This window comes from Dasypus novemcinctus, chromosome 13 (genome assembly GCF_030445035.2).
Source record: "Dasypus novemcinctus isolate mDasNov1 chromosome 13, mDasNov1.1.hap2, whole genome shotgun sequence".
Lineage (NCBI taxonomy): Eukaryota > Metazoa > Chordata > Mammalia > Cingulata > Dasypodidae > Dasypus > Dasypus novemcinctus.
In genome coordinates, this window is record NC_080685.1 from 34,098,798 (window position 1) to 34,241,259 (window position 142,462).

Below are 142,462 nucleotides of genomic sequence, written 5' to 3' on the forward strand. Positions count from 1 at the left end.
CTGCAAAATTTCAGGCCAGTTGTGTTAAGCAGTAAATACTCTCAAATACTTGTTGTGAAGGATAACATTCATTAACCATATTATCCTTGTTTTAATGACCCTTTATGAGTTTCATGTTATCTTTCTCAAATCACTAAGAAATTTAAACTTTTTCCAATTCATATGACTCATTCCTCTTCATTAATTGGAATATTACTAACAATTTGGAAGGAGTCGACTTGCAATCTATCTCTTCCTCTTAATGAAATAACATTTAGGGAATAATCTGAGTTTTGTGTTACAATTCACTTCTCAATGTCAGAATAATTTCTATTTAATAACTTCATTTAAAGTATATGAAAAAATGCATATAATATGTTTACAATTGTATACACTACATTACTGAGCATATTCCTGATGGGAAAGAACTTCTGATTTGACAAAGTATCTCTGATAACCAAATCCACCACTTGCAACTTTATGAGTCTGGTGATTAGAATTTTCCACTGACTAGCTTCGGGCTCAATACATTTCAAACGCTGTTTCTCCTTTACAAACGTGTACCCAAGGCCAAGCACCAGAGGGCATGTGCTTATCACATGCCCCTGAGGTCCTGCAGCTACCTGTCGTGATGCTAGGTGCGTCAGCCATAGGAGTGCTCCTGGAAGCCGGTCCTATGCCAGGAGAGCTAGCCACAAGTGTACACGATAATAACGACTGTGAACCACATCACACGCCCCTTTAATCCAAACTAAACGTGTTCTCAACTCAGGTTCCCCTGAGCCCCCAGATCTCAAAAATGCCCAGGGCTCCTCCACTGCCTGACATGAGGGAAGGTGGGATAGAGGGGAAGAGATAACAGAAAGTTGTGGTTATAGTATTTATTTTTATCTTTTACATATAGTCACATGGATATACGGCAGGACCCCTCCCAGGGCCATAGAAGAGCCCTAAGCAAGTGAGCCTCATTAACTTCATGCTAAGTCTGCCTCTGATTGTGAACTCTTAGGCTAGCTACAATTTCAACAGCTCTAGATTTCTCTAAAACACCCCAAAAATGCCCCCTTATCAAGTCTCAAGGTGTCTGTAATTACGCTGTCAGAAATTTATACATTTGAACAAAGCATTGCCCAACCTTAGCTCCCTTTTAAAATACACTCAGCGGGGGGAGGAGGGCGGGATGTGGGGGTCACTCACACTTTAGTTTGAACTCATTAGCCAGGAGAGGTTTAGAACAGAAGTCCTCTCAGGATTGTGGAATAAAGTTCAAGGAGACACTGTATCACCAAAGGCAAACTTCCTTCAATTCACAGTGTTGCTTGAGAATAGAGGTTGCTGGCCTCTGAAGCCAAATTTTGGGTTACAAGTGGACTATTGGAGGGGGGGACCCCTATAGTCATTTTTAGTCACTTTTCCATTCCGAGCAATACTAGAAGAATTTATGGGTTATAGTAATAGTAAATTATCAACAAAGTCACTTGGTAAATATTTTGGGTTTTATTCAGTGCTTTAAGTCACATGCTGGTGACTTAACTCAGGAAGAACTGGAAGGACTCATCACTTTTTCTAACCTACTTTGGGTTGCTTGTCCCATTGCCACCTTGCCACCTTTCCCCACTCCCCAACCTCAGCTTGCAGGAATCCATGGATCAGGTCCCAGCCTAGCTGAGCTGTGCTACCAACATCCCATCCCATCCCACCTTGGACAGTTTCTAGTTCACATTTTCCCTGAAGTGGAAGTGGGGAATGGTCAAGGGAAAATCTCAGTTTACCTTTGCTACTCGCTCCATTTAGACTGTAACCAGAGGTGGTGGTAACAACCATGAAGAAGATCCTGCAGCAGAGGAATTGACAAGGGAGAGGAGAACCAGGTGTGAGGAGCGCGTGGCGGCAGGTGACTTGTGTATCTCACCATCTCTTTTGTTGGCTCTGAGCTTTCTTGTTCCATGTAAATGAAGCAGGGGAAGGGAAGGCCCCCCAAACATGGAAAGGGCCTGGGGCTTCTTTCATAGCAGCAATTCTCTGACAAGCTTCCTCAGAAAATTCTACTCTGATAACCCCAGATACCTGAACAAGCCCCATTGGAACCAGTTGTGCAGAGACAGGCTCTTCTAAGCTGTGTGCAGTGCCTCTGAGAAGAGGGTGCAGTACCCGGATATTAGATAGAAACCAGGCTATGGCACCCACAGTTACCGTCTTGAATGGTAGAAGAAACATGATAGAGTCTGACCGACTGGGTGAGAATCCTGTACTCATCTTGACAAGTTGTGTGACTTTGGGCAAGCTACTTACCTTCTCTGCTTCCACAGGAAAGGGTAACTCTACCTGGCAATGGTAAGGATGGAAAATAATGCCTTTAACGTGACTAGCACTGTGCTGACAGGTTGTAGATGCTCAAGGGTCACCAGGGTGACAGAAGGGATCCATATTTGATTTATCAAACATTCTCTGAGCATCCTCCATGTGATTAGTCCAGAGCAGATCCTGAGGCAGAAATTAAGATACATGAGGAAGTGCCCACAATTTTAAAAAATGATTTATTTATTTATTTATTTCTCTCCCCTTCCCCCTCTCTCACCCCGGTTGTCTGTTCTGTGTGTCTATTTAGTGCGTATTCTTCTTTGTCTGCTTCTGTTTTTGTCAGCGGCACCGGAATCTCTTTCTTTTTGTTGCGTCATCTTGTTGTGTCAGCACCATTCTTGGGCAGGCTGCACTTTCTTTCACGCTGGGTGGCTCTCCTTACTAGGAGTATGGGGCTCCCCTACGCAGGGACACCCCTGCGTGGCAGGGCACTCCTTGCGCGCATCAGCACTGCGCATGGGCCAGCTCCACACAGGTCAAGGAGGACCGGGGTTTGAACCACAGACCTCCCATGTGGTAGACGGACACCCTAACCACTGGGCCAAGTCTGCCACCCAGAAGTGTCCACAATTTGAGGACACAAGGCATTTCCACAGATGACCCAAAGGATTGGAGAGTGAGGGTCACTGGCATCAGGAAGAGGGTATCAAAAGAGAGAATGTTACACCTGAGTTGGTTCTTGAAGGATGCATTTTGCCTGGAGATTGCTGGTAGACAAGCCATGTGAGGGAAAACACAGAAAGCCACAAAGGGGTTAAAAACCTGGGGACTGTGTGGGTAAACACTAATGGGCTGGACATGAGGGTCCTTGTGGAGTGTATAAATAAAGCTGGAAGGCAATAAAGCTGACCATGAAGCCAGGAGGTAACTTAAGGCTGAAGGGGGATGGCCTTGCTTGCCTCCAGTGCCCGGCTTAAGTGTTCATAATTCACCTGGAAATGGGGAACCCCTGCAGGGTGTAGAATGCACATTTGTTGAGAGACAGGTCCACTCCTCAGAGCACCCAAGAAGCATCAGAACAGGGGCCCAACCCATCCATAGTGTTTCCTTAGAAGAACAAGGAATGTGACCACAACTGGACAGGGGAACGAGGGAGGGCAGGTGGGCAGGGAGAAGTCCTAGTGAGCTACACTGTTATAAATACACTTTAGGGCCATGTGACTTGGCCATAAATCGCTGCACTGTGCTCAGGTGATGTCACCTGATGCACAGCTGTATTTATAGCTTTGTTCACTGTTCCCTGGGATTTTTTTTTTCACATACAAGGTAATATGTGTCTCCCCACCATACACTCACCCTGAACAAGAGAAGATAAACTCTTATGCTGTTGCTGCTCCTCTTCCAGCTCTCCATTGAGGATGATTTTCTGGAACTTATCCAATGCCTACTTAATGGGGAAGTTCACCCCACAGTCTAATCACAAGCCCTCTCACTCTGTGCTCTGTAAAATGGATCCTAATCGCCTCCCTACTACAGAAAATCCTTTTAGAGCTCAGAATTGGGAACATCTCTCTCTTTTTTCCCTCGGTCCTTAGAGCCTACTGTGTGCCTGGCACAATGGCCACAGCAGTGGACAACACCAGCACAGACTCACCCATACAGGGCTTGCGGCCCAGCAGGGAAAATGAACACTGCCTGCCTTGTTCCTGGTGTGACCCGTGTTATCAGGGGAAAGAGAGGATGCTTGGGGCAATGACGGTCCATCTTCCCCATCTGATAGAATCAGAGAAGGCGTCCATGGAGAGGTGACACTTAGCGTGCGGTCTGTGAGTGGGACTTAGCCTATGCGTGAGGTGGGGGTAGGGCCCAGGGTGGGAAAGAACATTTCTGGCAAGGGAGCAACACCTGGCCAAGGTCCGATGATGAGAAAAATGTGGCCAGTTCCAAGAACTCCGAGAAGCCTGGTAGAGCTGGAGTTTAAGGACAAGAGGGAGGCTGGGAGGTTGGTCGAGTGCATGCCCGCCAGCTGAGAAAGACGAGGGGAAGAGTCTGTCTGCTCCTGAGTAGTGGGAGCCACGCCCATTAGGCAGGAGAGTCAGGTGGTCAGATTTGTGTTTGAGAAAGATCATGGGGCTGCAGAGAAGGGAACTGATGAGCAAGGGATAGGAGCAGACATGGAGAAGCTATTGCTGGTGGTGAAGCAGGAGATGACGGCATGGACCTGTGTGGTGACAGTGGACATGGAAGGAAATGGGCCACTGCCTTGAAAATAATAAGGTGAATGGGGAGGAAGAGAGAACAAACAAGTACAGATTCCCAGGTGTCTGGTTTGAACAAAGGATGAAGGGTGGTGCCATTCTTGGAAAGGGACCACTGGAGAAAAAGCTGTTTTTTTTGGTGAGGAGGTGGAGAGGGCAACTTTTACCTCTGGATTTAATGTCCCCTGCATCTGGTCCCAAAGCTTAGCCCAGGGGTCTCCATGGGGAGGACTTCTGGATGGGGCTGGAGAAAGATTTGAAGCTCAGGCTAACGGCTGGTGGAGGAGTAGAAATTTCCATGCCTGAAAGAGGGGAGCGTGGTGCCAAGGCCTCATTGCTGGACTAGGAGCACTGAGAGGACATTAAACCAACACTCTCCATCTGTCCATTTAGGAAATGCCACTGGAGCCAGTGACCAGACCCTGCCTGGCAGCCTAGGCCTGTTCCCTGGCACAGAAGCAGGGAAGCCAGTAGGAGCAGGGATGGGTGCCTCTGGCTGGAACGTGGCTGTCACATGTATGAGGCTCACCATGACCTGTGCAGGGAGTGGGAGACAGGAACTGGGGTCCTGACCCTGGGCTTTGGGAAGAATCCTGGCTAGAAATGGGGCCCAAAAATGCCCAAGAAGCAGTTCTCGAACAGGGAGACTCTATAGAGGAGCTTTGTGTACCCTGATGGGAGCCCTCAGCCTCATGTCACAGTCCCGTGGGGTATCAGAGTTGGCAGGAAACCAAGACCCAGAGAAAGGGAACTCTGTTCTCATCCTTCAAACTTTTGGCCGAAGATTCTCATTTTCAACAGACAGCTCTAGGAAACTTTCTTTAATGCCTTCAAGCTGAGTTCAGTAACTTGTACTCTTAAAAAACGAGGGCATTTCTCTCTTTCTCTACTTCCCAACTCTGTTGTAATGATCTGTCAGTCCTTCCAGTAGACTTTGAGTTCCTGGAGAACAAGGGGTAGGTTTCATTCATCTTCGAATCCCAGGTGCTTAGCCTACTGCCCAGCCTATGGCAAGCTTCTAATACATGTTTGTCAGATGAATGGATGGAGAAATGGGTGAATGAACTAAATAATATAATCTTAACCCAAATCCTTAGTCAATCTCTTTGGAGATTATAACAGTTGGAGTAATATTATTAAGGGCTTTGCTTTAAGCTAATGGTCTCTCTCATAATCAGGGTTAAATAAGCCATTCATAAGAACGTCATTCTCACTTCATCCTTAAAGCTGCCATGGTGTTAGTGACCTTAACAGAACTTCACGCCATAATCCTAGCTGCCAGCTTGGTCTCATCTCTAGCTTAGATGGAAACATCAACCATAACCCACTCCTGATACTAAAGTCATCTAATGAGCGGTGGGTTTAGGTCTCTGAGGAAGCACTGAGGAATGGTAAAGTGAGACAGTGGATGGGAAGCAGATGTGGCTCAAGTGATAGACCTTCTACCTACCATATGGGAGGACCTTGGTCTGATCCCTAGGGCCTCCCGGTGAAGAAGAGAAAGCAAGCCTGCATGGTGAGCCAGTGCCCATGCGAGTGCTTGCGTGGTGGGCCGGTGCCCGCGTGAATGCCCACATGAGTGCCCACACGAGTGCCTGTGTGGTGAGCCAGTGCCCTGTGCAAGTGAGTCACACCATAAGATGATGATGCATCAAAAGAGAGACAAGGTGAGAGTCAAGATGAAATACAGCAGAAACCAGGAATCTTTTTAAAAAATCTTTTTAAAAAGATTTTTTAAAAAGAGACAGTGGGGGTTCAGAGGCAACTGACACTGCGAAGTGATTGTGCCTAGGCCTTCAGGTGGCGTGACGGCGTTCACGGTGTCCTCTCTTCACTAAAAGGTCAGAATGCAGATCTTTGTGAAAACTCTGACTGGCTAGCCCATCACCCTGGAGGTGGAGCCCAGTGATACATGGAGAATGGAAAGACCAAGATCAGCGCAAGGAAGGCATCCCCCTGGCCAGCAGCCGGGTGACAGCCACCGTCTTTCTGACTCCAGCCCTCAGGAGTCCACCCTTTCCTGGCCCTGGGCCTGAGGGTGGCTGTTGAGTCTTCAGTCTTGCCTTCAGAGTGGCCCAATGATGGCCTGACTCTGCACTATAGCCATTTGCCCCAAATTAAGTTCAGAAGTTACCGGTTTCAGTAATAGCTGAACCTGTTCACAATGCTAATAAAAGTTTTGTTGCATGGGTGGGGGGTGGAGGGAAAGAGAGAGACAGACTATGGGACTTGGAGGTAGGATTTAAGGAAACTAAAGCCAAGAGCCAAAGGAAGACGTTGAGCGATTCATCCCTTCTCCTCCATAGCCCTACCTCCTGCTCCCTTGATTCTCTTCCTGATTTTCAGATGCCACAAGAGACCAGAGCGAGACAGTGTTCAGAGCTGTTGGGTCTAAGCGGTGCCTTTGGTGATAAAAGCTTTCAGGCTGAGTCTGGGGATGAGGATGGGTGAGAAAGTGGTGGTAGATCCATGGGTGAATTCAGGCAAGAAGAACGAGTTTCCAGGCTCAGAATTCCTTTCCCCACTCTTTTTGCAAGACCTGGGTTCTGGTCCCAGCACTACTAGAACTTGCTTTGTGACCTTTGACAAATCATTTCACTGTCTTGAAGGGGAATGGCTTAAGCATTGCCCAAGGCCTCATCCAGTCGGCTGTTTGATGGTTGAGTCATGAGCTCACGTTACTTTCTCCATGTTTTCCTAATTAAGCCCACTTCCCCACCCTCCCCTCCCCCATTCTCCCACATCACCACCCATACCCTCAGTGCCTCTTCCTGAGACCCCTGAGCTCTAACCCTCTTCTCTCTCTCTGAGCAGGTCTCTTCGACTGACTGCTCATTTGAAGCAGGAATCTTCCAATCCGTGTGAGCTCAGGCAATGAAATCCTCATTAAACCTAATAAGAGATAACTGGTCCGTTTAGCACAAATTGTTTCCCCATGTTGGAACTGGAATATGAAGCATTGAAAAGAGAAGGGCTGAAAATGGGTGTTCACAGGCTGGGCTGGCCCATGGGAGCCTGCCTTTGCCAAGGTCATCTTTTCCCAGCCCCTGCCTCTACACCCCTGCAAACCATCTCTCCCTACATCTTCTGGACTCTCCTCCTCAGGGCATGGTCCCGTATTCCTTCCCCTGTAACAGCCGCACACCTCCCTCAGATAAGCCCTTCCCATGGGCCTTGGCCCAGTTGTCCACCTTCCCCTCTGTTGGAGGCTGAGGGTGGCCACCCAGTGATGCCAGGTTTCTGCTGTGCTTCCTGTTGCAGCTTCTTATTTCCAGGCACCAAGGAGCTGGGCCTCCTTAAAATGCCTCCATTGCTCTGCACAGAGGCAGGAGGGGGTGAACAAATACATTTTTGACTGCTGGGACCACTGGGCCTTGACAAGACTCGGCACAGTCGACAAGCCCGAGCTAGAAACCACCAGTCCCTGGGCCCCTGAGTCCTCTCCCGTCTCCTCTGCAGGCCAGGAGCTCTTCACAGAGAGGCCAGGCCTGCTGGACCCAGGCCGCTAGGGAGGGGCCCAGGCACTTAGACCCATGCAGTCTTCCTCCTGCCCCTGCCCCCTCCCCTCCCACTGCAGATTGGGGCCCCTCCCCATTGCCATTAGGACAGTCCCCTCCTCTGCCCTTAATCTTGTACACCTCAAAAACTGGATATCTTTTTTTTTTCTTCCCCTTCTCTGCCCTGCTGATTTTTTTTTTTTTTTTTTTTGCTATCTGTGTCCATGTGCTGTGTGATCTTCTGTATCTTTTCCTCTTTTTGTCTACTTTTCTCATCTTTTTCCTTTAGGACTCACAAGGATTCAATCCTGGGGATCTCTGATATGGAGAGAGTCTCCCCGTCAATTGTGCCACCTTAGTTCCTGGTTTCTGCTGCACTTCACCTTGACTCTCCTCTTGTCTTTCTTTTTTGCGTTATCATCTTGCTGCATGACCCACTTGCATAGGCACTGGCTTACTGTGCAGGCACTCAGCTTGCCATACAGGCACTAAGCTCGCCATGCAGGCACTGGCTTGCTGCACAGGCACTGGCTCACCACGTGGGCACTTGGCTCACCACTGGCTCGCCATGCAGGCACTTGTGTGGGTACTCAGCTCACTGCGTGGGCACCCATGCAGGCACTCAGCTCGCCGCATGGGCCCTTGGCTCACTGCACAGGCACTCAGCTCATCACACAGGCACTGGCTTGCTGCATGGCCACTGGCTCACTGCGCAGGCACACTTTTTCTTCTTCTTCTTCACCAGGAGGACCCTGGGATCGAACCCGGGTCCTCCCATGTGGTAGGAGGAGGCCTATTACTAGAGCCACATTCCCTTCCCAAAGCTGGATATCTTAAGGAAAAGGTGAACAAGAGCAAATGAACCGGTATTGCAGCAGGAAAGCTCAAGGCCTAATACCTGGAAGGATTTATGCAGCCACCTGGGCTCTAAGACGGAAAAGTAGAGAAGGGAATAAAGAGTCTTCTTTGCTGGGAAGAGCCCCTTTTGAACACGGGGTGCATCTCTCAGTGCTCTGGGCTACAGTCCCTGCAGCAGGGGGAGGGACAAGGTGACCTCTGGTGGTCCCTCACCTTGAGGACTTGGGGTTTCCTTTATGACCAGGATTATTTTTTAGACTGAAAAATCAGGATCTCTGATAAGCAGCAGGAACACGATCTTCCACCCTCTCTAGGGGGAAAGAAGACAATTTATAGAATTGTTCTGCTGTTTTTAGCCCTCGCTGAGACAAAGAATTCATTTCTGTCTCTCAGGGTGGCTTCTCCTGCAGATGGTCATAAATTGCCTTCCTGCTCACTCCCTGACCTCTTGATCTTTTTTGCTTCTGTGCTCAAAAAATTATTAATATTTCTCTTAACTCCATATATAACCTTTGGCTGCTTCCCTCCTTTTTTCTAAGTGAAGTAGCATCCATAGGGATCACTACCTTGGCCTCCACACCAGGCCCTGTGCACGGTGAAGGGGACAAATCCAGCAAGAGGGCGATACGAAAGGTCCATGCTTTGGGGAGCGTCCAAGTAGAAAATAATCACAGCTAGCATTTACCGTGTGCCCCCATTCTAAGACCTGCTTGGACGCTGGCTCACTTAATCGTCACGGCCACCCTGTCAGGTTAAGTGCTAGTATTATCCCTGTTTTCAGAAGAAGAAACCAAGGGTTAGGGAGGTTATATAAATAAACTTTCAAGGTCACAGAGAAAGTAAGGGGGTGGGGGGGCAAAGCCAGGATTTAAATCCCCTTGGTCTGGCCTCAGTGCCAATGTGCTTTGTTCTCAACCACCGTGTGTATTTCTGATTGGAGAGGGGAAACCCCACTTCTTCTCTGCCCTCAGAGAGCTCCAGGCTGAGGAGACATGCCTTGCCTCTTGGAAGCCCCGAATTTGGTAGGGGAGATATACATCCTGTCCTGGGGAGGTGTGTCTAGTCTGATGGAAGAGACGCAGGCTTTGTCTTCGAGAGCATCCATCTGGTACTGGGGGCACCATCCCAGAAAGCCCTCAGTTTGATGAGAGTTATGTGATTAGACTCCAGGAAACTCAAGCAGTTCATTCAATTAGAATTGTGAACATTAGTGCTGGAGAGATGAGAAATGGGTCAAAGTTGGGGGAGCTTAATTGGGATACTCCCCAGAAGGAAGGGAGGGTGATACAGGATTGGCAATAAGCAGAAGAACTGCTGATGGAGAGGAGAGGGTAGGGAACCTTCCTGGGGTCCAGGCCTGCTGAGTTCAGTGCCTGGCAAGGGGGGCTGGCTTAGCTCCGTGGTTCTTGGCCCTAGCCGCCCGTTAGAATCACCTGGGGAGGTGTTTAAAAATGCTGATGCTTCGACTTCACCCCAGAACAATTAATCTTTGGGGGAGAGACCAAGACACTGGTGTATTCTTTTTTTTTTTTTTTCTTTATCTCTATTTATTCACTTGATCCAACACAGAAAAGGATCAATTGCTTTAAAAAAATTGAAACAGGTGGTAGACTTGGCCCAATGGTTAGGGTGTCCATCTACCACATGGGAGGTCCGCTGTTCAAACCCCAGGCTTCCTTGACCCATGTGGAGCTGGCCCGTGTGCAGTGCTGATGCGCACAATGAGTGCCTTGCCATGCAGGGGTGTCCCCATGTGGGGGAGCCCCACATGCAAGGAGTGCGCCCCATAAGGAGAGCCGCCCAGCACGAAGGGAAGTGCAGCCTGTCCAGGAATGGTGCCACACACATGGAGAGCTGATACACAAGATGACACAACAAAAAGAAACACAGATTCCTGTGCTGCTGACAACAACAGAAGCAGACAAAGAAGACACAGCAAATAGACACAGAGAACAGACAACCGAGGTGGAGGAGAAAGGGGAGAGAAATAAATAAATAAATCTTTTTTAAAAAATTGAAACAATAACTGTTACCATTTTTTTAAATCTTATTTTTACTTGAAATCTTCATAAAAGATTGGTGTATTTTTAAATCCTCCCAGAAAATTCTACTGCACAGGTGGTGTTGAGGTCCACTAGCTGAAGTAAGGGGCTTAGTTCTGGGAGTGGTTTATGTGCAGAGGAAACTGAGTTTGCTATGCTTAAGTGAGTGAGGATTTGAGATTTAAAGGAGGGAGGGAGTCAATTGATGTTTGACAGGGATGCAAAGTCCTCCCAATTAGGAAAGAATAGTCTCTTCAACAAATGGTGCCCCGAAAATTGGATCTCCATATGCAAAAGAATGAAGGTGGACCCCTACCTCATAGCAGATACAAAATGTAACTCAAAATGGATTAAAAAACTGTATAAGGAACGAAACTGTAAAACCTCTAAAAGAAAACATAGGGAAACATCTTCAGAACCTTGTATTAAGCAATGGCTTCTTAGACTTTACACCAAAGGCATAAGCAACAAAAGAAAAAATAAATGAATGGGACTTTACCAAAATTAAAAACTTCTGTGCATCAAAACACTTCATCATGAAAATAAAAAGACAACCTATAAATAGAAGAAAATATTTGGAAACTACATATCTAATAAGGAAGGGTTTAATATCTAGAATATACAAAGAAATCTTACAACTCAATAGAAAGACCAACAACCCAATTTTAAAAAAATGGAATAAATGTTTCTTCAAAGAATACAAATGGCCAATAAGCATGTGAAAAAAATCCTCAACATCATTAACTTAGGAATTAGGGAAATGCAAATTAAAACCACAATGAGATACCATTTGACATACACTAGAATTGCTATGATTTAAAAATAATAGAAAATAACAAGTATTGGAAAGGATGTGGAGAAATAGGAACTCTTCTTCCTTGTTAGTGACAATGTAAAATAGTGCAACCACTGTAGAAAGCAGTTTGGCTGATCCTCAGAAAGTTAAATACAGAATTACCATATGACCAGGCCATCCCACTCCTAGGGTATGTACTTGAAAGAATTGAAAGCAGGGTCTCAAACAGACATTTGCACACTGATGTTCATAGTGACTTTATTCACAATTGCCAAAAGACAGAAGCAATCCAAGTGCACATCAACAGATGAGTGAAGTAACAAAATGTGGTATATGCGCACAATGGAATATTATTTGGCCATAAAAAGGAATGAAGTTCTGACACATGCAACAACATGGACGTACCTTAAAGACATCATGTTGAGTGAACTAAGCCAGGCACAAAAGGACAAATATTGTATGATCTCATTGATATGAAATAATTAGAATAAGCAAATTCATAGAGTCAGAAGCTAGAATATAGGTTACCAGGGTTCAGGGTGAGGGTAGGAAACAGGGAGTTGATGCTTGACTGGTGCAAATTTCTGTTGGGGTGATGGAAGAGTTTTGGTGGTGGATGGTGCGGTGGTAGCACAGCCCTGTGCATGTAATTAAAGTCACTCAATTGTATACTTGAGTTTGCTTAAAAGGGGAAATTTTAGGTTGTGTAAATGTTATAAGCTTAAAAAAAACCATAGAACTGTACAATATAAACAGTGAACCTTAACGTAAACCACGGACTATAATTAATAGTATAATTATAACAAAATTGTTTCATCAATAGTAACGAGGTCACCACACTAATGCAAAGTGTTAATAATAGGGATTGCTGTATGCTCTGTATGCTTTTTCTGTAAACCTACAACTTCTCTAATGAAAAAAGGATAGCGGAAAAAAAAGTGAAGGGAAAAGAAAAGAGAGGTGAGATTGCTGCTTTGACTGGTAAGAGGGAGCTGGAGAAATCTGGCTCCTCTCTTACTATGGTTTAGGGAGGAGATAGGAGGCCTAAGGGGAAGTCAAAAGCCTTCTTAACCCAGTCCGTCCTTGCACTGAAAATCACCATCAAACTGAATGCCAGAAGCTAGAAGGCAGGAAGGGAGCACTAAGCTAAGAGTATTCTATTCTCTACTTCTGGACTTCTTAGCACTTTATTAAATTACTGTCAATACTGCCTTCCCTTCCAGGCACCTTCATGGAGAATGAAAAGGCTGGCCCCCTCATACTCCAAGCATGCCCCTATTCAGGGCCTTTGCACTTGCTGTTACCCTTACCTGCTTCTTCATTCTTCTCTCAGATGCCTGAATAGTTTGAATCCCTATCTTCCTTCAGGTCTCTTTTCAGATGTTAATTTAGCAGAGCAACTTTCCCTGATTACTTATAAGAATACCGATTCCACCCTTCTCTTCACTCCTTCTTATCCTGCTTTATATAAATAAATGCTCCCATAGCATTTATAACAACCAGGCATGTTTTATATTTGTCTACTGCCCCCTGCAACATGAAGGAGGAATTTTGTCTATTTTTAAAAATTGTTATTGTATTTCCAAGGCCTAGAATTTTAACTGGAACATAGTAGGCACTGAAGAAATAGCTGTGGAATGCATGGTAAATGAATGCTTAATAAATGAGAGACCCGTTAGCACCTGCATGTTGGTGTATGTCTGTTTCTGTGTATGTGTGCTTGGGATTGTATTCCAGTTTTTCTGGACCAGGTATGGCTCTTTATCTTTAAACTGTATGTTTGCCTGCATGTGTATTTGCATACCTATGTAGGATTATCAGGGCATATGCATATTTGTGCTTCTGAAAATGGGCTTGTGTGTTTTCCTGTGTATGTCCTCTAGTGGTGTGTGGACATTCCGCCTGGTGTCAGGATCTGTGGATGAAAGAGGTGATGTGGTCGCTTCCCATCAGCAGAGGGCAGCAGCGAGCCGTCAGCATTCACTCTGGGGCCAAAATCCAGGAATCTTGGCCGGGAGCGTTAGGGACCCAGGAGACCTGGAAAATCGCAGGAAAGAAGGGGAGGCCTCTCTAGGCCAGCTCAGTACTGTAAAGTTGGGCAATATCTGTGACTCTTATTTCCCGTAGACTCATCTTTAGGGACCCAGACTTCTGGACCCAAATTGAGCAAACCTGTGGGCCGGAGCGTTGGGTTAGGGGGTTGAGAGAGGAGCTAGTTACCAAACTGAACTCTTAGGAAAGAGGAGGCCCCTCCTGAATGTTCCGGTTACTTTTTTCGGGAATTCCCTCCCTTCCTAGTCCCTCGATCTCAACCCTAAAGGAGCTCAAACTCCTGCGTGCTTAGAGATCCTCTTTGGCTGTCTTGTGAGGCCCTGGCCCTCGGAAGCCGTCGAGTTGGTGTCTGGATGGATGGATACCTAAGATGAACAAAGGACTGAGTCAACTAAGCTTCTTGCCGCCCACGAAGGACCCCAGCACTTACCGTGGCCCCACTGTGTGCTGGGTGAGGCAGACGCTAGAAGCAACTGATTCTCCAGCTTCGAATTCCGTAGGTGGGGAGAGGCATATTTACCCCCACCCCCACCTTCCATTAGTCAATAGCGAATTCCCAATTTCGGGAATGCAGGGGTTAGATCCCGGGTGCAGTGTATATTTTTAAAAAGGTCTTTATGCTTTTTAACATCCTGATACCCCGACTGCCAGACGCGCGCACACACGCTGCTGCTCACACCCTTCTCTTCATTCTCCGGCTACAGGCCCCTTCTTCAGCCACCACACACACACACACACACACACACACCGCCCCCCAGGGCTGCCCAGTCTCCTAGCCCTAGCCCGGGACCAGGATCGTGTATATAAATGGGCCTGGGGCGGAGTGGGGCGCTGAGGGTCGGCAGGGGGTCCAGCCGTCCCGGCCCCAGCGCCTGCGATCGCCCCGTTCTCTGCCCGCTTTGCCTTTGCACTCAGTTCCTTCCTCTCTTAGCTCCCCCTCCATCTCCGTTCAAGCGAGGGGTGTGAGTGTGTGTGTGTGTGTGTGAGTGTGCGCGCGCGAGTGAGCGCGCCCGGGGCGGAGGGGGAGGGGCCGCGGAGGGAGGCGCCGTCGGAGGGAAAGTAGACGTCAGGGGGAGGGAGGGAGGGATAGAGGGAAGGAGGAGAAGGGAGGAGAAAGGGAGAGCGGCCCCGAGAACCGGAGAGACCTAGAGAGAGAGCCTGAGACTAGAGCGCAGAAAACAGGGAGGGGGACAGAGAGCGAGAGTGAGAAGGAAACGGGACGAGCAAAAAGACTGGGAGGAAAGAGGGATATAAAGAGGAACGGAAGGAAGGGAAGTGAGTTTGTGCGCGCGTGTGTGTGTGTGCGCGCGGGGGCGGGCGCGGGCGGGCGGGGGGCGGGCTCCCGGGCTCCCCTCCTCCCAGCCCGCCGCTCTCGCTCGTCGCCAACTCCGGGCCCCAGCCGCCGGCGGGCGCACGGCGGGCGAACAGCATGCTGAGCCTTCTCGTCTGGATCCTCACTCTCTCCGATACTTTCTCCCAAGGTAAGGCCCCCCCACACCCCCTCCCCGGGCGCCCCGCTCCCGCTCCGGGGGCTGGAGACCTGAGCCCGGGATAGGGGAGCGCTGGGGTGCAGGGCGACCCGCGGCCAGCCCCCGGGGACGAGAAGCCACGAGGCGGGATCTCGGTCCCGACCCTCCTGGGGGAGGGGGCGCGGAGTAACCCGGACTAGAGAGAGTGAGTTTTCCGTTGATTTGCCCAAGTTGATACCTCTAGCTGCGCGGGAGGACCGAGAATTGGGGTCGCGAGGGCCGGGGATGGGAGTTAAAAAGGGACCCAAATGCTAAAAGTCTTCCAAAGCCTCTGGAAGCCCACGTACCCCCACCCTCTGAGGCTGGGGATCCGGGCGCCTGGCTCCGGGCTAAAAGGAAGGCTGGGATGTCACATCTTCGGGGTGGGGGTGCGCGGAAGGCTGGGGTGGTAGTGTTTTGCGAGTTGGTGATAAGGGCATCCCCCCAACTCCCGCCCAGCCCCTCCTGCGGGGAGGGCAGTGAGTCTAAGCCGCAGGCTCCACACTGCCGGGGCCGGCCCCTCTAGAGGGAGGGAAGGGTGCCTCGGGGCCTCTACCGGGGATTTGGAACCCCTGCCCACGGAGGCTCTGGGTGGGGAGTGGAGTTCCAAAGGCAGCTTCAGCTCCGGCGTGTACGGTGGGGGGGGGGGGCTTGAGTGGGGAGCTAATACCCCATTTGGGGTCAGGAACGTGTTGACGCCTGGGGTTTATTTGGAAGCTGGCAGGGGAGAGGCTGGGAGGTGAGAGAGATGAGGGAGATGTTGAGAGAGATGGGGGAGATGGTTAGAGATAGGAGGATGTTAGTGAATCCCCAGGCAGGGCTGTGAGGGGAAGAGGGTGCTAAGGGGACCGACAGCTCCGGCTCCAATCGGGCTGGTGCTTGGGAGTGGGTTCTTGCCTCCAAGATCTGACTCTAAGGAGGATTAAATCCCTCTGAGCTCTCTCCCACCCCACCCCCAAATGGAGCTGACAGGGACACACAGACACACACGACAGAACAGTCGCAGACACCGAGACAGGCTACTCACCCACCGAGACACAGACATCGCCACAAACATCACCCACACTGAGACAGACACATCTACACAAAGACACTGACACGTCCGAGGAAGACACTTGGGTCCCTCCCCTAGATGGGCACATACTCGCATACCCACACACCCAGACACACCAGAGCTCAGACACAGAGTACATGTGTGCACACAGACGTGTACAAGGACACACTGCACAGTTAGACACAGAGCCCCGTCTACAAACAACTAACCCTCAAGCAAACAAAGAAACTCGAACAGAAATTCATAGAAGCAGGCAGACGCCTAAGGAGATGTGGAGGCTGTAAAATGGAGGAGGTGGTCTGTTTGGGGGAGAGGAGGCATCTGGGCAGAGCAAAGTTGGCTTGGCTAGAATAGTCCCAGGCATTGCCCTGCTCACAGTTTCCCCTCCCGGACTTGTGGTGTATGTTTGGGGGTGAGGTATTCCTGAACCCCTCCACTTCTTGCAGCCCTTCCCCAGCTCAGAAGGCAAAGCCTGGCTGAGCTCGGGGGGGGGGGGGGGGGGGGGCAGGGGGGCACGTCTTGATCCTTCTTCCACCATTGGACCCCCATGTCGACCCCCCCCCATGCACACTTAAGTTATGAGAAGGGTGCACACCCGTGTATCAGTGGAGAGAAGGGGCGGCCAGGCCGTGGGGTTGGCAGGCCAGGCCGGTCACTTGGCAGAAAGTTGGGAAGATGACCTAAGTTCTGACTTTGTTCAGCCAGGCTGCCTGAGAGGGGGAGAAGAGGGGGCCCATGTGGTGAGGGAGGGGGCAGCCGGGTCAGGGTTGGTATGTGTTGGGGGCGCGCTTGTATCTGCCCCTTTCCTGCAGCCCTCACATGTCAGGAACATGGATACCAATGAGCTCCAAGGAACAAAAGCTGCAGTTAGCAAACCGGAGGGAAAGGAGGGTTGAACTGGGGACAGAAATGGGCAGAAAGAGGGGAGCCCGTGGTGTGTCCCTTCCTCCCTTTGAAGAGGGGGAGGGGCGAGGGGGCCCTGATCTCCCACCTCCCTGCCTGCAATCGGAGTGAAAGCAGGAGCTGATGAAATTGTGCGAAGTATTTCGGGAAGGAGGAAGGGATACGCAAGAAAAGAAAGGGAGAGAACAGACTGGAGGGGAGAGGAAATCACAGCTGAGTTCCGGAGAAGCTGACCGAGGGTCCTGGAGGAGGGGAGGGAAGGAGTGGGGACCTGGGGAGGCCCAGACACTCATGGTGGGGGGGCGGGGCAGGGGCCTGCCTCCTTAGCTCCCGTCCTGGAGAAGAAAGACTTCCCAATCAGGGACTGGGGCTCTGACTGAGGACGCAGCCGGGAGGGTTGTCAGGGGGTGGGTTGAGGGATGGGGGGGGAGGGGGAAAGGGGGGAGAAGGTGATAGAATTAAGGGTAGTGGAGAGGAGGGGAAGGGGATGTTCAGCCTAGACTGAGAAATAAAAATCGCCTTTTAAAGAATTTCAATGGGCTTCATCAATCTTCATTTTTCACTAAATAATTTTCTGTATCTTATCTAAATGAAAACCATTATCCTTCCCCCTGTTTCCATCATGCGCCGGCTCCTCAGACTGATTGCGCCGAAAATTGAAATATTTATTCATTTTCTGGGAGATTTTCTCGCTCCCCAGTCTCAGGGAGGAGAAATTGAAAAAGAAAGATTATAGCTAATCAGAGCAATGTGGGATGACAGGCAGGCTCCGGGCAGGAGCTGCCTGCTGAGGGGGCTTGGAGGTGGGGGTAGGAGAAAAATCTGTCCCTGTAACCCCCAGAGCTCCCCCTGGCATCCCTGTCCTACTTTGGGGGACGGGGGGGGGGGGGGGGGGGGTGGGAAATGCAGGGAAGAGGCAAAGGCCTCCTGAAATTCCAGTATTCAACTCGCTCAGCACAGCTACATCTTGGCGGGGAACTGAGAGTCTGGAAGAGGAGCTGGGAAGCAGCTTCCCCCTCCTCATGCTACACACAGACACATACCCTCCAAATGTCCCCTGTCTCCCTCCCAGCCCAGCCCAGTCCAGAGCAGGGCCTTGAGGCTGAAGAAGAGGCCAGGGGTGGGTCTTGGCAGAAATCTGGCTACCAGGTCCCACCTGCCTGGCCTTGACTGGACTCCCGCTTCTGCCTTCTAACATAGATCCAAAGGGAGGGTCCTGGACCCCATGGGGAGGCAGAGGAGGTGCTAGGCCTTCTCATCTTCTGTTCCTGACCATCGCTGGCGGTGGGTTGTTCTGGCTCTCCTGCCTTTGGTTGTCAGCCTCTGGTGCCTGCTCTTATCTTACCACCTTGACTTGAGAATCGAGGGCTCGGATGGAAGCTCCTTCAGGGCCTCCCTATATCCTCAGAGACCAAGTCTTAGTTTCTCTTTTATTCTCCAGTTTCTGGGACAGTGCTATGCACCTGATAAGTGCTCTTTACATATCTGATCAATTGATTGATTTGATGAGAGTGCTACAATGTTGGAAGGAGGGAGGCAGTATTAAATGATGATTAAATCACAGCCTTGCCTCCAGCTCCTTGGTTCGACTGCATCTCTGCCACTTGGTAGCCTTGTCACGACCTAACTTGAACAAGTAGCGTGCATTCTCTGTGCCTCGGCGTGTTTATCCAGAGAGAGAGGATGATAATCATACCTCATAGGGTTGCGATGGCAATTAAACATACATGCAAAGTGCATGGGACAGTGTCTGGCACAGAAGAGCTCAGGAAGTGCTTGCGATGGTGACTTTGTGACTGGACATAAAAGGCAGTGGAGTTGTCTGTGCTTCCTTCCCCACTCCTCTTTAGGGTGTTTTTATTTTCTAGCCCTGGCTGCCAAGATTCTTGGTCCTGGTCTTTAGTCCCACCTTTTTGTCCCTGTCGTGGAGAGAACCCACGTTGTGGCAAGCCAGGAAAGGGAAACAAGCCAGTCTCTTCCTGGTCGGAGGAATTCCTCCAGAAAGGTCCTGAGAAGGGACGTAAAGAGAGAGCAAAGGTGGAAGAGGTTGGCACTTAAGTGAGAAGAAACCAGAGCTCTTTTTTAAAATGAAGAGGAGGAGATGCTAGTCCCGAGGTGGCAGCATTTCAGAGTTTGGAGATAATACAGGTCATTTATTGAGCCCTTATGCTAACTACTGTATATGCATTATCTAATTTGTTCAACAACCCCCTGAATGGGCTCTGTTATTATTCCCACTTCATGGATGAGAAACTGAAGTTTAGACATACCGACAGTGGTGGTAGGTGTATGAACCAGATGATCCCAAAGCCTGTGCTCTTCCCCTTTCCCAGAGAGCCCACATGCTGGCCAGCACCTATGTTGGGCTGGCAACAGGGTTTTCACTGGTCCATAGCAGTATGAGAACTAGGAGGAAAAGGGAGTGCATGTCTCATAAAGGTAATTGCATCCAAAAATTTAAAACTATCCATACTCTGAGTTTCTGTGCCACTTTTTTTTGGTGCTTAATGGTTTTTCTTTGATGATATATTGGCACTAGTAAATGGCAAGCTTTTTGTTTGTTTTTAAGGACTTTACTTGGCAAATAAAAAGGTTTGCAATCTTGCGTCGGTTTCTGATATCAAGCAAAGCCTTACAGGTCCATGAACTACAAATTTGGGAACTTGGGAACTACCTCTGAGCCGTGCTAGGCTGATTCCTGGAAATGTCTAGAGTAACACAGCAGCAAGGGGTAGAGTACCAAGTGGGGGCCTGGAGAGAACCCCAGGACAGGACTCTCCCAAAAGTACTCCCCTCAGCTTCAAAACCAGCCTGGTCCTTGGCAGACACTGAGTTTGGGGTGGCTGAGTTTTGGGATGGCTTGTTCCAACCTGCCACCTGAGGCAGGGCTACCCCAGCCTGTCCCTTGGGGACCTGCCTGACCCAGGGTGAGTGAAAAGTGATGGTAGGAGGTTGTTTTCTGTACCAAAAAAAAATTTTTTTCATTGAATTCCTACTGTGTGTTTTTCATATCCATTATTCATTACTCCTTTTAAGAGGACCAGGTGAAATTACTGTTAAACCAAAGTTGGGATTTTGACTAGCTTGCTCATGGTCATACCTCCACTGTTAGATTTCAGATTCAAACCTCTTTTGTCTCACTACAAAGCCTAGCAACCTCGCCTACAGAGACTTATCCTGTCCCCTAGAGTTGAGCAGCCTGGGCCCTCTCCTTTTCCCTAGGGTGGTGCAGGAGCTGATCCTGGGGCCTCTCTTGGCCCCCTCTTCCCACGTCTTACCCTAGGAACCCCTGGCTCACATCCTTATTGGATGACCATATACGAGGCAAAACTTTCAGGATACGTGCTTCATTCAGTGGGCTTGGGAACGGTAAATGCCGCCCCTTGTCAGAAGGTTTGTGATACCCAGCCCATTTCCTCCCAACTCTGGAGTTTAACCTTGCATTTGTGCTTTCCAGTGTGAGCTCCTTTTTCATGTGTATGGTCCCCTTTGCTAGAGATGGAGGATGAAGGTGGGGTAGTTAAGATTTCTGCATTTAATAGATGAGAAAATAGAGACCTAGAGAGCTAAATGACTGGCTGAGGGTAGGGTTTGGGCTGGGGAAAGAGGGCAAATTCCTTAACCTTCCTAATTTCTGGGAGCTGTTTCCAGCCAAGGGTAGGGAAATTCCTCTCCATGCCTCCAGAGATGAGAAAGCTGTGCCCTTTCCTGACCTGCCAGCTCCCCAAGGTCTCTGGGCCAGTTTGCTTTGTAATCTCCTGGAGGGGGCTTTGGCCTGGGAAGGGTTGAGGGTTTTGGGTGGGAGGGAGGAGGTCAGCAATAGAAGAGGCCAACAAGTCCTTGATCTGGAAATGTGAAGCCAGGGAGAAGTCAGAGGAAAAGGCTCTCCTTAGGGACGAGGGAGAAGATACTTGATGGTTGTGGTGGTGCTACTCTATATCTATATCTAGTAATGCCTGATTGAATACCGACCGTTGAATCTAATTAGATAGGTATTACTATCCCCATTTTGCAGATGGGCAAAGAAGGACCCAAAGAAGTCAAGCAGACTGCCCAAGATTATATAGTTAGTAAGAGACAGAGCCAGGGTTAGAATCCAAGCAGGAAAGTTGGGGTAGGGATAGGGACGGTTCCAAGAAGAAAGTTCCCACAGACTATTGCCTCTACCTCCTCTACGTGACCATTGCAGACTAGCCCGGGGACGCAGCCTCCCCCCACAACGTGTGCGCCCACACGTGTATGCATATATTCACCCACAAATGCGCTCACACACTTGCGTTTCTTACCTTGACACACATTTGGACAGATCCCTCTATCTTTACCCCAGTCCATTCATTCCCCAGACCACTGGTGTGCAACAGCACGAGGTGTCTGTATCACTTGCCTTCTAGCTACAGCAGCCGTCCTAAGTCTTTTTGTCTAATCTTGCATGCTCCGCATCCTCTCTGATAGATGCACATGCTACGAGGTTAAGCAACTCAGACCCTTTGGGCTCCCCATTCCGTGGCCCTGGTCCCTCCCCACCCTGCAGCCCCAGTTTCTTGGCTCTCACACCTACCCACTCCTGATTCGCAGACAATACAACCCTGATTAGGTTCTTCAAGCACCCAGGATGAAAGCTGCTCCAGTCCCAGGCACCACCAAAGATCGCATTTTTCTTCCTTCCTTCCATCCCACCCTTTATCCCTCTGCCAGCCCTCTCTAAGCCCCCAGTTTCTCCCTCCCTCCACATTTAATTTCTCCAACAATTTTTATTAACCTCTCTCCATCTCCAGGGGCTGAAGTCTCATCTCTCTCTGCCCTCCTTGAGCCCGTTTTGCAAAATTGGGATCATATTGAAATAAATGGGCCTTGCAGCCAGCCACCCGCCTCAGGATTAAGGGTCTTAAATCCTAGGGTGGAAATCTCTAGCTCTCCTAGCAAATTCCGTTAGTTTCCCTGGAGATAATGCTGCTGCTTTATTCTTCTGGGGAAGAGGTTGGGGGGCGGGGGGGGTGGATCTCCCAGAAGGCAGCAGGGCCTGGGTCTTGAGACAGGGAAGGGGCAGCAGGAACCTGAACCTCTGGAGGTGATGCTCAGTGTCTGGCAGGGTGGTCCCAGGAGGCTGTCCCACCCCAGGCGAGGCTAGGAATCATAGATTCTTCTTCTAGGCGGGACTGTTTGATGCATCTCCTCTCTGCCCCTCATTTTCCACCGGGGTGATATGAAGAGTAGATCTTCACTGGAAGACCTGTGGGAAGACTAATGATCTGGTTCGTTCATTAAGCATAAATGCATTGTGTGCTAACTATGTGCAAGGCACATGCCAGCCCCCAGTGCCACAAAATGAGAACTATCTGGCCCCTGTCTTTACAGGTCTCACTTCATGATTTAGGTGCAAATTACTTAACCCCAGTAGCCCATGCAATAGGGAAAATTACATTTTTTTCCCCTTAGGGATTGAACCCAGGACCTCGTACATGGGAAGCAGGCGCTCAACCACTGAACTACATAAGCTCCCCAACATTTTTTAAAATTAGCAAATGTATCTGTAGAACATAGTTCTATGCATTACACGGGATTTTAATAAAAAAATGACAGCATTTGGTGCCTACCCTCCAAAAAGCTAAGCTGCGCAGACACAGAGATTCCTGGTGGTCCGGGCAGGTAAAGATGGTGCCGTGACAACAGTGTGCTGGTCCGAGCCGGAAAGTTCACAAGCGGCAGTGGCCAGGAAAGGCTTCATGGAGGAAGTGGCCTAAGGATGGCAGGATGTGGAGGTGGCAGGAAGGGAGAGAGCGTTAGCAAACGGCTGAACTTCCCCAGCCACGGGGTGGCTGCTGGAATGTGTGGGGTACTGGGGAGCTGGTGAGTTGGGGTTGAGGAGAAATAGGTGAGGTGATCTGCACAGTAGACTGGACCACACTAGGCCTTGAGAAGCCAGGCCACAGGTTGTCCTGTAGGAAGGCAGGAGCCAGGGATTTCTGCGGGTTTTTTTGTTTTTTGTTTTTTTTTTCCAAAGAAGACAGAGGATATGTTAAACACAGGTATGACTTTCCACCTCCTCACCAGAGCCCTCTTAAACTTTCATCTGCTTCTGGGGAGATTTGGCAACCCTTTCAAACAGAAGAAAAAGAAAGGGGGTGGAGGGAGGTAAAATAGCTAACCAGGACTTGACCAGGCAGAAGTGAGCAGAAAACCTTGGGAAGTCTCAGATCTGAGTTAGGGAGGCTTGGAGAAATGATGTCTTTTTCTCTGAGAATCCTTAGTATAAATTAAAGACGCCTGGAAGAAGAGTTCAGTGGAGGTAAAGAGGGCCCAGCAGCCTCTTGTGGATGCGTGAGCCGAAGTCTAGGTTGCTTTGTCATCTGCCCCCGCTGAGCCTCGCTGTGTCTACACTGCCCCAAGTCCAGGGGACCCATCTGGATCCATCTGAGGCCCAATCCACATTTATTGCATTTAAGCATACAGTACACATTTGGGGTCTAAGCCTAGAGATTCTTAAAACCTCAGCCAGGAAGTCAGCTCTGGTTGTTTCGAATGGAAACCTTTGAGGGAGGTTCTAGGCACAGGGTGACAGCCTGTGTTCCTCTGAACAAATGGCTTTTCAGTGCCTGTGCTGTGCCTGGCACTCAACTAGGCACCAGGGACAAAATGGGAAGTGAGTTTTGGGTTCAGTCCTGGAGGCCCTCAGGCCAGTGAGGGGGGAGAATGTATGAACCCGTATTGACAGTGCAATGAGATAAAGGTTGGGGGAGAGGTATGTGAAAAATGCTGAAGTCTAACTGTCCAAGTGGCGGGGGTGAGTGGAGGAGGGCGGCTGGCGTGGGGGAGGGGACATCACAGATGTGAGGCTCAGGGGCTGCGGCCGCAGCCTCTGGAATGCGGTGCTCATCAAGAGATCCAGGCTCTGGACAATCCCTGATTGTGCCCCCTGCTCTGGATGGAAGGAGCCGAGGAATCCGAAGGAATGAGCCCAGGTCCCTCCCAAGGATTACGATTTCCAGGAACAAAGGCAGTTTATAGAAAGGGCACTCTCCCCAAATCTTTCAGCCTCTCTGTCCAGTTGCCCCTCACCCCTCTCAAATAGTAGAGCTGATTTCTAAATTAACTTTGTCCTTGTAATCAGCTTAGCTGCTCCCCCCCCCCCCCCCTTTCTCCTCCTTCCTGAATTCTCCCAGGATCAGCCTGGGGCCCTGCTCGCTCCATTACCCAGCATTGTCAAGCCATGAGGTGCTTTTAACTGCTTCTTCCCATTCGATTCGCTTAACTGGGAGGTTATTAAAAGGAAAGGAGCTGAGATGGGCAGACAGGGACAGAGAGAGAGAAAGAGAAAAGAAGGGAGAAGAAAGAGAAGGAGCAGAGACCCAGAGATAGAGAGGCTGGCTCTGCAAAGCCTCTGAGAGAAGTTAGGGTTTTCTTAATGTTGATTCCCTTAATGTTGATTCCCAGAAAGATTTCTGTCTGGACAGGATTCTTGGGCTTTAATCCCAAACCTGAGCAAGTGACTTGCCGCTGTATGCCTCTGTCCTCCTTACTGCCCCCAGCCTACTGCAGGGGCTCCTAGAAGTCCCTGTGCTCCCCGCTTTGCCCATCTCTCCCTCACACATACCCGGGGCTGGCTCTTGCTGCCGGTGCTGTCGAGCCCCCAGCATTCACCGGCGAGTGAGCTATTTTGTGGTGGGTGTTTGATCCTAGGCTGATGTGCCTATCGCCCAGCACACATCTGGGAAGTCTCCCCTTGCCAGGCAGTGGATGGAGTGAGGATGCAAACTCATTTTAATGTCAGTTTGAGTCACATATAATTAGAGAGGAAAATCTGACTTCGCAAAAATAAAAAAAAGCAAAACACTAATGCATTGCAAAGCCAAGTTGATATGACTTTGGATTATCTGCACCATTGCTGCTCTCCATTTATGCAGAAAATTGAGAGGGGGCACCTCTGTAAAGCATGCATCTGAGGGATTTAGTTTGTGCACGTTGCCTTGGTTTCATATGAGGGGCATAAAATAAGACAGGCTTCTTTCTGTCCACCTAGTGCTTGGAATTGGACCTTAGAGTGCCCCAAGACCTTAGCAGGGGGCTTGTGGGAGAGTTAGCTTTCCCAGGGGGGCTGCCACCTGTGTGATCATGACCAAGTCACTTAATTGGGACCTCAGTTTTCTCATCTATAAAATGGATGTAATAATACCTACCTCAGGGTTGTTGTGAAGACTGAATGAATGATTCTCTATTAAGGAACGGTAGCTGGAACACAGTAGGTGCTCAGTAAATTGTAGTTACTTTTAATAATGCACAATACCTACTTCTTACAGCTCACAGTCCAAGGCAGATCTAAGGAAGGCAGAGAGTAGAACAAGTGATGTACAAATACAGGCTGTATACCGATAAACCTCTGTTAACTGTGCCGGGGAAGTGGCCAGTGATGTGTGTAATCCCTGAATGTCTGGTCTCTGGGATGCTGTGCAGGGGGCGCTTTGGCAGGACAGTGTGGGAAAGAGCCCTGGTTTAGAATTAGGTCTGGGTCCTGCCTCTGAAGATTGAGTGGCATCTTAACCTTTATGAGACTTGAGTTCCTCGTCTGTAAATTAGAGCGATAGCACTCACTACCACTTTCAGTCCTGGAAAACACTCCCAGGGGACAGTTAGCTTCACCATCATTTTAACCCCCATCTCCCCAGAAGGTATGAACCCAGTGTGTTAGAACAATGATTCTCAAATCGTAATATGTTTATGAAACACCTGGAGGCCCTGTGTAAGTGCAGATTCTGATTCAGAAGATACAGAGTCAGGTGGAGATTCTCCATGTCTCGTGGCTGCTGCTGGACCTTGGATCACACTTTGAGGTGCTGGAGGATGTTTTCCTCTAGGGAGATATATCTTCAACATTCCAGTGGAAATAAAGAGAAAATAGAATTCATTTAATTGAATTCACTTTTCAGCCAGCTTAGTTGTATAACAGAGCCTGGGCCATTGATTCAGGATCATTGATATGTTTGTTTTAAGGAAGCAGTTTGTGGGATGGGACAGGGGCAGTCCCCAAGAATCATCTGCCCAGCCTCTTTCCTGCCACCTCACAAGCTTCCAACCACCCCCACCCCACCAAGGCTTCATGCCAACAGCTGCCAGCTGCAAAGTTGCAAGGCAACCAGTGGGCATGTTGGTGGAAACTTCTCCATGCCTGAACCAGTGGTTTCCATTAGATTTTTTAATTCTTTACTTTTTATGAAAAAGGTCCCCATAATTGAGCTTCCAGTGGAAGGTTTGGGGAAAAACATTTTGACAGAGCTGCTAGCTAGGGTCTTGACCCTGCTGGCTTTGAATTGAGAATTGGGTCATGAGCAAATTCTGATTTGGGAAGGAAGGGGTGGGCCATCAGCTTAACTGGAGATGTGTGATTTTGGGAGAGCAGTGGGGAGCTGTCTCAGAACAGGTCTGCTTCCAGCATTCACATAGACCTAAGAGTTGTTCAACCAACGTGATGAACTATCTCACCCTCTCCTTCTTGTCTCCAGCTGTGTGCAGAACAGGCAGTAGAGGACAATCACAGGCAGGGAAGGCAAGGGTTCTCTGGATTCAGTGGAGGAGACGTGGCCCTTACAGCTCTGGAGTCCTGCTCACGGAGCCATTTAGAACCCCATTAACGCTCCTTCAACCTTTCTTTCCCTCAGAAAACACACACATTCAGCCATCTGCAAACACAAATGGGAATATATGCAAACTAGGCACATAAATCCTGAAGGGTTTCAGAGTAAATAAAGGTGGAGGTGGATGGGATCAATCGGGGTGGGCTTCTTGGAGCCTAGACCCTGGGGTCAGGAATAAAATAGAGTTAATAGAATAAGAACCCCAACCCCTTTGGACTCACAAGATATCACAAGATACCTAGAAGCGACTAACTTGAATCAACCTAGAGACATCAGTGTTGGTCCTTTTTCTGAAGAGCAGGGAATTTCATTGGCTCTCTCTGCTCACTCACTTTCATATCTCATCGTCCCTGGCAAGTGGGAAGTTCTTCTCTGTGTCTAACCTGCTCCTACCTTGCTCCAGGATGAAAACTAATTAGAGACTGTAACTGAATTAGTCTCCAGTTTTCTCTATGTCTGGATAAATAACAAAACCCTCTACTACGTTTATTTTCTCACACTTGAAGGCAGGCCCAGCGAGGTCATGGGTGAGCCTGCCTCCACGGCCTCAGCCTAGCCAGAGAAGGTTGTCCCTTCAGGGGTCAGATCTGCCTTCCGGCTGTCCACCACGGCTGTTCTCCACGGTGTCCCCCAGTCAGGGCCAGAAGGATGGTGCTCACAGGAAGCTGGCTGAGTCACTGCGCCCTTACCTGTCCAGTTTCCCCTTCTCAGTGGCCCAGAGCAGCTGAGGGCTTTCCCACCATCCCCAGCCGGGGGCCTCACGGGCCCCTGCCCCTCTCTCCTAGAGCCAGGCTGAAGGAGGCCCTGGCACCTACAGCTGAAGTCGGGTTCCTGTAGGACAGTGGGGGCACATGGGGAGTGGCAGAGCAGGACACTGCATAGTCAGGACCCTCAGAGCAGGAGCGTTTTCCTCTTAGAATCACCCAGTGATGTCCTTAGCCCAGGCGTGCTGGGTGGCCAGGCTGGATCCCAGGAGATGTCAGCGCAGGCAGGAGGGCGTGGGGTACCTGTAAGGCATGACTGCCTTTGGGGATCTCCTAACCTGATGAAGGAAGTTGGACATTTCCTCGAAATACTGGGGCCATATCAGAAGTTGCAAGGCAAGCTGCCTCTAAACTTGAACCTGATGTAGGAGGCTCGGTTTCTGTCCTCAAATACCTTATTGTTTAGGGGATGCTGGCTCTTCATCTTCCCCATGTCCAAACACATACAAAGATCATCCACCTCTCTGCTGTGCATTTTGCACAGAAAAAGGTGGAAAGAAAAACTGGAGCCGAGAGATGGGCTGGGGAAGGCTTGAGAGGTGGGGGTGGGTGGGAAGAGGAAGGGGTGGCCGTGGCCAGTTTGGAACAATGGAACCAGGTGGGAAGGAGCAAGTAGGGATGGGTTCCAGTGAAAGAAAAGGGGAAGGGGACACCCATATAGGCGGACTTGGTGGAAGAGGAGGGGCGTCGCGGCAGGAGGCAGGTCCGCTCAGCTAGGGCAGCGTGCACTGGAGCCTCCAGGAGCTAAGTGCTGCGGTGGCGCTTTGTCAAGTGTGGCCCCTGCAGCTTTCACACCGGCCGCGTGACTCGCAGGCAGCCGTCACCACGGAGTGGGTTGGTGTGAAAGAAGCTCCTGCTCCCTCGAGGACAAGGTGGAATATAAGTCCTTCTGAGGATGTGCCTGGTGGAGGCGGGAAAGGAAGGTGGTGGGTGACCTGTCCTGGAGGAGATAGCAGAGATGGTATGAGTTGGTTCCAGTGCAGGGTCTGCCTGGGGCAGCTTACCTTTGTTCCTGGGCAGCGGGACCCTTTCTCAAGGGTAGGAGGACAGGGCAGCCATGGCCTGGGGTGCTGGCAGTGCTGCCTGGTGGCCTGGCTCAGGACAGTCTGCCCAGCCCTCCAGCAGCAGGGCCACGCGCCCCAGTGTGCCCAACTTCTCCCTACCTCCCAGTCCGACACTCCCTGGACCCTCTTGCGCCTGCTGTCCTTCCACATCTGTCTGTCTGTCCCTTGGCCGCAGAAAAATGCCCCTGCTCCTGAAGCATTTGGTGCTTGATAATTTGTGGATTATAGCTAACTCTCGATAAAGATTCCCCTAATTGCTTGGCTCACCTCAGGTTCTATCATCAAAGCAAAGCCGAGAGGCCCCCCTCTCGCCCTCCTTTTCTTTTTATTATCTCTTAATTAATCACTCTGGCTTTCACACTTAGCAGATAATTACAGTCTCCTGGGCATGCAGCTCATTTTCATAACCTCCTGCTCCAAGCTGAGGGGGGTGGGGGGGAAGAGAGAAAAGGGGGGGGAGGAAGAGAAATGCTGGAGAAGGGTGGGGGTACAAGCCACCAGGGGGGAGACCCAAGGGGGAGAAGAAAGGACTTTGGGGCTGGAGCGCGGGGGAACCCGCAGGGTGGTGAGCAGAGACAGGACACCTAGTCCTGCCCAGCTGGACGGAGGAGGGATGTCCAGTGAGCAGGGAGACGGGCCCCAAGGCGCTCCCTGGGACGCTAACTGTTGGCTGCCCGGTCTTTATCTCCTGGGCTTCGCTATTTCTGGCTTCCTTGGCATGCAGGGTGGGATGGCAAGAGATGTGAATAGGTTGGTGGCTAGAAAGCTTAGTGGGGAGCAAGAGATGGTTCCTAGTGAAGTCCATCCAGCCAGGCCCTGGAAGGTGGGGCAAGTGGGGGGTGGGGAGCTGCGAGGGGCAAGGGAAAGTCCACCGTGAAATGAGGGCCTGAGTCCTGGCTGGGGAACTTTTCTGTTTGGGGAGGACACACAACCCTGGAAGCTTGAACCCCTGGAAAGGATTAGGGAATGATTATCCAGGAATGCGATTGGATGCAGCGGGACCTACAACATGTGGGCACTGTGCCAGGAGTTTCCCTCATTTAATAGAGCATGAGCATCAGCCCATTTTAGAGATGAGAAAAAATGTGGCTTGTAACAAATGAAGCCCAGTTCTGTCTGGATGGTTATAAAGCTCCTGTTTTACCACTGAATGACCCTGCCTCCCTCTAGCACAGAGCTCAGGGTGGGAAGTGAGGAAAAATGGGAGGAAGGGAGGGAAGGCAGTTCCTCTGAACCAGCTGGACAGTGAGCTCTGGCATCCCAGGGCTTGGGGCTTTCCTTGAGCTTCCAGTCCAGAGATAAACAGAAAGGGCAGATGACGGATTTGAGAGGCTCAAGAGCCAGAAGAGTTTACCTTGCATCTGGACTGGAACCCAGCTCTCTAGAGGGTGCACCTCTGTTTGTACCTGTTTCTCCGCGGGTCTCGGACTGGGGCTTCTGCAGGGCCCACAGGAGGGGCCGAGGTGTATTTTCCCTCCCATATGGGGTTTTCTTCCATGACCTGTTCAATGTGCTTGATCTTTAGAATGAATTCAACTTTCACTGACTCCTTTCCTTCCCATGAATTATCTGTGAGACCTTGGAATTGTTACATTACCTGAGTCTCGGTTTCTTCATTGGTAGATGGGGATCTTGAAAAGCTTGCAGATGGTTTACATAAAACAGAGTCCCTGGCACATGCCAGGTGCTTAATAAAATGGTATTGGCTAGTACTACTACCATTATTAACACTGTAAATGAAAGCACCTAGCAAATGCCTAGTAAAAAACTACATAGCACAAACGAGTGTTTTAAAAAGCTGGTGAGGGTGAGAGAGCCCTCTTGTTCTACACTTCCTTGGTGAGGGAGGGCACATTTCAACCCTGGGCTCCTTCTGGCGTGTGTGACTGAGCAAAGCCTTGACAGCCCAGGCCACTTGGTCCCAGGGCAATTTTTCTTTCCACAAATAAGTGTCTGGTCAGGCTGGTGCTGCCTCCAGCTCAGAGTTTATTGGTATCCAAGCCCAGGCAGAGATGATCTTTCCTCGGCTAATCCGCAGGCCTGAGACTGCCTGCTGTGCCTGTTTCAGGACTGGTGAGACGTCTCACCTGGCTTGCCTCGTCCCACTCAGCTGCTGGTTTCCTATGAGTTACAGTAGGAGCATCTATATTCAGAAGGCCGTGTGGAAGGAGCACTGGAATGGGAGTCTTGATGAGGATTTTAGCCTCTCTTGTGCCTCTAACAGTTATCTCACCCGGTGACCTGGCCCTCTTTTCTTACCATAAAACAAAGTTCGTTGCCAAGATTCATTCTGGCACCACAGTTTTCTGACTCTTTTCTGTCCCTTGGAAGCTCACAAAATGGACTGGCTCTCCCTTGAACAAGGCCCCGGATCTCTCTGACTTGGTTTGCAAGCCAAGTTGGAAGAACCGATTGCGAAGGAGCAGAGTGGGGGGACCCCAGGAGAAGCTACCATTGCTCAGGAAATGGGGTCGAAGCAACGGTCTTACGCATTTTCGGATCTGGTCTGGATCTGGTCTGGGATCTGGTCTGGGCTCCGGGTGAGAGGAGCAGGAGTCACCCCCCTCCCCAGACAGACTGGCGGTCTGCTGCCCTGGAGGATAGCCTAGCCTGCTCTGGGGAGGAAGGGGGCACCCTGGGCAAAGGGTACGGGTGCATGTGTGAGCATGTCGGCAGGAGTTTCTTCCCAAAAGAAACATGTTCTGGCTTTGCCCTGAACTTTAGCTTTGGTCTATGAAAAGGTTTTGCAGAGTCTTGTGGGAACATAAACATTTGGCAGATTTCATTCCCTGAAAGCTATTTCTTCTTTCTTTTTCTGGGAACTTTTGCCAGCAAGATCAAGGCCCCTCCACCCTTCCCTCTTCCCTCCTCTTTGCCTGAGACACCCAACCCCCTTCTTCCCTCCTTCCCAAAATGAAAACAAAGTTAACTGGTGTGCACTGGGATTCATCTCAGAGCGAATTGGCCAGAGGGAAGGAATGAAGCAACAGATAGCTCTCCCAAGAGGAGAAATTAGAAGAAGGAAGGAGAGAGCGAGAGAGGGAGAGAGAGAGAATAAGCAAATGGCATTGGTGGTGAAAAGTGAATTCCAGACATTTAAAATTCTTTTGTTTTTAATCATCTCAGAGGCCTACCAGAGCTGTGGGGGAAGGGAAAAATGAAAACCAGGGCCATTTACCAGGAGCAAACAGGACTCTCCATCAGCTGTAAAGACCTAGAACCTTGGCTAACCAAGCGTCTCTCCTCTCCGCCTCCACCTGGGCATCTGAATGCTCTCTGAGGCTCAGATACCTTCTCCAGAGAGCCCTCTCTGATTAACCTTCCCTTTTATCTCATTTTGCAGGCCTAGTTTACACTCAGTTTTAAAGCACTGACCTTTCCGGTTTTCAGCCCGATTGCAAGGTCCCCAAGGCCCTGGGCTATGTTTGGTTAAAAACAAAACAAACAACAAACCCCAACCACTTTCCTCAGTGGTGCCTGGGCCCCCTCAGTGGGGCTTGGGGCCCTAAGGGAAGTCTCTCCACCCGTTTTCTCCCTCTATAAAATGCGGGCCTTTAAAGCATCTGGAGAGAACCCGCTGAGCCTCAGGGAGACTCCAGAAGGAAACCAGAAGCCGGGTGGGTACCTGGGGGCCTACTCTGCGCTGGCTCTTTAGGGTTCTTGAGGGTTGCCCTGTTGGGTACCTGGGGGCCTACTCTGCGCTGGCTCTTTAGGGTTCTCAAGGGTTGCCCTATGGTGGGGACGTTGGTGCTTGCTGAGGCCTGGAGTTCTTCCCAGGGTCAGGACAGCAGTGGCAGAGCCCCTGGACCCCAGGGCAGCTGGCTGGCTCCTGGGCTCTCTAGCTGCGGCCAGGAGGGCGTTCCTTCTGATTCTCTGGCCAGGGTGTGTGCTCAGGGGAGGGAGTGAAGGGGAGGTGTCTTTTGTCGGCCTGGATAACGCTGAGTGAGGAGGCCCCTTGCCTGAGAGGCCTGGAAGGGAAGGGGGCCCGTGGGGTCCCTAACTGCCATCCATGCCCAGAAGCCTCCTTCTTCTAGCCTGGGTCCTCTCCTCCCCTGCTCAGTACCTTTTCCTTTCAGAGCCCCTTCCTCCAACCCCCACCCCACCTTCTGGTCCCCCACTTCTCTTTCCCCTTCTGGAGGCAGCTCTCTCCGTTCTCACAACCACCAGCTCTCTCTTTTACTTTCTCCCTCCTTCTTTCCCTCAGACTTCCAATTCTTGGACTTCTGACTTTTTTTGTTGTTTCTTAAAAGGTACCTCCCACTGCCCTTCCCCAAAAGGTTACAAAACTTTAGAGCTTGAGGGTGTATTAGAGTTTATTTTAGGAGTTGGGTGCCTGGGATTTTAATCTTTACTGTGATCCTTAACTTACTCCTTCTTCTTGGGCAAGTCCTGTCTGCTTTCTGGGTCTCAGTTTACTCAGCTGTAAAGTGAGGACCTCGTTAGATTATGTCCTTGGGCCCTGAAGTGCCTGGTTGAGACAAGATCTGAAGTTCAGACTGTCCCGGTTCAAATTAAGGTGGCACCTTGTGCAAGTCCCTTCACCCCCTCGTGGGAAGAATAGAGGGCGATGGAAGGTTACATTAAATCATCTGTGTAGCATGCTTGGCCTGGTATTTGAGATACATCAAACATGCAACTCAATTAGCTCTTATTTTCAAATTGAATCCGAACATTGTAACGGTGTGGAGTGATGAAAAGTGCTGTGGATTTGTAGTCGGGAGACCTGGGTTCAGATTCATACTTCCTTCCTCACTGTGTGACCTTGTACAGGTCAGGTTCCCTGACTATACTTCATAAAACCTGTTCTGCTCCCTCAATGGAAATCAGAAATAGAAGTTAATGTAAACTGCCTTGGGTTGAACACCTTCTCCATCTTGGTCTTGCCTAGAACAGTGCCTGGCACAGGTGCTCAGTGAAAAATATGTTATATGACTGAGTACAAGGTTCAAACCTACAAATAAATATATTGAAGTTCCGAATGGGGAAATGACTTGCTCAAGTTGGATACAGCTAACCCAGGTTTTCTCTGCCTTGGCATTCCTGACATTGTTGGGGCAAAATTGCCCCAATTGAGAACCACTGAGTTAACCAGAGGAAAGCTAGTACTAGAAATCAAGTCTTCTGACTCCTAATCCATAGCTTTTTCTTTTCTTTTTTTTTAAGTTTCTTTATTTTATTTTTAAATTTTATTTATTTCTCTATTCTTCCCCCTGTTGTCTGCTCTCTCTGTCCATTCACTCTGTTCTTCTGTGTCCACTTGCATTATTCAGCAGCACTGGGAATCTGTGTCTCTTTTTTGTTGCATCATCTTGCGGTGTCAGTTCTCTGTGTGTGCAGCACCACCCACCCCTGGACAGGCTGTGCTTTTTTCATGTAGGGCTGCTCTCCTTGCGGGGTGCACTCCTTGCATGTGGGGCATCCCCATGCGGGGGCACGGCTCTCCTTGCGCAGTGCACGTGGGCAGCTCACCACATGGGTCAGGACCCTGGACCCTCCATATGGTAGGCAGATGCTCTATCAGTTGAGCCACGTCCGCTTCCCCCATAGTTTTTTCTAAAATGCCACGTTGTTGCCCATTTCTCCCTTTATCCAAATATTTAATCTTAACCCCATACCCTATAAATTTGAGAAAGATGCTCATGTTGTTGAGGCGGAAGTAAAGTATTTTGTCCTCTAGCCTGTTTCCATAGGTTTCCACATGAGCCGTGACTTACCTGTTTATCCAAGGTTGGGGCTAGGGAAAAAGCAGGCAGGTGGCAAAAAGCCACCCCCTATGTGGGCTTGATGGAGGCCCTAAATTCTTGCAGAAACATCCAAAGTTTGTGATGAGGATTGCTGGAAGATCTGCCACATCTCCTGCCTTAAGCAGGTAAAAGCTGATTCCTTGTGGTGCTGACAGAAGGACTAACAGCGTTTGCTGCTCCCCCTCTTCTCACCCCACACCCCGTCCCCACCAGCAGTGGCTGCTGAGACATCTCTGAGGACTGAGGGCCCGCTTAGGTTGCAGTTTGAAAATCACAGATTCAGTCCAACCTGTGAATGTTACAAACGTAGGCCAAGCCTCAGAGAAAATATGTGACTCCCTGCCTCAGAGCTGTGACCAGAGCTGGAAGTCCTGCCTCAGCCCTTCAGCCCCTCACACACTCACACACACACGCCCTCCCACCAGTTAGGAAAACCACTCCCTCCACCGGTCACCTCCACAGACCTCCCTGCCTCTCGCCGCCATCCCTGATCATTCCAGATCACCCAATACTTTGTAGTCCTCTCTGAGGATGGGCAGTGGCAACAGAAGGAATCTACTGCCCCCTACGTCACTGGAGGAACTGAGGCCCAGAGCGGAAGTGGTGGCCCAGACAGAACGTTGGGCGACACTGCTCCTGGGACTGCCAGCAGGTCCCCCACATTCGCCAGGCCTGCCCTTACCCTGCAACCTCTGCCCCATCCCTCCTGAGGAGCCTGCTCTTGCTGTCATGGCAACCAGGGGATAAGGACCAGCTTGGAAACCCAAATATATGGGAGATGGCTTAGGGAGGTGGCAGGTGGAAGGAGGAAATGAGAGGGGTGATGATAAAGAAACAGCTGGGTGGAAGGAGTGGAGGTGGAGGGCAGAGAAAAAAGTAAAGGGAAGGGGGAAGGAGAAAGAAAGCTCATCCATAGTAAGAGAGGAAAAGGAGGAGGGAGGAGGGAAGAGAGAGAAACCTCAACTTTTATTTAAAATCAGAGAGCAGTTGTACGCCTGGAGTCGTTGCCATGGCAACAGCAAAGAAAAGGAGATAGAGAGCTTGTGAAGCCGTGAAAACCCAATAGGGGTAAATGTTTAAAGCCAGGAACAAAAACCATTCAGAGATAATTAAGTAACAGGCTGCAGGTTTCTTACTCCTGCCCATTGTCAGGGGACTTGGCCCAAGATTCCAGCCTCCTCTACCTCTCCCGTCTCCCACCCTTGACACTCCCCTTACTCTCAGAGGATTTCAAAGCAGCAGCAAGTGAACACCAGTCCTCCCTGCACTCTTCTTTCCTTTAGTGGGGACTGCCCTTTTCACTCATTCCAGTTCCAGTTCCTCAGACCGAGGCTGGACAAGTTTTCTTTCCTTCACTATTAAGAAAGATAGGGGAATGGGCGTAGCTCAGTGGTTGAGCACCTGCCTCATCTTTGCAAGGGGAAAAATGGTTTTGGTCAGATAAATGGAAGACCTTTTGGACGCTGAGTTAGCAGATGGATACTTAAGTTGAGGGCTTTCCTCCCTTGTGTGGTCTCAAGGGTAAAAGACGGCAGATGCCGCAGGGAAGGCTGACATTCGTGTTCACTGCAGCCCTCCAGGTCTCTGAAAGGCTGGGATACTTGGATTCTTCCTCCAGAAGGGAAGGTCTGTTCTAGTCTGAGAGCTTTACTGAAGCTACTTAACTGGATTTGATCTACCTCTAATTCCTTTTTGAGTGTTCCTTAGGATTTTTCCAGGAAGCTTAATCTTCCCAAGTCTCAAAATGGCCAAAAGTAAGCTGATAGTTTGGGGGTTAGGTATACTCTGGGGAGCTTTGAAAAATGCCAACATACTTTGAAATTTCAACTGGCCCCTTACCCCAACTCCTCAGGGAAATAATCCTTTAGATTCTGTTTCCTCCTACCTTAACATGCCTCCCAAGAAATTCGGACTCTCAGAGAGGACTGTGATGTTCTTTTCTTCCTCTCATCTTGGGGAACAGAATAACTAAGTTGGAAAAGTCCTCTTTTTTATTTGCAGTTCTCCTGCCCACCATTACCCACCATCCAATCCATTCCTCCAGATACTCTAAATTTTATCTTTAGACTAAGCCAGACCATCAAAGAGTTGCGAACCAGGACAGAGTGGTTTTGGCCCCTGTAAGAATTGCTTTTCTGAGCTGAACAGTTGGCACTGTGCCAGCAGCCTGCACTCAGGAATGTTCTAAGGAGCAGTCCTATGAAGCTTCTTATTGTATTTATGTTAGGGATGTTGTCCAGGACATGGGTCACCGTATCACAGTGTCCTTTTATGAGGATCTCCATGGGAGAAATTTCTGTAGCTGTACTTTTCCTAAGCAACTGGTTAGTTTTTTGTTTGTTTGTTTTTGTTATTGTTTTTTAGGTACTGGGGGCTGGGGATTGAACCTAGGACCTCATATGTAGGAAGCCAGCGCTCAACCACTGAGCCACATCAGCTCCCCGAGTTGTTTTTATCATTTGTTTTGCTTGTTTGTTTTTTGTTGTTGTTTTTTCTGGAGGCACTGTAACTGAATCCAGGACCTCTCATGTGGGAGGCAGGCACTCAACTGCTTGAGCCACATCTGCTCCCTGGTTAGTTTTTATCTGACGGACCCTGTAAATTGTGTCATTAATTTTTAGATTTTCCTCTTTGCACTGCCTGCTTGGGAGCTCAAGGCTAACCTTGCAATTCATCTCTGATGACGCATTCGGGATCTTATGGCCTCTATTTTGTATATTAACTTTAAACAAACTTCACTTTCTTTCTCTTGTCCTTACTCTCTTGCCCTGTTTCCTAAATCACCATCACCCCTGCTCAATATCCCGTTTTCGCTCTGAATTTGTTTTTTATATCATTGACCAAATGTCTTTGTATGCTGCCTCAAAATGCTTATGAGACAAATAAGTTAATTAAATGAGCCAAATATATAAATATATAGCATTGTACCTGGCAAGAGTAAGGAAGCAACTAGAAAGTCAGCTAATATTTTAAATAAACAAATAATATAAGCTGTCACTAATATTCTTTTTAGAGGTGTGTAAAGATGAACCAGGGGCAGCAGAGAGCCATTTGAGTCCCCCAGATTAAAGGTCATCTGTAAAGTTAACTCCCAGCTGACCCAGTAGAGAGGGAGCCTCGACATGGATAACACCCACCGCTGACTTTTCTTAACCTTTTTTATTTTCCACTTTGGAGTGCATCATGGTGATAATAATGATGATAATAATCAGATTCGCCTTGCTTATTAGAGTCGACTTGGCCCTATTTAAATGAGTTTCTAATTCCCCGCTCACACTGAGACTGACAACCAAAACGTTCTGGGTGGCAAAGGGAATCAGTCTGCCTGGGGTGAAGACTTTTCCATGGATGATCTCCAAGGAGAGGTACCTATGGGTGGGTAATTGAGAGCTGACAGCATTTTGCCTAGCCAGACAGGGAGAGAACTCAACCTAGGAAAGATACTAGGGAAAGACAAAAAGAGGTGAACAACATGTGACCCCTATTCCTGAACCTTGTGCAACCTGATCTGGCTCAGGTGAGGTTGGTCCTGAGTCCTTCATTTTTATCTCGTTCATTCATTTACAACCAGCCTTTCATCTGGTCCTGGAAAAAAGAAAACATGACAGCATTTATTGAGCATTTACTATATGTTAGGTACTGGATGTACAGAGTCCCTGCCAGCTTTCTTTACCTGAGGCAGGATTCCAGTTCTTTCTCTTACCTCCAAGTTGGAGAAGCTGTTCAGTGGATATGCAACCCAGCTAATGGGTATCTCTGAGAGCACCATCATTTTTTTCCTGTCTCTCTCTCCAACACACACATTTTCTCAAGGTCCCTCTTGTTCTGACTTTTCTCTCTCATTTTCTCAAGGTCTTTCTCTCCAGCGCTCCCTCATTTTCTCTGTTCTTCTTTTTACCTCTCCCTCCCTTTCATGGTTTTGCTTTTTGTTCACATTTTCAAGACCTTCCTCTTCCTATCAAAATAAATTTTGGGGAATGAAAATCTCTCCATGTCAGTTTCTTTCTGTCTTTCTAATCTTTTATTTTTTGCCCTCTTCCCCAATTACAAGAAAACAAAAGAAAACAAAAAAACAACCCTCCCAAGCTCTCAGTCCTTTTGCTTAGAAGACAAAAGATCCTTCAGAATTAGAGAGGAAGGGGTAAAGGAAAAAAAAATTCCAGTTAAAATCTTTGTCGGGGTCAAAAACCTGACAGAAAAGCTTTGTTTGAAGGGAATGTGAAGGGGGAGGAGGAGGGAACTCTCAACCTCAAAAGGCAAATATCTTGAGAGTTGAAGGAAATCTAGAGATAGTGAAAATTCCCATTGAAGTGTTGGAATAGCTTTGATTCCCTTTTTAACCAGTGAGTCTTTTCCTTTTGAGGTTTGTAGAATATGCTGAGAGGAAGAATTGGAGGGGTGGGAAGGAAGAGGAAGCAGGAAACTACCATTTTAACTTCACCCTGGGTCAGAATCGTCAAGCCGGGATGCTTGCAAAGAAGGCCCAGGGCTGGCAGCCTCTGGCCCCACTGTGCTGCCCAGCTGGTCCTGCGAGGAGCTGAGGCCCAGAGAGGGGGCCCGGGGGAAGGAGTGATGTGGTGATGGGGAACCCGTGGAATTCTAGGAGAGACCTGTGGGCAGGTGGGAGGCCACCCGTCAGTGTTGCCTTGGAACTGGGAAGCAGGGAGATGGGTGCAGCCCTGGGAGTGAAGTGTGACAGGGTATGTGTTCTGTCACTAGAGATGGGTGGTGGGGAGAGCGTGCCTGCTGCTCTCAACTTCTCTAAGCTTTTGGGCAGAAAAGATTCAGAAACGGCCCTTGAATTTGAGGATGAGTAAAAGCAAAGGGTCACATGAGGTGTTAAGGATGGGAAGACTAGAATAAGGAAGGAAATAGAAAAGCTGGATGCCCAGACAGGAGAGAACACAGGAATAAAGAGGGGAAGGGCAGAGAGGGGACAGGAACCCATCACTCATGAAGCTGTAGAAATGCCTGCCTCCCCCAGAGCCAGGGCTGAGGGCCGGTGGATGAACCGGCTCAAGAACCATGTGTCGCGAGCCTGCTTTTGCCTCGGCACCTTGTATCCAGCCATGGATGGATGTGTGGCGAGGGAACACGGACTGATTTTCAATCTTAGCCTGAACAAAGCATAATTAGGAAGAGAAATCTGCTTCCGCCGTTGAGGCTGCCGCAGGAAAGAAGTTTCGTGAGGCCCATTCAGACAGCTTGGGAGCATCTCCCCCTTTGCTGTCCCCAGGCGCTGGCAGAACAAACAAACACAGGCCTGGAGCTGCTGCCCTTGCCTTCTAGGAGTCCCAGAAACAACCCTGCTGCCAGGGAGCAGATCTAAGACCCTCAGCTTGCAGACAGTCATGGAACAAGGGCATCAGTCGAATAAGTCAATACATAATGAACATGCAGGCAAAGGGCAAAAGAGGGCGAAGAAGAGAGCAAGAGAGAGGGGGTCGGGCTGGAGGGAGGGCTGAATCAAGGGCTCCTGCATTGGGGGAAGGGAAAGCAAGAAAATACGTGCTGAATTCTCCTGAGACAATTGCAGAAGAACAAGACGGAACCGAGACGGACTTAACTCTGTGTAGGTCCCGTATTGTTGTTACGACTACAGTCTAAGGTGGGCAAAGGGAAGGATGGGGAACATTTTGGCAGAAGTAATTCAGGAGGTAGGGAGGGGAGGGAAGGGGGGTGCCAGTGGGGGTGATTCTACGTGCAGGGTGACATTCCTACTGAACGTTAAGGCCAGACAAGTCCCAGGCTGAGCGCCTCTCTGGCCCCCTTAGACGAGCTTTTCACTCAGGCCACTTAACTTGGTTGGAGGGAAGCAGGAGTGGAAACTCCAGGCCTAATTGCTAGGCCTCTCTCAGCTCTTCCAGGGAGCACGGGGCAGGAAATTCCTCAAATTCCAGGCTTGTAGGATCATTGCTGAGCCTAACCGCAGAGCTAGGGAAAGAGGCAGAGGCAGAGAGTGCCTCCTCTCCATCTTTTTTCCTTTGCAATTTTAAAGCAGCAGCAAATTAAGAAGGGCTTAGGGGGGCTGACAGCTAAGAGAGAAGTCCCAAACGCAACACTCTCAATGTAAAGAAAGTCCCAGGTCTGGGGATCCTTGAGAAATTGGCCCTGACGAGTTAAGTTTGAGGTCGAAAATAGACTGTGTGGACTGGGGACGGGAATTTTTCCCAGGGTGAATTTTTTTTTTTTTAGCTCTGAGGAATAGCCAGGGGAAAGGAGCTTGCTTTAGGAGAACCTGAGCGAGAACTTCTTGCTGAAATAAATGATGGCCAAGCAGGGAGTACTTTGAAAGGGGTTTGGGGGCTCCCAGCATTTCCTCTTGCTCTAGCGAAACAGCCAGGTCAGGTCCCCTCCCTTCCTGAGTTGTCTCCTCCTGGAGCCCCAAATCTGGGCGTGGGAGGGGAAAGCGGGTGCTGCTCCACATCATCACCTCAGGGCTTCCTGGACAGCCTCTCCATTTGTCAACTCCATACTTTTGCCCACACTGTTCCTTTAGCCTGAATGGCCCCTTTTCCAATCCTTTACCTTCTGAAATCTGGATTTCCCTCAAGACGTATGTTAAATGCCACTCTCTGGGAAGTCTCCTGCACACCCAACCAAAGAATTGGCTATTCTTTTCTTTGGGCTTCCAAAGCAAGTTGCTTGTATTTCAACCTGGCACTTATATATTCTATCTTAATCATAGCAAGTTGTTTGCTTGTACTTCCCGCGCTAGACTGTATACCCCTCGAGGATGGGGACCGTGTCTTGCCCAAGTTTTTAACATCCCTCTCTCTGCTCAGCTCATAGCAGCATGCCTGCCACACAGTAAGTCCACCCAAAAAATAAATAAAATAAAATAAAATAAAAATATATATATATTTGCTGAGTGAATATCCCAGTTATTTGATTGTGGATTATCCACTTGGTACATGTCTACAAGGAATGTTTAATTTGAAGCCTGGTTCTGCTTCCAGCTATCACACTTCTGCTTCTCACGCTATCACTTAATATATGCTCAGGTAATGCAAACACTTTTAAAGTATTATCTTTGGTAGAACATAATTAGGTTCTGCTAAAAATTCTTTATCATGCTTTCCAGAGCCCGAAAGGAGTGACTTTTGTGTGACCCACACCCCTGCTCTTCCTCAGCGGAGCCAACATCCAAGCTCCGAATGTTTTCATCATAATTGATGATGAGACCACAGTCAGGGGCAGTGGGATTTATTGGATCCAAGGAGGAGGAAGCAGTGGCCTGCGCCCTCTGTGGTTCATTCCTCCGTTGCTAAGCATGCTGGGATTTGCGCAGAGGACTAGTGTTGGTAAAACCACCCTCAGCAGCAACCTAAAAATGGCCATTGTGGGCTGGCATCATGGAAGTAGCTCAACCAAAACCTCAAAAATTCACTGTCAAAAATGCTGTGTCCTGAATTTCTTTCTAGGGCCAATAAATTATTTCTTGGAATGGGATTGTAAAATCTCTTCGGTTCTTCAGACCTGTGTGTCGTCTTTTGTGATCAGAACTCTTTTCTGGATGACCAGGATAGGTCTTTTCCCTCTGCTATAATACAGATTCTCTACCTAAGAGAGCAGGAGTTGGCCGGCTGTGCAATGCAAAAAATAATTCCTTGTTTTTTTCGCTAATTCGGTCAACTGGAGAAACAATCACTGGGCAAGGTGTTATTATCCCATCTTGCTTTCATCCCTGACTGCTCCCAAGGAGTTGTGTGACTTTTGTAACCGAGGGTTAAGAATTAATAAATAATTATGATTACTAAATCATTATATAGATTCCTTGTTACTGCCAGTAAGTTATAAAATAGCCGAAGGTTGATATCTGAAATTACTGAAATTGGCTAAACCTATCTTACCCTTTTGTTTTTGGCCATTTCCAACTAAACTCCTGCCATTGTGATGATTATTCCAGGCAAATCTTACCTTTGATTGTGAACATTTCTACTGGCAGAGTAACCACTACTCCTTCCTGTTTAATATCCATGTGAAAAACCTTGTAACCAACCTTTGCTCTGTATCCCCCTCCTCCTAGATGCCTTAATCTCTGATGATTGCAACTTTGTACTCACCTGGCTTGGTACCCATCCCCATCCTGTTCAGCCCCTTAATGTTTATTAGTGAAGGAACCAGTGCCCAGCTCCACCTGAATTATTCGTTCACACCCTGATGTTGTTAATATGAAATACTAGAATTTCTGCAGATCCAGGAGGCAGGTTTCGGGCTGCTTAAGCCCATTGAACTCCTTTGCTTGCACAAAGAAATAAACAAACTCTTTCTCTCTTTGAAATCCTGGTGTCTCAGAAATTGGTCTTAAGAGTGCATCGGGAAGAAAGGACCTGTTTTTGCTTGGTATCGCTTTGAACAAGTTGCTTAACCTCCAGGCCTGTGTCCCTTAACAAGAGGAGACTGGGTTAGGTAAAACAAGAGATTCTTTTTAGCTGTAGCTCTGTGTTAAGTCTGTAACTGAGGTAAAAAAAAAACAAAAAACAAAAAACAGACAAACATGTGCATGCATATTATTTTTGACTGAATACTATCTATGTAACAGGTTTTAAAATTGTATAATTTTTTTTTAAATCTCTGTCCTTACTTGAGGAAGACAGACTCCATGGGTGTGCCAGCTGTGGCGGGCTTTATGAAAAGGGTTTTCCTTGGCCCCTTCTGTTCACTTCTAAGATTTCAGGGGTAAATTATGCCTGCACACACGCACACGCACACACACAAGCAACTATGGACAAATGTGGTGCAACCCGAGGCTTGAAATACTGAAGAGAAAGGAAATAACACCAGGTATGGTTGTGGACGGTGCTAGTTTCACCAGGCTTCCCTAAAGAGGTAAGACTAGAGCAGGGCTCAAAAGGAGGACAGAAGGCTTGGCCTACAAGAGGAAAATGAATGCATTCCAGGTGTGTGGGTGGGTGCCCTTGGGGAGGTGGGGGCTCGGTGGGCTGCAATTGGAGCCTTTGTGCACCTGGATTCTCAGTAGGCAGCTAGTGTGAGTTCTTGAGAAGTGGGTCAATGGAAGGAAGTCTGAGAGGCTGCATTCCTGTTCCTAGGCAGAAGGAAGTGGAGAAGATGAAAAGCAGGGAAGGGTGCTGATGGGGCAGTTATCATCCAAGTGGGACCAGTGGGTGTGAGGGTGTGGAGAATAGGGGTATCTAGAGGGAGTCTCAGGATTAGAGCCATTTGATCATTTAACATATATTAACTACCTATTCTCTTCTAGAGGGTCAGTGCTAGAAGGGACGTTAGAGAGGATTTATTTTATGAATTAGGAAGCTAAGGACCAGAGAGGGCATGTGACTGCCCAAGACTGCACAGCTGATTCTGATGGAGCCAGGGCTAGAAGCACTGATTCCTGACTCCTGTTCCAGTGCTCTTTTTGCTACAGCTAATCACCACCCATATTCCTTGACTACATTTGCCAGTGCTCGAGGGGCTCCACCGTATGCAGAGGGATCTTACCACATCCCGGAAGTCCTATTACAGATGTGCTGCCCCCTAAGTCAGAAGTCAGGACTTGTCCCGGATCCTTTGCCAGCTGCCAAAATCTCAGGTCTCATGCAGCCTCTGGAACAGATTGCACAATAACATAATTGGAAGGGAACGAGAGGGATCCAAGTGGTCCAAGTGGTCAGGCGAGTACTGCCCCACCAGACGCCTCTTTAGCTGGCCCACATCAGTGCCTGGGCAGCTGTGGGCCTTCTGCCCACGTGGCCCTGGCCCCAGCACATTCCCAGCTGCTGCTTTCTGCATTGGACTTCCCTCTGCGTTGGACTTCCCTCCGCAGATGCCCCGTGTGGGTGCAAGTGAGAAGAGACCTCGGTGGATTTGGCCCAAGAGGATCAGGGAGAAGCCAAGAGCAACCCCCATAGATTTAGGGTCCACAGGTGTCTTCATTTGGGGAGCCTCATCTCTGCCCTCCACATGTTTGGCCTGGGAGGCTACTCCCTTTCCCTTTTGGCCTTGGAAAGTGCAAAAAGTGCAAGCTATGCCCCTAGGTGATCATCCCACGGTCCTCTTGTCCTTTGGGGATGGTAGGAGAGGGCACGCCCATATGGACCCGCCATGCTTTATCAACTCTCCTACAAACAAGCCTCCGTGGCCTTGGTGGGGATGGAGCTCTGCAGCTTTGGACGGTCAATTGCATGTTTTCATTTCAGTTAAGTTTCAATGGGCAGGCATTTATCGAGTGCGGGTGCTGTGAGGTGCTGAGGACACTAATGAATACGGTATGGTTACTTGCCTTCCAGGAGCTCTCAGTTAAGTAAGGTTTCATTTCAGACCAACTCAGATATTGCAAAGTGACGGCAGAGGAAGGTATTTTGGGGTAGAGAATAAGAGTAGCTGTGGAAATCCCCTAGCCACCAGGCTGAGCCAGGGCTCCTCCGCCTCTGATAGAAGACAGCATGGCACTATGGATAGAGGATGAAGGGATGAGTTAGGAGACTTGTGGTTCTTATCCTAGCTTTGCCAATAATGTGCTATGTGTACCATACAAATCGTTTAAGAGCTCTGGCACTCCATATCCTAACTCTAAATTGAGGTGGGATTAAATCATTCCTTAGGTCTCTTCCAGCTTTATTGTGGTGTCAATCCAGGAAGACTTCGTGGAAGAAGTGCAATTTCAGGAGCTGTTAGCAAAATGGGAAGAGAGTGTTAAGCTATGTGCTGGGAAAGGCCTTCCTGTTGTCTAGTATCATCTGGGGAAAATGTTTGGAGGTGGGAAAGAGGGATTGGGGACAAAAAGCTTTTGAACCAAGTATTGTGCCTATGTAGCTTAGGAAATGGAGGACCTGGAGGATGAGAAAGCCTTTAACACAGTCACAGAAGATTACACCTGGAAGTATAACCATTTGTGGAGGGAAATGTGAAATAGAACCAGGGAAAGGGAATGCCGATGTTTTTGCCTAGGCTGGGATCCCCCCCCAGCTCCACAGGATCCACCCCGACCTCAGAAGCAAAGGCAGCAAACCACCAGCAGCATTTTTAGAAGGAGAGTGGGTGGCCAAAGCCAAACCCAGTAAGCGACTTCTCAAAGGCTAGAACTTCTTGCCCTAAGCTGAGGAAACCAGACCAAAAATAAGGTGTTCCCTTCTGAGATCCCCAGGAACAGCTGTGGGCAGCCCAGGTGTGGCTGGTAGACACCCTGCCACCAAAGTGACCCACGCCCAGGGTAGCTTCTACATCCTTTGAAACTGCCTCTTCTGTGCATTGGCAAATTTCTTCTCCTTGGTCCCGACTCCACAAACTATTTCCTGTCACTGGGTTTCACTTATGGGACTAACTAGTGGGCTTTAAATGGCCCAGGGCACTTAGGATGAGAAAGGACAGAGGTGTCCGCCCCCAAGTTTCCCTCCATTCCCTCCCTACCCCGAAATGGAAGGAATGTACATAAATAAACATTTCTTTCAGTGTGGTGGAGATGTGCAGAATGGGAGAGAAGAAGAGATTAGAATGGAATAAGAAAGAGAATGAGGGGAATACCATAAGAAAAGGGGAAAGAAAAATAGGAAAAACAAACAAAGGGGAGCTGGAAAATAAGGACAACCGAAGAAAGAGGTGTAGCAAAAAGAACAGGAGAAACAAGGAAGTAAATATTCAGAGATAAAGGATAAAGGCTAAGGATGCTGGAGTGAGAGACAGACCAGAAAAGTGGTCTGAGAAAGGAAACAAAGGAGCAACATGGGGGAGGGGGTGACAGGAAGGGTGGGAAGGGGGAAAAGAGAAAGGAAAGACCAGAGGGGAAATGCCGGAGAAAGGAGGGGGCAACGGAGAGGATAAACAGAGCAAGTTGAGGAAGGAAGAGATACAACCCAGAGGGGTACCAAAAAGGAGAGAGCAAGATAGCAGGGAGGGAAGGCCGGAGGGGTGAGAGGATGGGAGAGGGAAATGGGAGCAAAGAGAGAGGAGGGCAGGGAAAAGGGCAGAGACCTGGGCAGAAGGGCAGAAGAGGCACGCCTGCCGGGTTAGTGAGCCACTCGCCTCTCCCACTTGCCACGAGAAGCGAGAAGCAGTTGTTAATTATGCCACCATCCTCCCGGGCAGGAACAGGAGCAGGAGCAGGAGCAGGGCGTGAGCGGGGCAGGAGCGAGCAGTGCGGGAACAGGGCAGGAGCGGGGCAGGAGCAGGTCGGGAAGTCTGAAGAAATGCCCTCACCCAGCAGAACAGCAGGGGGCAGTGAGGGATGGGAGCAGGTAAGGGCTGAGCTGGCAGGATGGCTTCTCTCTGACCGGTGGTGGGCACACTGCTGGCCCCGGATGGGGGTGGGGGGACACAGAACTATTTTTCTTGGTACTCTGGCACTGTTCTCCCCTTGGGAAGGTCATAAGAAAACCAAAGGCCTGGTGGGAAGCAGGGAAGGAGAACTGCTGCAGGCAGGGTTTCTTCTCCCCAGCTTCTCCATGAGGCCCTTTCTCCCTGCCGGGTATTTCTGTCTGGTGCTGAAGCTTTACCTTGCATCCCAGAGGCCTGGAAAGCCCGAGCATCTCCTAGCAAACTAGGAAAAGGGGAAACTCCAGCCTCAGCCCAGGACAACTGCCTCCCTGATCCAATTGTGCTGGTTAACACAGGAACTGAGTTACACTCACAGAGCATCCAGCTCCCGGAGCTTCACAGATGTTGAACCTGGGGTGAATCTTTCTCTTCCCCCACGGCACCCCCTGTGAGGCTCATCTGGGTCCAGGTGCTGTGGGGGACAGAGAGATGAGTGGAAGACAACACTGTTTGTCTCCTAATGGGGACTTGGGAGGGAGGGGAAATAGTGTGGAAAAGAGCATGAGTTTGGAGCCAGACACACTTGGGTTATACTCCCAGTTTGTACCACTTATTAGGTCTTGGGCAAAGCTCTTAATCACTTTGAGCCTTGAATTCCTTGTGCACTGACCATCTGCCGGGCACCCTTCTAAGTGATAGTCATGCAGTCTTCACCATGGTCTTATGGGATAGATATTTTGTCGTTTCCAATTTACAGAAGAAGAATCTGAGTCACAGAGAAGTTTGGTAAACTTGTCCAAAGAGTCACAGCTCATACGTGGTGGAGCAGCTGGGATTTGAATTAGAGAGGTTCGCCTGGAGCCCGTGCTGCTCACTGTGCTGCAAGCCCTTTCTCTGAAATGGGAGTGAGGTCATTGTGCACAGGGGTGTGAGGAGAAGTCAGTGAACCCAAAGTACTTTGGCACATTGTAGGTCCTCAATATGTTTGTGTCGCCTCAGAGCATGGCAGTGGACGCTGAATTGCCATGCGAGTAGCATAGCCAGGTTCCTCAGAGCAAGGATGGTCACTTCTTATTGGGGTGCCCAGGGAAGACTTCACTGCCAGGAAGAATTAATAGGATTTCAGTCTTAGGGATAGGGTAGTGGCACCCCCAAAAGAAGGAATAAAAATACAAATACCACTTGTGGTTGGATTTTGAACACAGAGAAGGACCAACACTCCTACCTCCCCATTACGCCTCTTTGCTGGCTCTACTAATGTTTCTCTACTTCCCTATCCACCACCCCTATCCTGCCACTCCACTACCGCCAAAGCCCTACAGTAGGACTTGTTCGGTCTTGCCTCCAGGCTTGGAACATGCCACTGTCTCTACCTAGAATGCCCTGTCTCTCTCCAGTACCAACCTTTGGCCGTCCCCTCCTGCCAAACCAGCCACAGGGCTACTGTGGGAACTGTGACTTAATTAGCCTTGGCTGCCTGCTCAGAGGCTCCTGGAAGCAAGGTCCTTAGGGTGTCCTGTTGCATGATAATTTTCACAGTCGGTCTTTTTCTTGACCAAATCTTTCCTAGTGATGGGGAATGTGCAGTCGTGTGGCGTGTCCTATGCAGAATGGCTGGAGATGGATTAGTACAACTTGGATGAAATGAAGGGAGAATTTGGGCTACTTCTTATCCCCCTAGCTGTTCCCAAAGCTGAGCGCAACTCTGATTGCTAATAGCAGCAACCAGCTTTTGCAAGCATCTCGGGGGTATTCATGCCATTTGCCAATGATGTGCCAGGCCCTATGCCAGATACAGGGGTTGTGTACAGTGAACAAGACAGTTTCCATAATGCCATGCTGGCTCTTCCTGGGGATGGAAAACACAGGAGGCACTTTCCTGGTGATAAGCCGTGGTATGCTTTGACATCTTAGGGGTTTGCCTATTAGTTATTTTTTCATTTATTTCTCTTTCTTTTGTTCCTAAATGTGGATATATCAAATTTTTTTCTGTTTACAAAGCATTTCACTTTAATTTTCACTATACTCCTGTGAAGTAGGTATTTTTTTTAAGATTTACTTTATTTATTTCTGCCCCCCTCTCTACTCCCCCCTTGTCTGCTCTTTGTTTCCAGTCACCGTGTGTTCTTCTGTGTCTGCCTGTATTCTTATTAGGTGGCCCCAGGAACCGATCCTGGGAACTTCTGGAGTGGGAGAGAGACGAGTACTCTCTTGCACCACCTCAGCTCCCTTGTTCTGCTGTGTCTTCTTTTCTCTCCTCTGTGTCTCTTGTTGCATCATCTTGCTCCGTCAGCGCTCCCTATTGGCCGGCACTCCTGCGCAGGGCCTCATCCCCGCATGGGCCAGCACTCTGCATGGGCCAGCTTGCCCTCACCAGGAGTCCCTGGGCATCGATCCCCGGACCTCCGATATGGTAGTTGGGAGCCCGATTGGTTGAGCCACAACTGTTTCCCTGAAGTGGGTATTATTATCTCAATTTTAGAGGTGGGCAAACTGATACTGAGAAAACTGATACTTGAGAAAGGCTTTTTTTTTTTTGGCCTCTGCAGCCTCATAGAGTCAGGATGCATATCATGCTCCTTCTCCCAGTATAGTTACTTCATATTCCACTGCACAGCACTGTCTGGTGAAAATTACCCTACCCAGAGGCCTCATTTCCCTTTAAGTTGGAATAAATGCCCTTTATCTTTGTGGTCATCTGCTCAAACCTTTATTAAGCACGTAATTGTGTCTGGCTCAATGTGGATGCAGGATGAAGAGATACATGTGGCCCAGCCCCTGCCCTCTGGGTGCTGCAGTCTAAGCCAGAAGCACATGGATAAACCTGTACAGGGCACGTAGGCAGCAGAATGAAAACAATAACCTAATGTGAATCGACAGCAAAGTATTTACAAGATTGCACAAGGCAAGGGCAAGTGCATTTTAGGGGTGGGACCGAATGAACTATGCTCTTGCCAGACTGCTTGGGAAGATCTCCACAGTGCCAGACCATCAGAGTACATTTTCAATAGCCATCCGTAATTCTTTCTTCCTCTTGTTATAAGAAAAGCCTTGTGTGTGTGTGTGTGTTTCATACTATTCTTCAGGCTGCCAGTGCACAACTGGGTTGGCTGTAAGGCAAGTACTTATGGGAGTCCTATATTTAGATAATGATGGGGAAATCTGAGTCCTCCTCTAGCAATATAGTAAAGTTTATTCTGCTCTGATACACATCAAGTTTATCTCTTATCATTGAGCTTTTTTAAGATGGACTGAGCACCTGTAATATAGTAGCGAGAAAGTACCAAATAGCAACTCTGTAATCAGAGAGATACAAATTTTAATTCTAGACCTGCTGCTATTTAGTAACATTGCACAACTAATCTGAGCTCAGCCAGCCTCAGTTGCTTCATATGCAATAGGGAAGATTATCCCTGTCTTGCAGGGCTGTTGAGAGTTAGAGGAGATTGTCTGTATAAAGCACTGTATAACCTGATGCTTTAATGCATTTTTTGTTAAATTTTTAATTTTTAGTAGGTAATGCTTGCCCATGGTACAAAATTTAAAAAGTGGAAACAGTGAAATAAATCTCTCTCCCATCTCTGTCTTTTAGTCACTATTTCTCTTCCCTTTATGTACTATAGTCCTCACAAAATCCCTGGGCATGAGGCAGGGCAGGTTTAATATCTCTAGTTTCCTGTTATGGAAACTGAAGTTCTTGAGAGCTTAAACAGTTGACCTCAGGTTATGCAGATGGAAACGGTGAGACTAGAACTCAGGCTCCCTGCCTCCCATTTAGTGGCCCAGGATTTTGTCTTCCATATTTCACTAGAAGGTGTGGTCAGAGATGGACTCCAGGTTGTTGGGTCTCAACCCCTTTGGAGCAGTGGCTTTAGGGACACAGGCTCCTCTGAGACTCTTAATAAAGCTATAGATTCCCCCTGCCTCATCCCTCACATACACGTAATCTTGCAGGTAATTTCTACTAATAGAAGCCTAAACAATTCCAGTACCTTCTTTATGTCCTCAACAAGGTTTTAGCTCTGTGAGACTTCTCTAGAGAGCAAGGTGTCACATGCCCAATGACCTACAAACCAAGTCTGCTCCCCAAGAAGCATGGAGCCTAGAGTCAGAAGATCTGGGGTCAGCTCCTGGCCATGACATTATCTTGGCTTTGTGACCTTGGGCAAGTCCCAATTTCTCTGAGCTTCATTCGGAGATGGTGTGATTTGTCCCTAAAATACTGTGAACTAACTTTTATAAAGTCATTTTGCAAAATGTGAAATTATAAGCAAACTTAAATATTATTTCTCCCTGAAAAGCCTGGTGGGGGTGAAGAAACCAGAAAGACTAGACGCATGCTTGGAATTTCATCCAGAGGCTTGGAGAGTGCCCTTCCTCCTTGGTTGAGGCTGTCCAGCCATGCCCCGCCCCCCCTGGACTTGGCACCCAGAATCGAGCTCCTGTAGTAGGTGCTAGTGCTGATTCGTGTAGCATGGAGCATCCCCGCCAGTGAATCACAGCTCCATCTGCTGTCCTGGTCCAAAGTAAGTGACGATCCCATTATTAAGATGTGTCTCATTGAGACATCTGTAAGATGAAGCCAGCAAACAGCCTGGTAGAATGGAGGCTGCTGCCTGGGAAAGCTTCTCCTCCCCTCCCCGTTCATTAATGATTATGGGAGGTTTTATTCCTCCCAACAAAAGTGTTAATTAGACATCATTCTGAACAGGGATATTACACAAATGAATTAAACTCAAACCAATCAACAAGCCAGCTCTGTGCTTCAGGTCCCCTGAACAAGAAAGGAATTGAAGTCAGTAATGGGAAACAAACGGTAGGATGTCTTCCCGAATAGGGAATAATAAGTAGGAGGGTTTCCTTCAGTTCTAGCACCATGTCTTTGATGGCAGATACCTTTGTCCTCCAACACCCTCTGTCTTCTTATTCCTTTCCCTTTATTCCCTTAGCTCCCTCCCTCACCCCCCCCCCCCCCCCCCCCATGCACAGACTCTGGACCGTAAGGCCTGGAGATTTAGGATTCCACTCTTGTCCCTGAAACTTGCTTGGAATCCCCAGTGATCCTTCCTGAGTGTCCTGGTCTTTAGACTGGAGGATGGGGTAGGGATGGAAAGAGACTACCTAGGCTGAAGACTTCACTTCCATTCCCCTCTCTATCACCAGTCACCTCTTGTTTTGGGTGAGTCAGTGAACTTTCAGAGCTATTAGTTTCCTCACAGAAAATAGGGTGTTTACTACGCAAGAGTCCCATAGGTATGCTGTAGGTACTCAATTTGTCAAGCCTCAGTGGCTGGCTGACTTCTGGAAACCCTTTGTGGCCTGGCCGTGAATTTCTGGTACTGATCGCCCCCTGCAGGCAGAGTGGGAAGAACCAGAGGCAAGAGTTTCACTCCCTGCCATCTGAGAGCTCCCGGCTAGTTGGGGCAGAGATTACAGAACCTTAAAAAGCCCTTAAAAAAGCAAATGAGGACAAGTTAAGGCAAAACCAGTTCTTCAACGCTTAGAGTGTGGTGGGCGCTGAGGGGCTGGGGTGGGTTGGGGAGATTGTAGAACAGGGTGGAGAAGCGAGTGACAGGGGTTATTCTCACTCTGGGAAGGAAGCCACTGACACAGAGGCCCAGAGATGCTGGAGGGGATGAGACAGAGGCTTTGCCTGACCGAACAGCAAGTGCCCACAGCAGGAGAGTGCGATGAGAGGGCCGGATGTGTGTGGACTTCCGAGGACAGGCTGGCTTTGCCCTAGTGCCTCGGGGCCTGGCACCTAGAAGGTACTCAGGTGGGTGTGTGAAGTTGGATTTGCAATGGGTTCCCATTCCTCTGTCTCTGAGGTTAGAAGGAGTCAGAAAGGAATTAAAAGCAGAATTTAAAAAGTATTTCCTAGTATTGGGAGACAGTGGAAGTATAGAAAAAAATTCCCAGCAGGTCTGAGAAGAGATAAACTATGGATTGCCATCCCTTCCTTTAACTCCAGATCACTCTGTCCCGAGGAGTAAGAAATCCACACCCTTACCCTACAGAAAGCACCTTTCGACCATTTAGTTGTCCCCAGTCTCTTTATGAATCCTCCTAGCCTGGGGTGAGAGGATCCCTGCTGCCTCTTGAGAATTTCCCCACCACTATCCCTTTCCGCGAGTCTTTCCGCGAGGACCTCACAGCTCTGGTGAGTGATTTGGTGCTATTCCTTCACAGTACCTGCTCTTCCTTGCTTTGCAGCTCATTTTTTTTCGCCCATTCCCACCACGCCCCCAATCAGGAAGTTGTTTGATTCTTATCCCAAAGTCTACTGCTGCAGAATGAATCCATTTTCTCTTGTTTGGCCCTTGGCAAGCCATCACTAGGCACCTTGGAGTTAACACTTCAGAGATAGAACATGAAGTGTCTTTTCATCTTTCCCCTCTTTGATTTTAGGGGCCTCAGTTTCCTAGATATCTCCCTTCCTAATTTTGACTCTATTTTATATCCAAGTACTTGGCATTTTCCTCCTATCCCTGAAACCCAAGCTCTGATAGGATCCTGAGCAGTGGCCAAAATAGAGGGGAATTGTGATCAAATCTGCCAGCCCCCCCACTTTGACTTTTTGTTTTGTAGGGTATATGCATATGCAGGCAAGCCCAAGCACATGACATTATGGTCCTCTTGTCATTGAGTGAAAAGAGAGCATGTGTTAGGAGCCAGAAGATGAGGGTTCAAGCTCATGCTGTCCTGTGATTAGTAGCTGTGAGGCCTTAGGGAAGTCACTGGATCTCTCTGAGATTCAACTTCCCAGGGCTGAGTTCTTGTGGCTCAAAAAATAAAAGGGATATGAAAGTGCTTTGTGAGTTACAAACCATTCATCAATTGTAAGTGATCATCATTGCTTGCAAATTCTGTGTTCACACTGTGGTCAGTTATCCAAACAGTAGGGGTTGAGAGACAGGAGGCCCTTGTGGATGATCCATTAATTAGGATAGACATATTAACTAGATAGACATATTTTTGGATACATGGGGCTTCCCAGTTATTACTGCAAATCATACATTTGTTTCTCATCCCACCAGATATGAGTGAGTATTAATTTTTCATCAAAGAAACTGAAGTATGCTAGGGAAACCAACATTTAAGTTCTCTCTACTCTTTATTTTCTCCCTAACAAATAATAGCTGCATTAAACTGGGTGTGTGTGTATGTGTGTTTGCATTCTTTTTTTTTGCATGGTGTCGTTTTTCTTGTTTCTTTTTCTTCCATCTTGTAGGCTAGGTATCATATCTTGGAATCTGGGAACTGAAGCAGGAACTTCCTAGTAGGAGCCCTCCCCCTGGCCTCCTGGCTAGGTAGCTATTCAGGTGCCCTCTCCACCTCTTTTAAGGGATCAATTACTTACCACCCATCAGTTTCTTTTTTCTTTTGGAAGAAAACCTGTTTAGAACTTCCCCCTTGGGACTAGGGCCCCAGGCAGTGAGTATCACAGAGAAGGGAAGTCCAGATGCTGTGTCCTGACCCTCAGTTGGAACTGCTCTCCCTGAAGCAGGCAGTCAGGACTGTGGAGAGCTCTGCCCCCGTCGCTCATCAGTGGAGGTGGTGGCCTCTCAAGAGGGAGCCAAGAAGACCCCAACCTGCACAGTAGGAGGGTAGATACAGAGGAAGGAGGAAAATCAAGCAGGAGAGAATTCCTATATAATAAGTACTTGCTCTGCACCACTCTGCTAGATACTTCTACTTAATGTTGACCCATTTAATTTAATTCTCATGAAGCCCTGTTAAGTAAGAATTACTAACCCCATTTTATCAATGAGTGTTGAGGTCCAGAGAGGCGAAGATGGAGCTGGAATTCAAAGTCCCAGCTCTGTTTTTACCAGTTGTAAGCTTCTGGGCCCTGGTCAGGGCCTCAGAGAACCACTCTGATGAAGGGGACCGTCTTTGTCCCTGCTAGATGGAGACTATGTGGCTCAGTACTCTGCATTAGAATAATTAGAATAACTGGATGTTTGGGTAATTTTTTATCACAGTCTATATTCTAGTAACCGTACTGCCAATAATTTGGGAGAAACATGCCTTTGCTCCTTATAAAGACATTTTACCACCCAAAGTCCCCAAAACTGACAAAGCCCAACAGAACTACCACAGAACCCTACGGAACTCTACAGAGCAGTGCCAGCAGTGCTGGCGTTTTTAAGGTTGGATTTATGCATTAACCGCGTTTACGGTTGGTCCTCAGTTCTCAATAAAGGCAGAAGATCAGAATGTGGACAGAGACTTCCCTAAACCAACAATGAAAACCAAGGATACTGGGGATAATCGGAAAGGATTGTGGTTTGTTTGATTTTTGATATAGAAGGAACGTTGGGTTTTGACATTGTACAACTCAAGAGGTATCAGTCACCCAGATGAATGCAGATAGCGCCCCCTGGAGCACAAAATCATATCATGGGATTTTGAAATGTTTATTTATTCATTGATTTTTTTAAAAAAATTCCAGACTTATTTTCTGGTTCTGACTCATCCAGATGGATACTATGGTGAACTATTGGAACCCCAAATATATATATCAGCTGGAGGTGTTTGGGGGCAGTTAGTGGGTATTTTAGGTGGTTTAGGGAGCCGTGCTAGGATGAAAAATTCACAGCTTCTTTACAAATTGGGTCATGGGGAGACATGCTTGATGCCCAGGTAATAGAATAGAGAGTGCTGGGTAGCCTATATTTACATACGATGAGGAACTTGGAGAATGAGGACAATCAGAGAGGCCTCCTGGACCTCTCTAGGCTTAGAAGGAGAGTGACAGGCTTCAAGGAGGGCAGGATGGCGTGTGTTCCTCCAGCTGAGGCACAGCCCACGCGAGGGAAGCGGCTTGATGATGGGGGACAGCTTGATGATGGGGGACAGCGGCAGCCCTCTGGGGCTGATGTCCTCCACCGTCAGGTAGGGGGGTTGGGCTGCATGAGGTCTAAGGCCTCCTGCTGTCTAAGACTTGAATTGAGGAGGGAAGGAGATTTGGGGTAAATAGCTGTGGGCTGGAGAAAAGAGTGTGTAGAGGGACAGACCAACGAAGGGTAGTCAAACAGGAGAGAGGACTGGGGGTGAGGGCACGGAGTTGGGGCTGTGTGGCCTTGATCTGCTGCTTATTTGAGAAGCCTTGGTGAGTCTGAGTCCTCTGTGAGCTTTGGGCTTCACTTGAGTGGGGCCTAGGCCAGTTAGTCTCAGCTGTGCGCTTGAGGACCTCCTCAGTCTCCTTTGGTAGAGAAAGCCAAGAGGATGCCCTGGGTCCCTCTGGCGCCATCCAGCAAGGAGTTCAGATTTGGACATCTCAGTTCAGCTGCTGATGCTGCATAGAGTAGCTTTGGCTAGTTTCTTCATTTGTGATAGTGGTTAATTGTGTATGTCTTCTTCTCAGTGGGTTGTGAACATTAAATGAAACCATGTCTATGACATGATTAGCAGAGTCCTCGGCATACCTAAGTCTTTCAATAAATGATTATTTTTAATTGTTAGCCATCCTCCCAATCCCTATTTGCACCTCCTGTCCTCCAGGAAACCTCTGTAGACTCACAGGAGATTCTGCTGAACCTGGCTCTTGCAGCCCAGCTTTGGTGTTCCCGGGGAGCTGTTGGCTAGTTGTCCCCAGTGTCCTAGGACCATGGTCTCCAGGACAGAGGCCTATCTCCTCTTCTCCCCAACCCTGTCCTCTGAGCTCAAGGAGATTCCTGCCCCCAGGACACAGAGGCTGAGCCCTGTTGCTGGAATGATTGCCTTCCTGGAGCTCACCCATTTGCTCCCCAGGAAACAGTCCCAGGCTCTGGGTCAGCGAGGCACCAGGCAGAACCAGCATGCCAGCTGCTCAGCGGCTCTAGTTGAGGGAACGCCTGGCTCTGTGCCCACAAACCTTCCTGGGAGGCTCTCTTCGGGCCTGCCACCCATCTGCTTGGCAGGTGGCGGTGCAGAGACCCCATCCATTCTCCTGTGTGGCAACGGAGTCCTGTGCATCCATCCTTTTTGTCATTAATTCAACAAATATTTACTGAGGCTCTTCTCTCTGCCAGGCACTCTTCTCGACCCTGAGAATCTAGCAGTGATCGAAGTAGATAAGGCCTCTGCCCTCATGTAACTGGAAGGGCCTGGATTAGTGTTTGTGGGAGTGGGTAGAGGACAATAAGCAAATAGATGAGGATATATTGACTGGTCATAAGCATTATGTTGAAAATAAAACAGGTGATATGAAAAAGACCGACATCTTCTAGTTCCTTACCCTTTGAGACACTCCTCTTTTTAAAGGAATGCTTCTTGGCATATGGTAGGGAAACGTTCTTAGCCCTCAGAGATCTCTGGGACTGAATACAAACAGGGTGCCAAAGGGTCAGGGGACCGGTGAAAATTCCTATGTCGTATGGAAGAAAGAGTAGACTAGTCCACTGGAATATAAGCATCACGGTGTGCTGTTTTGTTTTTTGCTCTAACTTCAGAATCTAAAAGAGTGGTACATAGTAGGTCCTTTATAAACATCGACTGGCTCCAGAGGGATGAACAAGGATTAATAGATGTGGACATTAGGGAGAGGCAGCACTCCACAGATGACAAAGAAACAATTTAATAGCCGGAGCCGCCCGGCAGGCAGAAAGGGCTGCTTTGTGAGGCAGTGTGCCCTGCGACTCAGGAGGGTTCAGGAAGAGCTGGGATGGCCACATGCTGGGCATGCTGGACCAAGGTCTTCTGATGTTGAGGGACGTTGGACAAGGTGACCTCCACTGTTTCTTCCACCACTGAGGACCTGCCATTTCCTCACCACCTCTCCCCAGGCCCACCCTGCCTGGTGTCGCATCATAAATGCCCAGACTTTGCTGACAATGCCTGCGTCTTACTCGCGATAGAATTGTCTACCAAGAGGAGCCCTGGCTGCTCAGCAGTAAAAGGGAAAATCACTTGGAAATATACTACCCTTTACCGACCCTGCAGCTCTGTACTCATTTTATTTTTCTGTATCAAATTGCCAGCAGTAAAATTGCTGGATGCATGGCATGTGCTGTTTGCTTCCTTTATGGCCCCTCATTCCCACAAGTTGGCCAGGGGAGAAAACAATTAGCGACACTGGCCACAGTCACAGGCTCTAGAGGACATGAGAGCAGCAAGGGATTGAGCGGAAAATGGGAGCCAGGTAGGCTGGGGTGACTGGAGGCCCGGACGAGCAGACACGCATGTTGCCATATGACTGGACATCCCCACCCCGTGGCCCACACCAACTCCTCAGGCTGTTTTTGCTCCATTTGCCAAACTGTTCTTGAAGCTGCTGTCTTGGGGGGGACCTCTTCTGCCTGAGCACAGAGATTCCCCTTTCCTCCCCACCCTTTTGCATCTCTAATGGGCCTGTGATGTAAGTACAGTCTGGTCACGTACTGATTTTCTATTTCTGAGCCTTCTTTCCAAATGGCCTAGACGTTGCTACCTGAGTTGGTGCATGCCGGTCTCAGGGGGAGTCCCAGAAGGCAGGGACACGTCTGTCTTGTTCTTTATAGGGAGTTGTGCTTGTCACCTCTGGGTGGTGGTTGTTATGTTTTTTGGTTTGTTTTGATGTGTTTGGTATTTTGTTTTTTGGCAACCATGCCATCTCCTTGAGGGCTGTGGATTTGCTTATAAAGCAGAGCTCCAAAGAGGAGATAGTTGATGCACAAGGGGCTCTCCTGCTGGGAGCATGAGACCAGGTCTCCCCCGTGGTTTTTTCCTCTAGGCACTTCCTTCATTCCTGCTGGTGCCTGGGGGAGTGATGTAACCCTCAGTTCATTCCTTCGTTCGTTCATTCATTCATTCATCCTCTCACTTATTTGTTTGATTAACCACATATTTTGAGGATTGTCTATGAGTCAGTTCCTGGGCTGGGCCTCTGGGGATGTAGATTTAAGTAAGAACCAGCCTCTAACTATACATTGTCTAAGAGGAGAAACAGAAATATGGATGAATAAGCACAGTCTATCATAGCAAGTAAGCCCTATGATAGAAGGAAGAAGGTGGTAAGGTGAGATGGCGGAAATCAGGGAGTTGAGTCAGACACTCCTGGTTCAAATCCCTACTCCAGCTTTGACCAGCTTTGTGACCTACCTGAGCCCAAGTATAGTGGAATGATAATGTCAACCTCCTAAGACTGTTGTGAGGGAGAATTAAATTAAATAACACATAGTCAGCACTCTATAAATATGGATCCCTCCTCTCAGTTGTCAGGGAGGATATAAAAAGAGGTGACTCACTTTGCCTGGGGAAGTTTAGGAAGGCTCCCCAACGGATGTGCTTTTCAAGCTTGATTTTACAGCATAGAGAGCAGTTTCCCAGGTGAAGATGGAGGACAAGGCAAGAACATTCCAGAAAGCATTTCTTTAACCTCAACCCTAGTAATGAAAAGCCTGGCCTAGAAGGAGGTGGTGAGTGTGACTGCAAAGGGCCTGGAATGCCCAGCTAAAGATTTTGAATTTTATTGTGAACAGCGGGGACATAGGGGAGGATTTTAAGCAGTAAGTGATGTGAACTGCTTTTGTATTCTAGCATAATAACGGGGGGGGGGGGGGGGGGGGCGCAGGGCGCAGGCAGTGTGGAAGGGGGAGTGGAGCCAGGAAAAGACAGCAGCGGGGAGTGGAGTGGGGCTGGGAGAGACTACAGGCAGTCGTTCAACAAACCTTTACTGAGCAGTTGTTATGTGCCAGGCAGTCTACCGGGATACAAAGATGAATTAAATGGGATCCCTGGGGGAGATAGATAAATAGAGAACACAATAAGCGGTGGTAAGAATTATGCTAGAGGGAGGCGCCAGGCCTGGGAAGCAGAAAGGGGGGACAGCTAATAAAGAAGGCTGGACAGACAGGACACACCTCCCAGGGTTTCCTTCACACAGACAATGAGGTGAGGTGGTCCTGGTATTGAAATTGTCCGGGACACAGAGAATACAGTTTGAACCACAGGAGGGCCGCTTCCGGAGAGGCAACATTTACCTTAAAGAGGCAATCCGCAGTTAGAATTGGCAAGTCGATTTGAGGGAAGGACTGAGGGAGAGGGAGTCCAGGTCCCCTGGGGCCAGTCCTGAGGCTCAAGTTTCTCAGGAGAAAGGCCTGCCCGAAGCTCTTTCATGGGAGGGATTAGAAGGCCCAGGCACCTCTGTAGGAGGAAACTCGCGCAGGGCCCCTCCCCTCCCCCATGAGGGCACTGGGCTCCTTGTACGGCTGCTGAGCCTTTTATTCTCCTTAACCTCCTAGAGGCGATTTCTCCCCACCTGCCTTTGGATTCCCCTGCCCCTCTCTGCAGAGCTCTATGTTAATCCTTATCCAGAAGGCTCAGACGCAAATCCCAACTCCATTACCTGCTGACACCTGTGGCCCCTCCTCTGTGAGATGGGATAATGGTGGAAAGGGCTTTGCCAGCATCAGCTGTCTTCACTGTGGGCAGCAGGGGCTCGGATGGAGCTGAAGGGAATGGCTTTGGTGAGCTGTAGATGGGGAGGAGGGTTGGATAGTCTATTTGGTGAGAAGAACAAACTTGACTTAGAAGTTCAAGGGCCTTCATGAAAGTTCATATAGAACTTGCTGCACTGTCCAGCACTTCCAGAATTTGGGGGTGGGGTTGGGGGCATGGAGTGAGGGCAGGGAGAGGAAAAGACCTCCTTAAAACCGGAGGACCAAGGCAGGCCCAGGGCTGAAGGTCTCTGCACCCAGGCAGGTGGTGGTATAGCCTCTCTCCAAGGGGATGTGTTTGTGTCTGTGTGAATCAGAGACAGTTGGTAACTGAACAAGGTTTCCAGGTGAATATGCCGATAAGGAGGGTCAGCCTATATGTTCAGGGCATGGGGTGCTATTTGGAAGAGATTTTTTTGAAAACTTTTTTTTATTAGAGAAATCATGAGTTTACAGAACAATAGTGCATAAAATACAGGATTTCCATATGCCACTCTATTATTAACACCTGGCATTGGTGTGGTACATTTGTTACAATTGGTAAAGCACATTTTTATAATTGTACCATTAATTACGGTCCATGGTTTAACTTAGGGCTCACTGTGTTGTGCAGTTCCATGGATTTTTTTTTTTAATGGAATCTTTAACATGGGGCCAGAAGCCGTGTATTTCATCCTTGACTATGCCATTAAACCGCATTCTCTGTTACCTGAGACTCAGTTTCCACGTGTGTATTATGGGATGCTAGTCCCTCCCTCGCAGGGTTATTTTGAGATGACGTGAGGCTATGGAAATGAAAACCCATGATAATCTGCAAAGCTCCACACTGCTATAACAATAGCTAACCGTTATTACTTAGCTCACTAAGTGCCAGCTTTACGTATGCATATTACCTTGTTAAATCTTCACAACAACCTGAAGTAGGTATAATTATTCCCAGGTTTTGTAGATGAGAAAATGGATGTGCAGGAAGGTTGTGCAACTTTCTCAGATTGTCTGGCCCTGGCCTGTGCTCTCAACCCCTTGCTCCACTGCCCCTCCCTGTGGTGGGGTATTAGGTGTCGTACAAGAGACCATTACTTGCTGTGATTGGGCTCTCCAGCACCTACAGTAAGGAAGTGGGCAACGGGGCATCCTCCCCACAACCTCTGGCCTCCACCCTAGCAGGATCAGATATGGCCTTTGTCTTTCTGCCTGGCTGCTCCTTTTCAGGGGATAAAGCCTTCTGTGTCTGGGAACACTGACAGTTCAGGGGAGACTTAGGGGCAGCCCTGGGTAGTCGGGCAGGGTGCCCCAAATAAATGCCTCTTCTCTCCACTCAGTTGCCACTTCTCTCCATCACCTTCCCCTAGCTGGGGTGCCCCATTAGAGTACGTTCCAGAGGGTGAGGAGAGGACTCCAGCTTTCCTGGGCCCCTGCTTATTGGGGGGGAGGGAGGGAGAAACAGAGCTGAAAATGGACCTTCTGGAGAGGCATCAGGAGGCCACAGTGGGGCCCAGTGGTGGCAGGAGCTGTGAACTACAGTCTTGAGGCTGGCCGCCTCCCCTGCTTTCCTGGTCGCCCTACTCATTCCCACCAAGACCAGCTCATGGGGCGCCGAGAGAGGCTGGGGCTCCAGGCAGCTAGTGCCTGTCGTATGGTGGAGATTCCTCTGAGATAACTGTGTACTCCCTCCCAGAGGACAGAAGGCACCCACCCTTAATGAGCATAAGGTGAGTTGAGAACTGTAGTGTGGATGGCAAAAAGGCTAATGCACTTTTCTGTTACTTTATAATCATAATTATTGCTAATAGCTACCATTTGCATAGCATTTACTATGGCTAAGCGCTTTAGTTTAGCTGATCTTTACAGTCACATTTTGTAGGTAAAGAAACTTGAGGCTCAGAGGGGTTAATTCACTTGTCTGTGGTTACATTAGTATTGAGGCAACACAGCATTGAAGTCAGGATACATAAAAAAGACTCAGTATTTAATCCAACGTTTCATCTTAGCTCTGCAAATTACTAGCTTTGTGACTTTAGGCAAGTTGTGTAACTTCTCTTAGCCTCCACATTGCTGTCTCTAAACTGGGAGTAATAATATGGACTTTATGGTGTGGCAAGGATGATTCAATGAGGCCAGCCACATAAAGTTCCAAGCTCAGTGGCCTGTTCATTCACCCGTTCATTTGGCAAATGTTAACTAGAGGCTAACATTATGATGGATATAGAAAAGTGAGCAAGATGGACATGCGAAAACAAGCGAGATCTGCAAGTGTGGTGAGTGCCATATATAGGAAGCATTACGTAAAAAGCTGTTATAAAAAGGGGGGCAGAGCAGGAGGTGAATCCACTTCTGCCTGCTTCCAAAGCTAGAGGGCTGAATGTCCAACCTGACTGCTTCCAGGCTTAATGGAAGGTCCTCGATGGGGGAGAGTCCATCCCATTTTGGACACCTACTTTAACGGGAAGCGGGCAAACTGGACTTCCCTGGAGGAGGACAGTGACAAAGCTCCTAGAAATCATAACAGACTCATTTATTGATTCCATGTTTTTAAAGTGCTGAGGATATAGCAATGAGCAAAATGTAGGAAAAATGGTCCCTGGACCTTATAAGGTCCCATGTCAGGGAGAAAGACAATAAACAAATTAATAAAATAAAATGTCATAAATTGAATGTTAATAATGGGAATCTGGAATACGGCGGAGCAGTGAGCTATTTTAAATGGTGCCCTCAGGGAAGAAATCCCTCGGCATGTGATAACTGAAAAGATCTAAAGGAGGTTTGGGAGCAGGCACTTTAGGGGGCAAGGCATCCCAGGCAGAGGGGAAAGCAAGCACAAAGATCCTATGTCCCCGGTGTTTGAGAAAAAGCGTATATGGATGAAGCGAAGCGAGCAAGGGCAAGAGTAGTGAAAATCGGGTATGTGTGGGTGTGTGCACAAATCCTGAAAAGCTGTGAGGGAGTTGCGAGGACTTGGGCTTTTACATGAAGTCATCGGTAGGGTTTGAGCAGAGGAGATGGTTTGGAGGTTGGAGATCAGAAGCTCAGTTTTGGACACAAGTGCGAGATACCAATGAGGGAAATAAGCATGTTGACATGTGGCTGAAGCAGAGGGAGCAATCTGGGCAGGGACAGAACATCAATACAGAAATGGTATTTAAGGCTGTGCAATGGGGTGAGTGGAGAGTCGGAAGATGGCAGAACACTGGGGCACCCCAACAGGAAGTTGAGGAAGAACTAACAAGGGAGACTGTGGGGAGGCCAGGGCACTAGGAAGAAAACCAGGAGAGCCTGCTGTCCCCCTGGCCCAGTGAAGAAAGTGTGACTGGGAGGCGATGATGGACGGTGACAAATGCTGTGGATCCATCAAGCAAGCTGAGCCAATGTTGGGTCTAGCAACTTGGAGGTCCGTCCCCCTTACCCACCCCACAAGGTGACAAGAAAAGTTCTGGGGTGAGTTTGTAAGAGACTGGGAGAAGAACTGTGTGTACAACTACTCTTGAATAGTTTTGTTATCAAGGAGAACAGAGAAAGTGGGCAGTAGCTGGATGTGGGGTCAAGAGGGGAGAAAATGCAGCCCATTTGTGTTTGGTTGGAAATAATGCCGTTTAAGGTAATAGGGTTGTTTGGTCAATGGAAGAGGAGCCTCTGGAGGGATGTCATAGCTCTCCACATGCTTAAGGGACTGTCATGTGGAAGAAAATTAGATTCATTTTATGTGACTCTAGAGAGAAGAATGAAGATCAATGGTTAGGAGCGACAAGGAGGGAGGAGTATAGCGCAGCATAAAGAAGAATTTCATGCATCCATTTACTTATTCATTCAAGAAATAAATGTTGAATGCCTCCTCTAACACTGATACTGGCCTGGACACCAGGGATAAAGTCATTATTAAATTCATCCCCTTCTGGCTGAGGAAAGCCACCCAGACAATTGTAATACAGTGAACAAAATGCCAACAGGGGCCTCTATCTCTGACCGAGGAGGGGATGGGATGGGTAATGGGGATTCAGGGAAAGGGCAGGCTGGCAGGGGAGACATAAATGTTAGCTGAGGATGTTCTACCTTCTGATAACCGAGACCCTATTTGGCCTAAATAAATGAGGTTTAAAACAGCACTTGAACCTCAGTTATCAGGGACATTTTCTGGATGACTAGACCATGTAGATAGAATCTTAATAAAAATGATGTCTGGGAGATGGGTGATACTTTGATATTTACAGAGCACACTTAATCCTCTCCACAGCCCCATCAGGATCATTGTCCTATCCCTGTTTTTTAGTTGGGTTGATTGAGGCTCAGAGCAGTGAGCCTTTGCTAAGTTCACGTAATTATTATAAAGATGGAGCTGGGGGCAAAACACGTTCAGGGGACCCAGGTGCGAAGTACAAGCCCTTCCAGAGCAGCCAAATGCTCAGCCACACTAACTATAATTCACCCACCATCTGCTCCAACACATACACCAAAAACTGCTTTGGGTCAAGTGTTTGGGTTTCTTGTGAAGCCTCTCATACTCTGTGCCCCTTCGCTGAATCCTTGGAACCTTCCCCAATATGCTCTCAGCAAAACAATCTGCTCCGATTAAGTCAGGCAGTTTCCTGTTCTCTGCGTAGGACTTTCTCCCCTGCTCTTCCCCTTGGGCCCTGACCCTCAGCCTCATACTGAACTTGCTTCACACTCTCTTATTACAAGAAGTTCTCTGGAACTCAAGAAGGGCCTAAAACTATATACCTCCCAAATTTCCTGGGCCAGCAATCCTTGCATTCCTCCACTGTTGATGATACCACAAAGATTAAAGGGAGTTAGATATCCAACAACTATAAATAAGAAAGGTGAAAGGAAGGAGAATAATAATAATTAAAACTTATCTAAACTTGGAGAGCAGGTGTAGCTCAGTGGTTGAGTGCCTGTTTACCTCGGCTTACTACCTGGGAGGAGATCCTACCATCATCTCCATTTTACAAATGAGGAAACTGAGGCACAGAGAAGTAAAGCAGGTTGTTCTAGACTGAATAACATAGCTGGCTATTGAGCCAATGTATTTAGCTGCTACAGTCTTCTGCCTCTGCCTCCCTTTAGAGGGAAGAGGAGAAGAGAAACAAAGACCAGGAAAAGCTTTCATTCAGCGTGGTTTTCTTTGAGCCTCCAGTATGCTGAAGCTATGATTGAAATAGATCTGGTCCCTGCCCTCACAGCTACAGAATTACAGGACATGAAAGTGGGAAGAGGCCTTGTCCAAACTGAGACAGAGAGTGAAGTGAAATGCTTATGAAGGAAAAGGGGACACACGCCTTTGCACACACACACAAAAATAGCATAAATCCTACAAGTCAGCATTTCAGTGCAGGCCCTTCACAACCTCAGTTGAGCGCCTGTTACTGTAAGTCCATGTGCTGGGGGCTGCCTTGGAAGTGAAGCAAAGTTCTTGCCCCCAGCTAAAGGGGGGAAGTTACAAAGGTAGGGAATAGTATGACATTGACCAGGAAAGTGCAAAGCATTTAACACATTTGAGAACTAAAGAATAGTCTAGTTCACTAGGAGTAGAGCTTACTTTTAAGAAAGAAGTGAAAGATTAGGTGGGGATACCAGGGGAATCAATCAGGAAGGACTTATCAGGAAAGGCTTCCTGGAAGAGGGAACCTTTGGGTTGCATTTGAGAGGATGGAAAATTTGGATTAGCAAGTAAGGAGGCAGAGAATGTATTTGTAGAAGGTGATGTGGGAGATGTGAGAAGAGGAGAGAATGAACTTTTGGGTTCAGTTCAAGTCATCAAATATTCATTTAAAGTATGCTAAAGGACAGATGTTCTTGATAAGTATATGGATAAATTAAAAACCTAGCCCCTGTCCTCAAGGAACTTCCGGTTTAGTCCTCTACAGGGTGATAGGATACAAGCACTGTGGGAGCTCACAGAAAGGGCCCTGAGCCCAGGCTGCCAGGTTTAAGGAGGGCTTCAGGAACACGAAGCCTTCACTGGGTCTTAGAGGTGGAAGAGGAGAGAGCCAAGGCAGGACAGAGGAGAGCATGCTAAGGCAGGGGGCTGAGGTTGGAGGCGTCTAGGAGTGGCCAGAACCCTCTGACAGTCTGGGGTTTCTAGAAGGGAAAGTGCACATTGCAGAGAGCAGAGGGTGATGCTAAAGAGGTAAATCTTAGCTAGGATTGGGCAGGAACTAACCTAATTTGAACTTCATCTGAAATCAGTGGGGAGCCATTGAAAGGCTTTACACTGGGCGATGATATCATTAGATTTGTATTTTAGAAAGATCATTCTGGCAACTGTGTGGAGAATGGATTTAAGGGGAGCAAACTGGAGGCAGGGGAGCTGATTAGGAGATTATTGCAATAGTCCAGCAGAACAATGAGGAAGACCTCAACCAAGGTAGTAGGGATGGAGAGGAAGGGACAGACTGAGCCCTATTTAAGAGCCCCAGAATGAGTGGAGAGAGAGGGAAGAGTCCGGGATGATGCCTGGTTTAAATGGGGGGGGGGGGGGCGGGGGGCGGTAGGGTCAGCAAGCAGAAAGTCTGTGGAAAGGAGGCCACGATGCCCAGATCCTAGCAGCTGCTGCCTGTTCATGAGCTTGGGAAGGTCAGAGCCAGAGTCCTGCAAGGAGCAATTTTTAAGGTCTGAAGTTGTCTCAAGCGATGGTGAGTAATTTCTGGAAATCCCTGGATAACCACCAAGGACTTGACAGTTTCTCAGAATCAGGAGGTGGGGGTTGCATGTATATGAGAGAGGTGGTTGGAGGGACTATCTAGAGCATTTGGTCAGGATCTCCTGGGCTTTAGAGACTACTCCACCACTGTCGTCCCAGGCAGCAGATCTACCCTGCAGCATTTTAGCAAGAAGAGAGGCTCAATCCCAATTCCTGTCATCCCAGGGTCATACAAGGGGTGTGAGAGGTCAGTTAGAGGACTCGGAGTCTAACAGAAACATAGGAGAACATTGCCCATTCAAGCAACGGGTCATTTAATCTTGAGAAGGCCATCGAGCATTGTGGCACAGCATGTGCAGCGTTCGGGACCTTTGTGGTGAAGGGGAGTTGGGTGCTGGAGAGAGCCCTGGATTGGGAGTCCAGGGACCAGGGTCAGGCTTCTGTCTTTCATCCTCGCCTCTCTGGGCCTCAGGGTTTTCATCGGTGAAGTAACTGGATTGGATGACATCATCTCATGTGGATTTCTTCCAGCTTTAAACTTCTGTGATTCTGAAAAATGCATTCAGATTAGCTGCTCTAGGGTTAGTCCATTTGCCCCTCCCCCGGTCTCGCTATCTAACTCTTTTCTATACTCTGACCTTTTCTGCATTCTGGAAAATGTGAGATGGGAAGTCGTCCTTCATTCCTACCCTCCCTTTCTCCTGCTTCAGCATGGACCTTACTGGGGAGAAAGAACCCTTGCCAACGCTGCCCGCAGCGAAGCCCCCCTCCTTAGCCTTCAGTCTTGGCTAAAGAGTGTGTGTGTGGTGTGTGTGCGTGTGTCCCTGTTCTGCCCGTTCTGATGGTGGCAGTGGGAGCTGGGGAACGGAGGACCAGGAGGACAAGGTGCCATGTCTGCAGGTGCCGTGTCTGCTCAGGCTTAATGCCCTCCCTGCCCTCCTGCCCTCTGCCTGACTCAGCCCTCCTCTGCCTGCACTCAGCCCTCTGCCTGCACTCAGCTGTTCTGGCTGCCTGGAGGGGCTTTCCCTCCCTCCTCTGCCCTTTCTTCAGGAAAGGGGAGGGAGAAGAACCCTGACTATGTGTCTATTTCCCAACCACCAAATCCTGTTGATTCTACCTCTTTCGTATATTTCCTGCCCTTCTCATTTCTCTTTACTCACTGTCTTAGTTTTACATCCTTCTCATTTCTCTCTGGGACCACTGCAGCAGCCCCCTGTCTTTATTACTGTACTCACCCTTCCCCAACCACTGACAGAGGGCTCTAAATTTTCATTCACTTCTCTTAACCACTGTGATAAAATCCAGACTCCTGACCAACCCTTAATGATTAACCCCACCCTCCTTCCCCTGCCCCATCTCTGTTTACTTTTTCTTGAACGCCACAGTCCATCAGATACCCTTGCCCTTGAGCCTTTGCTCATTGACTTGTTATCTGCTTGAAGCAACTCCCCACCTCCACCCCAACACTCCCCTTCTCTGCTTGGTGAACACTTTCCATCCTATGTGCTATCCCTTCTATGAAGCCTTGCTGACCACCAACCCTCCCTCCCAGGCCAAACCAACACATTTTTTCTGTGCCCTGATTATATCCCATAACCCCGTGTTGCATTTATGTGTTAAAGTCTGAACTAGCCTGCAAATTTCCTTGAAAGCAAGAAACATGTGGGGTCTACTCCCTCTCTCCAGCACCCAGCACAATGCCTAACATATAGGGGAGTAAATATATGTGCATTAAATGTTGCATGGATAAATGAATGAAAAATGGCTTTGAAGACCTGCTACAATCTGATCCCAGTCTACCTATCCTGCCATTTCTTCCAAAAACAATGAACATGTGGCTTCTTATAATTACCTTGCACATATTGCTTGCAAGTGTATTTAAGGGATTAGCACATTTAATCCTCGTGACCATGCCCTTCCACAAATATCCAGTGACCCAGCCACACCAGACCATTCCCCTGATACACTCTATACTCCTCTGCCTTTGTCCTCCTGTTTCCTTGAACCCAGAATCCATTTACTCTTATGTCTGCTGGTCCAAGTCCAGCAATAATTAAAGGCTTTATTTTGCCCCCTGCGAAGGCCCTTCTTTTTTTTTTTCTTCCAAGATTTATTTTTATTTATTTATTTCCCCTCCCCCTCCACCCTGGTTGTCTGCTCTCTGTGTCTATTTGCTGCATCTTCTTTGTCCGCTTCTGTTGTCCTCAGCGGCACGGGAATCTGTGTTTCTTTTCGTTGTGTCATCTTGTTGTGTCAGCTCTCCGTGTGTGCAGCGCCATTCCTGGGCAGGCTGCACTTTCTTTTGCGCTGGGCGGCTCTCCTTACGGGGTGTACTCCTTGTGCGTGGGGCTCCCCTACGCAGGGGACACCCCTGCGTGGCAGGGCACTCCTTGCGCGCATCAGCACTGTGCATGGGCCAGCTCCACACGGGTCACGAGGCCCGGGGTTTGAACTGTGGACCTCCCATGTGGTAGACGGACGCCCTAACCACTGGGCCAAGTCCGCCTCCAGCCCTTCTTGATTCATCCTCTCTTTCCCCACCACTGAAAGTAATCTTTTCTCTCAGGTTGACCTGAGACTAAAACATTTATTATAAATACTTCAAAGGCAAAGTTATACCTTGTTAATCTCCTTAAATCTCTGGTGTTCAGCATGAACTCTGACACATAGTAGGTCCTCAATAATTGTTTTCTAATTAGAGTAGAATTGAATTGAACCGAATCAATTGTTTAGGTTTCAAAATTCTTCCAGTTTATGCTGAGCCAACAGGTCAAAAGAGAATCATGAAAGTGGTAAGAATGGGGCTGGGCATGCCAGAGAGTGAGAGTGGGGCCATAGGGGAGACAGTGCTAAAATTCAACATAGAAGCTACAATCTGTGGATATCTACAGAAACATCATTATATCCATTATTTAATTTTTGATTATTCCAAATAGCATGCTGAGTCCTGAGTGAGATGCCAATGGCCATCTCAAGCCTGTGCCAGGAATTCTTCAGGATAGCCTCTCAAATTGGTTCTCCAAGCCTCCTTCCTGTCCTCAAAGATCTCTTATCGTCTTGAGAGTTGGGAGGTGTTTACAGCTTTTCTGTACAGTTCACTCATTTTACAGATGTAGATGCAGAAACCTAGAGAGTGGTGGTGACTCACGCATGGTCTCCTAGGTGGTAAGTGGCAGAGCTGGAATTCAGCTCTATTCTCCTGATTTCTAGCTGATGTATTTTTCTACTCGCTCTACTAAAATCTGCTGCCACCAAGTTGCCATTAGAATTCCTCATCTTCTACCTTCCTCATTTCTGTTCAATTCAACAAATAGTCATTTCCCTGAGTGAGTATGCTGCAGAGATGCCTGTGTTGAGGGATATTGAAGCAATAGAGAGATGGGGAGGACGAAGCTCGTAATCTTGACACGTTTACTGCCTATCTGTGGATGGAGGTGGGGGTGCTGGGGGGAGGGCACGTGAGGGACCTTCCTTTTATAGAACGCGTCACAGAGGATTTTCACATTCATTTGTTTGGGCTTTTTTGCTGACCCCTTTCTTAGGCAGACCACTATCCCTAGTTTACCAGTGATGAAACTGAGATTTGGAGGGGTTGAGCTGGCACTTGGTTGAACCTGGGCCCCATGGGTTTCCCACTCTTCCCCCTGTCTTCCCAGAAAGAACTAGGAAAAGGAAGAAGATGGGAACAAGGAAAAGGGGTGAGACCAAACTAAAGAAGGGGAGGGGGCCTCTCCTGAGCTCCTAGAGCCTGACATTTGCTGTCATCACCAACAGCTGTTCGCAGCTCAGCAGCTTCATTCTCCCTGGCCCTCAGGCTCTCCTCCACTCCCTTCTGGAAGAAGCACAGCTTAAGTCCTTTACTTTGGTGGCTCTAATAGAGCTGGCTGTCCAAGGGAGATAAGCCGGCAAGTCTGGGGGCCTGAGTCTGGGGGAAGCTTTGTTGAGAAATAAGGAAAGCTCTGCATCAGTAGACTTGGCTCCCCTAGCCTCGTGGGCAGGAGTGACAGCCCCCTCCCTGTGTCCTGGCTGTCCAAGCACTGTCTCGGGAATGCCAACACGCCGTTAATTTGTGTGCCTTGCAAATACTTTATTGGCATCTCGTGGTGTTGAAAGTCATGTAATTATGAGCAGAATTTATATGTCGCCGGGACTGCCTGGGCACCCTCCCTGCATTTCTTTCCAGGCACTGCAAATATTGAAGGCTGGCTTAGAAAAGAATCAAACCTACCCGCCTTTATATCCATGCACCCTGTAGATAAGGTTTTAATTGAAAATTGGTTCGTCTGTTCCCCCTGCCTAATTACAAACCGCCGGCACTGCCAATGGAGCAGACGGACAGGAGCCCAGCGCCCTCGAGGAAGGCCTGGGGCTGGGTCCCAGGATGGGAATGGCAGTGACTTTGGCGGCTTCTCTTCTTCATCATCCACCACCTGAAGCCCTCTGGTTCCTTACGGATGAACAGGCACGGGTGTTTGCAGGCGAGACTCTCTCACCCTCACTTGTCTCCTGCCTCCCCATGCCAGGACTAGGGGTTCTCCATTGAGGACCCAATGCAGCTCACCCATCTGCTTCCTCCCTTCTGCTGGGGATATGCTCCTCCCACCCTCTATCCCACCCAGCCCTTTCTTCAAGACCAGTTGGCCAAAACCTGTTTGTCAACACCATCCCCATGTTTCCTTCTGGGCCTGCCTGGAGGCTACTCATCCCCATCCCAGACTCTCATTCCCAACTCCTCGTTGCACTCCTCCACCTGCTTAGTACTCTCCTTTTCCAGGAAACCCCTGTGGGTTAGCTCTTCTCTCTCTGATCTCTGCAATGGTGACTTCAGGCCCCATTCTTCTGTTCTGCCCGTGCGTCCCCATCCTGGGAACTTGCCTCTCACATCAGGCTGGAGCATCCTCCACCCTCTGTATTTCCTCCAGGCCAGGGCAGAACAAGGTTCTAGACCTAGGAAGGTGCTCAACAGTGGACTGGGGGGAGGAAGCAGCTCATGGGACCTGTCTGCCTTCTGCAGGGGGGGCTACTGGGGGTTGGCCCTCATGAGGAGAGGCAAGGATCAGGTTGACCACCCTTCCTGGGCTGGTCTGAAGTGTTTGACTCAAGGCCTCTGGCAGAAGAGGGGTACCCAGGACTTGCCCCAGCTGGGTGCCCACAGCCTCCACCCTCAACCACCCTCTCCTGGCCCCTGGTCACATGTCACTGCTCCTGCATTTGGCTCCAACAATAATTCCCCTTCTGGAGAGCGGGAGGAAGAATTCATTTCCCAGCCTCAGCTGGGCGGCTGTGAAATATGATTTCTAAAGTGTTAATAATGCATCATGTTTAGATAACATTTTACATTTTCCATAGCAGCTGGCTGGACAGGGGGGCTGCCAGCCTGGGCCTGGGGCTGTGGGGCTGACTGCGGGATTGCATATCTGGACTTCTCATCTGGAATGCAGTGCCCTCCCCATTGGTGCCTTAGTTTCTTTTTCTGAAACTGTGAAGGAATCACTGGGTTTTGATCTTCTGCCAGGGTATGAAGGTGCTACCACCACCCCTTTCCTCCATACCTGTAGTTTTCCTTCATTTATCTTCTTTTCGAAAGCCTCCAGCATGCCTTCATTCATTCATCAAACTTGAATTAAGAGCCTGTTGTGTGCAGCTTAAACTGCCTTTGGGAGCTCTTATTGGGTGGAATACAGGTACGGCTGAGCCCCTGCCTCAGAACTGTAACCTCGAGCAAAAGGAGCAGAGGATGATGCCCGTACCTCTGCTTTATTTTGGGGATGGGGGATATGGAGGATTCTGCAGTCTGCCAGGACCTCTGCAGGAACCCAGCCAGCTCACTTCTGACACCCTGGAATGGAATCCCTGCCTTGCCTTTGCCCTGCTTGGAGACACTTAGCCCTTTAGAGCCCCTGACCTCCTAAGTCTCCGGACCTTTCTCCGCCCTCCCGTCACAGCCCCTCTGCCTTTTGCACACAGTGCATGATAAGTACCAGTGCCCCCATTCCTCCGTAGAATATTCCCCTCTGTCCGTGCCACTGAGCCCTTTCCCATCCATCCCTCCAAAGGCTTTGGAAATCTCTCTGTTCCCAGCCCAAGCCCACAGCCACTGCTTCCAGGAAGCTCTCCTAGAGTGATCTGAGGGAAAAGTTATAATGGGTTACTTTATAGAAGGCAGCTGTCCTCACATGCTGGAATATAGGGGTGTTTCCCCTCTTTGCAGAAGTTGTGTCCCTGAAAAGTCTGTGGAAATTATATTTTTGTAAGTAAAATAATACTGATATCTAGGAGGCCTGGGTTTCTAGTCTTGCCTCTGCCACCAGCTGTCTTTACGATGTCTTTGGGCCTCCATGCCTCATCTGAAAAATGAGGCAGTTGCAAAGGAGGTCACCAGGGCCTTTCTCTAGCAGTCTTTGATGACACTGCTACTTCAAACAATTCCTTGGTGAATTATTAAGTAAAGAGAAGAACTCCTTTGATAAGCATATAATCATCTTGCAGTTGATTCATTTCATAGAGCAATTGGGGAACCGTTTTTCTGGAGGAGCAGCTTGCCGGTGCTCTGCAATGTCTTCGGCTGTGTCCGCAGCCTGCAGAGCTGGCCCCAAGGGGAAGCTCCCTGAGGACCAGGCCTGGGGCTCTGTAATTCTGTTTGCACTTTGTCCCGCACCACGGCCGGATGCTAACTCAAAGCTTTGTGGTGCCGGTGGTGAGGAGCACACTTCCTCTCTGCCCTCAGCTTCTCTGACTCCTCTCACTTCCTGGGAAGACAATTCCTCACGAAGTTTTCCCACCGGGCTGCGCTACCGCTGCTGTTCAGCTGACACCGTGGCTGACGAGTTATTAAAAATCCTTCATTATTATTCTGCACTGTCTCCCTCTCTCCTCCCTCCCTGCCCTGCCCCAGGCTTCCAAGGCCCATGGCTGTCACCGAGAAATGCCTGGAGGCCCCTAGCCAAGAGCGGAGGCAGGCTCTTCACCCCTCCCGCCTAGTGGCCCCGCAGATACTGGCAGCTGGCCAGAGGTGGTGTGTCCCACCTGGGGCTGAGCGTTCTGACACCTGGGTGTCCGATCTGCTTTCTGCAGGACTTAGGGAGCTTGTGCAAGTGCTTTGGTGCTCAAAGATCTTTACGTCAAGAGATGGTTGGAAGCCAGAGTGGGGTTTTCATTCTCCAAGGGACTCTGGTAGGGGAGACATCTCTGAGCTACGCACGTTGCAGGTGACATCTGGGACCCGGTGCTTCATCCCCTGGGGAAAGAGTGACAGGCTAACTCCATCATCCCACTCCCCGAGCTGGGGGTCCAAACCCAGCTCATCCATCACACGTCCTGATAATCAGATTTGGCTGTGGCAAGAACAGAACATAATATTCAGCTCCTCTCCCAGACACAGCATCCCGCACATCCTGAGAGATGTGGAGAGCCTTGGTCCCTGGAGATGCAGGGATGGGGGTGGGGCGGGGTATTGCTGACTCCGCAGGGAGAGTCCAGGGACACGTGCAGCAAATAGGAGGAGCGTCCAGTGCAGCTCAGCACCCTTCGGGGCACATTCCCCACCATGGGGCTTCCCAGGGGCACCGATAAAGGGCTTTTGTGCCCTGTGTCTGAGCAAGGGATCCTGGGGTGGGTGGGAAGGATTTTCAGACTCCGCCTCTTGAAGCGGAACCCATTCACGTATTCTTGGTCAGATTTCACTCTGCTCAAACTTGCTTATTTACGTCTGACTCACTCTTACCTGTATTTCAAGAATCAGGTTCCTTTTGTCCCAAGCCCTGTAGCCTTGGACAAGCTCCCCAACTCATGTTTAGCCCCAGCTTCCAGGCCCCTAGCCCCTGGGGTGGAAGGCAGGAGAAGGGGGCAGAACGTTCTGGGTGGCTGGGTCAGAGAAGAAGCTTCCATAATTAGGCTGAGTCGGTGTCTTTTGTGTATCTCTACCTTTGTTTTCTCAGATAAATTCTTCTCAAAATGGGCTGGGGGGGGGGGCAGAAAATACATGATTAGAATTAGGTGAAATGAAATTGGAGTTAAGGAGAGTGGGCTCTAGGGTGGAGGTGAGGGGTAATAGTCAGAGCTGGGACTGACCAGTGCTCAGTACTCAGATGGGGTGGGCATGAGGGGTCAGGCTTGAAGCAGTTATTGTTAGGAACAAGGGTCAGGTTTGGCTTATGTTTTCATTTATTCCAATAAGCATCTTTTGATCACTTATTGTATACTAGACACTGGGGACTGAAGATGTCCTTGCCCTCGAGAACTCATGTTCTAGTTAGGGTTTGGAGTTAACGTGATTCTTAGGATTAGGATTGGATAGGAGTTAGTGTTGGGTTAAGGGTTACCATATGGAGTGAACGGTTGTAGTGGGAGTAAAGGTTAGATGATGTGCCACCATGCCGGTGGGTGTGGGCTTTCTGTGCATGTTCCTTCATCCAGCGCTCTGCTTCTGAATTCTCTCCACCCACCGCTCACCCAAGCTCCTCCCTGCTGTCTCAGGCTTCCTGGACTTACTGGATCTGTTTAATGACAGCGACCATCTGCCACCCCTCCTAGTGATCAGCCCCTTCTTTCCTCTTCTGCTCCTCCTGCCTTTCTCAGTGGGGAGTTGTGCATGCTGCATTCCTGGGGCAGGCCTGGGGGGCTTCTTGTAGTAGATGAGCCATTTGCACCAATTCCCTCCCTCTTTCCCCTCCTTCCCTGCCCCACCTGGCCCCATCTCTCAATCTTCTATCTTTTGCACATTTGGGACCCTGCTGTCTTCATTGGACTTCTGAGGGTTCTCTGAGGAGCTGGCTTCCCTGCTCCCCCTCCTGCCTTTAAGCAACACTTCCTTATCACTCGCTGCCTCTTTCTCCTTTGATGTATTTTCCAGGGGTTCCATCAGAAGTCTCTCTGGAGGCCCTTCCTCCTTAATTCCCTTCAGATGGCAACCCTCCCTCTCCATCTTGCCTCACCTCCTCTTGGGCTGAGAAAGTTCTTTTCATCTCCCCCTTCATCAGTCACAGGGGGCAGGTCCCTCACAGGATTCCTGTCCCTTCTGGCAACCCAGGCAAGTAACTTTGTTAGGAAAAGTCATTTCCATGGGATACAAGGTGCTGAGGAATGCTGGAGGGGGGCATGGAGTAGGAAGTGTCTCTTCCTGTCTCCCACCCTGGGAAATGGGATGACTCCAGGGCTGTCCCTTCTTCTCCTTGCATTAGCGACAAGCCAGAAGTTTCGGGGTGAAATACAAAGGCCAAACTGCTCCCATCTCCACCTTCCATTTCTGAGAACCCTGCACATAAATGGGCTAAGGGCCAGATTACAGGAGGCAGCTCTGTGCTCCCCACTGGCCTTCCCATCTCTCTCCTCTGTCTTTTCCTCACTCTTGGAGCCCTCCCGTGCTCCCATGAGAACTTGCCCCCCATCCCTCTATCAGGAGGACTGTGAGCTTGATTGACACTGATATGCAGGGAAGGCATGTGCCACTCTTTGGAATGCACAGCACCCCATGCCCTCACCAGGAGATAATCAAGGGAGAATATTGGCTTATCCAGGAAATGAGCTGCTAAATTTGTTGTGAGATTGGTGTCACAAGCAATCAAAGGGAGCCTTTATGCATTGAGGACTGGGCAGCTGAATGAAAGATCATTAGGTTATTGCAGAGACCAGGGACAAGAAAGGAGGAGAAAAGAGAGACCCTTTTCCCCATTTCCTGGGGGTGGGGTGGGGTGGGGTGGCAACAAGGGAAGATCAAAAAGGGAAGGAAAGAATAAAAAATGCATTGAGGTTGTGAAGAAAGAGGCAGGCTACTTTCCCAAAGGGTTCTCCTTGTACATTCCTGTCTTTATCCCCTTCACTACCGGCCCATCAAGCTCCTCTCTATGAAGCTTTTTCTGGTACTTTAGTGAGCCCCTTCATCAGTCAGTCACATGCATCAGGCTCCACTTTCTGACATCTGGGTGGTCCTGAGCCTGAGATATGCTGACACAGGGCAAAGAATCAAGTGAACAGGTTGGGCGTCCCCAGATCAGCCAAATGTCTGAGTAAAGAAGCTGCAAAGGACACTTGTGAGAGGCTGATGAGGGCACAGGCTAGAGTGGCAAATTTGGATGGGATGGAAAAGGAAAATCAATACCTTCTTTAGGACTGCTCTGGGAAGACCGCCTCGAGGAGGGGAATTTGAAGGGTTCCTGGCAGGCGAAGGATAAGTGTAGACCTGCTGGGAGATGATGGTGGCTGACATGTATAAAGCAGATTGCTACCCCCTTTCTGCTCTCTACTTGCTTCCTTCATGGAAATAACAGCTGTCCTGGCTTTTGCATGCTGTCTGGTCCTGGGAACAGTCATCATATGCAAGGTCTGGGAGAGAAAGTCTCTCCATTTACCTTTGACATTGGCTTACCTCTTCACCGCTACCACACCCCGCTACCAATGTCTTGTAAACTTCCAAGAATGGCAAGATGAATAGTTTGGGTCTCCCTGAGCCTCCTCTGCTCTTGAGGCATTTGTGCTCAAGCTGACAGGCCAACTGAGGCAGGCAAAAGGAAAAAGATCAGGAACACAGGAGAAAGATCAGGAATGTAGAGTTCTGGGCCTCCAGCCCCACAGTCATCAAGTCCAAGGGCCTACCCCTAGGTCCACCCTCCCCTTTGCAGGCTGCTGCCTATTGAATGGCTCCATATTGAGACCCTCCTCCTACAGCTGTTAATTATGGAGCCTCCAGTTCCAATCACCCTCAGCTCTCTGCAGCAAATTAACATTCCGTGCCTCTCGCACAAGTAGAATGAACCAAGTTAGCTGGATCGATTCAGCAGCCGGTTGGAGCTGCTTTGACTTCATGCAGGATTGATCCAGATGACCCCAACTTGGGGCCTCTAGAAGCACCTTTGTGGAAAATCTTTTTAATGAAGATTAATTGGAAATGCCCAGAACGTTCTGGTTATAGGCAGAAAATGCCGCATTCTCCCCCTTGGTGGTTACCTGCTAAGAGTTGTATGCAGGCATGCAGTAACATACACATGCTACCTAGAGGTGTGAGTACAAATAAAGACACATGCCTGCTTCGCCACTTGTACCACACACACACACACCACACCCACCACGCACAGCCTTAGTTCTTCCAACTCTTTTCAACCATATTCCTGAAGGCTTACCAGGTTGACACACATTGCCCTGTGAGCTCAGACCAGTCACAGCTTTCACTTTTCATCTTTCTGAATCTGAACCTCTTTCTTTGTTTATATCTACTCTCCCTTGACAACCTAGAAGTCTCTGGAGGGTGAGACTGAGGAATGCCCAGGAAGAGAAAGTCCCTAAAAGGGAGGTGTGACCTTGGTTCCAATTTCCTTGTGTACCACCCACATGCAACTGCTCACTGGACTTTTATGTCTCCATGCATTGGCTCAGGCTGCTGCCTTTGTCTGAAATGTCCTTCTCTCAGTTCTTTGGCTGTTGAAATACTTCTGTCTTCAAGGCTCAATGCCATTCTAGCCAGTCATCATTTATTTATTGAATATCTACTGTAGGGCAAGCAAAGCCACCAATGTACAACCCTTATGACTGCACAAGAGACCTAGAGCTATTTCAAAGGTTAACAAGATATGGGTGTTAGCCCAAAGGAAGGTCAGTGTGAAAGTCAGACATGTGTAGAATGCAATTTGTTTATTCATTCCTTCACTCAACAAGCATTTATTAAGGGTGTAAGCTCTTCGGTGAAGCAAGACCCACATATGTCTTTGTCCACAAGGACTGTTCAGACTGGACGGGCTCATACATCACTGCCTCCACTAAGCCCGCCCTGATTTCACTCCATCAGCACTGGTTCTTCTGGCATAGCATGATACTGGGAGGGCTTTTCAGCACTTAATTCAATATATTATAATTCATCATTAACTCGTCTGCCTGTTCAGTTAGAATAAGAGAGCAGAGACAGCTTTCTCTTCCATCCAGCATATCCTTCCACCAGCACAGTGCCTGGCTTTCAGGTTCTTGCACAGGTCACATTTTCCCTGCCTCATACTGCTACCCTTGCTATTCCCTCTGTCTAAAAGGGAACACTTTCTTTTCCCTTTTCCTTCCACTTACCTGGGTAACTCCTCTTCATCCCTCAGAGCCCAGCACAGACCTCATTTCCTGTAGGACTCGCTCCTCATCTCATGTACTTTCCTCCATGTCATTCCATAATGATACCTTATTGCTGGAATGTGTGAGTTTGTCTACTAGTCTGTAAACTGGGTGATGGCGAGAACCTGGTCTGTCATATTCATATTTGCATCCCAGTGCCGCCCATTCAGGTATGTAGTTTGTTAAGTGAATGAAAGAACATTGACTTGAGTTGACTTTCCCTGGGCGGTGTAGAAAGGTGGTATAGTAAAGATGCTTTATCCACTAATCATTAACTCAGACAATTAAATGATGAGCATTTATTGAACACCTATTATGTGCAATACTCCTCATTTTGAATGATATACAACTAAGTAAGATTACATCTATGCCTCAGGGAGTTTACAATCTAGTCATCTGAAGATGGGGTCAGGATAAAATTCAATAGAGCTTCATTCAAGGGTCTAAATCAATATGATTATGTTCAGGTCTCATCTCTTGGGAAACATCACTATATCAACCGAAGTTTCAGGCTTAAAAAGTTTCAGGCTTAATTGCCATGGGACAAAGGTTTTACTTACACCTTCAAATTCCATCCTAGACTGTTATTTTGGCCTTTTCTACAGACTCTGTTCTTTAAACTTTGATATCGCAAACCATTTCAGACGATCTTGATCGAGCTGTTACAAATTGATTATTTGACGGGTGTCTGTCTAAAGTAAGGAGAAAAGATATGGGGTGTGTGAATAGAATAATAAGATGGTAGAGTTGAAAAGGATCCTAAATATTACCGAGGGCCCTCTGCTGCCAAGTGGTCATCCAGCCTTATCTTGAACACCTCTGGTGATGAGGAGCTCACTGCTATGTGCTATTACAAAATTCTTATGAGAGTAAATGCTACTCAGCAACTTCAACCAGTTGTTCCTAGTTCTGCTCTCTAGGAACCACAATCATCACATGTAGCCTGGGGTGAAGGTGCAGTCATGGAGCTGGGGATACACCTGTGTTGTGGGCAGGTAGAGGGATCTGCCACTTATGAGGCCCTGGTGGAGAACCAGGGGCCCATGCAGACAGAGTTCATCAGAGCCTTCCCCTATTAGCTCCTCAACCGGCTCAGAGTCAGCTATTCCATGCAGAAGTGCTGGAGAAGTCTGCGAAGAAGTCTGTGGTAGGCACTGGGACTCTGAAATGAGAATGAGGTCTAACTCCTGGATCTGGTGGTCTTTCGATTTCATTTTTCGTTTTTTCTCTAATTTTGTCCTGGATGATGAGGGAGGAGTTGAAGATAGGAGGTGATGGATGGGAGGTGGTGGGTCGTGGAAATGTTGCAAAGCTCTCATTAAACTTAGAAATAGAGAAGTGTACTTAATCCCACCTGCCTGGTGTCTGAAGACCTGGATCCTTTGGTTTCAGGGTACAGGAGAGAATGCCTTTCTCATTGCTGCCCCAGTCTTCGCCTTTCTGGATTTCTCAGCATTGAGGCTGTTTATCCAGGACACTAATTCCTAAAAGTGCCAGGGGGCCTCTATGGAGAGGGTCTGGGGACCAGCCTGCATTTCTTCCTGGGCTTGGAGCCTGCTGCTGGGACCCAGAGGGACCATTCCTGCCTACTCTCAGATTGTACTTTACAGTTATATTCATAATTGTGGTAACTAAGAATATTAAAGCCAGCAGAGGGAGGTTTTCAGGGCAGAATTTCCACCTCCCTAAATTGGGGAGCCTGTAGGCAGGCGCTGGGCCCCTCTCCATGGGGACCAGAGAGAATGGGCTTTAATGGAGGAGGGGATGAGACCCCGGGAGAACTTTCTGTGTGGCCAGGCGAAGGCAAGGTGGTGAGGAGATGGGGCCGTGGCTGGCTGGCCTCCTCCTGGAGGGCACAGCACACACTAGCCAGCCCCTCGAGAAGGTAGCTGGACGAGGGGCTTGGTAGCAGTTACTGGAGCCAGTTTTAATTTGTGGGGAGAGACAGGGGCCCTGCCCTCAGTCACCTTCTGAATTACCTCCGATACAGCCCGCCTTAATCTCTTCTCCTCCCCCTCCTTGGCTAATCCTTTCAGAAATCCCTTCCATTTCTCAAAGATTCCTCTCTTTTTTCTTTGACCTCAGTGCTCAAGACCTGCAGAGGAGGCCAGAGGGTGGTAATCCGCCCCGGCCTTCCCGCCAACTGCCTCTGCCACCCCCACCCCTTCCTCGGCATTCTCTAGTTTCTTTCAAAACTCTTGCTTCTGTGTCCTTATCTTCATTCTCATTTTCCTCTCCCAGATGGTCTCATTACTCCCCCCCTCCTAAATTCACACTTTTCATTTCTTATCCATTTTCCCATCTTTTCCCTCCCTTTTAGCAAAGAAGAGCTTCCAGGTAGCGATTCCTCACCCCTCCTACCCGTCCTCCGTTCAGAGCGTGCCCTGCCTCTGCCTCCGAGAGGGAGGCCTTCCTTCCTTCCTTCTGTAATTGGGAGGCGGGCGCAGGAGGCACCAGCAATTCCGGAGAGATGCCCGCCCCCCACCCCCTGAAACAAAACAAACCTCACTCCCCCAAAGGCAATCAGTTTCTTCAAAATAAAGGGTGCTGGATTGGTGCTTGCCAAGGCCCTTGCCAGGCCTAACTCGCTGATGTTTTCTAATTTAATTTTCCTCTCTTCCTTTGTCTTGTCTCTTGGTCTTGTTCTCTGTCTCTTTCACACCCTCGTGTTACCTCAGCTCCCTCTTCCCTTCCCTTTTTCCTTTCCCAAAACAATCTTCGGCAGCCTCTCTCTACTCTCTCTGCCACCAACTTTCTCTTTATAGCCTTTGCTTTCTATTTTCTGTTGTGGTGCTCTCTTCCAGTCCTTTTCTCTATTCTCATTTTGCCCTTGAACGTTGGCCCATACCCCTCAGTCTCCTGCGTCTGTTTCTTTTCCCCCCACTCTGACTTCGGGGACTGCTGCAGAAGCAGGCATTTGGACCCCAGGTATTTTGCTTCTGTGGGTTAAAGGGAGGCAGGGGAGGTGTCTTCAGGGTCTGGGGAGGGTCTGCTTCCTCTGGCTCTGTGGCTGCCCCAGCTCCTGCCTCTCCTCCTCCTTCCCTCTCCATCTCTTGCTCGCTCCCTCACTTAGCACTGTTTCCTATCCCAGCTAAGTCCTTGCCGGCCACCTGCCTCCTCTCTCTGTCCGCCTCCCCTTACCCATTAAGTCACATTGAAATTCAGTTTTTCAGCAGAACCGTCCACCAGCCCTGGCTACCCCCCTTTCTGATCCTGCCTATCATACCTGCTGTAGCCAGCCCCACTTGGGCTCACCATGCCAGTGTCCTTCCCATAAAACATTCCCTGGGTCCCCTGCCAGGGCACATTTGCATAGAGTTGTCAGCTCAGGTCTGGCCCAGGTGCTTCTGAGCTGGCAGGGAGAGGGAACCGGAGGTCCAAATGGGGCAGGGTGGGAGTGTTTCCATCTGCACCTGCCAGTCTTTCTCAGTATGGGAGCTCCAAGTCCTTGTGAGGACTTGTAGGCTGGCAGGTCAGTTCAGGGACCCAGGAATGCCTGCCCTCAAGTCTCCATTCTTCCCACTGTCAACCTATCAGAAGGGGAGGTACGGAACTCTGGTGTTAGTGGGAAATGAAAGATGGCCTCTCTTCCCCTGGGCTGGCTACATCATCTAGCCCTCTCAGCCACTGGCTTAGTGTCGCTAGCCCACAGATCTCCCTCTACATTTCTGTCCTGGGGGGGGGGGATGTCAGGATGGGCCCCAAGTATACAGGGTGCAGAGTTGCATGCATAGGAGTGTCTACAAGGCCTGGCTGAGGCCTCTGGAGAGCAGAAGGCAGGGAGAAGACTCTTAGAACATCGGAGCTGATAGGCCTCAGGGGACCAAGTTATGCAGCGCTCTCTTTCTACCATTTAAGGAAACATAGACCCAGATAAGTGAAATGACTTCCCCAAAGTCACGCAGCTGATTGGCGTCAGAACCAAGAGCAGATGAGCCTGCATCTCCTCACCTCTGGCCCAGGATGTTTCTGTCCCTCCCTGGCAGGCTGTGCTGGGCAAATTGCTCTCGGCCAATTCCCTTTGCCTCTCTCGGGGTCCTGTTCCTGCCTCTAACAGGGACCAAATGGCCTGGACCCATAAGTCCACTCTCCTTGTTGCCAGGATTACCAGCCAGGTCCCTGCAGCTGGCCTCTGTGGTCTGTCCAAGTGCAAGGAAACCAGGCCAGATTCTGGCCACTTGTAAAATCCCATCTGGTCCCTGGACAGATTCCCCTGCGGCCGTCCTGACCATATCCCCCACCTTGGAAGTGGACTTGGGGTGACTGTGGCCAGGCAGGTGAGGGGAAGGGGAGGCCAAGAGGGGGGTGGCATGTAGAAAGTAGAGACTGGTTCTTCTGTCTATGGCTTTCTAAGGTGAGGAAGGACCACAAGTTGGGAGGGTGGTGATAGTCAGTTGGTTGTCAGGGCATTTGAGACCTCTACGTTCATGGTGTCTTTTTCACATCAAACTGAAATGAGGCCACAATACTTGGATAAGTTGGTGGGTCAGGGGCGTGGAGGGGATGACAGTTATTAAATGGCTGAAAACATGCCTTTGCGGGATGCAGTTGGTCATTTGGATTCCACCTGGGACCTAATCTGGGATGGCCAACAACCGACCATGAGCAAGGTGATTGAGTTTTCTGACCCTTGATCCCTTGGCTGTCAAAGTCCCATTAAAATTTGACGTCCTGGGATTATGGGGTAGGTGCTGTATAAGGCAAAAATCAAAAGACCCAGGTCATTTTCTCGTGCCCAGTCAGGCTGGGCGGCCTCTGTCTGCCCTGGTGAGGAGGGTTTCTCTCTTTCTCTTCTCATCTGTCCTCACTCTGCCAGTCCCCAGCCCAGCGCTCCTCTCCTCCCCCTCCCTCTACCCTTGCTTTCTTTCCTCCGCTATCCAGAGTGCAAATCTCTCCCTTTCTTCTCTCCTTCGCTCTTTGTTGGCCCAGCCCAAAGAGTTGAAATCCTCTTTTCTCTGAGAGAATCCAAGTGAAGGGGCCTCTCTGGCTGTGCAGGAAGAGAATGGCTTGGATGGGGGAAGAAAAATTGGGGAGGGGGAGAGAGGGAGCAAAAATGCGAGAGCAGAGAGTGAGGGAGAGAGAGCAGAGAGTGAGGGAGAGCGGCAGGAAGAGTGGAGAGTGGAGAGATTTAGTTCCATCTGAAAGCTGTCGGTGTGAATCAAAGGCTTCCCTTTGAACCAGCAGCATAATCTGGAGTGGAGAGCATGGGGGCCCAGGGGGTTCATTACTGCCCGTTTGATAAATCTGGAGAGACAGGGCCTGGCCACCACTACCCACCTCTCCTGATGCCTGGCTCTCTTGGCTTCTCGTGTGCTTGGGCCCACTCCCTCTGTTTCAGGCTGGCTTGGCAGGCAGGGCTCCAGGAGCATGACCTCGTGCACGTGCACCAGGACACAGGAGCAGATGAGTGCCCATGGGATGACAAAACTCATGCATGAATGCAAATGTGCAAGAGGTGTGTGTGTGCCAGTGTGCACATGTGTTATCCTACATGTGTGCCCACGAGGACTATACTACGTGGGTGTGAGAATCTGTATGCACTTCCTGACCCTCTCTGATAGGCTTAAAGGTCTACTTTATATCAAAGTGGGATTTCATCTCTCTGTGGTCCCCAAGCCTTTGCGGGGGAGCTTGGTCTCTAGCCCCAGGAATAGGCCCAGCAAGAAGAGGAGGTGGTGGTCTTCTAGTCTAGCTCTGGACCCCAGTGCTGAGATGAGGCTGGAGAAGGGAGTTGGAGACCAGAACTGGAAGGCAACATCACCCCAGGAAGGTCAGGGTTGAGAAGGAGAGGTGGGATGGTACTGGGGTGAGGAGAGAAAGTCCGAGTTTGCACAGTATCTAGAGTCTGAGCTGGCATATCCCAGGAGATGGTGAGGGGTCGGAAGACAGCAGTAGTCAGACTATTGAGACTGGCTCCCATACTTACTAGGTGTGTGATGCAGGGAAGTTGCTCAGTCTCTCTGAGCCTAGTTTCCCTATCAGGTATTGTACCTACCTCATTGGATTGCTGCATATGTGCTTAGCATAGTGACTGGCACTTTATAAATGGACAATGTATCATTACTACAACTCTGACTTGAAGGCTGACATATTGCAAATAGCTTAAACCTCTGTGGATGGATGCTGTTGACAGTATTTGCAGCTTGAGTATCCTTCTTCCCTTCACTTCACAGCTTGTCCTGTGGTTGGTGGTGGTGTGTGGGGCAAGTCCATATGGCCACAGGGCGCTGGCCAGCCCCGGACCAGAGCTGGACAGGGTTAAGACGAAAGTTTGAGGCATTAAGTGGGGATCAGAGAAGGCAGATGGGTGCAGAGCTAAGGTGCACCAACAGTTCTTTTCAGAGCAGTGGCCCTGAATCCGGTTCCTTTGGAGATACTTCTCACACCACCGTGTCATGGCATGGTACCAAGAGTGCAGACGACTCCGAAGCCTAAAGAGTTCAAATCTCTCTGCAGCTTAATGGCTGCCACCTAAACTCCCTGACCTCATTTCCCTTTTCTGTAAAATGGAGAGAATAACTGCCACCATGTAGTGGATTATAATGCTAGAAACGATGTTATAAAGCATCTGCCCTGGTGCCTGGTACATAATCGACCGTTTATAATTGGGAGTTATTATTATTAAGGAACGTTGCTGGGATTGAAGGGACAAGAAAGGTAAATCAAAGCGTCCCTTTCTCCAGGAGCTCCTGCGAGAGTGGGAGAGGCAGATGCACACACCCGAGTAACTTTTAATACAAGGAAGGCTGTGATGAGCGCTGTAACCAGAAGCCCAAATAGTGCTGTGGGAGAACAGATGAGGGAACTACTGCACATCTAAGCACAGAGGAGCTCTTGAGTTATGTGGGTGGGGGTGGTTAAGGGCTGTGGGTGAACCTGAGAGGAAGAGGCAGAGGGGAATCTGCTGGGAAATACGGGGTTCCCTCCAGCCCCAGCCGCCTCTCCCCTCTTCCGCAGGAGACTTCTTGCCCCCTAAGTTCTCCCCAGGCTTCCTCTGGGCTCCCCTCACCATCCACCTTTCCTGTCTCCTTCACCATATAGCTTTTAGCCTCCTGCAAACCCCTGCTGAGCCTCCTAGGAATGCCCTGGTCTGGTGGGAAAGACGGGGCGCCCAACACCCGGGGAGCATCCAGGGTCTGCGGGCCAGGCCCATGGCACACACGCCCCTCCTCGCCTCCCCTGCCCAGCTCCCTCTCTCGGTTCTGCGCTCGGTCTCTCTGTGTTCCTCAGCCCTCCTCCTTTTCTGGTTTGGCCTGACTCCCTAGGACTCCACGGGTGTCTTTGTCTTGCTGTGACTTTCCTGGCGTTTTTCTCTCAGGATCTGTGTCTGCCTCCTGCCTTTGTCTTTTTTCCATCTGGGCCTCTTTCTGACTGAGATCTCCCCTTCCCGACTCGTCCCTCTCGTCCTGTTTTCCTCCTTCGCTCTGCCCTGCCTCTGTGGGGGTGTCTGCCTTTGTCTCCAGTCCTCACGGCGGGTGTGAGTGCGCCTGCCCGAGCTCCGGAGTGCACGCCACCGTCTTCACAATGGCCATTTCGGAGCCGGCGGCATCTGCGGTGGTGCCTGCAGACAGCAGACAGCGAGGGAGATCAAAGCAGGTGGGAATTCGTTTAAAAACACACAGGAGCCCAGTGGAGCTCGCCCCGGCCTGGAGCTGCCGGCGAGGCTGTTTATTTCTGTCCTGGAGGCTGATCTGTTTTCACTTTCTGGCTGTGGACAGGTCCTTCCTGATTCCCCACCCATCTGGTGTCCCCTCCTCACAGCGAGTCTTTTCCCTGCATTTCTGTTTGGCCCAGGTTTCATTTCCTGGAAGTGGTGCAGCAGTGGGGATGGGAAATTTCACTACCAGTTCCATGCACCACAGAGGGCACTAGGCCTCTGAGGCAAGTGTGTGTGTGAATCTGTGCACATCCCACTTGTTAGGCCCCTGGTACTGGGTTCTTGGCATCTCTTGACACTCGAGGATGTACCAAATCCCTCCCTAACCCACCAGGCACCTCTATCCTTCCCACAAAATGGAGCAATTATGTACCTCCTTGCTCACTTTCCAGGTTTTTTCCTCAACTCTCCCAAGTGCTCATTGCCCCCCCATTCTCCATGCCCCATGCATCATAAACTTCCAGAGTTCTGTTCCTCCTCCCATTCGCAGCTCAGCTCCAGGGAGTCTTCCAGGACTCTACATCCTGCCCCCAGCCCTGTTCTTCCCCCATGGAGGTGAGAACACTGTCCTCCCCTGGAGTCTGTGAGCCTGACCAGGTGCCTCCTTCTCTCCACGGGTGTTTCACAAGGCAGGACCGGAAGCTTGGCCCTTGGCTCACTCTCGTGCCATCAGTTAACGCACTTATTTGGAGCATCTGCTGTGTCCCTGCAGCTCGGCCCTGTGCTAGGTGAGGGGCTGGAGCCAGCAGTGGCACAGTCCAGGCTCCAAGATTTCCCGTAGGAGGGTACACAAGAGCAGAAGTAAGACTTGAGTACAGAGGGCTCAGCGGGCTGGGAGACAAGTTATGGAAGACTTCTCAGAGGAGGTGACTATTTGAATCCTGAGGGAGGGGAGGGGAACAGTGTCCCACCAGGAGAAGGGTATATCAGAGAAAACGGGACTTGGTGAGGGCAGACTTGGGGCTTCCCCCTAATTGTGAGCCAAAGCGGGAAACCTATGGGCATCTAGACTCTATCTAGATGCTGTCTTGCCTTCGAGGGCTGCGTGGGGGACACAAAACATTGCCTGTGACTTTTGACAGGCTCAGAATCTAGGCTGCCTTTCCATCGAGTTTGATTCCCAGGAAACCTTGTATTTCCATTCTTCTCTGGACTCCGGAAGGCTATTGCTTCCATCCCTTATCTCCAGATTACTTCAACCAGGCCTAAGCTGAGAGGAAATTTTGCTTCAAAATCCCCAGGAGGACAGATACCACCTACTTTCTTTAGTCCCTGCTCAGTCTTCTGGCAGTCTCTCCAAACATCTAAGTGCCCAGGGTAAATAATGACCAGAGCTACCTCTTAGTGAGTGTGTACATGGCAATGCACCAGGCATGTCATCACAGTCCCACTGAACACACACCACCATCCAGGAGGTGGATAGTGAGGCTTACAAGTAACTAACTTGGCCAGGGCCCCACATGTAGGGAATGGCAGAGGCACCATGTGGACCTAAGTCTGCCTCCTACATCTGTGCTCTTAGTATTTGAGATAAAGGTATCTTTGTAGTCGTTAGTCCAGTCGTGCTGTTGTCCAGGTGAGCAAATGGAAGCCCAGGTGAGGGAAGTGACATGCCCAAGGTCACACCACTCCTCACTCCAGCCAGGTCCCCATCTCCTGACTCCAGGGTGTTTCCCACCTCTGTCCTGACACAGGGTCAGCCTCCTCCTCACTCTGAGTGGATCAGGAGCCAACTCTCCCCTGGAGACTTCAACAAGAGACGAGGCTCTATGCAGGAAACTCACGCAGTGAATATAAATTCTGTCTGTGAGCCAGGGCTCACTGGCCCCCACTGCCAAGCCCTTGACTTGGATTCTGGGGGCTGTGGGAAGGAGAAATGTGAGTGTGGAGAGTTTGCAGCATGTAGCTGTACTAGAGAAATGCGCAAGGATATGAATAAATTTGAATAATAATGAGGGCAATGCTGGAATTAATAATGCTGGCTGCTCACCTGACCCACCCCTCCCCCAGGATCTCAGCACCTGTCATCCTACTCTTCAAAATATGGGTAAGTCTTATCCTTTCCTCCTTTAGAAGAGGTGGATGGGAAGTTAGGTCAGCAGAGTTGGGGAGCTGCTCATGGGGTGTGGGAGAGGTGTCCAGTTTCTAACTTCCTGATCCCCTGCAGACCGAAGAGCTGGATTTGCACACTTAACAGAGTAAAGAGGCTGCTTCATTGGATTAAATCATATTCTAGCCCTGCCCTCTCTTTCTCAGTTCCTTTGTGTGCAACAACCAATGTAGGTGTTGGATATCCAGGGAGACTCTGGCAGAGGAGATGACATGGCCCCTAGCCTTGGAGGCGAGTTTTTCGGTTTGGTGGAACAGATAGGGCAAACACCCTCAGCTGCCTGCAGCTCCCTCTGCTGCCACAAAAAAAAAAAAAAAAAAAAAAAAAAATCATGGGCACAGGCTTTGATGATTTGGGGCAGTAGATCCAGTGGCTTGAGCTGTGACAGCAGATCTGAGAGACAGGATGGTCTATATTTATTCCAGAAACTGAGAGGTCAGTCCAGGAGGGCTTCCTGGAAGAGAGGAATTTGGGATAGACTTGAGAAAAGGGGGAGAAATAGAACTAGAGGAGACAAAAGAAGAGAAAGGGATGAAGTCAGGTTCTTGCGTCTGTTGTGGGTTAGTAGGGGAGGAGGTCTTGGAATGGAGAGCCCTGAATTATGTTCACTACACACAGGAGTGATGCCCGTTAGAGAAACTGTGGAAAGCAGGGTTTGGAAAGGATGGATTTGGGGCTTGTGGATTCTGCAAAGCCTTGGTAGCTGAGGAGGGAAAGTAGAGGGAGGAGGCACCTGAGTTCTGGGGAAAGCTGATTTTGGTTACGGTGGTGGGACAGACCTCTCCCTTTGCTTTCTGCAACCGCTCCACTTCCTCTTCCCTCACCCAGCCCAGCAGGGGAGGCTGATGCTCACAAATCCCGGAACTGCTGGGGGCTCTGCTCAGTGCCCAGGCCTGCCCCACCACTGCGCCGACCAGCGCTGGTGGGAGGGTTTGGGTGGGAGCAGTGGGGGAGAAGAAACCCGCAATCCAATTCCCTGCTCCATTTAGGCTCCACAATTAAAGGCAATTACTCTGCAGTTCTCTAATCAAATGCTCCCGGCCGAGCTGCCAGCCGGGCAGCCATGTGTAGCACCCGCTGGTTGGATAGTGGGATAAAAGTCACATCGCCTCTGAGCACCCACAGCGTGGGAGGATGAGTATGTGCAGTTGTGTGTGTGTCCCCTGACGCTTGGGAGCAAAGGCTAAACCAGAGCAGGGCACGTGTGCCAAGAAATCGGTTCTAAGCTACTTCGTTTGGAGTTCACTCCCCGACCTAGGAAGCTTACTGGTATGTGTGTGTGCATGTGGCACACAGACATGGGTGTGCCTCCCGACCATTATGCACCGACTGGGTACATTGGTTTTGTATCATAACTCTCGTGATACATGCCCAAGTGGGGGTCGTGGGTCCAAGTGTCAAGGAATGAGGGGAACTGTGACATCACCGATATCACCGGCAGCCTTCGTTGCTGTCCTTGTTCTCACTTACGGATACTTCGCCCATTACCTAGTGGATGGGGGTGCGGCAGAACAGCCCAGGACTGGGAATGCAGAGACTTGGGTTCTAATCCCAGCTCTGCTGCTACCCCCCTGGGCACCCTTGAATAAATTGTTCATCTCCCTGAACGTCTGTCCTCATCCGTAAAATGAGGGGGCTGCAACAGACCAGTCTCTAAGGCCTTTACGTAACACCGAAGCCCTTTCTATGAATTCTAGGCACTCTAGCTCCTGAGGCCCATTCCTGCGGGCCATGGAGGGAGGAAGGAATAAAGGGTGAGCACAAGATGCCCTGACGGGTAGGCGTTGGGGCTGAAGGCGGCAGGACAGGAGAGTTGCCTGCCCAGCCTTAGGCACCCTCCCTCAGGCCTGTTGCGCCCCGGGAGTGGGAAACTAAGAGGGGCGGCCTCTTGGTGGAGCTCACGTCCTCACCCGGGGCTGCCTTTGGCTCTGCCAGGGACCCAGACCCGCTTCAGCCAGGAGCCAGCAGACCAGACTGTGGTGGCCGGACAGCGGGCCATACTCCCCTGCGTGCTGCTCAACTACTCGGGGATCGTGCAATGGACCAAGGACGGACTGGCCCTGGGCATGGGCCAGGGCCTCAAAGGTGAGTGGGGCCGCCCGAGTCCCCCGGCATCCACACGACCCCATCCCGGCCCTTGGCCTCCTCATCAGAGTCCCTCTCTGTGCTCGAGGCTTGACCGCTGCTCTTCCTTCCCCTCGCCCACTTGTGGGGCCCTCTTCCTTCCCTCCCCAGCCCTGTTCTCTGCCTTTCCTCCTGACTGTGGACTGGCTTGAGGAAGGCAAAGGTGAAACCTGAGACATCGGGAGAAATCAAGAGACCTTTGCATAGCAGAGCTTGAGACAGACACTGAGAGGTGCAAAAAGCAGAGCAAAGCAGGGGGTGCTGGGACACTCTGCAGGGTCCTGTGGTGGGAAGGGGTTAAGGGGGGGAGGTGCCACAGGCTTTGCTCCAGCCCCTCTCCTCCCCCGCTGCCCAGGTGATGTCTACTGAGAGTCCAAAAACTCATCTTAGTATCAGCCTGATCACGTATTCATTCATTCATTCAACAAGCCTTTATTAAGCACTGCCTGTGTAGCTAGTGCCAAAGCAGATGTAATGCGTCATTAACAAAAACAAAACAAAAAACCCTCCTACCACCTATATTCCAAATAAAGATACCTTCGGGAAGGCTCCCTGGAAGAGTGGCTGAGGAGTCAGGACACCTGGACACTGGGCTTCCGGGCCTGCCTCTGCCACCTGCTAGCCGGGTCACCTGAGGAAAGCCTTTCCACTTCTCTGGGCCTTAGTTGACTCATGTGTGAAATAGGCACAGTAGTCCCAGGCCTGCCCTAGAGTGTGCTTGTGAGCTTTGAACCAGATGAGAGAATATGCCGTGTGAAAGCACATTGTTAGCTGGAAGGTGCGGGGATGCTCTAAGCAGAGGGAGAGCTGTGTGTGTGGGGGGGTGCATATATATACATATAGTGTGTGTGTGTGTGTATAATTATATTTTTATTACTTTTGTCCACGGGGTTGAAGTGACTAGCTCTGGGTTCTGTTCTGTGTATTAGATATTAGCATAGGTAGAGGAAGTCTGTCTGTGTCGAGCAATCTGTGTAAGGGAAAGAGATGGGTCCGGTGGATCTTTTGAGGAAGAGAAAGAAAGGGAAGGAGAGGAGAGAGAGAGATCAATAGATATGGAGTGAGAAGGATCGATAGGCTCTGGACAGTAGGAGATAAGGGGAGAGAGCTAATGGTGGGGAAGCGGAGAGCCTGGGGGAGGAGGGGAGAGAGCCTGAGTGGGAGAGGGCAGAGGCTCAGGGGCTCTCAGCCCAGCCTCTGCAGGCGGCCGGAGTGCTCCGGCTTCGGGGTTCCTCTGGGAGCTGGACAGAGGCCCTGCGCCATCCACCCACCCGCAGTGAGGGGGGCCAAACCTCGGGCCTGCTTTGGGGCTTCCCCCTGCCTTTCGACTCCCACAGAGGCATCCCCAGTGAGCTCGTGTCTCTGCTGAGATGCCCTATATTTCCTAGCGCCCACATGCCCTCCCTCTCTCTGCCTCTCTCCCCGCTCTCTGCCTTTTATTTCTTTTTTTTTTCTTTCCTATTATTATGAGAGACATTTGTCTGCAAACAGCTTCTGAGATTTCATCTGCTCCTGCTCATCTCCCCCTTCCGCCCAGCCCATCGGTTCCTCCTGCTTTATGGCTCCCAGCCTCACTGTGGGGGGTTGTGACATCCCAGTTTCTTTGCTGTTGTCACCTGCTGGTGGTGCCCCAGGAGAGGGCAGAGGGAAGGGTGCTGGCGTGGCACGCAAGCTGGACCCCGGCCTATAGAGAAGTGCGGTCAGCGTGAGCCCTTGGGGACAGGTGGCCCTGGGCTGCGGGGCTGGGGTGGGGCTCCCGTGCGGGGCCTCACCCTGCCTCGTTCTCTCTGTTTCTGCAGCCTGGCCAAGGTACCGAGTAGTGGGCTCTGCCGATGCCGGGCAGTACAACCTGGAGATCACCGACGCCGAGCTCTCCGATGACGCCTCTTACGAGTGCCAGGCCACCGAGGCCGCCCTGCGATCCCGGCGGGCAAAACTCACCGTGCTGAGTAATAACCCCCGACACCTCCCCTGCCTCCGCCGCGCCCCGGTCTCTTTCTCTTGGTGTCCTGGCAGTCTCTCCAGTTCCCCCTTTCGCCCCCAGCCTCATCCTCTTCCTGGCTTCCTCCCTGTCCCTGCCCTCTCCCTGGGTTTCCCACTCCATTTCCTTCTTGAAACTTCTTCAGAAGCAAGTCCAGATAGAAGAGAGCAGAATGAGGATGTCAGGGCCGCTGGCAGGGCGGATGGGGTGTGTGAGTCTGTCCTTGGCTCCAGCAGCCCCCAGGCAGCTTCTGGGCGTGAAGGTGCAGAAATGAGGGCTGTCCCACAGAGCGGAAAAGCTTTAGGAGCATGGAGACCCGGCAGGCAGGCTTGACGACGGGGAGTTTCTCTATTTTCTACCCTCTCGAAACCTCAGGGCCCCAGAGACTGCCCCCGTTGCTCCTCACCCCTCTGCCTCTCCCCTTGGCCACCTCCTCTTCTTCCTCAGCACTCACCCCTCCTTCTGAGATGCACCTTGAGGCCTTTTCAGGGGACAGGGGTGCAAAACTGGAAGGAAAGAGCCTTAGGGCTGAGAACTGGGGGTGGGTGGGCTGGGGTCCCGGCTGGACTGCGTGGGCTGCTGTAAGAACACTCGTCTCTTGGAAGCAATGCTTCTGGCAGCCGCCCTCTGAGGGCAGAGCCATGGTCCCTCTGCAGGAACACCCCGGGCTGTGTACATAATGAGGGGACCCGCTCCTGCCCGCGGTACAGAACGAGGCCAGCTCTGACACGTGCCTTGCCCTCTCTGCCCATTTGGACCCCGTTCCCCTCTGCATGCCTCTCTCCTACCATGCCTGTGGCTCCCTCGAGCCCTGTGCTCTGGCCGTGCCTCTTCCCCTTGTGCTTGGTCCCTCTGCTGTGACCCTCTCCTCCCCTCTGTCATTGATGGTGCCCCTTCCTTTTTTCCTGCCTCTGTTTGATCTGTCTGGCTCTGTCCATTTTCCCGCCCTCTACCCTGAAATCATGGCAGGGGCAAATACCCCAGGACAGAAGGGAGAAAGGAGAGACGAGCTGAGATGAGTGAGCTTGGAGACAAGGAGATTGGGTGTGTGTGGGGTGAGGACTGGCTCCAGCCGTCCCGGTCTGGGGGGCAGCGCCCTGGTGGGAGTGGGAGGGCTGGGCTTTGGTGCACCTTGGCCCTTTTGGCAGTGAGACCCTGAAGAGCTCACAACTGCTGTGCATCAGTTTCCTCACCATAAAGTGACTTAAGGATGCCAGCCTTTTCTTGGCAACTGCCGCTCTGGTGCTCTCTCCACGGGGAATTGTAAACAGTGAAGGTTGTCACAATAAGTGAGGACTGGAGGAACCCACTAAGTGATTTCCTTGGATGTAAAGGCCCTGAAAGACTAGGATACAAGGCTGGTGGGTGATTTGCTTCTCCTCTAGCAAAGATGAAAACGAGAATTAGCAAGGAGCAGGACTGAAGTTAAAGAGCAGGAACGTGTTGACTGCCAGGAGCAGCACATCCTCTTTCCTCCCCTGGCGGAGTATGTGTGGGTCCCCATTCCAGGCATTCCAGGGAAACCATGAGATAATTAGAAGACCTTCTCCCTCCTTTTTTTTCCTCCCTCTGCTTTGGCCTTAGAAGGTGGCTTCTTCCGCCTTGGAGAACTCCCATTCTAGGAAGGGAGTCCTGATACTCTCCCTTCCCTCTCCCACCCTAGAACAGAGACAGAGAGATAAAGAGACTAAAGAAAGGCTGACTGTGCCCCAAGTTTTGAGGGAACAAGGACTTACAATGGCAGCCAGTGGCTTGGTTCAATCAAGGAAGGCTTCCTGGAAGAGGAGAATGTGATGGGGGGTGGCTTGTGAAAAAGTTTGCAGGTCAATGGGGACAGAGCTATGTGAGCAGGGGATCTCGGCTCATTTGGGAGGACATGGTCAGTGTTGAGGACCTAAGCTTTCCTGACTTGTCTGGGGAATTTGGGTAGATCAGGGAGAAAAGAGGAGCTCCAAAGGCAAAGACGCTGAGAGGGAGGCAGGGAGGGTTGGTCTGGCTGCTTCTTTCTCCTTCTCACCTCTTTCACCTGAGCTCACAAACTGCCTGTTATCTGCAACACAAGGAGGTCAGAAGAAGGCAGGACATTTCTTGCATCCCCTCCTGCTTTCCCTGCTTGTCCCACAGCCTTTGTTCATGGCAGCTCAGGGTCCAGAGACTGGGCAGGGCAGACATGAGGAGAGGGCTGTGCCTAGCGGTCTCAGCCCCCCTGCCCACTGCCAGCCTCCGGGGTTCTCCACTTCCCTGGCTGTGCCCCTCGATCGTCCCTCTACCTCCCCAGGCCAGCCTTCTTCATCCAGTGGCCTCTTTCATTTTCCCTGATAGCAGGGCTCGGAGAAGATGCTTCCCACTCGCAGCCCTGCTCAGACGCAGGCACAGACACAGACACAGACATGATCTAGATATCCAGACTCACAGACACTCATTACTCACAAGGATAACACCTCAAGAGCAGCAGGGAGGTGCATGGGCTTTGGGGTGTGCTGGGCATGGTCCAGCTCCCAGCTCTGCCATTTAACTCACACATTAGCTTAACCTCTCTGAGCCTCAGTTCCTTATCTGTAAACTGGGGTTAATGGTATTTACTGTGAAAGGATTGATAAAGTATGCTTTGTGGTAAGGATTGACTGAAGTCATATACACGAGGTCCTTTAGCTGACACATGGTAAGTAAGCATTCAGTGAATGCTAGAAATTATTGTTGATCACATTACAGTTTACATTTGGCTTCACGTCCTTGATCTCATTTCACCTTCATAATAACACCTCTGGAGCGTAGGTAGGAGCTAGTGTTTTGCAACTTTACAAACAAGGAAACTGAGGCTGCAGACACATGTACATATTGATATACAAATTTAGGTCTCCAGTCATAGAACCGTGTTCATAAGCACACACGTGGACGTATGCCCCAACCCTGGCCGAGCCAAGACCTCAACTGCCTTATTTTCCTTTCCCCAAGATCTGGAGGGCTGTATGGCTCATGAGGGTGGGCAGGAGAGAGCTCACAGTTCTAGAGGAAGGTGACTGGTGACAGCGGTGCTGGAGGCACAGCCTTTCCCTGAAAAAAAAGGGGAAAGGGCCAACATTAGAGGGAATGTAACGGAAAGGGAGGGTCGACGGGGGGAGACACCTTCCCAGAATGGGAAGTCTTCACATGACAGCTCCTTCCTGCCAAGCCAAGCACAGGGCCTCTGCCGTCCAGTGCTGCCTGCTGGAGAGTGGACATTCTGTGTGACCGGAGATGGGCCCAGGCCGAGCCAGGAGACTCGAGTGGCAGCTCCTTTTCCATTTCTATCCACCCTTCTCTACTCCCCCACACCCAAATCTGCACCCATCTGACATCAGAACCAGCTACACCAGCAAGGAGAAGAGGGGGATTCAGAAGATTAGCCAGCCAGGAGATCTGAGCTGCTGCTGGCTCTAATCTGGGCAGTGAAGCTAACGTGTTCTACACATTACATGTGCCCTGCACATCGCAGTCTATATATAGCACCCCACCTGATCTCCTCGGGCAACCCGTGACTAGGCATTGCTCTTTGATGAAGAAATTGAGACTCAGTTACTATAGGGACTCACCCAAGGCCACACAATAGGTAAACCAAGGTGTCAGGATTTGAAACCAGGACCGCCTGAGTCTAAAATCCACTTTCCCCCCTACACCGTTCTACACGCACAACTTGAGCAGGACATTGGGACAGAGTACAAGTGAGTTCATTTCCCTGGAAACCTCAGCATGGAGACCATCGTTTTATAAACTCCAGGACAGCCTGACCCACCCGTGGGCTCCATGGGCCTTTCAGGTTCTACACTCAAGGGTTGCCTCTGGAAAGCTTCCTCTGAATCTTGTCTTTCCCAGCAAGAAGCAAGCAAAACCCTTTCTGATTTCTGGGTGGACTAGAAAGATTTTCTTCAAAATCCTGCATTTATCTCATCATTCACTCATTCATTAATTCAGCAAATATCCTCAAGGACTTGCCATCAGACAAGATCAGGGTTAGACACTGGAGGGATTAAGAGTAAATAGGAAGTAATCTGGTTCCCTTTAGCATTTAGAAACCTTTGGGGATCAGATAAGAGTGTAAGTAAAAGGAGGTGAGAAAGTATAAGACTTGGCTTGTGGAGCCCCCTGCAGAGGTGCAGCTGGTAGCCATTGAAGGTGTTTGAACAGGGGAGTGGCACAGTTTTAGCTGTGCTCTAAAGAAAATAACCTGCCAGCAGTGTGACAGATGGGTTGGGTGGGTCCTGGAGGGACTGGAGGCTGGAAGTCCATTTGGGAGGTTGCTATAATTGTCGTGCCCATCTGGCTGCCCCAGGGCAGAGGAGCACATCCCCGTGGAGAGAGTCAACTTTTCTGTACTGGGCCCACAATGGTTTAAGCTGTAATCAAATCCCAACGTAGCCCAGCCCTTTCCTAAACTTGAGGCCACACCCTCTGCCACAGCAGCTTATAGCCTGGAGCAAAGTGGGAAGACTTTGGTTCCTGAAAATGGTGCAGGCTGGGAAAGAATAACGGGTGGGGGCTGGGGGCTGGGGGGTAGCCGGGAAACCACAGGAGCAAGGATGCGGTGATCCTGGGTCCGGTGGCTGGGGCGGTGCAGTCCTGCCACCGGGTAGACATACGGAGTGGGGGAGGGGGGCTGCCTCCTGGGACAGGTGGGTGTGTGGGGTTATCAGAACACGGTTGGCTGCACTCTGGGCTGACTTTGCTCTGCTCTCCCCCCACAGTCCCCCCGGAGGACACCAGGATTGACGGGGGTCCCGTGATTCTGCTGCAGGCAGGCATCCCCCACAACCTCACGTGCCGAGCCTTCAACGCTAAGCCCGCTGCCACTATCATCTGGTTCCGGGATGGCACACAGCAAGAGGGCGCTGTGGCCAGCACGGTGAGACCCTGCCTCCCCCTCCCACCCCACCCTCACCCCCGCCAACTCCCCTTGGACCTAAACCCAGGTCACCCTTCCATTCCCACACGGTCTCCCCCACCAGCTCAAGGGAACACAAATGTGAGAAGGTGCCTTAGAGATCATCTGGTCTATCCCTCTCTCGTTGTTCAGTTGGGAAAAGTGAGGCCCAGAGAAGAGAAATAAATTCCTAGGTTCAGTAGTCTCAGTAGCTGAGCAGACTGATAATAACAGTAACTGCCATGTATTAAGCACCTTGCTGCGTGCCAGATACTGTGCTAAGCACTTTATAGAAAGGATCTCTTCATCTTCACAGTAGCTCCATAAGGTAGGCTTTGTTTCCATTTTACAAAGGGGGAAACAGAGAGGTTGAGTGACTTGCCCAAAGTCTCATAGCTGGCAAGCAGAAGAGCTGGGGTTTGTACCTAGGTCTAACTGCTCTCCACTAAGCACCTCTCCCTCTTTCCTTCAGCCTCCAGCTGGCCACTAGTTGGCAACTAAAGGATTTGTGAGGCAGGGATGACTATGTACCTTTTATAGATGAGAAAGCCATAGCAGAAATTATCGTCAAGTGACTTGACCAGAATCAGCGGCAAGGTTGATGGTGTGCTGGCATTAGAATCCTCAACTCCTTCCTACCCAGCCTTTTATTGGTTACTGTAGGATGTACGTCCCATGGAGCAGAGAGGAACTGCTCACCTGTGTTTCTGAAGAGTGTGGTCCCAGCAAGACCCTGGATTCTGGAGTTCCAGTGCCATTAACACTCTATGGAACCTTGGACAACACTTTTGTGGGCCTTAGTTCTACCATTTATTGAATGATAATTTGACCTCAGTGGTGCTTACTCTTTCACCACCAAGAGCTCTATTATTTTTCACCTCTAGGGCTATATGTTTTGAAATATTTTGACAATGAAATCAGATGATTGTTAATGACTTTTGTCACTCTCTCAGTGCCCCCCCCCTTCTATGTTAATCAAAAACATTCTTTGAGCAGCAGGAGGGTACCAGTGTTACTGCACTGGGCTGGGACCACTCCAACCCTGCAAAGATGTGTGTGTTGATGACACACATCACAATGATTTGGTTAATAAACGGGTTCCACTGGGCATTTTGCAAAATGAAAAACAGCTGGAGGGTTCCTATGACCATATCTAGGGACCTCAGGTCAGATGCTACTGAGCCAGTGTGAGATGAAACCCATAGTGAGTCCCTTTCCTGCCCTGAAGGCATTTATAATCTAGCAGGAGAGACCCAGCACTCAAATACTCCCACACAGTGCTTACTGGACAAGGCTGGATGTGCCTGGAGCAGTGTGGAGGGCAGGCTGACCCGAAAAGGCACAGGTTCAGGCAGAGAGAGCATCCCGAGAGCTGGACTGGCCAAGGGAGGCTTTCCAGAAGCTCATCCCAGGAATGAGGCTCAAAATCGTGGGGAGGATGGTAGTCACGAGAGACAGGTCAGCTGGGTTGGTGGCGAGTGGCCTGCAGCCTTTGCTGGTAGTCACAATTTTACACCTCAATCCTAAACCTTTCCTGAATGGGTCAACAGGAAGAAATGTAATGGCGACAACTTCGGGGGAGAATGGAGTACCAGGGCTACCTGGTATCTGTAGGTGGCTATATGAACATGCAGCTTGCAAATACAGAAGAATGCATAGATGGGGCACTGTCCAGACATCTGAGTAAGGTTTTAATAAAGTGTAATAATATCCTTTACTTCAGAGGTGTTGAAGAAGAGGAAGAAGATGGGGAAATGAGGGAATAGCATCTTGTGTGTGGGATTTTTAAAAATAAGTATTTCTTTGTAAAGGTTTAAAAAAATCACGGGAAGGAGGTTGAGGGTTGAGCAGGGGACTGAGTTCTAGGTTAAAGCACCTCTGCAGCCCAAGCCCACCTCTGAGTTGGATCACCCTGAGAGCACAGGAGGGGACTTTGACCTTGACCATATCTCCCACCCTTGTCCTGCCTCAGGAGTTGCTGAAGGATGGGAAGAGGGAGACGACCATCAGCCAGCTGCTCATTAACCCCACCGACCTGGACATTGGGCGTGTCTTCACCTGCCGCAGCGTGAATGAGGCCATTCCAAGCGGCAAGGAGACCTCCATCGAGCTGGACGTGCACCGTGAGTGGGGTCTGGGGAAGAGCACCCGGAAGGCGGGGGTGGGGAGGGGGGATATAGGCAACACTTGGAGAAGCCCAGAAGTCGAATCATTCCCCAGAGGCTCCAGGACAGGCATTCACTACTGTCTTCATCCTCCCAGATTCCCTGGTTGGAATGGTGGACACCAAGGGCTGGTGGAAGTGGCGGAGTCAGGCAGTCCCCAGGTCCAAAGCAGCGTGTGACATTAGGCAAAGCATTTAATCTCTTGGAGTCTCTGTATACTTGCAGAAAATAAAATGCAGGCCTCCAATCCCTTACCCACACTTCCAAGCTAAAACTGATTTGGTGGCAAAATCTGAACTGAGGCTCTTTGCAGTCTTTATCCCACTTAATGGAATGTGAACAGTTTCATTGCAAATATATTAATGTGTGTGATTATAGGTGTTGTCCAGACCCTGCTGGGAGTCTAACATAGTATATGGTCTATGCACCGCATTGGCTTTCTAAAATTGGAAAAATTCCCAATTCTGAAAAGCCTCTGGCCCCAAGTGCTTCAGATAAGGAATTATGGGCCTGTGCCTGCTTCTCAAGGCTGTGAGCATTAAATGAGATATAGTGTAATCCTGCATGGAATCTGCTACCTAGGAGGTGCTCAATAAATTACCTCTGCCCAGGCAATGGTGGGGCTGTGGGCAGCAATTGGAGGGATGTCCCCGCCTGGCCCCTTCTAGTGAGTCAAGTGAACCCACACTGGCGCCTAGTGGCTTCAGTGGGTAATTACAGCCACTGAAGACTCTCCCTTCAGAACCATTCTCGGTTGTTGCCCTGGGCAGCTCCCTAGAGGCCTCCGGGAAGAAGAGATAAGGAAGGCAGTTTATTTATTGCCGCTGCTGGTACACAGGCAACGTCAAGCTCCCAGATCACCCCTGAGTGGGGAGGTCTGAGTCTTTGTGCTCGGGAGGGAAAAAACAATGGAAAGTCTAAAAAAACCTTGACTTCCTGTCCCCTACCCCTGCAGACCCACCTACAGTGACCCTGTCCATTGAGCCACAGACGGTGCAGGAGGGCGAGCGGGTCGTCTTTACCTGCCAGGCCACAGCCAACCCCGAGATCCTGGGCTACAGGTGAAAGGCTCGGGCTGGGAGCGCACAGGGAGTGATCCTGGAGGGTCCCTCGGGGCCGGGAGCAGGGCACTCCAGGAGGGGGGCACAGCGTCCCTGGATGGAGTGGAGGGGTCCAAGCCCCCGATCCCGCCTCTCTGTTGCCTCCTCTCCCAGGTGGGCCAAGGGAGGTTTCTTGATTGAAGATGCCCACGAGAGTCGCTACGAGACAAACGTCGATTATTCCTTCTTCACCGAGCCCGTGTCCTGTGAGGTCCACAACAAAGTGGGGAGCACCAACGTCAGCACTTTAGTCAACGTGCACTGTGAGGAGCTGGAGGGCAGGAGGGGAGCACAGAGCAGGGGTCTTCCCAGGGCCCGGCCTGGAGAGGGGGCGGGTCCTGGGGCTGGCGTGGGTGGGGGAACGTACGAGGGCGTGGCGGGGCAGGGCCTGGAAGAGGGGGCGGCTGCAGCTGACCCCGCTGACATCGAGGCCCTGACCAGCCACCTCCTCCTCCTCAGTTGCCCCCCGGATTGTAGTGGACCCCAAACCCACGACCACAGACATTGGCTCTGATGTGACCCTCACCTGTGTCTGGGTTGGGAACCCCCCTCTCACCCTCACTTGGACCAAAAAGGACTCAAACATGGTAAGACTCCCCCTGCCTACCTTGAGAGCTGGGAGGAAGGGGCCTGGCCGTCGGTAGGGAGTGGAGGGGGCAGCATTATTTTTCAAGTCTGAACCGGAGGCATTTCGAGGATCTTAGGATTTGAGAAGGACAGGGCTTGAAGTCAACTCCTACCCCTCCTGCCAGGACAGCTGGCCCATTCAGAGGCAGTAGGGGGGCAAGATGACCTGTGCTTAGAAAGCAGGTGGGAGTGGGAGGAGGGAAGAGGAGAGGGCCCAAGGTGGAGCTGCCCTGCTGGCAAAAAGTCCGGTAAATCAGCATTTCGTAGGAAGGCAGAAGTGGGATGGTTCACCAGAGAGGAAAAGGTTGAATTCTCTAGTCCCACAGAGAGCCACTTTAGGGGGAAGGCTTTCAGAGGGAAACTTCTTACCTTGTTTGTCAGTGGAAACACCAGGGCAGACCATCTGAGCAGGCTGCGTCCTCTTAGAAAGTATTACAGCCTCCACATCCTGTCTGGCTTCTGCCCTGTCTGCCCACTCTTGTAGAGATGGTGTGTTTTAGTGTCAACTTAGAATAAGGAGGTGGACCCAAGAGACTCGGGAGCCCCGTTTCCCTTCTGGGAATTCACCTGTGGCCCTTCCTGCTTTCTTTCCAATGCCTCCGATGTGGGGGCCCACACGGATCTAGGGGCCCCGGCCTCCTGGCTCCCCACCCGAGGCTGCTCTCTCTGCCCAGGTCCTGAGTAACAGCAACCAGCTGCTGCTGAAGTCAGTGACCCAGGCAGATGCCGGCACCTACACCTGCCGGGCCATCGTGCCTCGCATCGGAGTGGCCGAGCGGGAGGTGCCACTCTATGTGAACGGTCAGTGACCTGGGAGGGGGCTGGGGATGGGGTGGATGGGGCTGGGGACGGGGTGGACAGGGCTGGGGTGGACGGGGCTGGCAGGTGCCGACGGGCCTTGACTGCATCTTCTTGCTCACAGGGCCCCCCATTATCTCCAGCGAGGCCGTGCAGTATGCTGTCAGGGGTGACGGGGGCAAGGTGGAATGTTTCATCGGGAGCACGCCACCCCCAGACCGCATTGTGAGTGCTGGGATGGGACTGGAGTCCGAGGTCAGCCATCCCACCCTGCTGCCCTGTTCAGCTTCCTCTTCCTTCCTCTGGCTTCATTCTTCAACTTCCCCATCCCTTTTCCATGCCTCTAGTCCTCCATCTTTCTGTCTCCCTCGCCCTTTCTGCCCATATCCCAGCTCCTCCCTTTCCAGCTGTGTACCCCTTAGTTTTCTGAACCTCAGTTTCCTCATCTGTAAATTGGGGATAGGAATGCCCACCTAATAGGGTCATTGTGATAGGTATGGAATAGCAGGTGGAGGCCCGGCATTCCGTTCATTGCCAGTGCTCCTCTCTTCCCTTAGCTGACACACCTGCTCTCTCTTCTCCTTCTTTCAGCCCCCTGATCTTTTATTGCCCCTCTTCCCTCCACCCCCTGCCTCTTGCCCCATCAGCCTTCCTCCCACCCAGACACACTCTTCTCTCCCTTGTCCTGCCTTCCTCCTTCCACCAGCCCCCTCGCTGCTCTCCTCCCTCCTCTCCTCCACACCATGAGCCATTAATTCTTCCCGTGACCATTAACTGTGAAACCCCTCATCACATTTAATGACCATTTGGCTAACTCCAGGGCTGCCCAGGGACACTTCATTACCACGGCCGCCCAGGCAGCAGGAGTCTCGGCTCCCGGGGGGCTTTCCTTGCAGATCTAGGAGGATTGATCCCTGGAAAGGAGCCAGATGGCTGCCGCTCCCCTCTCTGGGCTCTACTTTAAGGGAGGGGGATGCCCAGGCAGGGAATTCAGGGGTGGAGGCATATGGGGGATACCCTTTTTGAGAGTCTGCAGATGGGTCTCCAGAGCCAGCCAGGAGAGTTCGTTGTGGGGTCAGCCGTGGGTTAGTTAAAGGTAGAATCTCAGGCATTCAGAGCTGGAAGAAACATTGTCTAGCTCCAGCCTGGTGCACTCATTCACAGTTGCAGGGAGGGAAAGAGAGGCCACCCAGGGATTGGGTCTGATATCAGGGGTTCCCAAATGCTGGGTCTTTGGATCAGCTGCATCCTTGATGTATAGGGATCTTTAAGAGGGACTCGACCCTGGAGATTCACACTTAGGAGATAAGCCCCAAGAACCCACGTTCTGGAGAAGCTCCTCAGGCACATCTGATTTGTCTGGGAAGCACGACTTCTCTGCGAAAGGAGGTTCAGTGCCAAGGTTTGGGCTAGTAGGTGTGGCTTGAGGTTTGTTACAGGAAAGTTGAGCCGGACTTAGGGGCACACATGGCACTGGGGGTGAGGGTGCCTTGTTGGGGGTCCACTGACACCCCTATGTGTGCTTCTGCCCCCTGCCTTCCCCACCCTAGGCCTGGGCATGGAAGGAGAACTTCCTGGAGGTGGGGACCCTGGAACGCTACACCGTGGAGAGGACCAACTCGGGCAGCGGGGTGCTGTCCACGCTCACCATCAACAACGTCATGGAGGCTGACTTTCAGACCCACTACAACTGCACTGCCTGGAACAGCTTTGGGCCAGGCACAGCCATCATCCAGCTGGAAGAGCGAGGTGACTGCAGGGCAGCCTGCGGCCGGGACCCGGAGAAGAGGGCTCGCCCAGGTCTCCCCAGCAGAGCCTGGCCTCAGTGTGCTCCCTTTTTCCAGCATTTACTGAGCATCAGCTATGTGTCAGGCACTGCACTAGGGCTGCAAGGACAGGGGTGAACATGACATTGTTCCTGCCCTGAAGGAACGTTCAGTTTAGAGGAGGAGCTTACAGAGTGGTAGCAGATATATTCACATGGAAAAAATCAAATGATCTGTAAAAGGCAGTAATGCTGCATATCACATTGTGTTGCTGTGAGAAATGAATGAGAGAAGAATTTACCAAATATCTGGCATAGAATAGATGCTCAGTAAGTTTTAGTTTCCCCTTCCTCCTGCCTTTTGAAGAATCCTTAGTCTGAAAAGAGAGGCATGATGTTACATGATGAAGGAGGCATTGCCTTTGACTTTTGGAAACTCCCAATCTGATGAGGAAAAGACAGCTTTTTTTTTGGAGGAACAGTCATCCAGTCTGACATGGGAAAAGGGGTCATCAATGGAAAGACTGGGAATTCCATCACTTGGGTCTTAGTTGCCAGTGAGGGTGTGGGAGAGTGGAGAGAGCCAGGTGGGACTTAGCAGGGAAGGCTTTCTGGAGGGGAAGAGCCTTAAGCAGGATCTGTATGGGACTAGGACTGTCAAGAAGAGCAAGGGTTCCTGAGTTCCTTCTCCATTCTGGGGGGGGGCAAGGGTAACTAAGGACGAGGTGCTGTTTTGAGCCCGGGCTACGGATGGAGTGGTTGCAACGATGAGGACAGAGAAGATGGTGAAAGAGGGTGCAGATCAGAGGATTTGGAAAGAACTGACCTTAAGCAATACCTCATCCCAGAAAGGAGAGACAAGTTCTCACAGCAAGATGGGCTGCAGAAGGACAGACAACCAAGGCTGTCTATCAGACTGCTGCCCTCCTGCAGGGCTGAGACACAGACAAGGCCACAACCGGCCATGACCCCAACTTTGATCGAGCTGAAGCTCTGTCTAAATCCAACCACAGCCCAACCTTGACTAAACCCAACCCTGCCCATGAGCTCAGTCAAAACTTAAGCCCTACCCCCAAGGCCGCCTGTGGCCAAGTCTTTCACCCAAAACTGAGATCAGATCCCAGGATGAATCCAGCCTTTCCTCTACTTCCCTCCCTTTGCAGAGGTGCTACCTGTGGGCATCATTGCCGGGGCCACCATCGGTGCAGGCATCCTGCTCACCTTCTTCTTCATCGCCTTGGTGTTTTTCCTCTACCGGCGCCGCAAAGGCAGTGAGTACAGACCCTGCGCAGGCCACAGTCCTTCCTCTGCCCCTTCCTGGGCGGTGGGGTCCTGCCGAATGGACTGTGTCCAGGGCGCTCAGCAGGCAGTGCCTGGGTGGGCAAGGGGGACTGGCAGAAAGTGTCTGGTCCAGCCTGCCTCTCCCCATCCCAGGTCGCAAGGACGTGACCTTGAGGAAGCTGGACATCAAAGTGGAGACGGTGAACCGTGAGCCACTCACCATGCACTCTGACCGGGAGGATGACACAGCCAGCGTCTCCACGGCCACGCGCGTCATGAAGGCCATCTACTCGGTGAGGGTCCCGCTCCTCCCTGACCCACTCCCCTCTCCACACTCTTGGGACCAGCTCCACCCCATCTGTCTGACAACTGCCACCATCCTCTACCTCACGGTCTGTCTACCCTGGTACACACAGTCGTGTGTGCGCACACACAGACACACACCAAGCTAATTTCCCTCCAGCAGAAGACAGGCAGGTGGGAGGCAGGTCCTCAGTAGGCTTCCTCCACGCCATCCTTCCCCCATGGGGTATCAGAGCCAGAAATCCTTAGCAGTATCCAGCCCAGTGGCCTCATCACTCAGATAAGGAAACAGTTCCAGGGAAGGATGGTGCTAATGCTGCAAAAATCGGTGCTAGGGTCTCCAGACCCTTCCCACCCCACCAAATCCCAGTCCTCTGCTGGGAGGGCGTCCAGAACTCAGGTGTGCCCTAGACCCCAGGCCCTCCCCCGCTAGGAGGTGCCACTGGTGGTGGGGCTGGCGCCGGGGCACAGAGCACGGCCTCGGCTCCCGACACCTGCCTCCTGCTGCTCTCCAGTCCTTTAAGGATGACGTGGATCTGAAGCAGGACCTGCGCTGTGACACCATCGACACCCGGGAGGAGTATGAGATGAAGGTGGGAGAGGGCTTCCAAGGGCCGGTTTGGGGAGGAACGTTCTAGGGGTTGGTTGGAGGGACAGAGCCGGGGGAGTGGTGCTGGCTGGGGAACACAGGACAGCGATAGAGAGGCCGGGGGGGCCATGGTGAGACTCCACCCTCCCCCTTTCTGTTGCCCACAAGGACCCCACCAACGGCTACTACAACGTGCGTGCCCACGAGGACCGCCCGTCTTCCAGGGCAGTGCTCTATGCTGACTACCGTGCCCCTGGCCCTGCCCGCTTCGACGGCCGCCCCTCCTCCCGCCTCTCCCACTCCAGCGGCTATGCCCAGCTCAACACCTACAGCCGGGCCCCGGCCTCCGACTATGGCCCTGAGCCCACACCCCCTGGCCCCGCTGCTCCAGCTGGCACCGACACCACCAGCCAGCTGTCCTACGAGAACTACGAGAAGTTCAACTCCCATCCTTTCCCCGGGGCAGCTGGGTACCCCACCTACCGACTGGGCTACCCCCAGGCTCCTCCCTCCGGCCTGGAGCGGACCCCATATGAGGCGTACGACCCCATCGGCAAGTACGCCACGGCCACTCGGTTCTCCTACACCTCCCAGCACTCGGACTACGGCCAGCGATTCCAGCAGCGCATGCAGACTCACGTGTAGAGGCCGGAGCCTGGCCGGGGCATCTCTGCGGGGCAGAGGAGAAGGCGCTCACAGCTGTTCCCTGATATTCAGGGGCATTGCTCGTTGCTTCCGTCTCGGACCAGCCTTCCTCCTCCCGCCGTGGCAGGTGGGGAGCAGGTCTCCCAGAAACACCCCGTCCCGAGGATGGTGCTCTGCGCATGCCCCAGCCTCTGGGCTGCCCTTCCCTCTTCTTCGGGAGGATGTGTCTCTTCTGACCTGCGCTCTTGCCTGACCCCAGCATGGGGCCAGGAAAAGTGAGGGTTTGGGGGGAGCAGAGGGGGCCACTTTTTAGCAATCCCTTTCTATCCTGCCCCTCTGGTCTCCCGTAAGTGGAGAGGGGGCTGCGTGGGCCTAGGGGCATGAAGTGTAGGTGTGGGTGGCTGTGGCTCAGGTAGGTGAAAGACGGGATAGCCCAGCCAGTCCCTCCGCTGTCTGCGTCCACTCCCTGGGTGCATCTCTCCCTCCTCGGGACTGCACAAAGGTCGCTGGATTTATTTTAGCTCTGTCCGCAGAACACGGCCCTGGTACTGAGTTCAAATCCAGCCCTCATCCGGCTGGGATCAAAGGGCCGGTCATCTTGGTTGCCCGCTGTGGACATCTGCCTGTCGGCCTGCAGGGGGTGTCCAGGTACCCAGCAGCACTGCCCCCTTTCCTTCTCTGTGCTGGGCCAGGCAGATCCATCAGGGGTTCCGGGTGGAGAAAGGAAAGGCCAGGAACCGTGTCCTCATTCACCAGCAGGAGACGACTGTGTGTTCCACAGCAGTTTCCAGAACCAGTACTGGAGGGAGCCCACCCACCTCCCTACTCTCCCCGGTCTGCCCCACTTCCTGGCTTTAACTCTTGAGCCTGCCTGGGGAGTGGTGGGGTGGGAGTGGGGGTGCTTTTTCAAAAACAATGAAAACCTCATTTGGAAAGCAAAGCTCTAGGGATTCCCCATCCAGATACATGTCCCAGTGGAAAGAAAAGGGGGCACCTGTTCTCCACCAGGTTCCTAACATCCTCCATCACTCTTCCCATCTCCAAGCACTTTGAATCCATTTTTATACATTCAGCGGTGAGACCTGTCCCGGGGGTGGTCTCTGGGCAGGGCTAGGGAGGGGACCTGGCTCTCAGACTCTGCTGTCCTGCCCCGAGGCCCACCAGCTGGCTTAGAAAGGGGACCTTCCAGGAGACATGGGAGCTGGCCTCTTTAGGCAGGTTTTTGAGTTTTTCTTCTTTTTTTCTCCGGACCAATCAGATTCCTTCTTCCACTCTCAGTGCCTTGCGTGTGTCAAGCTTTGGTTGACCCACCCTGTGTGGGCTGCTGTGCGGGGAGCCGGTACTCGTAAGCCTCAGGCACACTGTCCCATGTTACAGTGTTAGACGAAAAACGGGTGAGGGGACCTGAAAAGGGAAGGGGCTGGGAAATGGTCCCTGACGAGAACCTACTGGGAGGACGGGCACTGCAGGCGTTCCACGGCCCACGCTTTCTGCCCCTACATCCCCACATGCGCATGCGCCCACGCACATTCCACACGACTGTGTCTCACCCGCCACCTTGTGACCAAAGAGAACCTGTGTCCCTGCCCCAGCCTCCCCTCCCCAAGAATCAGTGTCTGCAGTCTGCTCTCCAGCTCCCTGCTCTGCCTCCAGCCCGGTTGGAGGTGGGGCCCCCGGTGCAACTCCCAGAATGCACCGTGCCCTTTCTCGGTGGTCACCATTCATTAGTCATGTTCGCTTTAATGAGTTACATGCTCATCAGCCACGGGCCATCAACACCCTTACGGATGGGTCTGTGGGGTGTCATTCCCTGCCAGCCACTTTCTGGTAAGGACCAGATAATACCCAGGAAGAAAGTAGCACAGTGCCAGTTTCACGGGCTGCTTCTGAGTCACCTTTTCAGCAGGGAAACTTCCATGGCGAGGGCTCTTGTGTGGGGCATCCATAGGCTCCCAGGCATATCCCACCCCGGAAAGCTGACACCTTCCTGCAGAGCCCTTTTCTGTCAGTTCCGTGGGAAGGAGTGTTACAGATGCAGGTTCCTGTGCAAACAAATCCATGTCAATTTAGATTATTTTCACAGAAGCCATGGATAATCCAAACAGATAGTGACTTTTTAAAAACATGAAGAATTCCCAAAAACTTTTTTTCTTTTTTAGATCCTCAGTTTGGCCAGATTCTCTTATTTCCCCCCTTTTGTGTAAGTTTTGGTCGCCTTCTACTAAAATGATGGGGAGGAGGGGATCAAAGTCACTAGGTAACTCAGCTAATTTTTCAGGGATACAGGTTGAGAAAGGAAGCTTAGTTTCCTGGAGTTTGCTACAGAGCTACTTCACAGTTCTCTGTTCTTAGTACATTAACTGGGGCCTTCAGGTATCAAGCAGGCACTGTGCAAGGCACAGAGGGAATATCTGCAATCAAGACAGTCTAGTCCCCACAATTTACATTCTTGCCTGGTCAGAATCTGAGTTGGGACCTGCTTGGTAGGCCACAGGAAAAAACTTTTTTGGGCAAAGGAAGGTGCCCTTGATCTCGCTTTGTTGTCCAAGGCTGGAGAATTTTCCAGCATGGTGTCTCAGTACTTGTTGACCTTGGTGATCCTGATCTCCTTTGACTTGTTTATTGGAAAGGACACGGGGCTAGGGTTTGGGAACCCTGGGACCCAGTTTTGAAGCTGCTATTTACTGAGTGACCTTGGGGTAACCTCTTTGCGTTTGTTGTTCCCCAATATTCTGGCACCTGTAAAAGGAGGGGAGAAGATTGCAAAAGCCTAAAATTATTCTGTTTTTGCTCTTGGGGATGAGGAGCTTCCCATTCCTGAAAAGTTGTTTGGAACATGTAAATGAGTGGGACAAGGAATGGGGGACTAAGAGTTTCACCTCTCCCTTTTAAAGAAGCTTTCACCACAGGCTTCATTATCTTGTCTGAAGTGTTGAATTAATTCCTGCCAGAAATCCCCCCTTATCACAAACAGCAACAGAAAAGCACACCCTAAACTTCAGCGTGAAATCCATTTGGGGTTATCTTTGGCCTTTGGGTCTCCTGTGCTGCTCTCCACTGTCAGGTTTGCCCAAGTCTTAGAAGAGGTTCCTCTGCTGTGTGCTGAGGTTACAGGCAGTTTTTTCTGGGGAAAGACGGAGCAACCGTCCTCCACCCAGTCTTTAGGAGCGTTGCCCTGGCCCAGGGACGGCTCACCCCATTTACTGAGCAGGGTGATGCCTGGTGTCTTAGCTTAGTGTCCTGAGCTAGAGCAGTGACCCCTCAGAAGGAGCTGGTTGGAAGGGGAGTTACTGCCAACAGTAGAGGGAAGAGGAAAATAGCTGTTTTGACATGACTTCTACATCTTAAAGAGCCTTTTGTTCTGGGTGAGTTACAGTCTCTGTCCCTCATGGAGAACCCAGCTTGCCCCCTAAATCCTGGGTCCCTCAAAGTCCACATGAAGCAAGACCCCTGTTAAGTCAGAAAGGATAGAGGCCAGAGATGGGAGCAGTGCTAGCTATGCTCTCAGATGCCTTGCTTGGAATGTAAAAGGTTTGACCACTCTGACTCCAAGCCTTGTGACTTGTCCTTATTCCAGCAGTGGCTGCTTTCCTCATAATTTTTAGGGGAGCTTTTTCTGCTTTATAGGGTAGAGCTTATTGCTCTGGAGTCTCTTGCCCTGTGCTCCCTCTTTAACCTCTGTCACGGTTCACACATCCTGAGCTTTCAGTGGAATCAGATGACCTTTTGGTATACCTGGTCCATATACAGAGCAACATTGGGCTGTTTGGGTTTAAAGAAAACCACATTATCACCAAGTACCCCAGTTTGTCTGAACTGGCTTGGTCACCATCTCGCTCTGCCAGGTGGTAGCTGGTTCTGTCCCCACTGCTGAGCTCCCAGGCCCTCACGAGGCCACCCTGGCCTTGGAAACCCTGGCTTCTCTACCATTTTAGTGTGACCTGAGCCAGGGCACCACTCCGTGCCTCTATGGGCCCTTCTGCGTATTCAGGGGATCACCTGGAAAGCTTTAGCGAAGCTCCTGACCGTGGTGAGACCAGCAAGGAGGTGATCATGGAACAATGACATATACTGACCAATGGATGTAATTGAAAGACATTTATTTTTGTGAAGAGGCTATACAGTTAACATTTAAATACCCCGTTCCCTTCTTCCTGTCTCCCCTTCTCAATGGTATCCCTCTTCCTCCTGGAAGCTGGCCTCTTTCTCTGTGGCAAGGGCCTCACGATGATCAGCTCAGTCCTGACATTCTGGCTCTGAGCTGGTGGAAACGGCCAGGAGATGTGTGACTCCAGAGATTTCTGAATTTGGGAGGCGGGGAGCAGAATCCCATTTTCTTGCATCACTGTGAGGGAGCTCCAGGCCCTGTCCCTGGGGAAATAATTGCTGCGCAGTAGTCACAGGCCATACTGGGCAGTTCTGGTACAAGCCTGCCCTTTAAAACAACAATAATAACTTCATTTGCATAGAATGATCACTCATTCCTTCTGTCCCTTCCCCCCTATTCCTAGCTTTTTGCTGGCCCAACCATTGGCCTTTTCCATGTTGGGCCATGGGCTCTTCTACTCATTTCAGACACCTTCAGATGCTGTCCTTTGCAAATATCCCTGACTCTGGGGAGAGAGCAGCCAAGTTACCAATACCATTCTCGACACAATCTTGCCAGCAATAGTGACCCAAAAGGTTCTGCTGCCTCCAGTTTCACCGGAAAGAAGCCCAGTGCTCCCTTTGGTTACCGTTTTTAAACCCCAGCTGTTCTTGGGATTGCAACCTCCATTTCTAGCTCCAGTTGAATTTTCTTCTCCCAAACCCCAATAATAAATGGATCCATGATGATAATTAAGAGAAGAGAAAAAAATATTATTTTTTTTAGGACAAACCATCGTAGGTTTTTAGCAATGTGTATCTGTGTGTCCCTCACACCTTTTCCTATTCTGCCTTTTTTCATTTTCCTTTTTTTTAAATATTATGTACTATATTTTTAGTCTTAAACACACTATATATTATATATATTTAATTTTTATATATATATAAATATAAATGTTTTAAAAAGTACCATGTCTTGCATTATTTAATGCCTGAGCAGCTCTGGTTAGTTAAAAATGGTTTGTGTTTGGGGGAAAAAGAGATTTTTGGATGGAGATTGCAGATACTATTTGTGTCACCTCCAGGCCTAGGGCAAACACGTTTTATTCACCAGCTTATGATTGTTGCAGAACCCTGAGGCCAATTATGGCAGTTTAGGGACAAATGGCTAGAGGCTTCTTGCTTTTGGCACACAGTATCGCCGTATCGAAGTTCAGTGCCACATCTGATTATGAGGAGAGGAAAGGGTGGAAAGGGCACTTTGAATCTGGGATCCAGATCCCCAAGGAATTGGGAGTGGGAGGCAGGCAGGGTCGGTGTCCTTTATTGAAGTGCTGTGGTTGGGTGAGGAGCGAATTTACCCAGGTTGCCAACCTGAAGAATATGAGAAAATGGTGGTGCAGCCGTGTGCGCACAGAGGCCATTCTGCTGAGAAATCCTAAATTCTCTGAATTTAGTATAAGAGTTTACAAGGATTTCACTTGGTCTGTTTCACAGGGGTGTTTGAAGATAACAAACTATTTTCAGATAATGTTTTTGAAAAATATAAACCATTAGAGAAATACAAAGATTTATTGTTTTCATCATCAATTAATCACTACGCAAACTAAACGGTCTACAGTAGCCATTTTGTACACAGGAGACAGAAAACCAGTCAGAGGCAGAGTTAGGATTTAGGAGGTGGAAAATACCTTAGAGATAATGCAACCCGTTTCGAAGCAGGTTGATTGCAGCCCTGCGGCTGGGGCTGGGGGTGGGTGAGGTGGGGTGGGGGAAGGCAGGGAACAGTGAGGGTTGGAGTTTGAAGGTAAGTGGCCAAGACCTAGAGCTTATAGGTAGCCCAACGTGGGTCCAACCTGGGTGAGAATGAGAGGCCCAGCTGCCGGGTGACTCTAGAGGCTGCAGCCAGGTACACTGAACATGGCACTGACAGTTGGGATCCAGAAGCAAATAAATGAAAGAAAGTGGGGGAGAAAAATAGGGGAGATGAAGCAAGTTTGTGCAAACATGGAGGCCCAGGAGAATTCTGTTAGGCCAGTTGGTGTTGGGTGGGGTGCTTCCTGGGCTATGTGTCCCCTTGGGATACTTTTTTTTTTTTTTTTTACTTCTGTATCCCAGGAGCCCAGCACAGGGCCAGCAGGTGCTTTGGGACAAATCCGTCAACATTTCTGCACCCCACTGGAGGCCTAGCTTCAAGATAGGCCTGGGCAGCTTGTCCACCCTTCCTGAAGCTTCCTGTGCAGGGGCTTCAGCTCCTCCCAGAAGACAGTCCAGCCTGAGGACAAGTAATAACATTAATACGCCTTTATCACCACGCTTTGCAGATTACAAGGTGTTCTTAGCCTCAGCACAAACATGCACCTCCCTGCACTTTCACACCAAAGTATGAAGTTTAAAGTCTTCCATGATGCCACCCAAAGCTAAATTCTAGAAGGATGCCCCATGGATCAATCATTCACACACACACTCTTCACGTCCCCTAGTGCCAACACCAGTCAGATGGAATTGTGCCTTGCTTACTGTACACTCCTGCACTTACCTGCCTTTGTGCTTTTGTCCAAGCTCTTTTCTCTGGCATACCTATGTTGCTTTAGCTTTCTGTTTCCAAATTTTACTTATCTTTAGGTCCCAGTGCAAATACTGTCTCCTGTAGGAAGCCTTGCCTGACTTCACACCTTCTCTCTCTCCTGGGAAGTCCCACACCAGGTTATCTGTGTCACACTGATTTCACCTCTGCTTTGATCATAGGGTTTTTGTGTTTGACACATTAACATTTTCCTCTTAAAATAAGGGTACTTGGGGGAACGGTTGTAGCTCAAGTGGTTGAGTGACTGTTTCCCATGTATGAGGTCCTGGGTTCATTCCCTGGTACCTCCTTAGAAAAAAGGCAGAGATCATATATCACTTAGTTTAGTATCTGCATTACCCTCTCCCCCAAATGCCTGGTGTGTAGTCATTCAATATAATACTGGTGGACTGCTGGGACCAAGTCTATAAACACAATGCAGAAAGGGAAATTAACCTAGAGGAGTTCACACTTGAGGGGAAGTGTAACACGCTGATTGGGAGCATGGGCTCTCAGGTCAGTCTGCCAAGCTGGTAGGCATCACCAGCTTTACCAGCACTCACTGATTCTGGGGTCTCTCTGAATCCCCTGGCTGCTGGGCAAGGCCAATGTGACTAGATTTGGCCAGTGTGCTGCATGCAGAAGTTATGTGTCACTTCCAGACCGAAGCATTTAATTGCTAAAGTGAGACCCTCCAGCTCTTTCTTCCTCTGCAGTAGTGACCCAGGAGCTCACTTATTTAAGATAGTGCAGCTTCGTAATCGTGGGGTCTCTGAGTGAAGTCTCTGTATGAAGCAAGCCCCTTTGCCAGCCTATGATGAACGTGTAGTTTGCAGGAGAAATGAATCTTTGTTTGTTGAGATATGGAAATCTAAGTGTTTTTGTTGCTATTACCGCAACTTACCTCTCCTATGCTGACTAATACAGGGAGTTAAACTCCTGGCTCCACCATTTGCTCCACCTTGACCATGGGTAAGTTACTTTACCTCTCTGCATCTCATTTTTCTCCTCTGTGAAATAGTTCCTACCCCATATAAAGTGCTTAGCAGAGTTTCTAGCACATGAATGCTCAGTAAATGTCAACTTCAATTACTTTGGAGAAAGGGGAGGAATAGGCATCTGTCTCTTCATCTAGAAATATCATGAAAGATGTCCACAATTGCCCAGAAATTATGAAAAGAGCATGGAATACGGAATGAGAAGATACAGGTTAAAATCCCAAGGAGTGCTTCATGCAGCTCTGTGATCCAGGGCAGGTTGGCACACTTTCCTGAGCTACAGCTTCTTTATCTGTAAAATGTTTTGAGCACTCAATGAGATGAGATATACAAAAGTCCTTTGTAAACTGCTAAATGCTATTGAAATGTGAGGGGATTACTTTGGTCTATTAACACCCTGTATCATCCCACCCCTGTCCTTATCCCACTCTCTATAACATCCCACGCCACACACCTCACTGCCCCACGTAGACACACACACACTCCATACTGGCTGCTCCAGCAGTGACCTAATATTAGGGGAATGTGCCTGTCCTGCTGAGCACCACAGAGCACATCTTGCTGACCCCCAGGAATCTAAAACCAAAAGACTAGCTCTTTGCAAAGCCGGAACCTGGGGGAGGAGAAACATCACTTCACTTTCCCATTTCCTTTACTCATTGTAATTAGCTACACAGAGGCAACCTCCTGGGGAGAGCAGAGCCATCAGCTCCCAGAATTGAACCGTGGAGCTTTGTCTTTTTGTTCCTCTCCACATAATACTGCTCTCTTGGTGGTCGCTATGCAAACACATCCCGCATTCATTCGTAAACCGGGGAATATTTCATATTTTGAGGCTCAGATGAATGTTCCACCACCTCAAAACAGGATCCTGTCAACACTCTTAGCAAAGAGAGTCTGGTCCTGAGAGCCATGCTATTGCCTGAGGGGCGACCAAAACCTTGCTTTCCTCAGAGCTCCAGTGATTCTCTCCCTGAAACAGATGCTTGTCTATGGAGTCTCAAAAATCAGAGGCCTTCGGGACCATCTGCTTCAGGTATGGACCCAAAGCAGGAGGCCCCGACTCAGCCTCAGACACTCAGATCTTGATCCTAATCAAGATCACTGGGGGCGTGAAAGCAGGGTGACTCGTTACTGAATCTGACTTTGGAATCTGAACGCCTGGGCCTCCCCAGACCTCCCAAGCAATCTCTTGCTTCTGCTCTTTGTGCCCCGAGACTCTCTTCTCCACAGCCAGGCACTAGTAGTAAGAAAAAGGCCTGTTCTTAGTTTCCCTTCAGTACCAGAAAGACTTCAACTAAAGTAGCACAACCAGAGTAGCCCTTTTAAAATGTAAATCACATCCCATCACATCACTGCTCTGCTCCAAACCTTATGGCTTCATATTATGCTTAGAATAAAACCCACACTTCTTTTATCTTCTATAAGCCCGACCTGAGCTGGCCCCTGCCTTCCTTCTCTCCTTTTTTACCTCACACCGCTCTAGCTTCACTGGCCTCCTTGAAATCTCTGACATTCTATCCTGAGCCCAAATGCCACACCCCTTCCCTTCAGTGAAACCACCTGAAGTATCAGGGTTGCTTAGGGTGGGGGTTGGGGACAGAGAAGGAGCTAATATTTATTAAGCAACCACTTTGAGCACACCAGGCACTCTCAGATATGTGATTACATGCAACTTGCAGAATAAGGGCTGCTGAAGCTAGACTCCTTCCTCCCCCAATCGCCAATCCCCACCGGGCCAACTAGGAAAAAAGCTCAGCAAATAAACCCAAGAATCTTCCAGACCCTGAGCCCTTGGGGGCTCTGGCTCTCTCCTTCTAATAACCTAAAGGGCTATTAACAATCTCCTCAGTTATTAAAACAATTTTTTGAAGCCTGTCCCTTTGGTCCAGGCTACATGCCACAAAGAGCTGGAGTCCCAGATGCCCTGCTTGAAAGGGCAGCCTCCTACCAGGGTAGGAAAGGAGAAATGGACCACTTGGCTCAGGAATTAGTCTCTTTTAATGGGAGGACACAGACACTCGGTGCTGGGCACAGGTTCCTGTTGGATTTTAAATCTCCCTGAGGATAAAAGGACTTCAGTGCTGCTGTGGAAAGCATTGAGATCCTGGCAGGTTGAGGAGAGAAAGCTCGCGTTGGGGTTTAGACCCATGGGGCTGGCAGTACAGGTCTGGCTGGAGGATCTGAGGTCTGTCAATAAGGCTGGAGTTATCTGAGGGTGGGAAACACCTTCATTTTTTTAAATGTAAAAATCAAGGGGATTGGAATTTCTCCAGCCAGAATGTTTTTTTTTTTTCAGGTACTAGGGCTGGAGACTGAACTTGGGACTTCGTCTGTGATAAGCTGGTGCTCAACCACTGAGCTACACTGGCTTCCCTGACTTGATTTTTTCATTTGTGTTGCATGTTGTTTGTTTTTTGTTTTTGCAGGAGGCACCGGGAACCATACCCGGGACCTCCCATGAGGGAGGCAGGTGCTCAACCACTTGAGCCGCACCCACTCCCTGGCCAGAATGGATGTCATTTTAAAAGACAAAAGTTTAAAAAAGAAAAGAAAAAAGGCTGGTCTGGTGCTGTCTTAGTTTCCTTCTAAGCACTGACATCCAAGACGGCAGGATTCTAATGTCTTTTAGGGATGCCGAACTGGTGACAACTAAGCAGCCTGGATTTTCAGGAGTGTACAGTCTCAAATATTCTGCATGGCTTTCGTATCTGTAATGCTCCAGATAATCACTGGAGCAGGAGGGGGCTTCAGAGAGAAATCCCTTCACTTTCCAGTCCAGGAGACAGTGGTCCAGAGCTGTGACGTGATTGGCCACAGGTCACATGGCAAAGCTTCCTTTCTAAGGTGTACTGACTCGTTGCAACCTTCCTGGACCTCCACAACCGTCTTAGGGTAAAAAAGATGACTCGGTTCACATATTTAAAGACTCAAATCAGGAGTTATCTCCCCAGGAAAGCTCTCCACCCCACCATGTCAAATGAGGTGGCTCCCCACACACCGCCCCCGCGCCTGCTTTTGTCATTGTTTTTACCCCCAGCCAGCACAGCCTACCGAGGTATTGATAGCACAAAGAGGAATTGTGGTGCCAACTGTTATATATATGACAAAGTCACTCCCACTTATTTAAAATAACCTTCCTTCTTTCCATAATATCGTGCCTTCCAGCTACTACCCAATCTTTCTCCTTCCCTTCACAGCTAAGTTTCTTGAATTCAATTTTCTCTACTTGCTCACTTTCACTCCTGCATGAACACCAAGCCTCCCAAATGGATCTTGCTCCAGGTATCAAACCTAATGGTCAGCTTTCAGTTATTTTTCCCATTAAAGGTTAAATCATGACTTTCACACAAATATAAGGTGAACCTGTGTCAAATATTGTGTTTACCACATGACTTAATGAGGGAATCAGGAAGATGTTTCAACAGGTTCAAAGGAAAATTCAAAGCATCACACATATAAGTCAATCAAGGATTCTGAAATGTATTTACAAATAGATGTAAAATGATCTGTCCACGAGGCAATCATCCATTGCATTTCACCAAATGCAACTAATTTGCATGTCTATGGACAAGAATCATTTGCAATAATGTATAGCATTGTGAAAATACTCATAGATATTGAAAAGCAGAAATAACTCTGATGGGGGAACCAACCAAGACACCCAATAACCTTTTCTTGACAACTTTTTCTGATCCTTCCTTGACACTTCCTTGACCTCTCTGCAGTGTTTGGCACTTTGACCACTCTCTTCTTGAAACTCTTCTCTCCTTTTGCTTCTCTGGTGCCATATCAATTCTCCCCATCACTTCTCTGACCGCAGTTTCTGAGCAGAACTGGGCTGCCTTCCACTTCTTGTCTTTTTGAACATAGGAGTCCTGTATTTTGTCCTGGACCACCCTCTCCTTCTACTCACACTCTTTTGAGGGTGATCTTTTCTATTCCTTTGTTTTCAAGCCACCACAGCTATGTTGATGACCCTTAGACCTTTATCTCCTGCATAAACTTCCCTTCTGTGCTCCAGACTCACATGTTTTTTAAATATCCCCAGCACTTCAAATCCAACATACCCTACCTACAAAATCTACTCTTATTCCCCACAGGTGGTGTCACCTTTCACCCAGATACTTGATCTATAACCCTGGGAGCCAGGCTTGCCTCTTCTATCCTAACCCCTCCTAGCCAATAAATCACCAAGACGGCTGATTCTGCCTCCTCACTCATGCTCCAGTCTGGCTACTTCTCTCCATTTCCATTACCCCTGCCACAGTTCAGGCTTTCTTCACTTCTCATCTGGATTAATGCCAGAGCCTCTTAACCCATCCTTCTGTCTCCAGCCTGACCCCATCTAATCTATACTTGAGTCTGAGTCCTTCTAAAATGCAAATCTGATGATATACTCTCATTCCTGAAATCATTCCGTGGCACCCTGTTAAGGCTGGGAAAAAATTAAACCCATTAAGAAGTTGGTCAAGGGTCTCCAAGAACTGACCTCAGCCAGCCTCTCTCCAGGCTCACCTCTTGTGTCTCTCCCTAAAGTTTTTGGACACCACCTGAAATCTCACAGTTCCCATGCTACGGGCCGTGCCATTTCTTCCCTCCTTCTGCTCATTGGAAGGGATGGTCTCGCCCTAAAACACTCTTGTCCATTCCCCTTGTCTTCTCCTACCTAACTCCTAGTCATCCTACAAAACTTGTATTGGACTTTGCCTCCTCCCAGGATATTTTCTCATGCCCTGCCCCTGCCTGCCTTATGCCTTTCTCCCAGGTGCTCCCCACCTTAAGCTCATACCCCTGCAGCCCAGCCACACGCGTGTTTGAGACTGCTGGCTTATCCCAGGAAAACCTGGGGCTCTACTGCTTGGCTCTATCTATGTACTTAGTATACTGGGTGGTCACTGTTTCCATGTATGACTTCTTCATGAGAAGCTCCTTGCCAGCAGAAACTGGGCTCAATAGATGCCCTTTCCCTCACTCTCATAAATTTCCTGTTTCTATACAATTCCTGAGGATGGTTAATCTCCTCCAGGGAGATTTCATCCAAAGCTCTTCATACACACACACACACACACACACACACATGTCATTTAGAGGGCAACAGGAATTACAAGAGGAAGGGTGAGTGGAGAAGAAACTGATGGATTAGTGATTTGGGGCTCTAGTTCCATCTTTTAAAACTCATTCTGTGTTTTACTCATTTATTCAGTAAATATCCATCCAGTGACTATAATGCACTGGACACTGTGATAAGTGTCTAGGGTATGCAGAGAAGTACAATATGGTTTCTGAAGTATGTTGTCCAGTAGCAGAGATCTACCTGTCTGCAAATAAATGTAAACGTGCTTGAAAGTAGGAGTTTGAAGGAAGTGCTACCTTAGCAGGTGGAGAAAGCCCTTACTTCTAACTATTAAGGCTTCAAAGTGAGGAGAATGTTACCTCTAAGCAGGGACATGAAGAATGAGCAGGGCAGTCGGCTTTTCCACATGGAGGAAAAAAGGCAACTAGCCAAGCAGTGGCACCGAGGGCTTGGAAAGGCTTTCCTGGGAAAAGCTAACAGGTGCAAACTTGACTGTGGATTGGGTTAAGGTATGAGGGTACGGGGGGAGCAACCTGGCCTTTGATGCATTTGAGATTCTTCTGGACCTGGGGGCAGCCCCCTCGAGCACACCGGCGGGGCCACCCACCCCTTCGCCCGGGCTCCCTGCACCAGGGGAGGGCGCTCCGGCGCCGGCAAGTGGGGCGGGAGGCACAGCCCTGCGGGGCGGCGGTGGCCTCCTCCGCGCGGCTCTCCACGCCTGGTTTATTATGTACGACGCAGGCAATTTGCCTTCCGCCCCGGGGACCCATCTCGGAGACAAGAAGGTAGTTTGTTCTCTGTAATGGCTTCTGCTGGAGTGTGGCGGGGCCGAGGCGGGAGCCGGCGAGCAGGGAGCCCGAGGAGCGCGGCGCGAGCGGCCCGAGGCGCGGGGCAGGAGGCCTGCCTCCCCGCAGGCGGAGCACTCCCCACCCTCCTCCGAGGCTCCGTTCTGCCAGCTCCCTTTCTCCAGCCTTCCTTTCTGCTTTCCTCTCTGCTCCTCAGGCTTGCCCTGTTTCTTCCATTTCTCCGTCTTTCTGTCCATAGTCTTTGTGTCTTTGTGTTTCCTTCCCTCTTCCTGCGCCGCAGCTAGGGGCGAGTGAGCAGGCAGGGGGCACTGAAGGATGACTGAAATAGCCATCTCTCCCCTCAGGGAACTCGGGCTAAAGAGAGAAACTTGGCTGGCTCCTTTCCTGCCTTAGGCCGTCTCCACCTCTCTTCCTTCCTCTGACCCCCTCCTGTTTCTTAGCTGATCCTCACCTTTGTCCCGAGGCGCTCAGGAAGACACCCCAGCACCGCTTCTGTCATTTCCAAGTGATGAAAACGCTGCTAAACTGATCCCGAGAATGAGCAACCTTCCCTCCTGAGGTCTTGCCCCTTGCCTCCTCATTCATCAGAGATGATTCCCTCCCTGATCCCTAAGGGCTCCCAGGTCAGAGAGCGAGAGCGAGAGCGAGAGCAAGCGCAATCCAGAGTCTGCCAGGCTGGCGTCTTGTCTCCTGGGGTCATCTCCTCGGGGAGAGTGCGGGGTGACTGAATCCGCCAGCTGACCATGTCTCCAGCTGTGAGGTTCCCAGGATGGCTCAGAAAGAGGCTGGAGGCGGACTGTCTCAGTGGTTCCTGGGCAGAATTCTTCCCAGCGTCGTCTCCCCCCAGCCTCACGCTAACCTGGCCAGGCAGTGGCCTGGCTGGACGTGCCCAGGGCATGTGTGTATGAGCGCTGGACAAGGAATGAATGCATGCTATTTAATACAAATGATTGAGCTCTGTGCTCTTGATAACTTACCTCCCCTCTCAAGTCTCAGTTTTCTCATCTGTAACACAAGGGGGCTGGCATTAGGTGACCTTGGAGCTCTTACAAACTGTGTTAATCTCTGATTCTGTGTTAGGGGTAGAGAAGAAGGAGAATATCCCAGGAATGGGAGTGTCTCCTCCTGGCTCCAAGAAGGCACTCTGTAGAAGGGGGAAGTCCATGAGGGATCTGAATGAATGGAGGGAAGTGGTGGGGTAGGCTGGGGCAGGGAAGGAAGAGGAGAAAGAGTAGTTTGTGTCTAAAAGCTGAATAAAGGGCTGACCTGGGAGTAGAATGTAGCCACAAGAAGAAAGGGTGGGAATTAGGATGGAGAGAAAAGCAAAGGGGTGGGGTGCTGGTGTCCTGGGCTTCAGGTCATCTGGAAGAGGTGATGCCGTCAATGTGGGGAAGTCAGTAGCCTCTCAGGGAGCCAGGGGCTACAATGCATTGTGAGAGCCAGAACCAGACCAGGGACCACTGATCCAAAGTAGCCTGGAAGACGTGGCTTGGAGTGCAGGGAGAGGCTATGTTGTGGGGGACTTGGACCCTCTCTGCTAAATCTCCTCCAAGCCTGTGCCCTCTGAGGACCTTGTCCTCTCAGGTTTGCTGGAATTTCCAAGAGGGTAGGGGCACCCTCTCTGAAGAACTTGGGAATTTGCAAACCCCTTCTCAGGAAAGGAAAAGTATCTCCCCACCAAAAAGCTGGGAGAGCCTTGGAGCATGTGTGTCTGTGGGGTTGTACACAGGTGTCTGTGTAGGGTGGGGGATGTGCGTGGACTGGGGTGGGCTTGGGTGGGAATGTGTGGATGGGGGGCCCTGTGCAGGAAGGGGGCTGCCACTGAAGCTGCCTGGGACTTGGGTGCATCTGCAGAGCTCTGTCCTCAGCTCTGAGGAGGGACGGAGGCGCCACGGGAAGGCAGAGCACAGGGAGATGGGGCAGCCAGAGGATGAATCTTTTCCTCGGGTTATGGATCTTGTGACTGAGAACAAAGGAGCAGGGAGGAGGCACAGCAGAGAGAGAGAGCCTGGAGAGGGAGAGAGAGCAGAAGTTGAATGGAGGAGGACCTGGGACAAGGGAAAGCAGGAGAATGACAGAGACTGAGGGTGCTTGGCTGGAGGAGAGCCTGGCCCAGCCGGGAAATGGCAGGGTACCTGTTCTGAGCCAGCCTGGAGCCTGTGTCTGGAGAAGATGGGTCCTTATGCTTGTGGTCCTCAAGCAGTCCCGTGGAGGTGCAGATGCAACCACAGTTACTTTCACCGCGATATAAAGGTCAGCATTTGGGGCTCTGGGAGCAGAGACAGAGAAGGTGCTGATTTTGCCTATGGGCTCAGAGAAGGCCTGAAGGGGAAATGAGCAAGAGGCTGAGATCCAAATTAATATTTAGGTAGAAGAGAGGAATCTGGCAGGTAGGCAGTCTGTTTTGAGGGACCAGAGAAGGCCAAGCTCTGTGCTAAAGAACATGGCCCAAGAGATAGCTATTGATCACAAAGCCTCCTCAGAGCAGCTTCCCCTGACCCCTCAGTGGGGGAAATCAATCACCCCTGCCCTGGTGGTCCCACGCAGGGAGCCCTTGCATACCGGCTCTTCTCTTTGATGACGTGGTCCAAACTATACCATGCCCAGAGCTGGGTATCCCACTGTCCCTCAACAGACGCACCATGAATAAATACATTAAAAAGAAATAAATGAATAAATAACTGAACGAGCAGGAACCCTTGGAAGAAGATGATATATTTTTTCCATTTTATTGATGAGGAAGTTAATGTTCTCCTTCAGCTGTGAGAGGATTTAAAACCAAAGTCTTAGCATCCTCAGGCTTCAACAGTCCTTTTAATGTTATAGGTTTGATTTATTTTTATTAGCTTCCATGCTGGTCAACATAAAATAATTATAAATTCAAGATTATAAGCGAAAATCACAACCATTATAAATTTTTTTTTTTAAGTATAAGAGGCTCATAGCCTGTATACACCATCTTCCAGGGTTTTGTCTGGGAATATTAAAGAACCAGTCCTGTCATGTAACAGAAAAGGTTTTAATAAGGAGGGAAAGGAAAAAAAAGAGAAAATAGTGGGAATGGGGAGGGACAGGAATGTGGGAGCTGAGGAAGAAGGCCTGTGAGAAACGGAGGCAAAGTAAACCTGGGGAAGGAAGAGTTTCCAAAGGGCTGCCTGATCAGAGCCAGGTGTGGAGGTTGGGAGCCCCCTTCTCCTCCAGGGGATGCAGCAGAGAACCCTGCGTCTGGTCCGTGCAGCCCCTGAGTGGTTTCCTTTCTAGAGCCAGTTTGGGCCAGGCACGGGCAGGGCACTGATTCCTCCCGTCTCTGCCATCTTTTAGGTAGCCACTATCCAGTCCAGAAAACTGTGCTTCCATCAGAGGCAGCCCAGTTCTTCTCGGCTCCACCGTCCACCCCAACTTGTAGATGAGTAATGGGTCAGATGGGCCCAGCCCCTCCCTTCCCACTTCTCTATATCCCGCCTCCCTCCCCTCCCCTCCCCTGAGTCTGGAGTTGCCATGCGGGGAGAGGGGTAAGGCAGGGCACAATTTGTCTTTGTGTAATTATCTGTCAGATACAGCTTGTGAAACCTCAGCCACCTCCCCCCAACCATGCAAGAAAATAAATTACACACATGCACACAGACACATGGATGGCACGACCCTCCTTGCCGCTCTCAGCGAGCTTGGTGAGCAAAGCTCTTCTCAGGGGAGCCCAGGGCTGCCAGTACCTTCTCTGCAGCCGCCACCCGTCCTCCCCTCTTCCTGCACCTACACTTAGGCTTTCGTCTTCTCAGCTCAAGTTCCTTGCTGGGGAAGAAGGGGAAGTCCGTTTGGCTTCTCAAGGGTCATGGATGCCCAGGAAGAGGGAAAACAAACAAAATGCTTGGCCATTTCTGATGAGGAGCTGGAGGCGGGGAGAAAGGCTTCAGAGTTGTGTATAATTTCTAAAAAGGACTGTAATCCAACCACAAATACAAGGTGCCCAGACCCTTCTCTGTGTCACTGATGACAGCCATTTTTTATTATGTTGTTCATGCGTCCCAGGCAACATGAGAAGTTTTTAACTTGCATTTTCTCATCGAATCTGCACAACAACCCTATGCAGTGGGTATTTTTGCCCTGATTATGGTGATGAGGACTCGGAGACTAAAGAGAAGCTGAGTGACTTGCTCCCATCAGCACACAGCTGATGGTGCCAGGAGTTCAGCTCAGCTGTCCTGACTCCAAGCCCAGCTCTTTCCCATTATGGGATGGGGGTCCTGGGAGGAAAAGTGTGAGGTCCAGCCTTTGCCCTCAAAGGGACAGGTGGAAGTGGAGGGGTCAGTTGTGAGGAGCTGTTGCTCACTACTGATGTAAGCTGAATATGTATAAGGAAGTTGTGCACCCACAAAACAGTCACGCAGAATTTCCTTACATCACCCCTCCACCAACACCCCGCATTGTTGTGGAACACCTGTCACAGATCATGAAAGAACATCATGAGACTATCACCACTACCTCTGGTCCATGGCTTACATTTGAAATATTTTCCATACACCGCCTATCATTCGCACCATGCATCAGAACTGTACACGTGCTACAGTTATTGAGAGAAGTGGCGTGAGCTTCTGTTTCTTCCTCTTTAAAATATGCATAATATGGCCATCCTCTCTGAATTCTGGTGAGGATTGAGTGGACACTCTTGGCATTCACAGGGACTCCCCCCTCAGCCACGCCTCCGGTCCCTCTGCCCACAGAGGTGCTTGGAGCAAGGAGCAAAGTTGAACACAGAAGACCTGGAGGGGCACGAGGACCACTTCTGGCTCAGGCTCCCCATCTTTTCTGTGCCAAGGACCCCTCTGGCAGTCTGGTGGAGTCTGTGGACTCCTCGGAATGCTTTCAGATGCATAAACTGAAATACGTAGGACACAAAGGAAACCAATTTTACTGAAATCCAGTTATTGAAAGAATCAAAACAAATCTGTGACATAGTAATATACCTACTTCTTTAACAATACATTCAGTAACAAGGCCTAGTGGCAGATCTGATAACTACCACCATTTCCAAGTTGTGGTGCATGTAAACAAAACGATGTTTCGAGAGGCCTACAAGGATGTGAAAACACCTAGATTTCTAGTGGGGACAGAGACAGGTGCTGCTAAAACCACTGGGGCTTGTAATGGAAAGAAATGCTAAATCCAGTTAGAGGTTAGTGAAAATCAAAATGTACTTTCACCCCCATCCAAGTACTCAAATCCCTGTGGAGAGAAATCTATCCAGGTTAAGAGTGGAAGCAATTGGCTGAAATACAATTGGCTGAATTAAAGCAATTTAGGGGTGGATACTTGGGGTGATCGTATAAAGCCTTTCTCCAGACAGAGCAGGGTTGATAGCACATGGGCTTTTTATTTCCTCTTGGATCTACCCAGGAGGGCTTTCTGGTATTTACAGCTGTTTTTACCAATGAGGCAACCACAAACCAGAGCGACCTCCCCTGATGGGTGATCCCACGTGATCCCACGTGATCCCCACCTCACTGAGCCGGGAATCCCAGGTCCCTGTTTTCATCTGCTCTCCAGGTGAACTCAGCCCCATTGTTGAGCTCTGCATCCCCCACCGCTGCACACCGGACTGTGCTCTTGGCTCCATGAGGCTCCCTGCAGGGCAAATGGTGCTGGCGGGCGGGGGTGGCAGGAGGGAGCAGCGCTCAGAGGAGCTGCGGCAGCCTCTGCCAGCTGAAGAGATGGGTAGATTCACCATTCAGTTGGGACAAGAAAAAGCTGTTGGCATTTACTGGATAAGGAAGCGGGGTCCAGAGGCAATCTTGGCTCTCCTCTTAGCAAGCTGGATAAATTGGGCCACACGAAGTCTTTGGTAACTGGAGGTGCCCTCATAATCTCACTGGGAGTGGAGATGGAGGGAGCCCTTTCCCCTCACCACTCTTCTGGGGTTGCACAGTGGAAAAACGCAAACCTTAGACTCAGAGGATCTGGTTGTGCCGCTGGCTTTGCTGCTTCTAGCCTGCATCCTCAATTAGGAAAGAAGACTGAGTTTCCTCAGTGTTTTCCGGTAAAGTCAGGGGAATACAGTAAATACAATCACATTGTATTTGACTTTAGACATTTCCAGGACTTTGATGTCGTGGAAGCATCCAAGAACAGTTTTTTTGGTATTTTTTTTCCTGCTTTCCTGAGCCAGCTCTGCTGTTCTACTCCTGGGGGCATGCTGCCCCCTGGTGGTGAGGGGGTAAGCTACAGGTGCTCTGGCATGTCTGGGCTCTTCAGCTGTTCACCTCCATGCGTCGTGCAGGGGAGCATGGAGACCTGGGAGGATTGACTCTCACTGTTCCATGATCTTGACTCAGGGACCTGCCCCAAGCACAGATGGGGACTTTGTGCACTCAGACGTCGGCTTCCAGCAGCAAATCATCTCCAGACTCCTAAATGCTTCATTCCCATCCTGACGTAGCTCTCTTAGCCACAGAGAGAGGCTGGGGCAATCCAGAATCAGGAAAGCCAAGAATAGCCCTAAGAAAATGTTGGAAAGATGCTGGTTCAAGAAACATGATACTTGACCTTACTCAGTGACTATCTTACTGTGAAACTCTGAACAGGCATTTTACATTCATTATTTTATTTAAGACTCAAACTATCCTGAGATAAATATGATGCTCATTTTACAGATAAGAGAAGGCAGGCTTAGAGAGTAAAAATCAGTGGTTCTCAAACTTTTTAGTTGTGATAGAAATTATGGAAGGCCACCAAGGAGCTTTTGTTTATGTGTGTTATATTTACCAATATTTTCCATATTAGGAATTAACACTGCACTTAATATATTAATTCATAGAAAAAATATGATAACATAAATAACATATTTAGAGAAAAGAGTGTCATTGTTTTATATTTTTGCAAATCTCTTTAATGCCTGGCTTACTAGAAGACACAAACAAACTCTATTGTACCCTCTGAAAAAATGAGGATGAAAAAAGGAAAATAACATTTTCACATTTTTATGAAAATATTTCCCATCTTATATAACCCTTAAAGGGTCCTAGGAGATCCCCAGGGATCCCAGAACCACACTTTGAGAACTGCTGGCTTACATAAATTTGCCTGTGGACAGCTAGTATGAAGAGGTGCAGCCGGGCTTCCACCCTGTCTTGGTGGAAGCACACACTCAGACCCACCCCTCCCTGCCGCCTCCTCACTCACCCTGTCTGCACATCGTGGGCCGCCTCTGAACACTGGGTGGAACTCTGGATGGCCCAGGGCCCTCCTGGCGCTGACACTTCCAACGCTGTCTGGATGGCGGCAGCCCCAGGCAGCTCTGATCCTCGGGCTGCTGCTCACTTCGGGACTCCAGGGCCTGGCCCTTGAGCTTCAGTGAACTGTAACAGAGAGGGAGGTAAAGGAAGGGGGAAGAGACCAGTGGGGGTCTCCTTCCTTTCTCAGATCCTCACAGGAAGACAGCTCTGTGAGTCCCAACCTTTCCTAAGAAGCTAGTGTCTCACCATCACCTCGGGGGCATCACCTCTGTTAGTCCCGAAGGCAGCCAGTCACGCCTCCGGCAGAGGGCCGGTTCCGTTCCCTGCTTTTAGACAAACTTCTGAAGATGGGCCCCTTGAATTCCACTCCCCCTACCTCCTCCACAGGCATCTGTCGAAAACTATTGAACGGAGAAAGGCTTACAAAAGGGCCTTTTAGGAGGAAGGAGCGTGAGGAAATTCTATTATTTAACTAGCATTTTATCTCGTCTTCTTGACTCAGTCCCACCCTGCTCTTATTCATCCTACCCATTGTCATGCCAAATTAATCTTGAACATTGATTTCACTTGTCATTACCCTTCTGAAAAGCCTTCTCTGGTTCCCTCTTGGTGCAAATTGAACTTCCTAGCCTGGCATCCAAGGCCCTTCACCATGGCTGATACTATTTTCTAACCTGATGTCCCACTGCTCCTCTCCATGCATTATACAGTTAGCTCACTTCTCACTCCCTTCCACTCTTAAGTCCAGGCTGTTCATTGTCCTAACATATCACCTACTTCAGGAACCCCCCCCTGATTGTTTCAGCCCACAGAGGCACTGTGGCTTCAGAATTCCTGCAGCATTCCCTTAGCATCCCAGCCTTTTTGGCCTTCCTCAGAAGCTTCCTGGGATTCTTATTGGCCAGGAGGAAGTCCTTAGCCACATGTCACCAGATGCTTCTTGAAGGATGGCCCAGGTTTCCTGATCCTTTGCTGCCATCCAGTGGCCATACACTTGTAATATAGTCTGCCTGGTCTGTCGTCAAGTCCAAAATGAAGGTGGAAGTGAGAGGAGTTCCGGGTGAATGAGGAGGCTGGGGTGTAGGAGGACCTAGAGGATGGGTGAAAATGCTCTGGATTCCATGGGAGGAGGGTGATTTAGAGTCCCTGGGAAGTATGAGACAACCCGGCTGAGGAGTCTTATAAATGATGGCTGTAACCCTTAAATCCAGGAACATGCAAACTGGAAGGTGCGTGAGAGAACTGTCCCATCCACCTCTTCTGCCCCGTCCCTTTGCATTATCACTGCCCCTCAGCGTTTGGTGCGACCTGGGCCCACCTCCCTCTCCAGCCTCGCATCACGACATTCTTGGGCTCCCTTTCAGTGCCTCAGAAACACTGGCTACCTTCCTATTCCTTCAATTACAGGGCTGTGCGAGCTCCCTAGGACTGCTGCAGCAAAGTCTTGTACCACCTCTGGGCAGCTGAAAACAACAAGATCCTTGTCTTAAAGTTCTGCAAGTTAAAAGTCTGAAATCAAGGTGTCAGTGAGGACATGCTCCCCCTGAGGCCTGTAGGGGGACTCCTTCCTTACCCCTCGTAGTATCTGGGGTTGGCGGCACCCCTTGATGCGTCACCCTGCTCTCTTCCTCCTCCATCTTCACCCTTCTTTCCCCTGTGTGTTTGCTCTGTGTTCACATTTCCTTTCTCAATAAGGACACCAATCCTATTGGATTAGGGCTCACCTGACTCCAGTTTGGCCTCATTTTAACTAACCACAACTTTGAAGAACCTATTTCCAAATACAGTCACATTCACAGGATGGGAGGTAGGACTTGAACATATCTTTTGGGGAGACACAGTTCAGCTCATAATAAGGGCCTCCACATGTGCCAGTCTATCTAGGATACCGTGCTGCTTCTCCCCCAACTGCTCACCTGCTTACCTTCTACCCGTTCTTCAGTTCTTAGCCCCAGCATTACTTCCTCAGGGAAGCCTTCTCCAGTTCAGGTAGATTCTTTTGATATACACTCTCATAAAATCACAATTTTTTTTTTAAGTTTTTTTTTTTGTGTGTGGTATGCCGTATGTGGTATGCCGGCTCTCAACCACTTGAGCTACACCGGCTCCCAACAGCTTTTCTCAGAACACTTTTCTCGGTTGATAATTCAGCATTCATCTATGTGATTATTTCATTGACACGCCTCCCCCCACTGTATGGGCTCTAGGAGAAAGATGATGGGGCCCCTTTCTGCTACTCTGCACCCACGACAGGGCCTGCTAGATACTAAGAGTTCAGCAAGTATCTGTTGGATGAATGGAGGCATTTGCAAGATAGGAAAGAAAGATCTGGAGAGTAGTAGGGGTGCTGGGGATCTTTCTGTCAACTCCGAGGCATACACAAACTTTTTGTGTAATTCTGCCTCGACAAAGAGATGCATGGAAAGCACACTCACTCTTCTCAAGACACTATTCCTCACTCCCCACCTCTCAAGCAGGCATGCTCGATTGAGAAGGGGTTGCTAACCAACCTCTGAGGATGGGGACCCCATGCCAGAGGTGAGAGGCCACCTGAGGTCTGTCTCTGCTGAAGCTGGTCAATCACAAAACAAACAAGACAATAGGAGCAGGCCCTCAGAGAGGTGGTTTGGGGCCCTGAGCAGAGGCCTGGCCATCCTCCCCTTGGATCTGGTAGTGTTACCAGCCTTTCTTCGGTACCAAGGGATCAAAGTTCCATCTCATCCACAGGTAAAATTGGACGAGAAAGGCCAGCCTGTGGGTTTGAAGGGCAGAGTGCATGACCCAGGTGGCAGGGGGCTTCCTCTTAGAATAGGCTAAGCACAGTCCCATGAGTCCACAGAATGGAGAAGCCTCTGAGGGAGGGGATCTTGGCTTGAGACTTCCAGAGTCGAGTGCAGGTGAGTGGCAGAAGCAAGGGGCTACCTGAAATGACGCTTCTAGGAGGAAAGGTTAACAAGGGGCTTGGGCATGGAGGTTTCCCTCCTAGAAGAATACTCATTCTTTTTATGCAAATAGTCAAATGCATGTTAAGGTAAACCAAGCCTAATAGAATGGGAATATTTTTTCCGAAAAACTTTCCTTTTACATTTAATTTGTATTTCATTTGAAAGGTCAAGTAATTTGTTCCAAATTCAGAAAGGCAAAAAAGAAAAAAAGTTATCATTTTAGAGGACAATATTTAAAAATTAGCCAACCAACAAATTTGGAGTGAGGTTGGGGTAGAAGTGGAGAGAAAAGTACTGGTATTTCAAATCATTTTGAGAAGACATACTCTATTTCCAGCATTAGGTGAAGAGAAAGAAGGAGTTTACTTAGAATTCAGCATAGGGTAAATTGTCCCATTTCAAGGATCTTCTGGAATTTGCTGCTAGTATAGCTTCATTATTTGGTTTGAGATGCCATGAGTTCCCAATAATTTCAGTACCTCACAGTCAACATATGCCCAATCTAGAAAGGAAAATTTGGGCTTTGCAATTAATTTTTAATTCTCCGTGTTTTGTTCCTTTCCTTTGTTAATGTAGAAATCAAGAGCCATCTATAATTTGTTTAAAGATTCAGAGAGAGAAGACACTCAAACTCAGAAACCTGGACAAGTCTAAGAATGACAAGATGGAAGGTCAACCACCACAACAGGGAGCCAAGAGTGCCTACAACTGCAAACAGGAGAATTGCATCCATCATCCATGTGGAATCTAAGCCCCCTCTTGATGTAGAGGGGGACTGGACATAACCATCCCAGGGTCCACAGGATGAAGGAATAGAGTATGGATTAGAGTGGACTTACTGGTATTCTGCTGGGAACTATTGTGATTAGTAAGGAAAGAAATTGTAGCATTGAGGTGGAGAAAGTGGCCATGGTAGTTGCTGAGGATAGGGAAAGGGAAGAAGAGATATGATGTGGTGGCATTTTCAGGATTTGAAGTTGTCCTGGGTGGTGCTGCAGGGAGAGATGCTGCACATTGTATGTCCTGCCATGGCCCACTGGGTGGACTGGGGGAGAGTCTAGACTACAATGTGGACCACTGTCCATGTGGTGCAGCAGGGCTCCAAAATGTATTCACCAGGTGCAGTGAATGTGCTGCGATGATGGAAGACGTTGTAGATGTGGGAAGAGTAGGGTAGGGGGCAGCGAGGGGTATATGGCGACCTCATATTTTTTTGAATGTAGCATATAAAAGAAAATAAAGGGAAAAAAAGTAAAAAAAAAAAAGAATGACAAGATGAGTGTGAATTATAATAGAGGTGGTGAGGTTTAAATGAAATTTTAAAAAAACACATGATTCTTGTGGTAACATGTTGGTGTGGCTGTGATATATTTATTAAATAATACACAGCATAGTGTGGACTTAGTAAGGGGTCTGTGGTTTTCACCTGACTGGCAAAGGGGTCCGTGGAACAAAAAAGATGAGGAACCTCTGCTCCAGGCTCTAAGACAGCTCCAAGATGGCTCTGCCACTTGGGCCTTGTATTAGTCAGCCAAAGGGGTGCTGATGCAAAATACCAGAAGGCTCTTGGCTTTTATAAAGGGTATTTATTTGGGGTAGAAGCTTACAATTACCAGGCCTAAAGCATAAGTTACTTCCCTCACCAAAGTCTGTTGCCACATTTTGGGGCAAGAGGGCTGCTGACATCTGCCAGGAGTTTAGGCTTCTTAGGTTCCTCTCTTCCTGGTGCTCTTTTTCTCTCCAGGCTCAGCTGCTGTTCTCTCTCCACAAGGTCAGTTGTAGACTATCGACCAGTTGAAGACTATCAGGCAAACAGCTTTGTCTTTCCAAGGCTTCTGCCATGTGTAAAGAGCCATCTCTATTCCTCTGCGTTCTTCTCCTGTATGTTCACTTCCCGGGCTCCAGCTCAAAACTCCAGCATCAAAACTCCAACTCTCTTCTCTGCCGTGTAGTTTTCTCTGGGTCCCACCCCCTTGGGGACTCTACTGACGTGGCCCAATCAAAAGTCTTAATCATAATCTAATCATACCCAGGTGCAGACCAGTTTACAAATGTAATCCAGTATCTATTTCTGAAATTCATAACCAATATCAAACTGCTACAGGGCCCTTGGTCTTCACCTCAATGCAGATTCTACCAAGAGACATAGATCTTCATGCCAGCAGTTGCTTCTTTTCCTGTGCCTCACTCTGCTCTCATTGCTTTTTTGCCTTTGGTTATTTTCCAGACCAGGGTGGGTAGAGTGACCAGAGTCATCAGGAGAGCAAAGAAGAAGAGAACTTTTACTACGTAAGCAGGACTAGGTATGGCAGTGGTGAGTGTACCCTTATCACAAAAGAAGGCTGTAAGTTGTGGTGAAGGCATAGGTTTTGAAAAGAGAACTGAGGTATGTGGTGTAAGCAGACAGCTCACACAACCAAAAGATTTGGGCTTGTTCTTTGTTATAGCCTGGAATGGGTGTGGAGTTGTGGATACACATCTACTAATTCTATTCTTCACATGGGGCCACTTGCTTTTGGATGTAGCTGAGCAGGCAGAGAACTTTAGTCAGCAAAGCCAAACAATGCAAACATAGTCCTGAATTGAGAGCTAATTGACAAATTGTCTGGGTGGTTAACAACTTCTGAGGCTTTATGACATCACTTGAGGGTGAGGCTAGGTTCTGAACTGGAGATTCTAGTCCACAAATCTCCACCCTCTGAGTACCACTTTGCACCATATATGACCTCCAGATTAGAAATGTGATTTCCTAAACAGTTTGTGAAGATGCTTTTCAATCATCTTTTTTTAACTTTTTATTTTGAAATAATTATAGATACATAGAAAGTTACAAAGATAAAACAGGTAGGTATCATGTATCTTTCACCCAGTTTCCCCAGTGGTAATAGTACAAAATAAAAACCGATAGATTGACATTGGTTCAATATTGTTTGTAGTTCTATGCCATTTTACTGCATATGTATGTAGGAAAGGGTTAAGTTGAGTTTTCACAAAGGGGAAGCTGAGCTGGCTCTGCTGTTCCAGGAGGGAGGGAAAGGGGTTCTAGGGGCTTTGGTGCGCCAGGAATTTGAAAAGTGGTGCCAAAATGAGGGGGGCCAATGGTGAGAAGTGGGTGTGGGGCCAAAGCAAGAAGAGCCAATGGTGAGTGCTGGGGGTGGGGACAATAGTGAAATCGGTGCCAAATTTGAAAAGCGTGCCAGGGGTGAAAGCGGCACTGAGCCCACCCAGTCCGCTGGAGTGTAAGGAGCACAGGAGCAGGGAATTAGAGTGGGAACTGCATAAGTTAGTTAGATTTCTCGGATAGACTGTAACCCCTGAAGTACCCAATCAATGGGGAACAGGGGAGGGACCTGTGAGTTAGATTTAGGTTATAAATATCACTGTTTCTTGTTTGGTGCACAAGCCATTTTATCCAGGTCATGCACCCATTCTTGCAAGATCGTTAATAAAATTCTTTTCTCCACAACCGGTAAACTTTTATTTTCTTACAGGTGCAGCTTTCTTTCTAACATGTAGATTACCATCACAATCAAGATACAGCAATATTAGAAGTGTAGAAACCTTACCTCCTTTCACTTCCCTTTACCCTACCTCATTTAAAACTATAGTTTTCTTAACTATTAACTCTATATTCATTGAGGCCAACATCAGACAACATTATACTTTTGGCTTCAACCATAAAACAATTTCGAAAATTCAAGAGGAGAAGGAAAGTCTATTGTATTTATCCATATTTTTTCTCTTTCCATTGTTCTTCTTTCCTGATGTACCAAAATTCCTTCTTCCATCATTTCCTTTGTTTTTAGAATTTCCTTTAGCCTTCATTAAGGTAGGCCTGCTGGCAACAAATCTCTTAGTTTTCCTTCATGTGAGACTATTTTTATTCTCCTTTTATTCCAGAAAGATAATTTCACCTGATGCAGAAATTGGGGTCGACAGGTCTTTTCTTTCAACACTTGAAAAATGTTGTGCTACTTCCTTTGTACCTCCATAATTTCTGAGGAGAGATCCTATTCAAATAATTTCCCTCCTATGAATAAAGTGTTGTTTCTCTCTGGCTGCTTTCAAGATTTTTTCTTAATCTTTAGTCTTCTAAAATTTTATTATGATGTGTCTTGGCATGGATTTCCTTGGCATTACTCTGTTTGGAGTTTCAACTTCCTGAATCTGTAGGTTTATGTATTTTGACAAATTTGAGAAATTCTCAGTCATTATTTCTTTGATGACTTTTTCAGCCTCACCTTCTTTCTTCTCTCCTTCTGAGATTCCAATAACATGGCTGCTAATTTGTGTTTTGTTTTTTTTTTGTTGTTGTTGTTAAAGTCCCTTAGGTTCTGGTATTAATTTTTCCAGTTCGTTTTCTCTCTGTTGTTCAGATTGGGTCATTTATATTGTTCAGTCTTGTAGTCCACTGATTTTTTCCTCTGTCCCCTCTATTTTGCTGTTGAACCCATCTATTGAAATTATAATTTTGGTTATTGTATTTTTCTGTTCTAAAATTTTTATTTGGTTCTTCTTTATATCTTCTATCTCTTTGCTGAGTTTTTCTATTCCTTAATTTGTTTCAAGTATGTTCATATTTGCTTATTGAAGCATTTTCATGATTCTTCAAAATCTTGGTCAGATTATATCAATATCTGTGTCATCTTGGTGTTGGCTTCTGTTGTCTTTTCTCATTCAAGTTGAAATTTTCCTGGTTCTTGGTATGACACATGATTTTTTTTTAAGATTTATTTTTTATTTATTTATCTCCCCTCCCCTGTCCCTCCACCCAGTTGCCTGCTCTCTGTGTCCTTTCACTGTGTGTTCTGTGTCTGCTTGTATTCTTGTCAGTGGCACTGGGAATCTGTGTCTCTTTTTGTTGCATCATCTTGCTGTGTCAGCTCTCTGTGTATGCGGTACCATTCCTGGGCAGGCTGTGCTTTGTGCTGGGCAGCTGTCCTTACGGGGTGCACTCCTTGTGTATGGGGCTCCTCTATGTGGGGGACACCCCTGCATGGTACTCCTTGTGCACATCAGCACTGCGCATGGGCCAGCTCACCATATGGATCAGGAGGCCCTGGGTTTGAACCCTGGAGCTCCCATGTGGTAGGAAGACGCCCTATCCATTGGGCCAAATCCACTTTTTGATGTATGATTTTACTCCATACATCCTGCATACTGTGAGTCTTTGAATCTTTTAAAAAATCTTCTGATTTAGCCAGCTTCCTCTGACACCAGGTGGGGTAAGGGAGGGGCCATCTTGCTAATGCCAGGAGGGGGTGAATGTCCAGGTTCCTCTTTAAGTCTCCTTTGACAACCTGAATAGACACCTCCTTACTGCTGGTAAGCACCTGGGACTTTTGTTCCCTGCACCCTTTTCCCTCCTCAAAATATCCAGTACTCTACCTTCAGGGAGAAGATTGAGCTTTAGGCACCAAGAGAAAAGCCCAGCCCTCACGGATGATGTTCCCTCACAGGTCAAAGTTCACATGATTCCTCAGTGAAGATGGCTATGGGCTTTAAAATAGTAAAGAGAATGCAAGTCCTTTCCCTTCATCAATCTTCTTTTCCCTGTTTCTCCCAGAGTTCAGCTTTTCCACTTACCATCAACAGGGAAACTTGGTTCTTCACTTGGTTATGTTCCCCTCTTTTGTGCATCATCTTGTTCCTTAAAACTGCCCTTCTGAGAAAGAGGCCTGTAGGGCTCAAGGGGCCTGGGTGACTGACCAGTAAAGCCCCATATATCTCAGGATGGAGTGGAAATTTTCTTTAATAAAGGGCTTTATGTCTTTCTAAAATAAGCCAATGACAACCACTACTCTGTGAGATTTTAGGTTCCCAACTAAGCTTCTGTTGAAACCTCCCTGTAAGGGAAGGAAGGAGCACCCTGTACCCTGGATAGGGGTGGAAGATCTCCATATGGTCTGTCATGACACTGTGGGGGTGGGGTGGTCATTACCTCTGGGCAGGGTTGAAAGTCCCAGCTTCTCATTCAGTCTTCTCTGACACCACTCTGGCAAGGGGCATGAGATGGGAAGGAGAGCCCACTATAGCTAGGCAGGTGAGATTCTAGACTTTCCACTTGGCCTTTGCTGACAATGGTGAGGGTGGGGCTGTGAGTTTTTCCATGGTGTTTGACTGGAGTAGAGCAGTTATGGCCTAAAAGTTTTCTGTCTTGCTGGATTGCCCTTTTCCTGGTTCTTTATCTACAGAGAGCAGGCTTTTCTTCACACTTTATTTTTTCTTTGTTTCTCCAGCACCCAGTCCAGGATATGAAGCAAAGAGAAAACACCTTGTCAAGTCAATCCATGGGTGCTGCACTTCCTAGTTGTTCTGCTTTCACTTACCCATCTTTCATAGTCTTCTTATGTTGGTTTCATAGATAACATCAAGGGATTTTAACTGTACTTAGCAGGAAGAAAAGGGAGAAGTTGTCTACTACTTTTTCATCCAGAACCTCTTTTAACACAACTTGGTGCAGTACCAAGATTCAGTAAGTGAATCAAGTCACATGATTTGGTGTCAATGCATCTAGGTTGGTGTCCAGGCATTAGCAATTCCTTGCTATGTCACCTTGGTTAAGTCACTTAATCTCTTTGAGCCTTCATTCACTCATCAGAAGTGGAATTACAGTGATAACACCAAACGTATAGTTTGTTATAAGAATGAAATGAACTGATAAAGGGACAATAAGTTTTCAACCATGAAAGTCTATACAAAGGTAAGTTATTTTAAGTAAGAACTAGGATAGAAGAAAAGGGAAGTGAGTTCAAAGTTTCTGATGCAGGTTCTCCCGACTCTAATATAAACTCTCAAAGATCTTTAAATGAATTGTCCTCCCAAAAGATATCTATGTCAAATTTCTGGAACCCGTGAATGATACCTTATATGGTGTTTTAGTTTTCTAGGCTGCTTAAGTAAATATCATCAAATGGTTTTGCTTAAACAATGGGAATTTATTTTCTCATTGTTTTCAGACTGGGAAAATGTCCAAATCAAGGCATCATCAAGGTGATGCTTTTTCCTGAATACTGGTTGCCAGTGATCCTTGGCTCCTCTGCCATGTGACAAAGCACATGGTGGCTTCTGCTGGTCTCTTCCTTCTGGATTTTGTTGATTTCAGTTTCTTCCTCCCATGGTTTTCTCTCATATCTGAAATTCATTCCTTTTATAAAGGACTCCAGTAATAGGATTATGACCCATCCTGATTGGGCTGGACCACGCACACCTTAACTGAAGTAACCTCATCAAAAGGTCTTATTTACAATGGGTTCACACCCATACCCACAGGAATGGACAGATTTAAGAGCAAGTTTTTCTGGGATACAAACAGCTTCAAACCACCACATACAGTAAAAGGTGTAATTAAGCTAAGAGTTTTGAGAGGAGATTATCCTGTATTATCACGGTGGTTCTTGAATACAATCACATGTATTCTTAGGAAAGGCAGAGGGAGTTTTGAGAGTGACAGACAAACAGAAGAGAATATAATATGAAGATGGAGAAGAGAAAGATGTGGCCACAGTCCAAGGAATGCCAACAGCCACAAGAATCTGGATGAGGCAATTAACAGATTCTTCTGTAGAGCCTCTGGAAGTAGCTGTTTCAACACCTTGAATTTGGACTTCTGGCCTCTAGAACTGTGAGAGAAAAAAAATAGTTTTTTTTTTTTTTTTAAGATTTATTTATTTATCCCCTGCCCCCATTGTTTTTGCATTAGCTGTCTGCTCTTTGTGTCCATTCACTGTGTGTTCTTCTGTGTCTGCTTGTCTTCTCTTTAAGCAGCACTAGAAACTGATTCTAGGACCTTCTGGAGTAGGAGAGAGGTGCTCAATCTCTTGTACCACCTCAGCTCCCCTATCTGCTTTGTCTCTTATTGTCTCTCCGCTGTGTCTCTTTTTGTGGCATCATCTTGCTCTGCCAGCTTTGCATGCAGGCCAGCACTCCTGCGTGGGCCAGCACTCCGCATTGGCCAACTCTCTGCTCAGGCCAGCTTGCTGTGTGGGCCAGCTTGCCTTCACCAGGAGGCTCTGAGAATCGAACCCTGGATCTCCTATATGGTAAGTGGGAGCCCGATTGCTTGGGTCAAATCTGCTTGCCTTCTATTGTTTTGAGCCACCAAGCTTGTGGTAGTTGTTACAGCAGCCCCAGTACATGAATGCAGGAGGTTTAGAGATAATCTGGTCCAACATCTTCACTTAATGGATGAGGAGACTGCGGTGTGAAGGAGGGAAGTGACCAAGGTCACACAGCCACACTGTGGCTGGACTTCTCCTCTCTTCTAATCCACTAAAATATTGAATGTGTATTTTTTTCAAAGAAACTTTATTGACATGTAACTCACATGCCATACAAATCACCCATTTTATAGCATAGTCAAGTCATGAGGTTGTTCAACTACCATCATAATCTAATTTGAGTATTTTCTTTCCCTCCAAAGGAAACCCTGTACACATTAGCATTCTTGTCTATGTCTTTCATGGTTCCTTGTTTCAGCATATGCATCTCATCTCCTCAATCAGACTGGGCTTTTCAAGCTTTCGTCTTTCCTATTGCTTTCTCATTCCCTAGTCCAGTGCTTCTAACAAGGCTGTGGTATGCTTGGTTATCCCTAACTTAGATTAAATGAGGAGTTCATAGTCCTTTCTAACTGGCACCAAGGACTCTGCTAGAGCTCTGGACCTAGTAGTTTACTGTATGCTACCACATTAAGTTGTTGACCTGTAGGAAATGGCCAAGCAGACTCATCATTCCCTGAATCAACTGTCAAAGGTTAAATTGTACTTCATTTATTTCTGAGCAAAGCCCAGAAACTGAGTCATGGTAAAATGCCAGGCAGTTTGAGCTCCCATCCAGTGGAAAAACCACTGGTTCACCCACCATGCCATTGCAGAAAAGCTTACCATTGGTTGGGATCAGAAGTAACGACCCAGATGCTAGTGTCTGGAAATCTAAGTAGAAAAAAAGAAATAAAACATTGGGGAAACACTTTCTTCACTCTCCTGATATTTTCTTTCTTAAATGAACATTCCTGGCCCTTCTCCACTCTGACATTCACTCCCTTCCCCTGAGGTACAGAAAGGACCCATTTGGGTCTGCTCCTTTCTGTAAATTTTATAGGGGAATGCCTCCCTTGAGTGAAAACCATATAGCTTTCCACTGATAATTATGATGGAGTAGGTGGGTCAGTCTAATTCTGAACTTAACCTGTTAGGAAGTCCATTGTGGCGACATGCTTAAGCCATTTCTTCTAATACGGACTTTATCACTTATAAATAGAGTTTTACCAATTGCCTTATTTCTCTCTACTGGTTCAGAACTTGGGTGGGGAAAAGAGATGTAGGATGTGTTGAGGTGGAAAAAAGGGAGGCATTGTGTATTGGCCACTTAAATCCCAGAGTTCCCAGGAACTCTGAGCCAGGCCCCATCTTCTCACCTAGATGATGGTTACAGTTTTAAGAACCTCCAAGCTTTCAGGGTCTCTTGTGACCTGTTTATGGAGACCATTTAGTTTAAATCTCTAATATGGAAGAAAGCAGGAGAGGAAATGAAAAGTTTTTTGAACCTCTGTTATACATAAGACACTGTCTTACATGCTTTGGCATATGTTATTTTATTTACTACAATAAGTCAAGGACAGTAATAAAAATCATTTATTGCAGCATTTCTTTCCACCAGTTACTGGGATAAGTGCTTTACTTACATCAGGTCACCTAATCCTCTCAAGCGTATTAAGTTGAGAGGATACGTATTAAGCCTATTAAGCAAATGAAGTTCAATGAGATTAAGTAATTGCTCAAGGTCATGTTGAAATTAGCTCTAGAACCAGGTGTTTAGCTTTGGATTTATTTTTTAAATTCCAACCCAGTGTTCTTTTTATTCCAGTGCTCTTTCTATTTTACTGTTTTTACATTTTTTCAGAAATCAAGAGTAATTCTTAATTTATCTAGTGTCAATGCAAACTCATACTTAGAGGTCTATGATGCCATCTACTGCTTATCTGCTCAGTTTTGCCAGTATTTTCACTCAAGGGGGGGGGGGACTTCACTCCCACATACCTCTGGGCACCCACATCTTTCCCTTTTCTACTTCTAAAGAATTCCTCACCTGGAACTTCTTCCTTCCTGTTCTTTAAGCACTCTCCTTTCCTCCGTGCTAAAAAGGTCTTTCTGCAGGTAGTCTTTAGTAGGAGGCTCCTACATTTTGATCACATTATGTCAATATTATCACAGTCCTTTGAGTTTGTTCTTTTGTGTTCATTCATTTATTCATTCATCTCCAAACATTTACTGAGCGTTTGTGTGGGGGACATGAAAAGTTCAATCAGCAACTGCAAAGACAGCAGTATTTCAAATTAGTTAAGTTGGATTTTAAATTTGGGTCTGGGTGGAGGTGGGTTGTGACAATGGAAAAGTGAGGCCATAATGCATGAGAAAAGATGGTTTGCTACTCAAAGGTCCCAGAGAGAGAAGGGTGCCATGAGAGGTTGATAGGAAGTGTGATTAGCTGGGTTGACTCCACCAGCATTTGGGGAGCACAAAAGCAGAGGAAGAGTGACCTGGGAGCTTGTGCCTTTAGTGTGATCCCAGAGTGTAGTAGATTTCGCTGAGTCAAGGATTGGTTAGTTTAAAGCAAACATGTGGGAAAAGGGAAAGGGGGTAGAGGTCTGAAGGTGGTGGTGATTGTTAGCTTATCATTGGGGACCGGCTGTGGGTCTTGCGTGAAGTATGTGGGTGGTGGCCATAGATGCAAGTTTGGGTTCTGGGGGAGTTTATGTCCCAGAGCTGGAAAGCTGTTTGTTAACTAGGCCAAGTGTTGAGGTAAGCGGCTTAGCCAAAGTAAGATGGATGCCAAGGAAGCAAGCAAAAAAATAATAACAATAAAATTTAAAAATTAAAAATTAAAAAATTGTTAGCTGTGATAAGTAGAAACTCAATCAATTCAATTCTGACTTTAACTGTCCAGAGTTAGCACAGACTCCAAGGTTAAGGGAAGGCCTCTACAAGATTACCCTGCAGACACCAGCCACAAGCTTGGAGACCCAGATCACCCATCCTTCTGACTGGCTAAAAATTTTGGGGGTTCCCACCATGCCTCTCAGGTTCCATAATTAGCTAGAATGACTCATAGAACTCATGGAAAGCACTATACGTGTGATTATAGCTTTGTTATAGTCAAAGTATACAAATAAGAGGAAGCCAAAGGAAGAGATGCATAGGGCAAGTTCTGAGAGGATTTTTTTTTTAAAGATTTATTTATTTATTTATTTATTTTTATTCCCTCCTTCCCCCTCCCTCTCCCCTCCCCTCCCTCTCCCTTCCCCTTTCCCCTTCCCCCTCCCCCCTTCTCCCACCCTGCTGTTTTTGTTATCTATCCATTCACTGTATAATCTTCTGTATCTATTTCTCTTGGTCTTCTCATTTTTTTTCCCCCTAGGATTCACCAGGATTCAATCCTGGAGACCTCTGATGTGGCTAATGGTTCCCTGTTAGCTGCACCACCTCAGTTCCTGGTTTCTGCTGCATTTCACCTTGACTCTTTTGTCTCTCTTTTGTTGCATCATCTTGCTGCATGACTCATTTGCCCAGGCACTGGCTCATCGTGTGGGCACTCTCACTGTGTGGGCACTCAGCTCACCATGCAGGCACAGGCTTGTCATGTAGACATGCTTTCTCTTCTTTTTTTTCATTCAAGAGGCCCCAAGGATCAAACCTGGGTCCTCTTATATGATAGGCAGAAGCCCTTTCACTTGAGCCACATCTGCTTCCCCTGAGAGGGTCTTAAACACAAGCTTCCATTCTTCTCCATGTGGAGTCCAGACCTGTCACTCTCCTAGCACAAAGATGTATCTTACCAATAGTAGAAACTCATTAGAGCTTCAAGTGTCCCAAGTTTCTAGGGGCTCTTATTATGTAGGCATTATTGATACAATCAATGTACAAGTTGGTTGAACT

General features: G+C 49.3%; 1 protein-coding gene across 2 annotated transcripts; it reads left to right on the forward strand.

Moving 5' to 3' along the window:
• Window positions 1-15,107: 15,107 nt before the first annotated feature.
• On the forward strand, window positions 15,108-111,877 carry KIRREL1 (kirre like nephrin family adhesion molecule 1). Of its 2 annotated transcripts, none has more exons than XM_004447354.5 (15): window positions 15,108-15,264; window positions 90,483-90,632; window positions 92,471-92,620; window positions 97,374-97,531; window positions 99,522-99,672; window positions 100,670-100,775; window positions 100,929-101,077; window positions 101,274-101,401; window positions 102,116-102,242; window positions 102,364-102,464; window positions 103,790-103,988; window positions 105,168-105,275; window positions 105,439-105,578; window positions 106,104-106,181; window positions 106,346-108,374. In XM_004447354.5, exons 1-15 carry the CDS (start codon window positions 15,213-15,215, stop codon window positions 106,820-106,822), a joined length of 2,274 nt encoding a protein of 757 aa, XP_004447411.2. In that variant the 5' UTR covers window positions 15,108-15,212; the 3' UTR covers window positions 106,823-108,374. The 2 variants fall into 2 exon arrangements, with proteins under 2 accessions (XP_004447411.2, XP_004447410.2); XM_004447353.5 differs by having other exon boundaries at window positions 15,113-15,264; window positions 102,068-102,242; window positions 106,346-111,877.
• Window positions 111,878-142,462: the final 30,585 nt, after the last annotated feature.

What these genes read in the sequence shown, in the direction of transcription:
- KIRREL1 (XM_004447353.5), top strand. Translation starts at nt 15,213, where the DNA reads ATGCTGAGCCTTCTCGTCTGGATCCTCACTCTCTCCGATACTTTCTCC. An exon ending in GGCAAAACTCACCGTGCTGA is followed by an intron (nt 92,621 to 97,373) that starts GTAATAACCCCC and finishes CTCCCCCCACAG; the next exon opens with TCCCCCCGGAGGACACCAGG. An exon ending in CATCCAGCTGGAAGAGCGAG is followed by an intron (nt 103,989 to 105,167) that starts GTGACTGCAGGG and finishes CTCCCTTTGCAG; the next exon opens with AGGTGCTACCTGTGGGCATC.